Source organism: Salvia hispanica, chromosome 3 (genome assembly GCF_029641045.1).
Source record: "Salvia hispanica isolate PSC_SH4W2 chromosome 3, Shi_PSC_v1, whole genome shotgun sequence".
In the NCBI taxonomy this organism is placed as follows: Eukaryota; Viridiplantae; Streptophyta; class Magnoliopsida; order Lamiales; family Lamiaceae; genus Salvia; species Salvia hispanica.
Window position 1 is genome coordinate 52,400,146 of NC_142694.1, and position 130,306 is coordinate 52,530,451.

The 130,306-nt window shown below is 34.5% G+C and overlaps 16 protein-coding genes, 1 long non-coding RNA gene and 2 pseudogenes across 20 annotated transcripts; 14 read left to right on the top strand and 5 right to left on the bottom strand.

Annotated features, from left to right (window-relative positions):
* The first annotated feature begins 10,239 nt into the window (after positions 1-10,239).
* On the top strand, positions 10,240-16,318 carry LOC125215934 (histidine kinase CRE1-like). Of its 2 annotated transcripts, none has more exons than XM_048117518.2 (11): positions 10,240-11,390; positions 11,691-11,927; positions 12,004-12,191; positions 13,002-13,220; positions 13,324-13,510; positions 13,601-13,652; positions 13,744-13,973; positions 14,091-14,189; positions 14,352-15,052; positions 15,216-15,719; positions 15,794-16,318. In XM_048117518.2, the coding sequence occupies exons 1-11, from the start codon at positions 11,052-11,054 to the stop codon at positions 16,032-16,034; spliced, it is 2,997 nt and encodes a 998-aa protein (XP_047973475.1). In that variant the 5' UTR covers positions 10,240-11,051; the 3' UTR covers positions 16,035-16,318. The 2 variants fall into 2 exon arrangements, with proteins under 2 accessions (XP_047973475.1, XP_047973476.1); XM_048117519.2 differs by having other exon boundaries at positions 10,241-11,390; positions 12,022-12,191.
* A 78-nt stretch (positions 16,319-16,396) lies between these two features.
* Positions 16,397-19,415, bottom strand: LOC125215935 (annexin D5-like). Its single transcript, XM_048117520.2, has 6 exons — positions 19,238-19,415; positions 18,316-18,461; positions 17,967-18,185; positions 17,250-17,465; positions 17,078-17,167; positions 16,397-16,972 (listed from the first exon to the last, which is right to left on the bottom strand). The coding sequence occupies exons 1-6, from the start codon at positions 19,311-19,313 to the stop codon at positions 16,766-16,768; spliced, it is 954 nt and encodes a 317-aa protein (XP_047973477.1). The 5' UTR covers positions 19,314-19,415; the 3' UTR covers positions 16,397-16,765.
* A 3,393-nt stretch (positions 19,416-22,808) lies between these two features.
* LOC125211425 (small ribosomal subunit protein eS28x) lies at positions 22,809-23,871 on the top strand. Of its 2 annotated transcripts, none has more exons than XM_048111203.2 (2): positions 22,809-22,942; positions 23,465-23,871. In XM_048111203.2, the coding sequence occupies exon 2, from the start codon at positions 23,469-23,471 to the stop codon at positions 23,664-23,666; it is 198 nt and encodes a 65-aa protein (XP_047967160.1). In that variant the 5' UTR covers positions 22,809-22,942; positions 23,465-23,468; the 3' UTR covers positions 23,667-23,871. The 2 variants fall into 2 exon arrangements, with proteins under 2 accessions (XP_047967160.1, XP_047967158.1); XM_048111201.2 differs by having other exon boundaries at positions 23,468-23,871.
* A 1,807-nt stretch (positions 23,872-25,678) lies between these two features.
* Positions 25,679-29,344, top strand: LOC125215589 (ribosome biogenesis protein NOP53-like). Its single transcript, XM_048117047.2, has 12 exons — positions 25,679-25,958; positions 26,536-26,720; positions 26,802-26,850; positions 26,977-27,002; positions 27,230-27,310; positions 27,397-27,507; positions 27,607-27,701; positions 27,974-28,093; positions 28,174-28,296; positions 28,467-28,533; positions 28,657-28,736; positions 29,085-29,344. Exons 1-12 carry the CDS (start codon positions 25,790-25,792, stop codon positions 29,089-29,091), a joined length of 1,113 nt encoding a protein of 370 aa, XP_047973004.1. The 5' UTR covers positions 25,679-25,789; the 3' UTR covers positions 29,092-29,344.
* Positions 29,345-34,084: 4,740 nt separating this feature from the next.
* LOC125210686 (serine/threonine-protein kinase BRI1-like 2 pseudogene) lies at positions 34,085-37,656 on the top strand (annotated as a pseudogene).
* Positions 37,657-40,547: 2,891 nt separating this feature from the next.
* LOC125211325 (golgin family A protein (DUF1664)) lies at positions 40,548-46,630 on the top strand. The gene is made up of 11 exons (XM_048111058.2): positions 40,548-40,695; positions 41,462-41,595; positions 43,426-43,507; positions 44,283-44,353; positions 44,683-44,784; positions 44,876-44,965; positions 45,565-45,639; positions 45,737-45,769; positions 45,859-45,939; positions 46,065-46,124; positions 46,202-46,630. Exons 1-11 carry the CDS (start codon positions 40,641-40,643, stop codon positions 46,358-46,360), a joined length of 942 nt encoding a protein of 313 aa, XP_047967015.1. The 5' UTR covers positions 40,548-40,640; the 3' UTR covers positions 46,361-46,630.
* Positions 46,631-46,765: 135 nt separating this feature from the next.
* Positions 46,766-48,532, top strand: LOC125209446 (CASP-like protein 4D1). Its single transcript, XM_048109043.2, has 3 exons — positions 46,766-47,886; positions 47,959-48,088; positions 48,169-48,532. Exons 1-3 carry the CDS (start codon positions 47,699-47,701, stop codon positions 48,373-48,375), a joined length of 525 nt encoding a protein of 174 aa, XP_047965000.1. The 5' UTR covers positions 46,766-47,698; the 3' UTR covers positions 48,376-48,532.
* Positions 48,533-53,195: 4,663 nt separating this feature from the next.
* On the top strand, positions 53,196-54,092 carry LOC125209059 (CASP-like protein 4D1). The gene is made up of 3 exons (XM_048108650.2): positions 53,196-53,434; positions 53,573-53,708; positions 53,786-54,092. Exons 1-3 carry the CDS (start codon positions 53,241-53,243, stop codon positions 53,993-53,995), a joined length of 540 nt encoding a protein of 179 aa, XP_047964607.1. The 5' UTR covers positions 53,196-53,240; the 3' UTR covers positions 53,996-54,092.
* Positions 54,093-60,118: 6,026 nt separating this feature from the next.
* Positions 60,119-60,813, top strand: LOC125210343 (CASP-like protein 4D2). Its single transcript, XM_048109905.1, has 2 exons — positions 60,119-60,478; positions 60,571-60,813. The coding sequence occupies exons 1-2, from the start codon at positions 60,119-60,121 to the stop codon at positions 60,811-60,813; spliced, it is 603 nt and encodes a 200-aa protein (XP_047965862.1).
* A 3,278-nt stretch (positions 60,814-64,091) lies between these two features.
* Positions 64,092-65,609, bottom strand: LOC148931055 (uncharacterized). The gene has a single exon (XM_089066697.1). The coding sequence runs from the start codon at positions 65,607-65,609 to the stop codon at positions 64,092-64,094; it is 1,518 nt and encodes a 505-aa protein (XP_088922823.1).
* Positions 65,610-65,621: 12 nt separating this feature from the next.
* Positions 65,622-67,653, bottom strand: LOC148931056 (uncharacterized). The gene is made up of 4 exons (XM_089066698.1): positions 67,631-67,653; positions 67,257-67,540; positions 65,948-67,165; positions 65,622-65,758 (listed from the first exon to the last, which is right to left on the bottom strand). The coding sequence occupies exons 1-4, from the start codon at positions 67,651-67,653 to the stop codon at positions 65,622-65,624; spliced, it is 1,662 nt and encodes a 553-aa protein (XP_088922824.1).
* Positions 67,654-73,410: 5,757 nt separating this feature from the next.
* Positions 73,411-74,535, bottom strand: LOC148931057 (uncharacterized). Its single transcript, XM_089066699.1, has 6 exons — positions 74,481-74,535; positions 74,293-74,377; positions 74,073-74,194; positions 73,911-73,995; positions 73,661-73,787; positions 73,411-73,572 (listed from the first exon to the last, which is right to left on the bottom strand). Exons 1-6 carry the CDS (start codon positions 74,533-74,535, stop codon positions 73,411-73,413), a joined length of 636 nt encoding a protein of 211 aa, XP_088922825.1.
* An 8,451-nt stretch (positions 74,536-82,986) lies between these two features.
* Positions 82,987-83,902, top strand: LOC125210345 (CASP-like protein PIMP1). Its single transcript, XM_048109907.2, has 3 exons — positions 82,987-83,202; positions 83,337-83,472; positions 83,576-83,902. Exons 1-3 carry the CDS (start codon positions 83,000-83,002, stop codon positions 83,783-83,785), a joined length of 549 nt encoding a protein of 182 aa, XP_047965864.1. The 5' UTR covers positions 82,987-82,999; the 3' UTR covers positions 83,786-83,902.
* Positions 83,903-86,393: 2,491 nt separating this feature from the next.
* Positions 86,394-87,285, top strand: LOC125210347 (CASP-like protein 4D1). The gene is made up of 3 exons (XM_048109909.2): positions 86,394-86,645; positions 86,739-86,871; positions 86,946-87,285. Exons 1-3 carry the CDS (start codon positions 86,398-86,400, stop codon positions 87,198-87,200), a joined length of 636 nt encoding a protein of 211 aa, XP_047965866.1. The 5' UTR covers positions 86,394-86,397; the 3' UTR covers positions 87,201-87,285.
* A 1,725-nt stretch (positions 87,286-89,010) lies between these two features.
* LOC125210348 (CASP-like protein 4D1) lies at positions 89,011-89,737 on the top strand. The gene is made up of 2 exons (XM_048109910.2): positions 89,011-89,385; positions 89,466-89,737. Exons 1-2 carry the CDS (start codon positions 89,011-89,013, stop codon positions 89,718-89,720), a joined length of 630 nt encoding a protein of 209 aa, XP_047965867.1. The 3' UTR covers positions 89,721-89,737.
* A 2,387-nt stretch (positions 89,738-92,124) lies between these two features.
* On the top strand, positions 92,125-94,106 carry LOC125215062 (protein BASIC PENTACYSTEINE2-like). Its single transcript, XM_048116370.2, has 2 exons — positions 92,125-92,241; positions 92,972-94,106. The coding sequence occupies exon 2, from the start codon at positions 92,985-92,987 to the stop codon at positions 93,849-93,851; it is 867 nt and encodes a 288-aa protein (XP_047972327.1). The 5' UTR covers positions 92,125-92,241; positions 92,972-92,984; the 3' UTR covers positions 93,852-94,106.
* A 3,101-nt stretch (positions 94,107-97,207) lies between these two features.
* On the top strand, positions 97,208-98,160 carry LOC148931058 (uncharacterized). Its single transcript, XR_016136538.1, has 2 exons — positions 97,208-97,333; positions 97,453-98,160. It is a non-coding gene; the product is annotated as an uncharacterized LOC148931058 (long non-coding RNA).
* A 1,573-nt stretch (positions 98,161-99,733) lies between these two features.
* Positions 99,734-105,666, bottom strand: IAR1 (ZIP metal ion transporter family). Its single transcript, XM_048110417.2, has 11 exons — positions 105,106-105,666; positions 104,745-104,828; positions 104,592-104,641; positions 103,879-103,930; positions 102,428-102,544; positions 101,265-101,524; positions 100,773-100,916; positions 100,521-100,628; positions 100,260-100,361; positions 100,137-100,181; positions 99,734-100,048 (listed from the first exon to the last, which is right to left on the bottom strand). The coding sequence occupies exons 1-11, from the start codon at positions 105,389-105,391 to the stop codon at positions 99,896-99,898; spliced, it is 1,401 nt and encodes a 466-aa protein (XP_047966374.1). The 5' UTR covers positions 105,392-105,666; the 3' UTR covers positions 99,734-99,895.
* A 3,301-nt stretch (positions 105,667-108,967) lies between these two features.
* Positions 108,968-125,726, top strand: LOC125212968 (sodium/hydrogen exchanger 8-like; annotated as a pseudogene). Its single transcript, XR_016136383.1, has 22 exons — positions 108,968-109,377; positions 109,783-109,833; positions 109,993-110,084; positions 111,324-111,401; positions 111,470-111,627; positions 111,775-111,876; positions 111,955-112,072; positions 112,895-112,947; positions 113,023-113,088; positions 114,377-114,421; positions 115,062-115,117; positions 116,137-116,321; positions 117,378-117,425; positions 118,162-118,269; positions 119,141-119,372; positions 119,993-120,295; positions 121,862-121,960; positions 122,033-122,164; positions 122,253-122,471; positions 122,561-122,767; positions 123,009-123,270; positions 124,924-125,726. The product of XR_016136383.1 is annotated as a sodium/hydrogen exchanger 8-like (transcript).
* The last annotated feature ends 4,580 nt before the right edge of the window (positions 125,727-130,306 follow it).

Consider the following 130,306-nt stretch of genomic DNA (forward strand, 5'->3'; position numbering starts at 1 on the left):
CCTGCTTACACTCTTGAATTTCTTTTTTCAAAGCGTTTGTCTTATTGGACGGAAAGAAATAGTCCAGGAACTCCAATTTGAAATCCCTCCATGTGGTGATCGAGTCAGGTGGAAGCCTCAGCAACCAAGTGTTTGCCTCTCCTTTCAATGCAAATGGAATCGCTCGCAGGCGATAGTCCTCCTCGGTAGTTTCGTTAGGCCTTTTCTGGATGCTACATAGCTTACTAAACTCGTTCAAAAACTCATAAGGACACTCATTCCTCCGTCCAGAGAATGTAGGTAAAACGCCCAGCACATTCGTCTTGATCTCAATAGACCGCTGACGTTGATTTGACACTATGGCATGAGCTGGCTCTCCGTCGAGATGTGCAGTTAGCGAACCAATCTCTGGGTCTAGGTCCACTAAGTTTGCCATTACAGACTCCTCTTCCTCCCTTTCCGAATGCTCAGTTTCTGACGACGACCGTGAATCCTCTTTCCCCGATGAATTCCACTCTTCTTCACTCCCTGATTCAAACGGAAATGGATCTACAGTTGACAACCCCGATCTGGTAGTTATGGCGGATGTTGATTCCTTAACTTGCCACTTCAACTGCACGTTCCTTGACCAAGATGGGTTGCTCCAGATTCCTGACCTTGAGCCCTTGCTCATAAACTGCCAAAAGCGAAATTCAAAAGATTAAAACTATTTACACCAAATCTCTAAACACATAAACAAACTACGCCATCCATCCCCGGCAACGGCGCCATTTGAAGAGTTGATTTCTTGCTTGCTGTATCCTATCAATTTCTAATTACACACTTCCTAGATCCAGTAAATCAACTAGATCACAAGGTCTAGAGACTCACAAGACTGGAAGTCTGGTCGTTGGTACGCAAACAATCCTTCAAAACCCTCAACCACAGATACTAAACTAGCACAGGGAAGTAGGGATCGATCCCACAGAGATGGACTCGTAAAATACATGCGTAGAGAATTGGAAACTATTTTTGGGTTGGCTGCTGCCACGCATATTTTGGGTTGAGGAATTTAACTAAGTGAATTTGGAAATAAAGTATGCTATGCTAACTGCTAGATCTAGGCAAAAAATGAATTATGTATAAGAACTAAATCAAATCAACTACTAGATCTGGGACTTCTACGAACATCTCTAGACCAAGGAGATTAAAACAAGTGGGGACCAAACTCTGAAAAAGGTAAGTACGGACAGAATCGAATCTGCAGCCTAACTAACTAAAGCATCAACTGAAAATGACTTCATCTTCTTCAACGAACACAAATAAATGCAGAGATCGAGAAAAACAAACTCAGATGTAGATTGGAAACATAATTTTAACGGTAAACGAAACAACGACGGAAATCACACTACTAGACGAAGCAAACCAAGCAGAACAAAATCCCCATAATCTCATGCACAAATTTCACCTCCCCTGTTCAGATCCACACTTCGGATGCTAAATCCACTCCGGATCCAAGCATCCGAACAAAAATCCAACCGAACACAACTTCAATACCACGATTCTCGAATCTCCTAAAATATTCAGCAACAAATTCAAGAGAACATCTCAAATAAACAAACCAAAATAGCAAGCATCATAATAATCAACACGAAATCTAACTTCATCAAAGCAAATCAAATGTAAATAGAACGGATAAACTGATTCAGCAACAAAAACAGCAAGCTCGACTTCCAAAAGTGAAGTTCGAGACGGAACAGAGTAGTAAACAGAAATTAAGAGAACAATTGTTTCTTCGCCCTCAAGGGACGGTGGTGCACTGATACGTAATTCACGAAAACGAAAACCTCCCCCAATTCCCCATTTCCCTAGTGTGTGTGAGCTAAGAGCGTGACTGTGTGTGGAGTGTGACGGATCTGCCATTCTTGTTGCGCACTCCTTTATTTATAAGCTTCGAGGTGGGGCCCAGCGAGGTATTGATTGACTTGATTGCCCTCAGCTTTTGGCTTCCTTCCTCTAGCTTTTCCTCGTGATTCCGTTCCTGCTCCTCGCTAGATATCCTCCTCCAGCATCTCCTGGATCTAGCGCTACACACACACCTGGCTTAACAAATCTTGTTAGATCCAGCAGAAATGTGATGTTTTTCACTACATAACCAATGCATGAAATTAGCCTTATCAATTCCCCTATGCAAATGCTATTGGTTCTGTGATGTACTTAATGGTCAGTACCAGACCTGATATTGCTTATGCTGTCTCTGTGCTTAGTAGATACATGTCTAATCCAGGCCCTGTGCATTGGGAAGCCTTGAAATGGTTGTTGAGATACTTGAAACATACTGCTAAGTATGGTATGTGTTACTCAAAGTGTGATGATGGTGTTGAGTTTTGTGGCTATGTGGATTCTAACTATGCTAATGATAGGGACAAGAGAAAGTCCACTACTTCCTATGCTTTTACTGTGTGCAGGTCTTGTATCAGCTGGAAGTCTCAACTCCAACACATAGTGGCTCTATCAACAACTGAGTCTGAATACATTGCTATAACAGAAGCCATGAAAGAAGCCATTTGGCTCAAGGGAGTGCTCTCTGAACTGAAATTTATTAAGTCTTTGCCTGTTGTATATTCTGACAGTCAATCTGCTATTCAGTTGTGCAAAAACCCGGTCTTTCATGATAGAACCAAACATATAGATGTTAGGTTTCATTTTATTAGAGATGTTGTTGAAAAGGGTGAGATTGCATTGCATAAAATTCACACTGATCAAAACCCAGCAGATATGGGCACTAAGTGTCTATCTGTTGATAAATTGCTTTCATGCATCAAAAAATTGCACTTTGATTGTGGTTAGCATTGCATGTCCCTCGGATAATATGACCCAGACTTGAGGATTTGATTCTCTAGTGTCTGTGGGTCAAAAGACCTCTTTGGCTAATGGACCTTGGTCCTCTGGTGCCTAGAGGCAACCTGGTATTTCCTTGACTAATGAACCTTGTTCTTTGGTGTCTTGGATTTACCTTGTAGGCTGTGATGAAGACACACGTGGACCAGGGCTCTCCACTGTTTACCCAATGTGGTCCAAGGTGGAGTATGTGAGATATATGGACCAATTGTGAATTGGGCTGGATGAATTAATTGTGGGCTTAATTAATTCGAAGTCCAGATTCTATTATTTGTGGCCCAATGTGTTGTGGCCCGTAACTTACCTGGGATTAACCGATGGCTGCCACGTGGCATTATCACCCGGATTGTGAATGTTGGCCGTTGGATCTAGGGTGTGTTTTTTGTGAGTGGTTAAACTCACTCTATCCCTATCCGTCGTTTCTCATTCTTAGATATCCCTCTCTCTCTTTGCTCTGCCTTCTCTCTAGCAACTGCTCTCTCTCTCATTCTTCTCCGGTCATCTTCTCCGATCATTCCTTCTCTTGTTGTGTGAGGAAGAGTGAGATCCTTTCAACGTTGTGTTGATGAGGTGGATCTGTTGGTGATCGAATGGTTGAGTTCTGATCTTTTGCATTCGGTGAAGTATTGAGAAGATCTTGGTGTGTGAGAGGCAGTTGGTGATGTTCTGGCTGTGTTCTTGGTGATTGAGACGAGACCTTGTGATTTCTGTGGTGAATCGCTTCTGTGAAGTAGTAATCGGTTAATCCCTAGGGTTTCTGGGTTGTTCAGTCTCACGGTGCTCCTTTGTGACTCGTGGTGTAGATGGTGGAGGTCTCTGGCCCTTGTGAAGTTGCGTGTGCAACCTGAGCCAAAGTCCCTCGGTTTATTACTTGTGTTTTTCTGATTACTCTTGTGTCAGATCCTTTAGGATCTGAGTTCTTTCTATACTAACTGTTCTACTTAGTGTGCAGGTCAAGATTCAAAGAGATAGCTATGGAATCAGAACCGGTCAAGGTTTCTGATTAGTGCTAGGGTTCCTTGTATCTTGTTAGCTTCAAGTAGATTGTATAGTTCGACTGTATACTTTGTATCTTGGCTTGTAACTCTGAGATTAGCCATCTCAGATCAATTGCAATAAAGAGGTCCCGGTAATTAGCGAATCTCGAGTGGTCTGATCCCTACAGTAAATAAAATAGGTATATTATATATTTACCTTTTCAAAAGGTGAAATATACCCTTCCAAAAATTAATACATTCCACAATCTACAAGGAAAAAGGTATATAGAAAGGTATATTATTTAAAAAAAGTAAAATAATACTCCCTCCGTCTCATTTTAGAAGTCCCGGTTGAGTTCGGCACGGGTTTTAAGAAATATAAAGGAATGTAGGTGAAAAAAGATAATGGAATGTGGATCCTACTTTTTTATATTAGTTTTATAATAAAATGTGAGTGGGAAAAGGTTAGTTGAATGTGGGGCCTAATACCATTTATGGAATATTTCAACCGGGACTCCTAAAGTGGGACATCCAAAAATGGTAAACCGGGACTTCTAAAATGGGACGGAGGGAGTAATACAAAATGCATTAAAAAACATAAAGTATAATACATTCTCAAATTCCTTCCCTATTGGAGAATGATTTTTCATTAAAAGAAGACAAATATGGTGGTTATATGATTTTACCTCTCCATCAATAGAGAGGTAAAGATACCTCTTCAAAATAAGAAAAAGTATAATACATTCCCATATACCCTTACCTTTAGAGCATCTCCAAGGGAGAAAGGTAAATTGAGAAGATATATTTCTCATTTACCTTCTCAAAAATGTAATTATACCTTCTTTAAAAGTAATGTACTTCAAGGAAAGAAGGTAATTTAAAAAGGCAAACAAAAATAACTAATATTTTACCCTTTCGATCAAGAAGAAGTAAAGATACGTTCTCAAAACGAAAGAAGGTATAATACCTCCCCATATACCCTTTCCATTGAAGCGTAAATTTTTTTGAAGAAAAGGTAAATATGGTAGTTCTTTCCATTTACCCTTTCCCTTAGAGATGCTCCTCCAAGGGGAGAAGGTATATACAAAAGGTATATTATGCATTTACCTTCTTAAAAAGTGAAATATACCCTTCTAAAAAGTAACACATTCCAAAGGGAAAAGATATATAGAAAGATAAATTATTTTTTAAAAATAAAATAATACTCCCTGTCCTATGTTACTTGAGTCATTTCTTTTTTTTCACTCGTTTTTAAAAAATAATACTCAAAGTGGAGAGAAAGAAAAGTAAGAGAGAGAATAATGTAGACAAGGGTCAGTATTCTCTTTTTTATTTTATTTTTTCTCCACTTTAATTATTTATTATTATTTATTTAAAACGAGTGCAAAAAAGAAGTGACTCAAGTAACGTGGTAGTTATAAGATTTTACCTTTCCATGGATGGGGAGGTAAAGATACCTCTCCAAAATGGGAAAAAGGTATAATACATTCTCAAATACCTCTCCCCTTAGAGAATAATTTTTCATGAAAAAAAATGTAAATATGATAGTTGTATTAGTTTACCCCTCCATTTATCTCGACCTTAGACCACCCCCATCGGTGACTATGGGATGGGGGTGGGGCATATAGGACAAAATAGGGAGTATTAGAAATAAACCAAAAATAAAATTGCCCAACCCAACCCCCATTTTCATGGCTTGTCAGCCGGCCTACCCAAGAATGAAGGCCAAATGACACTTGTCAACTTTTTATTGGTTTCATGTATTACTATTTTTACATTTTTTATTTGCTATTAATTATTGATTATCACTATTTTATTTAATAATGTACATGTCTTAGAATTGTAATCTATAAATATGAAATCTAAATACTTTTGAATGTTTTGAATATTGTGAATTTATGAAATTTTTATTACTTTAAGTGATTAATTTTAATTTATTTAATTACTATTATTTTTGTCTTTATATATCATTTCAAAACTCATGTGAATTATTCTTCCAAACATTCATGTCAGCTCCTTTTCTGAAAAATTCACGTGAACTAGTTCATTTTATTTATGATTAATTGCTATTTTTTTTATTATTTCTTTATTATTTGCTACTTTTTTATTATGCTTTATTTTTTCTATATATATCCCACTAAGCATGCAAAACTCTTCACAAACAAATAACTTTCTTTTCATTCTTGTTTTGATAAATTTGGTTTCATGGATCCAAATTATCCAGACTATCGTCCTTGTTTCTCAAACCATCAAAATTCCCAAAATTATCAACAATTATCAGAATATCCAAACTCCCAATTTTTTTCAAATCCGGAGTATTCACAAAACCTTGAATTTTCTCCAAATTTAAGCCAAATTCCTACATCTACTGAAATTTCCACGTCTGGAAATATCACCCGCAATTTGTTCGGAGATGTCCAACAAGCGAACAAAAATCAGAGGAGCTCAAAAAATCTAAGTTGGGGTGTGAGAGAAGACATAGCACTTATGTCTTCTTGGGTCTACGCAAGCGAAGATAGTGTGCGTGGTAAAAATCAGAAGGGAGATACATTATGGCTAAATGTCCATAAATTGTATCATGTTTGCCAAGCAGAAAATCCAGGTGAAATTAACAAAAGAAATATGGACTCTTTGAAGGGTCGATGGAAATGACTTAACGGAAACGCCAACAAATGGGTGGCTGCTTGCAGAGCTGCCAACGCCCGAAAAAGGAGTGGCATGAGCGACCAGGATATTGAGAATGAAGCTCATAGCATCTACAAAGGCGACGGAGGCAACGGCTTTCAAGATTTGATAGTGTTTAATGAAGTTATGAGTAAACATGAGAAGTGGAGTGTTCATGATGCAACACAGGTATTTCCTGACAATGAAAATTTTGCTAAAGAACAGGATGGCAGCAGCTCAAAGAGGACAAAGACTTCTGAATCCGGCGAGTATACTATCCCTTCAAATCCGGAAACTCCCACATCTGGACATTCAACTAGTTCTCGACCTATAGGCAGAGACAAGGCAAAAAGAAAAGGAAAAGGCAAGGTAACACAATCTGATTCTATTAATGCACAATGTGCTGCAGATCTTCATGCACTTAGGCTAGCTAAAGATAATGAGAACGAAATAGCAAGGGCTCGACTGTAGCTAGAACGTGAAAAGCTGGATAAGCCCTCTATGAAGATGTACCAAAGAATGTTGCTTAAGTTGTTGGAGAAAGAGCACTTGTCCCCAGAAGATCAAGACATGAAACGCAACCTAACGGAGATTGTGTTTGGAAAATAAATGCTTTTAGTTTGAGATGAGTTTGGTGTGACAACAAGTTATGTAATAGTAGTTTGGTGTGATCTTAGTTGTAGTAATATTTGTATGGTGTGCTTTTAATTATGTAATGTTAGTTTTGTGTGATCTTAATTTACTTCATTTGGTGTGTTCTTTGTTTGCACTTTATGTAACATAAATTTATGTACAATAAATTAGTGTCACAAGAATTTTCTACAAAAGTAAGTGGGATGTCACAAACTTCAAATTTTACCACATGGATTTGCAGATATGAGTTTGATATCACATGCATTTACTAGTAAAAATAATTATTAAGATGTCAGGAACATTATTTCTCTATCACATGCAAAAGTAAGTGGGATTTCAGAAACAATATGTCACATGCATTTTCTGGCAAAAGTGATTGAGAAGTCACAAGCGTCATTTCTTTATCACATGCATTTTCTGGAAAAAGTGATTGATATGTCACATGCATTACTGCAAGTATGTCTATCACATGTCTTGTTGGAAATATGAGTCAGATATCACATGCATTATACTACTAAAGTTATTGATATATCACATGCATTACTGCAAATGTGTCTATCACATGTCTAGATGAAAATATGAATTCTGTGCCACTTGTAAATAGTATTTAGTTTATAAATAGCTTGTGAATTCTTTTTGAAGATAACACCAACTACTTACTCCAATTCTAAAAAATGTCTTCCAGTGAAAACTCATCACTTTCATCAGATTCAAGTTCTGATGATTCAAATACCATTGCACTCAATCAATGGGAAGAACGAGTTTCTCAACAAAATCATCAAATTTATACAATTGTTGAGAATATGTTATCTAACATTCCCAATCTAACTGCAGGGGTCCAAGCTTCTAGAGTAAGAAAAAGGTATTGTGAAAGGCAACGCGAGATTGGTGCTGAGCGTTTGATCAATGACTATTTTGGTCCCAACCCGACGTACGAACCAGAGGTGTTCCGACGCCGATTTCGCATGCACAAATCCGTATTCCTTCGGATAGTAGAAGCTGTGACTGCTAACGATGAGTATTTTCAGGAGAGACGCGATGCTACTGGGAGACAAAGTTTGTCCTCTTTACAAAAGTGTACAGGAGCTATGCGGGTGTTGGCGTATGGGACATCATCCGATGTCGTCGATGAATATTTGCGGATGAGTTCAACGGCGACAAGAGATTCTCTAATGCATTTTGTTGATGGTGTTATTTCATGTTTTGGTGCCACATATCTTAGAAGACCTAATGAACAAGATATGGCTAAACTTCTATATGTAGCAGATCAACGTGGTTTCCCAGGCATGATAGGGAGTATAGACTGCATGCATTGGCAGTGAAAAAATTGTCCTAACGCATGGGCTGGACAATATACAGGGAGAAGTGGAAAACCAACGATCATTTTGGAAGCTGTGGCATCATACGACTTATGGATATGGCATGCATTCTTTGGGACTCCAGGTTCGTGCAATGATAGTAATGTACTCCATCGGTCTCCTGTTTTTGATGATGTCTTAGAAGGTCGAGCACCATATGTTAATTATGTAGTGAATGGTCATCAATATAATAGGGCATACTATCTTACTGATGGCATATATCCTGCATGGGCTACATTTGTCAAATCAATCACTTCCCCACAAACTCAAAAGCATAAGTTGTTTGCTCAACACCAAGAGTCCATTAGAAAAGATGTTGAGCGAGCATTTGGAGTCTTACAAGCACGTTTCGCATTTTTGCGACGGCCGTGTCTTGTATGGGATAAGATTTTGATGGGAAAAATTATGATGGCTTGTATCATCATGCATAATATGATAGTAGAAGATGAACGTGATACATATCAAAATTATTATGATGCCACTGAGTTTATTGAAGATACGCATACAAGAGTACATGAAGAAAATGTTGAAGCCTTTTGCTATTCCACTCAACGGATCGGGAGCTTGTCATCATATATGACTAATCGAGCTCAACTCCGCAATAGAGAAGCTCATATTGCTCTTCGAGAAGACTTGATTGAGCACATTTGGAATAAACTTGGCACAAACAATTAAATATGTACTGATGTTTATCTTGTTTAAGCTAGTTTTTTTTTCCACTCTTCTTTGTATTTTGGTTTGTTTATTTCTATGATCATATTATATTTTTTAATGTGTGTAATTTATTATTATATTGTGCTTTAATTATTTGAATATCTAGTATTTTTTGTTTTAAATTTGAATCATATACTTTTTTATTATAATTTGTAGACATTATTTAATATATTTAAATTAATTATAAATCAAAATATTAATATAAAATATATGAAAAAGAAAATATTGGGTTGGGTTGGGTTGGGGTCACTGATGGAAGTAAAAAAGTTGATGGGGGTTGAATTGAGTGAGGGTTGTGTATGTGGAGGATAGAGAAATGAATATTTTATTAAAAAGTTGATTGGGGTTGGGTTGGATGAGTGTCACGGATGGAGATAGTCTTAGGAGATGCTCTTAGAGCATCTCCAAGGGGGAAAGGTATATTGAGAAGGTATATTTCTCATTTACCTCCTCAAAAAGGTTATTATACCTTCTTAAAAAGTAATGGACTCCAAGGAAAGAAGGTAAATTCAAAAAGCAAATAAAATAACTAACTTTATACCTTTTCTATCAAGAAGAGGTAAAGATACCTCCTCAAAATAAAAGAAGGTATAATACCTCCTCAAATACCCTTTCCCTTGGAGCATGAAATTTTATGAAGAAGAGGTAAAAATGGTAGTTATTTCTCTTTACCTCTCCATTTACCCTCTCCCTTGGAGTTGCTCTTAGAGAATGCATTTTCATGGAGAAAAGGTAAATATAGTAGTTATATGACTTTACCTCCTTCCCTTGAAGATGCTCATAAAGTAGGTACGGGTATAATATTGATTATTTATTCGTAGGTTATTTTTTTATTGTGGAATATATTTAAAAGTGATTTCAATTTTTTTTAAAATTCTAACCCTATCTTAATTAAAATTTAACAATCATATTAACCCATAATAATTGCAATTTACGATTAAAAACACAGGTAGAGAGAGAAATAGTAATGAGTTTTAGTCTGATTTGAAATGGTAAAGAAGGGGACAAGAGCGTATCTGGGAAAATCCTGAAATTCGATTCAGTTTACTTTAAAAAGTGAGCTATGAACATATCCACCGCACTTACCACACTCGCTATCGCATTACAATAATATTTTCGGGCCCCCAATTAAACAATGTGAACTCAACCACATCAAACTGGAGTACACTGAATCCAGAATTGGGTAGCTGTTTTCTTGCTAATATTTTACTTGTGTTGAGAAGAAAGCAGATGGGGTGGTCAAAGATGAAATCTTTGGGTAGTTTGAGTTTGCGTGAGGTAATATTTTAAGGGAGGGAGGGCAGAGAACGTGCTTTGTTTTGTCTGGCTCTTCTTGAAAATTATGTTCACGCTTCAAGAGGAAATCTATGCATGATTAGGTCCCTTATTCTTTGTTTGTTTTTAGAGAGAGAAGGGGGTTTCTTTTTTCTTTGGAATTTGGGGAGGGTTTCGTCTTTTGAGGTCTGCAACAAGGCCATGCTTTGCTCCTCCATCATGGCATTGTGATTTGTGAAAAGAAATAATATTAAACTCTTTCTTTGAACAAATTCCTACAACTTTAAGCTCTTCTAGTTCTGGGGTTTGTTCAAATCTCCTCTTGGTGTGAAATGTGGATGATGCTTGTACCACACCACAATATTGCTGTAATGATTCACCTTGAGCCGACGAAAGGCCTCTTCTTTAAATTGTTGCTGCAGGAACAAGCGAGTCTTGAAAAGTTGTAGCAAAAAAGCTCATGAGTGTGTGTACTTACGTGTCTTTTCTTGAACTCTTAGACTCCCTTTGTATTTGAGGGAGGGTGAGGATTCTTAGTTGAAGTGAAAAATAAAAGGGGGGGTTTTGGAAGATGAGTGAGAAAAGGCAAGGGTGCCACACAGTGGCTGTGAGAGTGAATGAAGCAGCTGGGACTAAGACTAAGAGAAAGCATTCTGCTCTTCTGAGTTACTGTTCGAATCGTGGGGTTTTGGGAATCTTGATCTTGCTAATGTTATTTTTGAGTAAGAATATTTATGATCATATGGATGATGAGCAGCAGAAGAGGAGGAAGGAAGTTCTTGTAGGCATGTGTGATCAGAGGGCTAGGATGTTGCAAGATCAATTTAGTGTTAGCGTTAATCATGTTCATGCCCTTGCCATCCTCGTCTCCACTTTTCACTTTTACAAGAATCCCTCTGCAATTGATCAGGTTTGTGGCATTCGACACTTTCTTGACCATAGAATTTACAAGAATCTTGCTACAAGGACTTTGGTTTTGTGTTAGAAGTATGAAAATTTGATTTCATTGTAATATGAAGCATTATGGAGTGGAGTATTTGTTATATCTAGTGAAACTGATCAAGGTCTTCATAATGCTCCTAGTGAGTTAGAGTACTTTATTAGTTGAGAGTTGAAACATAGAAAAACTCAGTTTGATGTCACACTTTTGTTTCTAATTTTAAATTCGTTGCTCGTATATGAGAAAAATTATAACGTGTAGTAAATGCAGGAAACCTTTGCTGAATACACAGCTAGAACAGCTTTTGAGAGGCCTTTATTGAGTGGGGTGGCTTATGCTCAGAGGATTCTGAATTCAGAGAGGGAAGAATTTGAGAGGCGGCATGGATGGACCATTAGAACAATGGAGGAAGAAGAGCCTTCCCCGGTTAGGGATGAGTATGCTCCAGTAATATTCTCTCAAGAAACTGTTTCCTACATTGAATCACTCGATATGATGTCTGGGGAGGTAATTGAGTACATTTTTTTATGATAGTATATTTTTTGGTTGTGGCTTGTGAGGATTTTCATCTTCTGACTACTAGTTCCTTTTGTCAACACAGGAGGACCGTGAAAACATACTGAGGGCTCGAGCTACTGGTAAAGCAGTACTTACTAGCCCATTTAGGTTGCTAAACTCGCATCATCTTGGGGTTGTTTTGACCTTTCCGGTTTACGATTCCAAGCTTCCCCCTAACCCCACTGTGGAAGAGCGGATTGAAGCAACGACAGGGTAAGCAGTTGCTCTGTCTATTTGAATTGACAAATGGAGCACTCTGGAATGCTCTCTTAGTGAATATTTATACTACAATGTACTTTTTCATGTAGATTCTTTTCCTTGATTCTATGTGTGTTGTAACTGAACGGTTTACATTTGCATCCCTTTCAGATTCGAACACCATCTAAAGTAGCGTTGTTTCTGCTATCTTTTATAGTACTGAAGTAAATATTGTGTGTTTAATGATAAACTATGGAGTTATAAATATTGAACTATAAAAGCAACAATTTCTTAAAACTTGTACAGCTGTCTTCTTTATGAATCACACTTGCATCCCATTGTAAGTTTCAGTTTCCGGTACCATCAGAAGTCACATTGTGTTAGCTACAGCTATTCTATAATAAACCTGATGTAATTACTATGTCTTTGATGAAAAATTGAAATCACAATTGTTTAACAGCGGGAATCATACTTTCTTGACTCTTCTAGATTTGTCAAATTAGTGTTTCTTGTGTAACTCTACATTTACCAATCTGTAATAATATGATATGGAATTCAAGTCATGCATATGTCCAAGTATGCAATAGAAAATAGAGACTCTTGATTTGTTTTATTTTTTGTTATTTTTATTTTTTGTAGATTTGTTGATTGAAGTCTGTGTAAGCACTTTCACTGAGTTTGGAGACCAATATCTCAATATCTAGTTCTCCTCTCTGAATAGAAATAGTAGGAAAGCACGATTCTTATTTCTGCTTCATTTGAGCTGCCTCATATCATACGTCGCATTGCCTTAACTGATGTTAATCCAACACTAATGTCATTCAGGTACCTAGGGGGGGCCTTTGATGTCGAGTCCCTTGTTGAGAATTTACTTGGGCAACTTTCTGGGAACCAGGGGATTGCTGTTAATGTATACGATGTTACCAACTCTTCTGATCCTCTGATCATGTATGGCCATCAATCTCTAGAAAGTGATATGTCACTTAAGCACATGAGCAGGCTCGACTTCGGAGACCCATTCCGCAGGCATGAGATGATATGTGGGTATGTGCTCAGAATCCTTAAATCATTTCTTAGTAAGTTGATTGTACAGAAATATATAAACAAAAATGAAACTTGGTTCTTCTTATTTGGATTCTGTCTTTAGGTACCTTCAGGAAGCTCCAACATCGTGGATTGCGCTAACAACATCATTCTTTGTTTTCGTGATTGGCATATTAGTTGCATATATGATATATAGCGCCGCAATCCACATTGTTAAAGTTGAAGATGATTTTGATAAAATGGAGAAACTGAAAGCTCGAGCAGAAGCGGCAGATGTAGCCAAATCTCAGGTTTTTCATTCAGTACTTGCTCTTCTAATTATGTCAATCTGCTGCTTCTCGATCTTAATTGGCTTTATTTAATTTTCTATATTCTTGCAGTTTTTGGCTACTGTGTCTCACGAAATAAGAACACCTATGAATGGAATCCTAGGTATATTGTTGTCTTCTGAATTCTGATTCATAATGTTAATCTCATTTTTGACCGGTAATTGGGATAAGTAACTCAGTTTTTGCCATTGCAGGAATGCTACAGTTGCTATTAGACACGGAGCTGAGTTCAACACAAAAGGACTATGCTCAAACAGCTGAAGCTTGTGGAGAAACACTGATAACCTTGATAAATGAAGTGCTTGATGCATCGAAGATTGAAGCTCACAAGTTGGAGCTTGAGGCTGTTCCATTTGACCTTAGGACAATTTTGGATGATGTTTTGTCCTTGTTCTCTGAGAAATCTAGGCAAAAGGGTGTCGAGGTTAGTCTGGAAATTTGTTAGAGTCGAATTTATTGCCTCTCTTTTCTTGTCTTCTTCAGCATCTTATATGTTTAGAACTTCTCCATGCAAAATTATGTTATTAACTGGAGAGTGCAGTTGGCTGTTTTTGTATCAGATATAGTACCCGAAGTTGTTGTCGGGGACCCCGGAAGATTTAGGCAGGTCATTACCAATCTTGTTGGGAACTCAGTAAAAGTAAGTGTCATGATCAAAGCTTCTAACTTCCACTCACTGTGTATTTGAATCCTCAGTCTTGAAAAGTTTATTTTTTCATGAACAAAAAATAAAATTAAAAGCCATATCTGTTGAGCTGAAATGGCCCTTTTGCTCATGTTCTTTATTTAAATATTTTGACAGTTCACTGAGCAAGGGCATATATTTGTTCAAGTCCTCTTGGCTGCACAAGCAAAGTCGGTTATGGATGCGAAGACTGAAAGCTGCACGAATGGAGAATCTGAGTGCAAAGTGCAATCTTGTGTTCGGCAGTACAATACCCTTAGCGGCAGACAAGCTGCCGATGATCGGAGCAGCTGGGAAACATATAAATATTTAGATAACGAATCCAGTGATGCTTCGAGAATTGTGATGAACTGTGATGCTTCTCATGGTGTTGCCTTGATGATATGTGTCGAAGACACTGGGATTGGTATCCCTGAACAAGCACAAAAGCGGGTGTTCACGCCTTTTATGCAGGCAGACAGTTCTACTTCTAGAAATTACGGAGGAACGGGCATTGGGCTGAGCATTAGTAATTGTCTTGTAGAGCTAATGGGCGGTCAAATGGACTTCAAAAGCCGTCCCCAAATAGGGAGCACCTTCTTTTTCACTGTTGAGTTTCTAAGCTTTAAGAATAGTTTAGTTATAGATCTGAAGAAATCTTTTCTTGATGATCTGCCTAATGAGTTTAAAGGGATAAAAGTACTTATAGTTGATGGCAAACCTGTTAGAGCAGCTGTTACAAAGTACCACTTGAAGCGACTCGGCATTAAGCCTCAAACTGTCTGTAGCATCGCAAAGGCAGTTGCTGTTTTCGGAAAAAATGGCTTCTTGGTTTCTAGGTAAGCACTTGTATTTCTTGTTTTTCTAGTAGGGTATTCGCTAAATTTCACTATAGATCCTTTCTTTTGGCTATGAATCTTCTTGCTGTGTGTACATGTCTCTGTCTTCCGACAAGGGTAACCTAGCAATCTAAGTTGTTGTTTCCTTTGTTTTGTGGGACAGAGATGAAAGGCCGCCAGATGTATTACTAGTTGAGAAGGATTGCTGGATTTCCGCTGAAGAAGATGACACAATGCTGTTATCGAGCTGGAGAAAAAATGGTCGCTCATATAAGCTACCAAAGATGGTCCTTCTTGCAACCAACATTACAGCTGCCGAGTGTGAGAAAGCAAAGGCGGCTGGATTTGAAGATAGCGTCCTCATGAAACCTCTGAGAGCGAGTATGGTGGCTGTGTGCTTGCAGCAGGTATTGGGGATCAGCAGGAAAAGCCAGCACGGAAAAGACACACTGAACAAAACTATCGGTAAATCTGGCTTGCTATCTGGCAAGAAGTTGTTGGTGGTCGACGATAATGTGGTGAACCGCAGAGTTGCTGCCGGTGTCCTAAAAAAATTCGGTGCAGAAGTGCACTGTGTTGCGAGTGGCCAAGAGGCTCTGAAATTGCTCCAAATACCACACGAGTTCAGTGCCTGCTTCATGGATATTCAGATGCCTGAAATGGACGGGTGCGTGTCGCTGTCTCTCCTATGCTACGAGCATGGAACATGTATATCTAACCTCATGCTTCCTCGTGCTGCAGGTTTCAGGCGACTACTCTTATTCGGGAGATGGAGCATAGCGCAAATGCACAAGCAAATGGAGTGAAGGGTGAGTGGCATATCCCGATATTGGCAATGACAGCTGATGTTATACATGCCACACTGGAGAAATGCTTGAAGATTGGCATGGATGGATACGTGTCTAAACCTTTCCAGGAGAAGAGTCTGTACGAGGCTGTGGCAAAGTTCTTCGAACCAAAGGCAGCAGTAACCGCTTCTTGATTCATCTATCCGACAGTGCCAGTGATTTTTTCCCTTACTGTGCTGCCTGTGGATTCGCTGAATGGCAGGTAAGGGCGGTCGCCTTGACTCCGTTGGCAATGCGTGGTTGTATGTATATTGATTAGGGAAGATGTAAATGTTTGAGGGGGCTCCGCGAAATGTGAGTCTAGGTCACGAAGTCACTGTAGAAAATCATCATTAATGTATGTTGTTGTGTTGTTGTAGAATTTAAGTATGTAAGCGATAGTTGCTGCCATCCATAATCATAACCTCTTTCATCTTCATTATTATGACCTCCCGGTCTGTATGTATATATTTTGATAAATGCATTAATTTATACAGTTCAATCAGAAAAAGAAGAGTGATATCAATTCAAATCCATACATGATTAGGTCTTTAATACAGAAAGCTGAAAGGGACATACCTTTGTCCAATATACAGCTTAGGACAGCCAGAAAGCCTACTTAAGTGCTACACAGAGACAGTACTATAAGATATAATTAACCTAGCAAACATTACACACTGCTAAATTTGACGTGGAAACAACCATATAACACACAAGCAGACAATTGAAGGACATACAGAATAATTAGACTTTTCTCTGAATCATGGAACTTTACTTGCAGGGAGACACTTCCACGAAATTCAATTTCTTGGCCAACCCCATAAGCTATACAAACAACGAACCACGAGATCAAGAAAAGGGTCGATTATTGCACACTCGCCTCTGTCTAGCGGTGTGTGGCACCTAAAAGAGCCAGAAGGAACGTTCTGTAATGGCTTGATGTTTCTGAGTGCACTGCATCGTTGAGCGACTTCCCGTATTTCTTTTGGTACTCTGCCTTTATATACTGCAGATCAATCTCAGCTCTCGTCACTATCACTCTGGTAATAGTTGAATCATCACTTCCCATACCCTTCATTGCCTTGTGCAGCATCTGTATTTCAAAGTGAAACTTGCAGTCATTACACATTCATCGTGATATAGTCAAGAGATATTGCAAATCCTGGAGAGAATATAAATAAGAAGGATCGTAGTTTACCTTTGCAAAATACTTCCCAGGGTTTTCAGCACACTGTAATACAGTCAAGAGACCAAGCTCAAAGTTCCCAGACGTTTCACTTTTTATGGCCTGCAGAGTGATTCATAGATGTTTATTCATCCAACGGACAGTTTCTACACACAAGAATTACAGCCTTTAAAGGAGAGAGTACCTTTTTAAGTGAGCTTCCATACATGCTATGATAAGCAGAAGAAACAGCGGCCAACTGCGCCCGGCTTCGTTCAGCAAATATGCGTATGAAAGTGTCCTCATCAGTTCCAATCTTCTTCTCACCAGCTTTAAAGAGAGACTTAGCATCATGCTCTGCTGTTGCCCTGTCTACCTCCGGACCTTCATAACGGGGAGCACTAGCGTATGCAAGTAGCAACTGTAGTGTAGAGCAGGGAAGGACATAAGCAAGGATTTAAGGATAAAACTCTTTGCCATGAATACAGTCATAGATTGTGAATATTTTTTTTAAACCTTTGTATTATTATTTGCTACACTTGTATGCATATGTTGAACATTTTTTTGCTGACTAATGAGAATTTCCCATTTGATAAATTTATTGTTTGTCAGTATAGCTGATGAGTCTACAGTTCGTTTAGAAAAAATAAAACGAAACAAAAACTGTGCCAAACTTTAAGCAAATCTTGTGAAAATGAATTAAAAGAAAAGTAGACAAGAAATTTGATGGAATAAAACAGGGAGGCTTCTTAGATATGACTCAGTCACTCAGTGGTTTATTGACAGAAACAGCCAAGCATACTCAAATAAAAAACAGAGAAAAGTGTCAAGTGAAAGTGAAACACCATTTATCCATCTGGATTTCGTTGACGTGTTAATATGTGCATCTGATGTGTGTGTGTGTGTGTATGTGTGCATGGACCTTTTTTAGATCACCGGTTGCTTGGAATTCAATATCATGCTCAAGGTAAGCATGAAACTTGGCATGATAGATTTGTTTGAAATGTTGTATTTGAGTTGAAGTACGCGAACAAATGACTTCAGTAGCAGCTTTCAGGTCAACGAAGTCACCAGTCAAAGCTTTCCTTACTACCGTTGCATCACGTACAGCTGGATCAGGCATCCAAAGCAAAATCGCTCTCTGATAACATTTCCAAATATAAACATGAAGATTGGTTATAAAATATAAGCCGTTGGAAACACAATTCTATAAGTTCGTGCTAGTGATAGCTTATGAATGGAGAAAAAGTATGGATAATCCCCCTTTGTACCTCAATATCACCCCTGAGTTCTGATTCCAGGCGTTTAGTAAGTTCTTCAGAATATATAGTTTTGTACTCTTGCTCGATGAGAGCACGTTGCATTGCATTTCTATGAGCAAGAATATTAATCACTTCTGCAGTGTCGCACCCAAAACCTGAAATTTGCAATCATCTGTTAGACCTGCTAGTAGATTTTCTTTACATCTCTAACATATAACGTATGAATATCTCAGATGCTCCTATACAACATCAAGATAAAACAGAATCTCCAGCTTATTAGCAAAATGGTAAGAAGCAATTCAAGGGCAACATTGTTTACTGGTGGTGAACTACGTTGTGCTAATGTCATGAGCTTCGCGACAGATGATCTGATCTATAATGTACTTAAATGATAGGTTTCCTAAATGATTGATTAACTACGAAATTTTTAAACGATCGCCTCTTATGACCCCAAAAAAATAGTATTTCTGAATAACTTATCTCAATAGCAGAGTAATTAACTCCGTTTCTGGAAACATTCTCTCTAAAAGCTTTTCGCATTCTATTAATCACCTATGTACAGTCTTTTTTTTTTTAAGTCCTGGCCAGCATTCGGAGATGGAATCAGGTTGCTGATAAACGTTCGTTGTTCAGGTAGCAAATCAGTTGCAGAATATCAAATTTCACGAGAGGATTACGACATATTATAACACTAGGCATGTGCTCTACAATTCTTCTACCTGCTTTCCTCGCACCTCTATACAAAATCACGAAATAATTGAAAATGAGATGACAAATTAGAACCTAATTACAGATCGAGACTGAGACCTAGGAAAGTAGGACGATAGGACGAGCTAAAGTGCTAAACCCCCAAAAATGCTTTACATTTGGAAATTATTAGGTGTTACGAGGCCGTAAAGCAGAAAGGAGATGAAGAAGAAGAAGCAGTTACCCTTGAAAGCGCGGTAGAGTGCCATAGCATCATCGCGAGGCGAGGTCAACACTGGAGGAACGCTCAATGTCGCCATCTTTGATTCTTTCTCTCTCAACTCTCAAGTCAATTCAGTTTGATAATGAAGCGGAAGTTCACTTATTAATACTACTACTCTGTACTTCTGCAAAGGCCAATGAGAAGATGGGAGCGCGTTCCTCGTCACTGCTCAAGCGCGTTAAATATTTCAGCACCGCGTTGACGATGACTTTTAACTTCACTTTATTTATCCAATCCAGATTATTGGCATCTAATTGGTTGTTTATTTCATTTACATTCTTTCATTTAATTTTATCTACCAACCATTACACATCAAATATCTATACATATATAAATGGCGAGTTTTGGCCTAAATTATAAATATTTTTGAATTTTAGGTATAAATTTGAATTTGTATAAATTTTGGGTGATGTTTAATAAATCTGTATATTTGTAGTAACTGCTATAAATATTTATGAGTACATGTCATCAATATTTCAATTTTAATATTAGGCTACAAATTGCAGTTACCTAATTAATTGAACAATATGCCATTACTATTTAATATGGCTATGTTGCATTGCCGTTACTCCTTCTATACATATATTGTAAATTCTATTGAAAAAGTGAAATATTTGAAATTTATATGGCTGATTAAATTCTTTAAACTCAAATAAAAATATTTTAATATTTGACATTGGAATTTATTGTGTATATGATGCCGTTACTCCTTCAACATAGTGTCCATTGGAAATAATTAACAAAACACATGTTATAGTATTCCACTTTGCCTATGAGGTATTGTAACGTCTATGGTCTTAATTTTGTAATTTATGATGTTTTAATTTCATGATCTCTTATGACCTAATTTTATGCCTATAAAAAGTTTGTGGATGAATTACACACCAACAAAAGCATTCTCCATAGTCCATTCTATCTCATGTTCTCAACATTTTATTGCACATTGTAGGAACATTGTATTGCTCGGTTTTTGGAGCCCATCAAGTTCATAGGTGTTTGACAAGTTTGAAATGTTATATACATAGGATGAAGTCGTTTCATCTTTGGGGATATTATGTCAATCCGAGAGCACTGACCGTGATGTAGTTTGTCTTGTGGAAATAGGGTTTTTCTTGACTAATTATCACTGTAATTTCCAATTCATTTAGTGTTGTTTTTTTTTCTTTGATTACAATAGTTAGATTACCGGGTGTATATGGTTCGAGAATTTTATCACAATCTTACATTTCTTAGAGAGGGAAGAATTCTATTTTTACAAAAAGAAAATTTGTAGTATTGAGAATCGTAAAGTAACATAAAAATAGTATAGATGTTTTATGCTCCAACATTCAAAAGGGGTATCACTATTCATTAATGTAATAATGTTACCAATTAATGTAAAAAAATTGTGTAGTTTATCATTTGAATTTTTTTATAATCATAATTTTATCGTTTTTAATATTATGAGTTACGATTCATTATTTTATTAAAAGTGTAATTTACATTATTTTTATTAGTGAACTATGAAGGATTGTTTTAAAACATATTTTCAAAAATGTCACACTTGATATAGTTTCTTCAAATAGTTGTGTTTGTCTTGATTCCATAATAAATATGTTTAATTTATTGTCTTTAGGTGTAAAATGAATTGAGGAGTATATATTTATTGAATTGTTATTATATGTAGTATATTTTTCTATTTTAAATCTTACATAGTTATATTGTTTCTCATTTTAATTAATCAATTAAGAATTTAAAATTATATGAAAGTAATCAATTAAGAATTTAAAATTATATGATGAAAAAAATATTTCGTCGTGCATCGCACGTGGGTTAAAACTAGTTATTTTAACACACCTCTTTTCTTTTTTTTTCTTTTTTTTTTATGGTTAAATAATTGAAATTTAAAGGCCGCACCACGGAGGAAAATTGAAGAATAAATCAACACACCTCTTTTCATTTTAAATTTGAGCAGTCACAGATACACAAAATTGACAATTTGAAACAAAATACAGTAGCATAAGATCGATAGTGGTTACATAACTGCCAAATCGAGGTATACGAGTATCAGATGCACACGCCATCATATCATATGATGTGAATCCTACAAAAGATGTCTCTTTAAATGAGTAATCATATTTTATCCAACATTGTTCTCTAAAAAACAATGTCTTGACTCTTCCGACATTACGTATACATCACTAAGAGACGTGTTTAAGACGTGTACTCATTAATTAAGAAATTTTGAAAATACTCCTATAACATTAGGATAAATATAAATTTAAAATATACTCCATAAACATGTGTTTAAGATAATTTAGAAATAAAGCAATATAAGATATACAGTATATACTGGGAGTCCCATTATATGCAAATATACTCTTTATCGCCAAACTGTAGAATTAGACCAAACTAGGGTTTTTAGGTTTAATTTTTTATGGATGAGATGCGCAAATGTATAAATTATTTTTGCTTTCATTACAAGTCTATTTTACTTCAGCCTAGGGCAAATAAGTCATAAAATATTATGAGTATTTAATTTCATTTCAGAATATATTACTTCATTCTAGTAGGTTTTTACTTCATTCAAATAAAGATTATTACTTCATTCCAGTACATACATGTTGTTTCGCGGACAAAGACGTCAAGACCATCCCGTCGACATCGTGATAGTCCCAAAATTCTAGCTATGACAACAAAATGAAGTGATAGCCTAATTAAATAGTGTAATAAGCACATTGAATGATGTAATAAACTATTTGAATTGAGTATATGTAGAAACATTTGAAATTTCACTATAATGAAGTAAATACCTTGTCCAATAAAGTAATACCGTTTTTTAATGAAGTAATAAACCTACTGGAATGGATTGTGTTTTATAAAGTGAATAAAGTAAAAACACAGTTTAATGAATTCGAATGAAGCATGTGTTGAATCATTTCAAAACCTACTGAAAGTAAATAAAAACATAGTATTGTAGTTTCAAGGTATTACGTACCCGAATGAATTAATAAACCTGCTAGAATGAATTAAATTGACTTTATAATGAAGACCGAAATAATTTACATATTAGTGAATTTCATAAAAAATTAGATCTAATGGCCCTAATTTGATCTCTAGTTCAATCTTTAAAATTGGTTCGACATTGATCACAACTCCAGTATTATTATTATTATTATTTAGAATACATATAATTGTCAAACTCAATTAAAATGATCACACCTTCTCGTCTCAAAACTGTATAGTGTTAGTATATGATAATTAGTTGAACATATTTAATATAATAATAATAATGAGTAATGACAATGTTGGATATTTTTATTGCATGCCATGACCCATGAGTTTACTGTATTCCTTATTATTGTGTTATTTTAATGTCGTTACTTCAATTTTAGTAAGTAATAAAACTAAACAATTTGAATCGTGAATCGTTTTCAATAAGTTTGGGCTCGGCCCAAAATGAAACGTTCGAACACCAGAGTCGAACTAAACGGCCCCTAATACAAAAAATTCGATTAGATTTAACAAATAAAAACAGAAAATTAATAAAAGCCCTAATTCATTGGTTGCGCCGCTATACATTAATTTTTTATATTCTTCATTCTTTCGATATAAAAAAGAAGCAGTGCTAGGGTTTTCGCTCTCCCTCAAGAATTTTTTGCAGCGGCTTTCTGCTTTGCTCTCCAGGTTCGTCGATTTGTTCGTATAGTGCTATTTTTGATTTTTCAATTGCTGCTCGCTTCCGTTGTAGTTTTGAACGGCAGAATTATCTGAATTCGTAATTTTATTTCCGCGCTTCGTGAGCTAGATTGCTCGTGGTGTTATTATATATTAGTGTTCGCCTTTGCAGAATTGTTGAAAGCATTAAGTTTCATCAATTTTTGATTAATTCGTATTCTCTAGTTTTGATTCAATAATCTCAATAAATATCATCAATTTTAAATAATTTGTAGTATACATACTCTAGCATAGCTATCCAATTAGAATTAGATTAACCTGGATTAGGATACTGGACGCATTCTACACCAGGAGAAAGTATGTGTTTTGTGTGTGTCCTAAACTATTTCTGTATCTTTTGTTTTAGGAAAATACTAACAAATTGGCTTAATATCCCCTAAACCAGGAGCAAATAGTATATAGTCCTGCAAGAATCTTATGTTTTAGTCAAGTATACCAAATTAGCTTAATATCTGGATGTTTATCCTTTAGCAGGATGGAATCACAAATCAAGCATGCTGTGGTTATCAAGGTCATTGGCAGGACTGGATCTCGTGGGCAGGTCACTCAGGTCAGGGTGAAATTCATTGATGATCAAAACCGTTTCATCATGAGAAATGTCAAGGGACCCGTTAGGGAGGGTGACATCCTCACCTTGTTGGAGTCTGAGAGAGAGGCGAGAAGGCTCCGTTGATATCTCTGCGCTGTTTCTTGCTATGCCAATACCTTTTTGAAATTTTATTATCATGTAGGTTGTCTCTGGATTTTGGTAAACATTTTAGATGCAAAATATCACCTCAAATGCGAGCACGCTTATTGCTGCTTCTGTTTCTGAATCCGCCTTGTTTTGATGTTTGCCACAATTGTGTGTTTAATATATTTATGCGCTTGCTGTTTAATTTGTTGAATGGAAGTGCAATTCCTTTTCTGAATTTAGCAATTTGAGTTATATAAGTACATGCCTTGATTTCCAGGTTAAAGAATTCAACTTAGAGTGGGTGATGATATGCGAAGTATTTGCTCTTATTAATGATTTTGCTAGATATTTTTCATCCCTCTATCAATGTGTAGATGGAATGAAATCATGATTTGTGGAAAACAGAGGAATGATCTATTATTAATTTTGAAATTGGTATGTTGTAATGAAATAATAAATTTGAATATGCATATATGTCGATATTAATGTATAGTTTTTTTCTTTTAGATCAGAGCTATAAGCCACTGCAATCCAGGATTGCTTGGTTAAACTTTGATCACCGGTTTAATTTGACTGGCAATTTCGTTTCTGAAATAGTAACAATCCGCTGTTTTTGTTGAGCTACTTTTCTGCTCAAACTGACGATTTTTATGTTCTCCACGAACTAGAACCTACTCCAACAACTTAATCATATGTAGGGAGTAATATTTGTGGTAGTTGAATGTTTTTTATGTTTAGACATCAATCTTCTTATCACACTATTGACAAAGCAAATATTCGGCTTAGATTGTAATTATGTACTATCATAGTATTCATAGTACTACTATTTGACAATATATAGAATATGCCTCATTTTTCAATATTATTATGTGTATTTGGGCACATATCATGACACATATTGATTCTATATGGAAAATGTAAGAACTCATGATTGGAATTGTAAATATTGAAGCGTCTAAGCGTTGTTCGATTGTGGTTATTGAGATAACCGCAACATTTTCTTATTTCGTAATACTTTGATCTTATTTAGGGCATGTTCGGTCTTTCATATTTCCACTTGTAAGTAATAAATGGTGGTCATATTTAAATGCTGATGACCCCACTACAATGAAAGTCAATTGCATCGATTGGTGTACAAGAAATGAGTGTCAATTTGATGTGATAGGTTGAGTTGACTACTATTGTAGGCGTGATTGTCAAATATTGCCCCTGTCATTTCACACAAATTTCACCGACTACCCAATCTTATAAACTGCGCCAACACTAAAATGTCAAATTTCACGGGTCAAATTGGTAATTTGACACACAATTATCGATGCACTGTAGCGGAGCAGTTTTTAAATATCAAGTAGGAGACCATAATTATATATGCCGAAAGTCGTGGCCAAAAGTGCGGGTCCTTGGTCATATCGAGGGCCATGCGGAACACCGTACCATCATTATTCACCTGTTTTCACACCAATTATGCCCATTTAGCAAACACTGAACGAGCCCTTAATATATTTATCCTCTTCTATATTTTTCATCTCAAATTGACTTGATAACCATACCCTTACATATGATTTTTATAGGGCTCGCAAATTATAAAACTATGAAGGTGAACACAAGAATTTCCAAGAATTTTTGGTAGTATATTTATAAAAGTCTAATACTAAATGAAAAATTATCCCAAAGCTAAGAACCTATCACGTTGTCTCAATATTCTTCCCCTACTACCAAGCTCAAATATGTGTGTAGCAAAAGATGATAATGGTGCAATTCATAGAATCATAGTGATGGTGCCACGGACTTTCATTATCATGTTAACTCGCATTTTGATGAGAGCTACTAAAAATAATCAAGAATTCCTTATACAGCGTTTGATTTGCTGCAATTTAACTGGAAGTCAACCAACCTGAATCCATGATTTTCATCGATATTTCTTTCAGGGGTATATTTGTCCCGCAGAACTACAAATAGAAAATACTACGGAGTATAAAAATAAAAATAAAAATAAAAATAAGAGAAAAAGAATCCCTAAAAATAAAACCAGAGCCGCCACCGCTCTTCTTCTTCTTGGCCTTTTTTCTGTTCCGCCACTTTCTTCTTCGCGAGAGAGGAGGACAGAGAGGCCTGCAGCGATGGGTAAGAGAGCGAAGAGTTCAAGGAAGGGAAAGAAAGAATGGAGGGCCAACATAAGCACTGAAGACATTGAAGATTATTTTGAGAAAACCACCAAAGACGCTCTTTCCGGTGGTTCTTTGGCTGATGTGCCCAGTGATTCTCTCTTCTTCCTTGATAAATCCAGAGGTATGAAACTTGTTTTGATTCTTACACTGAATACATAAAAACTCTGGGGGACCTCTTTCAAATTCATCGATTGTTTTTTCAATTGAACTTTCATCTTTAGTAGGGTTTTAGAAATTTACTACTACTATGAAACTTTTGTTGGGTTCTAGAAATTTTGTAAGAAAATGAAATACTTCCAAGAGATATCATTATCACGATTAAGAATTTTAGTATGCTTTGAATTCCAATTCCAATTCAGTTACTGAAACTTAACAAGAAAGGCTCTTTGATGAAATAAGCTCTAAAGTTATGTACTTTCTCAAAGAGAAGTCTACTGAAAGTTGTAATCTGCAATGGGAAATGTCATGAATTGCTCTATAAGAGTTCTCTACTGATACTGGATTTATAATTGATAGTTTGAGCTTTTCATATCCAAAACTAGTTATAATACACTTTTGTGAATGATAGCTCTTGATTCACTTGTATTTTAGTTAACTGTTTGGAAGTAGTAGTATAATATAGCTATAGGCCTTGTTCTCATCTTCTTGAGAATCATGATCGTTTTAGAATGTAACCAACTGGAGATTTTTCTTTGCAGATCTTTCTGTTAAGCGGAAGATTGAGAAAAACAGAGAAAAAGTACTGCGATGTGATAGTGTTTTGCAGAGAAACCCTTTTATCAAAGCTATTCCGTCCTCTACACAGAATAAGAAAAAGTCAAATAGAAAGGGTAAAGCTGTACCAACACCAGTAGATGAAGATGTTGCGCAGGGCAGTCTGAAGGTTAGTTTCGTCTGGAGTTGCTTCAAAGTGATTCTTCAAGTGAATTAGGGCAATTTTATATTTCTAATTCAATCATTTCAGGATGAAAATACACATGATTCTGGTGTTCTTGACTTGTGGGAAGAGAAAGGTAACTCCATTTGTGTGGGTGTGCGCGTGTGCGCATATATACATGTATATATGTCTATTTCTATCTACTTTTTTTTGCGACAACCATTTGTTATTCATGATAGAGTTTTGCATTTCACTTTTGCAGGAGGAGTCGAGGCCAAAATAACAAAGGTATTACATTATTTAGCATGCATATTTGGTGTCTGCGTGTGTAGCCAATTATATTGTTTAAGGAGTCATTATGTGATGGGTTTGCATGCTTGAGATTCTGATAGTTTCTCAGTTGTCTGTGTCCAGAACTTCTTGGAAGTGCCCATTTAGTACTGAGCAATATAGTTCACTAGACATAAGTTTTTTTTTGAAATCCATAGGGGTTAATTAGCTGTTAATAATGACAGAAGCCCAAGACTTGCATTATTCCTGCTGTTGAGGTTGAACATCCTGGATGTTCTTTCAATCCTCATCCCGAGAGCCATCAGGTTGGTAGCTATCTTTTATTTATGTACTTTCATCATTTTCCCTTTTCTTTCCCTATTAATTGTTAAACCTTGAACTGTTATTATAGGATGCTTTAGCTCGTGCTGTTGCAGATGAAATGCAGAAAATTTACCAACATGAATTGGGGCCTCAGCCGATCCCTTTAGTTGTCCCTGGTGAAGCTATTGATGAAGAATATGTTCGTACCACATCCCAAACTTGTTACTTGAAATGGGCTTTAACAGTTTCACTTATTTACTTATGAAATTTTCATGCACTTCCATCTTAAATGCATCAGAAATATTTCCTTGAGGCAGATGCGGATGATGGAACTGATGATGATGAGCAAAATGAAAATCAGGATGATGACGGAGATGTTGATGCAGAAAAGAGGTGAGAGTCTATATTGGCCTTTGTTTCTTTTGATCATTAAATATATTTGTTTCCCTTTTCTGCAAGGATAATTGGACTAGTAGCTTTATTTTGTAGAATTATGGTTTCTTGTATATGGTGTGGTGTCCATATTGAGTATCTCTCTATTGGTTTTGGACTGTTGGTGGAATCAGTTTTCAATGTTAAATTGATTGATCCATATGATATTTATATTCTCAAGATAAGTTGTCAAAGAAAGTTGAATATCACTGGTTGTGATGGAAACTATGCAGTTCTCAGAAAACCAAAAGGGTGACACGGGTGGAGTTCAACCGGAGGGCTAGACGGAAAGAACAGTTGAGAATTGAAGCAGAAGCCAGAAAAGTGAAGGGACTTTCAAAAGACATAGACAGGTAAAGAACTAATACATCTCCAATCCAAGATAATCGTGCTTTACTTTAAATGCACTAAGTTGGTTCTTTGGTGTGAGCAGTTTATCAGAAATAATGCAAGAAATAGCGAAAGAGGATGAAGAGAAACACAACAGACATCTTCGGCGGATTGTTGCTAAGCAGGAAAGATTGAAAGCTCGTCCATCTCGCTTGGGAAAGTACAAGTATGGCGATAGATTATAGTGAATTTTTATGAACTTTTATCTTCCATCCATGTGAAGTTCTGTTGAAATAGGGAGCAACCACAGTGACATAGATCAATTGCATATCTTATCTTTCATATCTTCTATTGAATTGTTAATATCTAGGATGTCATATGTATCCCGTGTTTCAGATTCGAGCCTTCTCCACTCCAAGTTCTATTAACTGAAGAGAAAACTGGTTCACTTCGGCAGTTGAAGGTTTTTCATATGACTTTTGTCTTTTACTTCCAGAACTATCACCTCAACTTAATTCTCTAACAACATTTATAAGTGTAATTGACTTTCTTGTGTTGTTTTTTGGGTGCTCGCTTCTGGAAATAGGGCTGCTGTACGCTAGTCAGAGATCGTTACAAGAGCCTAGAGAAAAGAGGCCTGATTATCCCAACAAGGAAGGGTAGCAGGTTAGTTCAACTCTCATATTAGCCACAATTATTATACATTTGCTTAAATGCTTTGCAGGTCTAGTAATTATCTTTTGATATTTGGTGTTCTGATTGTTTTATTTTTATGTTTTGCACTGTCATTCTTTTCTTTTTGTATATATTTTTGAGTTATACAGTAGCATTATAAGAACTCATACATACACGAACACTAAATGCTTCCGTCCCAATTATTGCAGCGAATATATCTTTCATAGATTGTTCTCATCTATAAACTTCTAAAAGGGTTTCCATTAGGATTATATTTAATATTTTCTGCTGCAGATTGTAATGCCTAACAATTGTTATGATTTTGATTCCTCTGAGCAGGAGGTAGAATGGAGGTGGGATATTTAGAATCGAGAGCGATGAGAAAGTGAAGCTGTGCTTCATTGTTTTGCAGTCGAGATCTTTCTATCGTTTGAGTAGCCGGAGAAATCACCAGTTGGTTTAGAAACAAATAGGAATTTTATCTCTCAGTCACATCAAATATTTCTTTTATTTGTTTTAATGTTTGCGAGACTGATATATGTATGCTTTACTTGGTTATTCGTATGATTGAATGATAAAAACGAGATCTTTGGAGTTTACTATGAGCAAAATTGTCAAAGGTGCATGTCACTTTCGTAGTAAGATTAATCACATCATAACATAAAAGAATGCAGAAAATGTGCTTATCCATCTATCAAATAGATTTACCTTTTTCTTTTTGAAGAGCTAATATTATTCGTGAATCAGAATTATTGTTTTATCTCAAAAATAGACTACATAACTTTTATTATTTTTTATTTCATTTATGATAGCCATATTCTCCAATAATAGTTGTACACTAACTTTTCTCTCTCGTGTTTTATCACTTTTGTATTAAAATTTGTACTGATCATTAATTAAAACTAATATTTGTGAGTACTATGTTTCTAAGTATAGTATACATTATGCTTATTTTATGAATTTTACATTTAGTCATACTTTATCAATTTAGCATTAAGATTTGCTCTTTATCAATTATGCATTAATATTTGGACCGATCATTATTGATATTAATTTTAGTGAGTACTAATGGTTTCTGAATAGCCCATTATTCGATAAAATAAATAATTTTATTAACTCGGCCAATATTAAAAAATTTATACATGGTCGAAAATGGGCAATTTTAATTCTTTATTGATTAAAGGGGGATAGCCAATCATTTGTATTATAGTGGGAAGTGATATCAATGTCCCATCTGCAGGCGTGCCCAAAACAAATGTTAAGGTCTTCATTTTCAGCCTACGAATTTGCTTTTGCAACCAAAGCCCCACCAACACAATTATGATATAAAAAAAAAACATTCCCCTAAATTCGTGAAAAAACAAACAAATTATTTACTTATTGAATATTCAAAATGAGCATAGTCTACCACTATGCAGTTTCAATAATTGAACAAGTACAAAGTTTGATATTTGGTAGCGTCGTTTTCTTAAAGCAAAATTTTGACTACTCGAAATAGCCATAGAATTTGGTTGACTCCCACAATTATTATTGGCGTGAAAAAAATGTCCTTTTCACTGTGTAGTTGAAATCATGTTGTTAATGATAACGAATAATTATAAGTGGATTAATCACAGGAATATATTGTGCTTTAGGTATTCCAAAATTGAAGTGTTTTGTGAGTGTGATTCGAACATAATTAAGAAGTCCAGCTAACTAGGTTTGCAATTAGAAGGGAATCGCATGCTAATGCTATATTATGTTTTCCAATAATTACAGTGGCCGTCGTTGACATTGAATAGGGTGTGGTGTTGACACCCTATTGATATTAGTAAAATGTAGTATTAAACAAAATTAGTCATGCATATATGCGATTAATTACATGATCTAATTGTAACATGCTGAAACTGGACATGCATATATGATTACAACTTCTGAAAATAAATAAAACCTTCGTATTAAAATTTTCCACTCTTGTAATATGAATAATAATGAGACATGATAAGACCGGTTACGATGTCGTTAATTTCGCATATATTTTTCATGTGTAGTGTGGTCACATCAACTTGTATGAAAATATTTTGTTTGGATTGATTTATACTACTAGTCTAATAATATGAAAAAAAAATTGACATGTCATCTCTTTGCCGACAAATCAATATATACTCCAATTTCTTTTATAGAGAATCCCCTAAAATGACTCAGTTCTATGAAAATCCCTATTTATTCTAATAAATTGATCATCATGATTCCTTTATAAATGAGTAGGCAATCCTCGTTTTTACCAGCGCTTTTAAGAAGTGAATGATCCATTTTTAACCAGTTTTAATTTTGATTGTAGAATATATAACTGCCGCCCTAGATATTAATCTTATTTTTTCCATTTTATTAATAGTAGTAGAAAATATATAGTGTGCAATCATTCACTAATTCGCAAAGTAATCATCTCTCACAAGAGCGTCTAGTGCATGCCTTGGCACTAGACAACGCTATTTACGAAATAGATGTATTATGTCCTATATTTCATATTTGTGTGTTATCACTCACACACATATATAGATAACACACACACACACACACACACACACTCATATAGTATTATATCATTAATCCTTCTCTCTGTGTCTGAACCAATCTATCAATATGGGCCCTAAAGTTGCATTTACAAATGATTCCAAATCAGAGCAAAATAGAGAAATCTATATACCAAGATATGGAGTACTACAGTAGTAGTTTATAGTAATCAAGGGCGACCAGATAGGAAAGGTTGAGCTTTGCTTTTGAATCTTTTGATCCAGATGGGGTTTGAATTTTAGAATATAAAAAAGGTCAAAATACAGACTTATAGTTCACACACAAACACTAAAATAGGAAAGCAAAACGGTGTGGTGGTGAGCATGATAAAAGGAGCAGAAATAGTTGGTGGAAATGAAGCATCATCATCATCCCCTCTTAAGCCTTTACATACAACACCTCATTTATGGGATTCTTATCTATTTTTTTAATTCTTGGTGGCCATCATTTTGTATTTTCACCTTTTATATATCTTCCTTCTCATTAACTTGGTTACTTGAATCAAATTAACCACCACTACCATGAATACCATCATACTCGTGAGAAAAGCAAATTAAAGTTCTATATATCAACTGAGCTTTTTTTTTCTTTGAAAAATGTGGATAGAAAGAATGAATGAGAAAATGGATCATGTTGTGATGAGTTATTAATGGACTTGATTGCAAGATATCATTTGTAAAAGCATTGTCATGAGTACTTTACTTATTCCATACATCATTTGCACTCTACACATTGTGGAATTTATGTGTATTTCACTTGGTTATTGAGTTGAGTACTTGAGTGAGACTATATATCAGGCCAAATTAGCACTCCAAATAAAGATACTACCGAACTTAGTTGTTAATAGAGTTAAGATTATGTAATTAACTAGTACTATATATTATTCCAATGATTCAATAAGAGTCAAATAAAAAATTTCCAACACCACCCAAATTACGATTTTTATATTCAAACATTTTCAAAGCATGCATCTCAGGGAAAAAAAGGGGTATAGTAATTAGTAAGTAAAAAAAATTAAATAAAAAGACATTGGTCCACAACCAAGTGCAAATAAGAAAAGTAATTATTAGATTTCTTATTCAGCTTGATGCTCAAATAATAATTAGAATGAGTGCGATTTCGAAAGTTAAAAGAAATAAAATATCACAGCTTTCTCAACTTCAAAACACCCCTTTTAAGTTTAACTTGGTTCTGTACTTTATACTATATAGTAGTACTCTAACATAATCATCTTCAGAACAATTAAAAATCATGTAATTAAACTGAAGTTTAAACCATTCAAAATTTTATTATACTCACCTAATTAAGCAAACACAATCTATTTTAATTTCTAAATTACACTTTACTCTTATTCACCAGCCTACAAATTTACTACCATCAGGCAACAGTGCAACAATATTTTTCATAATAATTGTAATTAATTATGTGCATGCTTGTAATCATGGAAATCTATATATAAATAATAAATGATCATGATTAAATTTCAGATTTGTTTAGACCTTTAATATAAGATTATGTTATTACTACTTATAAAATTTATTGCATTAAGTGTAAAGTTATGGTTAATCCAATGTGTTATGTTCAAAGTCGGATTATGTATATATATATAGACAAGTCACTGACATAGCTATCATTTTTGCTCTCTACTTTTCTGCCATTGGAGGGAACATTCTCACGCTTCTTGACAGCAACTCATTCTTGGATCAAACACTTAACATTAATTCTTCAATTACATAAAGTCATAAAACATAGATATATATCCACATAGATATATTCTCTCTTTCTTAAAAGTTGCTGTGTTAGATAAACTCATAAACCTGTCTGTGTGGGCTTTCTTTGACCAAGTTCCACGTTTTTTTGGGGTCCTCTAGATTTGCTTTAAACATCATTAAATTCTTTAATAAGATATTCTTGTCCGAGACTAAATAAAATCAATCTCCATTAGTTCTCGATTTTACCCCCACTATCGAATTTCATACTCATGTAGCACCGCACGTCACTGATTTTATGATTTACTATAAGATAAGAGTGTGTGAGCATCCGTAACCCCATCCCCAATTCAGGTTTCAAGTCCATTTCATATCACCGTTCTCCTAAATTTGAGTCCCAGGTCATAATTCCTTTAACCCTGCAGGCCCTCAACCCACGCCACAACTATTAAATTGCATTATTCATAACTCCAACCTATTTTACTCGTAAAATAGAATACGTTGAACAATTAAAACCGAGAAAATTCATTGTTCAGTCGAAAAAAAAAAATTACAAATTCAATGTTAGCGTTGACGAAATCGTCCATCTGTCGTTCTTCGCTAATAAACCAATCCATAGAAGCCGGAAATATTAGAATACAAGAGGAATGAAATTGAGTTTGTGTGGAAGAGTGGTAGAATGGAGCACAACAAGTGTATAAATAGGTAAACAAAATAAAAAAATTTATTCATTTAAAATTGAGGGGACCTGCGGCCCGCCCCCAAAGACGGCTAATGCCGGGCCGGGACTCGCTGATTGCGGCACTGACGTCGTTAACCCTGAGCCAGGCCGGACCGCGGGTGCGGCCCCGGGACGCAACTGCGTCCTCGGGACGGTCCCAGGCCGCAACTCGTCGACGTTTAATGCAAGGCCCGGGCCGGGACTCACTCATTGTGGCCCGGCCCAGCGTTGGGGATGCTATAAGAGTCATTTTAAATTTAAAAAAACTTTAATCAAATCCACCTCTCTAATTCTTGTTCTACTAGACGACGACTACTATTACTGCTACTTATTATTGATTCCCACTTTCCCTCCCTTTTTCATTATAAAAACATATGCATATATAAGAACAAACTTTTCTGTAAAAGCTCACTACCTCCTTCACACAAAGGAAAACTCTCTTCTCACTAAACGTGGTATCCATTCGAGTTTAATGAATGGACATGAAGATGTTTCTACCTCACCTCGCTCTCCTCCTACTCTTAACCACCACCGCCGCCGCTCCGACCTCATCACAGACCGATAAACTCGCCCTCCTCTCATTCAAAAAGATGATCCAACAAGACCCCGACGGCGCCCTCTCCGACTGGCAGCGCAACAGAGACCCATGCACATTCCACGGCGTCACCTGCAACGATCAACGCCGCGTCACCGCCCTCGATCTCGCCCAGTCCAATCTCGTCGGCCAAATCTCCTTCTCCCCGCTTTCCTCACTCGACATGCTCCTCTCCCTCAACCTCTCCGCCAACTCCTTCGTCGTCAACGCCAACTCTTCTCTCCTCCAAATTCCATATTCCGTCAAGGAGCTCGAGCTCTCCTTCTCCGGCGTCATCGGCCACCTACCGGAGAACATGTTCGCCAATTGTCCTAGTCTTCAATACGTCAATCTTGCCTTCAACAACATCACCGGATTTCTACCGGAGAATCTCTTCCTCCACATTGATAAGCTCAAATATCTCGATCTATCCTACAACAACGTCTCCGGCACCATCTCCGGTTTGAAGATTGAAAAATGCAGCTCCCTTTCTCACCTCGATTGGTCGGGGAATCAGATTTCCGGATCGCTGCCGCCGTCCTTCTCCAATTGCACCAGCCTCGTGGAGCTGATTCTGCCGGAGAATTTCCTCTCCGGCGAAATCCCCTCTGCTTTTGGCGCGCTGAAAAATTTACAAACCCTAGACCTCTCTCACAACCACCTCACTGGCTGGATCCCGCCGGAGCTCGGCAACACGTGCGCCTCCCTCACCGACCTCAAGCTCTCCAAAAACAACATCACCGGATCGATCCCCGACTCCTTCGCGTCGTGCTCGTCTCTCCAAACACTCGACCTCTCCAACAATAATTTGACCGGACCTTTCCCTGATTCGATTCTCGAAAAGTTAACATCTCTGGAGATCCTCCTCCTCAGCGGCAATTGGATTTCCGGCGAATTTCCGGCGTCAATTTCCTTCTGCAAGAGCCTGAAGGTGGCGGATTTCAGCTCCAACAAGTTGTCCGGGATCATCCCGCCGGATATATGCCCAGGCGCCGCCTCGCTGGAAGAGCTCCGGGCGCCGGATAATCTCCTCTACGGCCCGATCCCCGGCCAATTGTCTCAGTGCTCACAGCTGAAGATAATCGACTTCAGCATCAATTACATCAACGGATCAATTCCAAGTGAATTAGGAAATCTGGAGAATCTGGAGCAGCTGATAGCATGGTACAATGGGTTGGAAGGAAGCATACCGCCGGAGCTGGGGAAATGCAAGAAGCTGAAGAATCTGATCTTAAACAACAATCATTTAAGCGGCAAAATCCCTACGGAAATCTTCAATTGCGCTAACATAGAGTGGATTTCCCTCACCAGCAACGCCCTCACCGGCGAAATCCCCAAGGAATTCGGCTCATTATCTCGCCTAGCCGTTCTGCAACTCGCCAGCAACAGCTTAAGCGGGCAGATTCCGAACGAGTTATCGAGCTGCACCAGTTTAGTATGGCTAGACCTCAACAGCAACCAATTAAGCGGCGAGATCCCACCGCGGCTAGGGCGACAGGTCGGGTCGAAGGCGCTCACCGGAATTCTATCAGGAAACACACTAGTCTTCGTCAGGAATGTAGGGAACTCGTGCAGAGGAGTCGGAGGCCTTCTCGAATTCGCCGGAATCCGCCCCGAGCGGCTGCTGCAGGTTCCCTCGCTCAAGACCTGCGACTTCACCAGGCTCTACTCCGGCCCTGTTTTGAGTCTCTTCACGCGTTATCAGACGCTCGAGTATCTCGATCTCTCTTACAATCAGCTCCGCGGCAAAATCCCCGATGCGTTTGGGGAGATGATAGCTCTACAGGTTCTGGTCATATCGCACAACCAGTTATCCGGCGAGATTCCGGCGACGCTAGGGCAGCTCAAGGATCTCGGCGTGTTCGACGCTTCGCACAACAGACTGCAGGGGCATATTCCGGAGTCCTTCTCGATGCTGTCCTTCTTGGTGCAGATTGATCTGTCGTTTAACGAGCTCACCGGCCAGATTCCGCAGAGAGGGCAGCTGAGCACTCTTCCGGCGAGCCAGTACGCGAATAACCCCGGCCTCTGCGGCGTCCCGTTGCAGGAATGCCAGTACACTCAAGCCTCTTCCAATCCAGACGACGACGAACAGGGGCGGAAGAGCGGGAGGAGTGCCCCGTGGGGTAACAGCGTGGTGATGGGGTTACTGATATCCGTAGCCGCCGTGTGCATCATGATCGTGTGGGCCATCGCGGTCCGGGCGCGGCGGAGGGAGGCGGAGGGGGTGAAGATGCTGAGCAGCCTTCAGGCCTCCTACGCCGCCACCACGTGGAAGATCGACAAGGAGAGGGAGCCCCTCAGCATCAACGTCGCCACGTTCCAGCGCCAGCTGAGGAAGCTCAAATTCTCGCAGCTGATCGAGGCCACCAACGGCTTCTCCGCCGCTAGCATGATCGGCTCCGGCGGATTCGGGGAGGTGTTCAAGGCCACGCTCAAGGACGGCTCCAGCGTCGCCATAAAGAAACTCATCCGCCTCAGCTGCCAAGGCGACAGGGAGTTCATGGCGGAGATGGAAACGCTAGGGAAAATCAAGCACAAGAATCTAGTCCCATTGCTAGGCTACTGCAAAATCGGAGAGGAAAGGCTTCTAGTGTACGAGTTTATGGATCACGGCAGCTTGGAGGAGATGCTCCACGGGCGGTCGAGGAGGAAGGAAGGAGGCGGTGGCGGTCGGTTGCTGAGGTGGGAGGAGAGGAAGAAGATCGCGAGGGGGGCGGCCAAGGGGCTCTGTTTCCTCCACCACAACTGCATCCCGCACATCATCCACCGCGACATGAAGTCGAGCAACGTGCTCCTGGACAACGAGATGGAGGCGCGGGTGTCCGACTTTGGGATGGCGCGGCTGATCAGCGCGCTGGACACGCACCTGAGCGTGAGTACCCTGGCGGGGACGCCAGGGTACGTGCCACCTGAGTACTATCAGAGCTTCAGGTGCACGTCGAGGGGAGATGTGTACTCGTTTGGGGTGATCCTGCTGGAGCTGCTGACGGGGAAGAGGCCGACGGATAAGGAGGACTTTGGGGACACGAATCTGGTGGGGTGGGTGAAGGGGAAGGTGAGGGAAGGGAAGGGGATGGAGGTGATCGATGCGGAGCTGATGTCGGTGAACAAGGCCACGGATGAGGCCGAGGCCGAGCAGGTGAAGGAGATGGTGAAGTACTTGGAGATCTCGCTGCAATGTGTGGACGATTTCCCCTCCAAGCGCCCTAATATGCTGCAGGTTGTGGCCATGCTCAGGGACCTTGGATCTGCTCCCAATAGTGCTTGATCATATCATCTTCACCTCTCTTTCTCATAAACTGTAATATCACTTTTTTCTGTCAATTAAAAAATCTTCAATTTTGAACAACACATCTCATTTTCAACTTGGATTAACATCATTTTCCCAGTCGAATTCTGACTCCTAAAGTGTCTTGAAAACTGGTTTGATTTGAAGTTTGTCTAGGAAAATCTTTGCCTTCCTAGTGAATTATAGTAAGACTTTCCTATTGATCTAGTCATTCGGAGAATCGGAGCTAATAGAACATTTTTGTGATGAGGGTGTCTAAAACTCTAGTATTTAATCACTTGTTTAAACCTCTTCCTTTACATAATTATTTTACTAGGACGTCGTTTTTGTATATATGCACCATGGCTGAAAACTATATGCATTTGTAAATTATGGACCGACTTCTCAGTTCTGTCTATGAGATTGAAACGGAGAAAGTATGAGTTAAAAGCCCAAGCCATATATGTGCTACCCTCTCCATATCATCCATATATGTTTTGTACTTGTGGCTAGTTTACTTGAATCCAGTTCTCTAGTAATACTAATTTAAACTGTTTCATGAATGCACTCTACATGCTTCCACTTTGAGCATGAACGAATTTTAAGAATGATTCACATAATAAATTGGACGCGTAATGCTGAACAAATCAAAATGGAAAAATGGAATACATATTGTTGAATTATGAAGGTAGATCCCCGCTCTGCTCATAAGCATAGCACATGTTGAAATCAAAGCAAGAAATCAATCAATGAACACAAGAACTAGTTTGAGAGAGAAGAAGTAATTTTGCAAAGAGAATGTTATGATTTTATTCAATGAACTTGAGTGATTCATCTCTACAACATGAGCTAACAATCTACTTTATACTCTACTAAAACTAAGTGTATAAGAGCTACACTAGTTAGTTACAACCGCATACACACTCAACCGCTACTCAACGGATAGTTGATAGCTTTCCAGCTCACTTCTTGATCTAGTAGATTGCTTCACCACCTTTACTCCATGCACCCTCGGCCTATCGTTGTGACTCACCATACTCCTTAACAGCACAATATGATGTTCAAACACAATAATTTAGGCTCGAACACATGAACAATTTAGGGCCATTTTAAATATTTGCATCATTGTTTATATCTACTGTCTCCTGTCAAAAGGGAATGTTTCTTATGGACACGAGTTTTAAGAGATTAATATTTAAGAGTAACCACAATAGGCTACCGCGACACTCTACTGCAAGGCGGAAGGAGCCGCAGTGGTGGAGAAACAGCCGCGAACTCGACGGGGTTGTGGCGGAGGCGGCGGTGAGCGCATCGGCCTATTGCACGCCGTGAGACCTTCGCGGCTCCAATTTTAATTTTTTTTTAATTTTCTGAATTTATTTCGATTTATAACCCTATTCCCAATTAATTTTATTCTAGTCCAATTAAAATATACCAACAACTGATAAAATAATGTGATTTGTGGCTATGGCGTGGCTGGATAAGTTTTTGTGGCTTGTGCTGACTAGGCGAACAATCTTTTTTTGGCTGTGATGGCTTCGCGAACAAGTTTTTTTTAGCTGTGGCGTGATTGTTCCGCCTTATTGTGGACACTATAAAGAGTTAAGTAGGTAAAGAATAAAATAAAAGAGACTAAATGCATATTTCCTTTGCTAAAAAAATGAAATAACTCAATAATGCGAGGTAATTACACCTTACATACAAAATGTTTCGCCAATATTTCAATTGAGTACAAAATGTTTTAAGTTATCAAATATCATACAAAAAGTTTGATTAGTGTTACGAATTAGTACATTCCGTCTAAAAATCACTAACATCGTTATTTTTTTCTTATTTTTCATCCTTTTGACTCTAAAATTAACTACAAATATTAGCTGAAAGTTAAATGTGAATTCATTACTTGATAAAATGCCCATATGACAATGCATAAGGTATTATTTAGAGAAATAATATCATGTTTTTAGGGCATAATTTTGGAGAAAAATAAGAAAAAGTAATAGTGTTAGTGATTTTAGATGAAATGTACTAGTACTAATTCGTAACATTAATCAAACTTTTTGTATGATATTTATTAACTTAAAACATTTCGTACTCAATTGAAACATTGGTGAAACATTTTGTATGTACATCGTAAATTACCCCGTGTTATGCAAACATCCTAAAAAGAAATCCAAATATAACGAATTAATATTATTTTATATTTTTCACATACTCCCAATCACCAAAATATTATTATCAATCCAAAATAAAATGATTAGCTCAAAAATATACTATCATTAAATTTTTATTTTTAAAGTTAATTATTTTATATATTTAATGATTTTATTAACATTAATTAAGACATATATTTATCATTTTATTTTAAATATGTTGAACTAATCATTTTATTTTAAGAATATAAAACAATAATGCAAATTTACTGGAGTATTAGTACTCCTGTCTTATTCAAAATTATCACTATTCTTTTTCTTTCTTTTTTTTATTAATCCAATCAAGATAATTATGTTCTATTTTTAGATGATTTCATATCTTTTCTCTATTCATTAAAATATTTAATTAAATATTTCTTTTTATAATGTACTTATTTATGTCATTAAGAATGTGGCCATCTGAAGCAGTATATTCTAAATTGCTAATGCGTTTCACAACATACTGTATACTAAGTGCAACACAATTGTATCAATAGCAATTTGCATCCAACAAAATACTTACTCTTATTTATTTTGTTGTGGTTGAACCGTTTTCCTTTTTGAAATTTTTTTTTATTCCATCATAGTGTAGTACTATTATACTTTTATCTTCTAATTTGAGAGATTGGAGTATATATTTATGTTGTTTTGCTCCACAAAATTTAGGCAATCCGGTCTATATGGGCAATTTTAAGAATATTCAGGGGTTGATACATATTTTACAGAAAGTGGTGGTGCTAATTTAATAAACGGATGAAAGTTGGTTTGCCTGAAAAAAAAATCACAGATAAAAAAGGAAAAAGAAAGGAATATGATGAAAAAAGAAAATAAAAATAGTGTAGGAAAGTTGAACAATTGCTGTAAAGTAAAACTCAACCATGGCGATGCAGACGGGCGTAGCTGCTTCTAAGGTCCTCATCCTCGTCGGCGCAGGTTCTCTCTCCCTCTCTCCTATCACTTCGTTAGCGCGCGCAGTTTAATTTAATTTTAGGTTGCTTAGGTTCTATTTATTTCTTCTTTGGATCATCAAATTGAATTGGTTTATTGCGTGAAAGTTCAAAATTGATAATTGAATCCTATTCAGATGGTTACAATTGACTTTGTGCTTGAAATTTGTTTGATGATCAATATCTCGTTGGTACTAGATACTCCTATTAAACAAAATCATCAGTATTAACCTTTTATCCCCTTTTGTCTGCCATTTGGTGGAGTTCGGAAATAAGCAGAGTGATATTTGAGATTGAATAATTGGGAACCATAGACTATTAGTGGTTATAGAGCAAAAAGATACTACCTTCTTTGGTTGTAACTCGGAAAATGGAAGTAATGGAATTATTATTAACAACATCAGTGCAGGCTCTCAAGTTCAGCTTAGAAGTTTATCAAACATGTAATTGGCTACGTGGTATTCTACCTTATTGGAAACTTCATTATTCTTGAGAAATTCTGTGGTTCTCCACACATCACGGCAGCATGGTAATTGGTTCTGAATATAAGGACATTAGATTAATATTGGCTTGACTTAATCATGAAAAAGATTAGCATGTGTTTGAATAATGGCACTTATCAGCCAAAAATGAAAATATAATCTTTCATCTGGTCTGGTGTATGGTTGTTTGGATGTATTTAGAGTTTAAGATCACTGAACATTTCAAAAAAATGGGGTAACAAGTCTTACAAATTACTTGTATATGAACAGGTGTTACTGGATCAGTCATCTTGAGGAGTGGACATTTGTCTGAATTGATTTCCCAACTTCAGGAGTTGATATCTAGGATAAATGAAGCTGAAACGGCACCTGGGAAATATGATGCTGCTCTTCTCGCTGCTCAGGTATAGGATCCATTATGTGCTTCCCCAGTCCAATTCATTGTTGATCAATCTAGATTTTATAAGAATAAAAAAGAATTATATTTGCTGATGCTGCACCCCTCAGTTCTGCCTTGGGTGCATAGTTTTTCAAGAATACTAAAGCATCATTGTTACTGATCTTGAAAATTTACATTCAATCTGATGGATTTCTTATATGCCTAGGGCTTAGCCATGTCTTGCAAGGAACAGTGAAAAGAATATTTGCATGATATTTGATTATTTGTGGTTGCATAGTTCAATTTGGTTTAACATGGGTAGGCAGGAGTTGAGGAAGTTTCTTAAAGTTCAAACTTTGCCACATCGATGTTTAAATTTTTTTCCAAGAGTTGTACGTATAGTCCTTTCAGAAGCTTGTACTCCTACTCAAAAGACAACTAACATACTACATATTAATGATCAATTGGTAAAGCTCTCTAATACCGTACTTCTGTATATTGCTACTTATTAGGAGAAAAATGTCAATATGGAGTCTGTAATCAAAGTTTGCCAAAGAATCCAGATTTCCTATACTAAGAACATATAATGCCTGGATGACTGTGTGGTTTGTTGTATGTTGATGATTTTGGCTGAACAAGTATATGCAGTTCTGGACACTGTCGCTTACAAAGATATGGCTAAAATATGTCCAATACTTAATTTTTCGTTTCTTATGATATTTAGGAGGTATTCACTCCTTTACTTTATAAAGTTGAATGATGAACATACAAAAGATTATAAACAAATCAATGTTCTTTAAGTGCAATGGAAGCTATCAAATCAAAAGATATCATGTTTGTTGAATTCCAAAACCTGATGAATCACATACGATTACCAGATTCTTTTGGGCATCAAAATACGTACACTTCAGAAGAAAAATGTCCACCATGCAGAAAACCATGTCTATGCCTCCAAAATCCTAAAACACAGAAATAAATGGAAAGTTGCAAAATGGCCCCTAGAGCAGTGGTAAATAAACTTCTGATCCCCAACTAGCTTTCTGACAGTGTATTTTGGGCTCAAAACTGGAAATATTTGGCAAGCCCGGACAACGACGCTTAGTCTCTAAAGATCTCTTCTATTTGAAAATATACTTTAAACCAAGTGCAAAGTTATTGGCTTCTAGAAGAGGACCTCGCCATGGTCCATGATCCCTTGAATGTTTCAACATAGAAATGCTTTGTGCAAACCGCAACAGAGTTGTGGCCTCAGCTGCACAAGAGTTGGAATATTTGATGTCGTGTTTGGTTTTATTTCTTTCCTTTCAGGGTCAAGTTGTTCTTGGAGAATCCCCTTATAGTGTGATGTAACAATTAGTAAAGAGTAAATATCTTCATACATTTTTAATAGACAAGTGTATATATGCTTGGGTGATATTTTTTACAAGGGAAGTAGAGATGTCTAGCCTTGTATTATTGTTTTTGTGTGGTTAGTGGAGGTTATCTTAGATCCATAGATATCTTGTAAAGAATGACTTATAGACTTATAGTTACCAGCATATTATAGAATATTGTATTGTAAATATACTCCCTCCGTCCCACTTCTTAGTGACACATTTTTCTTTTTTGGATGTCCCAGTCTAATTGGCACATTTCCCTCAACGGAAGCATCTTTATCTCTACTTTCTTCTTTATCTACTCAACTCACAAAACAAAACTGCATAAAATCCCGTGCTGTATAGGAGTACATGAAAATTTATCTGTTGCAGTTACTACTCTTGCACAGAATGACTTCCTGTTTGATATTTATATGCTTCAAAATATGCTACACTTCATTTAGATTAGTTTTGTTTAATTGTTAATGGTCTGCCTTCAGGTTCGTCAATTGGCTAAAGAGATCAAGGATTTGAGTTTATCCAATCCAGTTACCATCTTTAATGGGAATACATCATCATCTGGTATGTGTGGTTTTCTTCGACTCAGTTCCTACTCTTTCTTTCTTTTTTTTTTCTCTCTTTTCTTTTTTCCCTATACTCTTAAAAAATTAATGTTTTCTTTGTTATGTTTTGGGTAATCATTTTACACGAACTCCAACCAAAGAAGAAAAAGTTATAGTTTTCAAAGTATATATAAGTAACATTTCTCTTTTAGGTAACGAACTATCTAGCCAAATTTTAGGGTTTGGATAGAAAAAAGTGCTTGGAATAATCATTGCTCACTAACATAGGCTACTATTTAGATGACATGCAAGATCATAATATTTGGGACCTCCACCTCCATTGATTGGTCCTTAAGCTACAACAGGTTCTCAAATGCTTAATGAAATTTATTATTCAGATATTTTATCAAGAAGCACAGAACTGAGTGCTGAAATTATGTTGAAAGTCACCTTCATCAAGTGTAGGGTCTAGACCACAGGATTTTTCAGCAGCCTGCAGCTTCATGCTCTTTGTAAGGAGAAATAGTTACTCGTAAACTGATAAAACCTCAGGAAACCTGAGGAATATTTAATTGGAATTTCAGAGCATTTACCGATTCAAATTCAAATAAGAACATTTCAGTCAACGGACTTTGTATTTCCTCTCCATTGAACACAGTATACTGCAGAAACGTTGACTTTTCTCATAGACATTAGTTACAAATTACAATGGCTACCTTGACTAGGTCTTACATTTTCAGCATCATTTGTTTTATTTGATGGCTAAGAATATTACTTTTTCTTTGGTTCCACAGCAAGTTATGCTTCATATATACTTCCTGCAGCAGCTGCGGGTGCCATGGGCTACTGTTACATGTGGTGGAAGGCAAGATTCAATATTGACACTTGAGCCCATTTAGCCTATTGGATTACTTCATTAAGGGTTACTCTTCCATATGCCATGATTATGCTTGTACTTTTATGTTATTGATTTACTTTTCATCATTCAGTTTTATCCCCCTGTAAATAAATAACTATAGGAATGACAGAAAAAATAATAATTTGTAAGTGTTCTTCACAATTTAAGCATAGCTAAAGGAAAAACACCATCTGAATAGCTTCTAAGACAGAAATGTAAACCTGATCATCGGCTTTTTTATAGGTTGATTAAAGATTCGTCTGTTGTTTATATTTTGACCTTCTTTCTTGATGCAGGGATGGTCATTCTCAGATATGATGTATGTTACCAAGCATAATATGGCAAATGCTGTTGCATCTGTGTCAAAGCAGTTAGATAATGTTACTGACGCATTGGCTGTAAGTAAATCACGAGGAGATATATAGAATGTTTTACGATCCCCCCCAAATGTATTGTTTCCTTAACAACCTTTTGTATCTACCTTTGCAGGCAACAAAGAGGCATTTAACCAAGAGACTGGAAAACCTAGATTGGAAAGTAGATGAGCAGAGGGAGATTTCCAAACTTATCGCCAATGATGTATGCTTCTTTTTTTCGCTCTTAGCTGACACTTTTACTCGGATAAAAATGCTATGGGTTTTAGATCACTTAGTGTTCGTCAATATTCATGAATTTCCATTAATGAGCTAAGGATGCTAGTGCTGAATTGATGAGAAGCTTTCAATGTAATCTTTTAACCTTAATGCACAATCAGCTTCAAGAATCAAACTATTAAGTGTGGTATGGAAAAAATGTTGTGGAAACTATTTTCTTTTGTTTTTCTTGTTCATTTTCTCACGTCCTAGGTAGTAGAGAAAAAATGTCCAGAAAGGCTAGGGCATCTAATGAAATAGGAGATTCTTGTATAGCTTTGTTATTACTTGGACTTCACTAGTCCTACTTCCATTTTCAATCTCTCATTACTGCTTGACTCAGTTAATTAATTCCATATGTCACTACTGGGTAACTTCTACATGGATATACTCATACCCTATCAGGAATGCACTTCTTCATTGTCGATATGGTTTATACTTTCTTGATATTGTTTCTTTCACCAGCTGAATTTGTTAATGATAGTTATGGGCAGATAATTCCACCAGATAAGGTCTACAATCTCTAATACTTTGCTTATGCTGTAGGTATCTGATGTGAGATCCAATCTTAACCAGATAGGGTGTGACATTGGCTTGATCCATGAGATGGTAACTGGCTTGGTAAGTAATTATAGTTTCTTGACTACATCATTTTAGCTTTTAAGATGAGATGATCGGACTAATTATGTGTTGGACTACCCCGTTTCCCAACTTGTAGGAAGGAAAACTTGATCTACTTGAAAGCAAGCAGGTAAATTCGTAACTTTTGATTTTATGTCACTTTATAAATAAGAGTTTCCAGCTTGGTTGGGATGGCCTGTTGATATGCACAGTGGACAGGATATGACAAATTCTGGTTTATGGTATCTATGCCAAGTGGCTGATAATATTAAAGATGGGCAGACTTCTAAAGTCATCCAGGTTAGCAGTCTTGACCTTTTCCTATGTTTGTTTGTCATCCGATTTTTTAAGTTCGAGAAAGTCTCTTTGCCTGAAATAATCTTTATGCAACTCTGCTGACTAAGATCTACAATATAATGTGACAGGATGTTGGAGCAAAGCTAATTGAAAATAAAACTATAATTCCAGAGAGCGAGCGCACAAAGGTGAGTGAGACGAATATTTCTCTACTGCAGGGGTTTAGTTTATCTGGCTAACAAATGTGCATGCTAACCCTATGCAGGGGCTTCAGTTCTTCATAGGAACTGAAGAATCAAGTGTGCTACAGAAAACAACTTCAGTTGGAAAAAATGCTACAGATGTTGCTGCCGGAAAGGTGGTCCATTCCACCAAAACGAGGATCCACCGGTCTTATCCTGTTGGTCTATCGTTTGTGAGCTAAGGTTCATGATTCACACCTCTTCTCTCCGGACATCATACCCCCAGGTGTTGGTCATGAATTGATTTTGTGATGAATTGAGCTAGTGGCCGTTTCGTTTCGCTGCCTAAAAGAAATTAGTGATTGGTATTTTTGGCCAATGCTTCAGCTGGCATAACATCACTTATTTGTGTGATTTATTCTTTAAAATTTGCTTGTGAATATGGATTGTGTTATTGACTATGACAATTAAATAATAAAAGACTTTACGCAGTGGTTGCCCTTGCCCTGAAATACTAGCGTTGAATGATGAATCTTCTCAGTAAAACATGAAGACATGACCATAAGGCTTGACGTTGTTGTTGATGCTAATGCTTTGTATTTTTGGTTGAAGGATTTGAAATTCTTTTAACAAATCTGTCTTGCTTGTTTTATTACAAGGATTCGGAGAATTGCAATCATTGTTCCTGGTTATATATACTATGCAGTAAGATTTATGAATAAGATAAAAAATAAAAATTTCATGAAGCAACTAAAAATACAAGATTTTAAAATTACAAAATTTTATAATAGTAGTACATAATTAAAAGACATAATTTATTATAAAAAAACACATAATTTAAAATTAGAAATAAATAAAATATGATTGAAAAATGAATAAATAAATAAACATAAATAAGTTGATTTTAGAATTTTTAAAAAGAAAAAGAAAAGAAGAAACATAAATAAAGTTGATTTTTCAAATTAAAAAGTGAAATGTCATATACTATTATATAGTCATAGATAGTCTTTTCTACGTATATGTATAAATGTATGTCGATGTGTGCTTCAACAGTAGGTTGATATTGTCCACTTCGATCCTCTAGCCCGCACGGATTTGTTTTTGGGTCACTCCTAAAAGGAGTTTCAACTTCCCTCAGACTCCCGACGTGGGATGAGTTTGTATTCATGAACAGTAGTATTGTATATATGTGACAAAATCCGAGAACATGATGACACATAACATAAGTATTGCCGCGTTGAACATTTTGTTCTCCCATTCGCTAGGCTGTAATCCATCTTTTCATATTAGTTGTTGCCTTAGTTACTATCGAATTGAAGATCACTACTCGCTTGTCCTAACTGATTTGAATAAATTATTTCATTGTGTATACTGCAGCTTGTTTGATCGAAAATTCTTAGTTGCCAGCAATATTTACCAAAGGAAAGAACTACTAATAAAGGCCAATGGGTTCCACAATCTGCAAAATTCATACTAGTGCGGTTATTTGTTTATATATAGGCGGTTCAATTATTGTAGTAGCTAGCAAGCAAAGAAGATATATATAGATAAGATCATCATCATCAAACAATATTAATTAAATGTCGAAAAATCAAGACGTTGAGACGGCTGAGATTAAGTGTGGCAAGTTTTCAGCAGCGGTTGTGACAGCTAGAGCTGTGACGACGGCTTCTCTCACAGCCTCCATTGCAGTTCTTCTGACCAACGAGGCCACCTTGGTCCGCGGCTACGTCTTTACTTACAAACATGTTTTCTCTTACAGTTACAAGTAAGTACTAACACTAGTCTGCATTTAATTTATCCTCTTCAATTCATCTTACTTTTCATAATTCATATGCAGGTACATGTTTTATGTAGCTTTGTTTGGGATTGCAGCAAATTTCCTTTGCACAATGCACTACATTCTCACCAAGCAACGTCTCATTAATAGCTATATTACACTGCTTAAGTTCTGCTTCTACGTGGATAAGGTATATACGTAATCAATAGTTTAGTAGTAGTATATACTATCAATTTCATCATAGTGATTTGTGTGAATGTATATGATCAGATGACGACGGTGGTGGTAGCAACGGGAGGTGGAGCAGCATTCTGCGCGACGGTGGATTTGAAGAGGGTGGAATGGAATGAGTATAATTCGAAGAAGCAAGATTTTGTGAGTGTGGGGTATGTGGCTGCAGCATTTGCTGTTGTTGGATGCATTTCCAGCCTCTCTTCTTCCATTCATTCTTCGCTTGCCCTCACTAACACTATTTGAGGATTTAAGACAGCGAAACAACATCGTATTATACTACTCCATATAATGATTAATATTAACATTATTAGAGCTAAAATTTTGATTGGTTTAAAAATTATAATAAAACAACAGTTTGATGATTCATAGGCATCAAAGATGGTATGCAAAATCTGAATTTATTGGGAATACCACTTAATTTATCTACTCATCTCTCAAATGGCCTTCGGTGGCTCTTTAACATCCTAAGTTTATTCTTTGAATCTTGCCGTGTCTGTGTCTCAGTGTCTGCATAGTCTCAGTCAACCAAGTCCAATTAGTAGTACTATTTGAATCTCATCTCTCAAATGGCCTTATTTATAACGAAGTAATTACCCACATCAGATTAATTATAGTTATATATCAATAATATAATTAACATCATATTTAGCATAATATTATCGCGCCTTAATTCATATACTATGCCAAAATATTGTGCCAATTCTTTAAGAAACTGTTGTATTGGGTTTATTATTTCATTGAATCAATATTCGATCATATAATATACCGAATGTCATTTTTGAATGATTTGTAAAATTGCAAACAACTACAGAACCTTTAATTTTTTTATAGTAATTCAAAGTAGTCCGAACATTCAAATTCTTGTAGTTAATTTGAGCCATTGATAAAAATACGATCAAAATTGAGATTCGATGAAGTTTAAATCATAAAATTTATTAATATAGGAGTAATAATTTGTTAGAAATTGTTCTTGTAAATAAACTCACATAAATGCCATGCAGTACATATTCTATTATTCTCTAATTAGATTTGTGCAGACCGAGTCAACTTGATTCAGACCGAGTCAGCTTGAACCGTGTTCAATAATTATTGGACATGTAAAATATATGCATAATTAATGTGATGATATTGCCATTATAATACACATTTAGCTAGATACATGTACTATTTTTTCCATGAAAATTTGTTATGTTTTTTTTTTCTATTTACTTAATGTATTTTATGATCAGATTAATCACTTTTTTCACTAACAAGATTTCAACTGATTATTTCTCTAATTTTATTTATTTTATCAATTTTATATTGAAACTAGTATTATCCACTATTTAAACTAATTGCTTTATGAACAGATATAGTATAATTTTAATGAGCATTTTATGAAAATTTAACTTTATTATTATAATTATTATTATTATTATTATTATTATTATTATTATTATTATTATTATTATTGTTATATACAGTTACTTTTCTTGCTTCAAAATTTTCTTTCAATTATATCAAGGGGTTATTTTGCGCCTTCACCATTACATTAAATTTTATGTAAAGGAAAATGTTGTTGCAACGGAACAGAATGTTCAAAACGATAAAATCGATACACCTTTTCTGGTTGGAAATGTGTTGTAACGTTACAATATATCGAGGTAAGCAATATATATTATTGCGTACGGTATATACGATTGATTGGTTTAAATTGTAGTGGAATAGTAGTATTTTTTGACCTAACCATTTTGTCACATGCAATGAGGTGTACAATTAATTAATTGTATGGCTTCTTGTGAAAATCAGTCTCTTGTTCTATATGATATGTATTCGACCAAAAGTTGTTTAATTCTGCAAAATTATAAAAACCATTGGACTGGTCTATTTAAACAATTTCTTCATCATTTTTTTTTTCATTCGAACTTATAATTGAATGATTCATTTAGTACAGTTTGAGCAATATATTTTTTTAAAAAAATTTACCCACTAAAACAACATACCATTGAGCAACCTAGTCATTCGCATCGTTATAATTTATACACAAATATATTATGTCAATCATTTAAGACACGTAGGCTATATAATCTTTTGTCGTGAGATAATTGCAGAAATATAAGTCATTATGTTAGAAGAAAATTTTGAAACTTGTAGGACCGGCAAAAAATTCATGGTTTTTTGGCGATTTATTTTAATATAGAACTCCTATAAAACAATGTTGTTAAGTGGCTGAACGTTTTATCGAAGTCATTTTTTGGCTACTACACCAAATATGATTTTCTCCAAATTCGAGTTTAAAATTATGAAATTGACTAAAATTTAAGCATATCTAATGATTTTTCTGACAATTTGCTTAATATTCCTCTCTAACTTTAAACATGTGAATAAACAAGTATAAATCAAAACATGTATATCTTAGTATAATATTCGATTAAACCGTCTAAACAAATCAAAATACAGCTCCATGAGGGGCCGTATTGGTTTTCATTTGTCTTTACTGATGCTATTCATAAGAAATGAATCACAATTTATGAATTATGGTAGTTACTTAATTTTATACCGTTTGAGATTTTACTGAAGCAAATGGTATGACTAACTTAATTAACTAATTTATTGTTTTTTGTACAGTTGCGTCCATTAGCGTTTGCCAGATGGTGATGTATTTACGTTGCACTAATCGTCAACGGCAAACCGGCCGTCTCATTAAATTCGATTTCTTTCAAATAATGTTCTCAATTTGATACATACAATTTACAAAAATATTTAAACATATCTCATCCACTACCAATATTTAAACATACCATCTCATTGATCTTATATTTATTTATAATAATCCATTTTTTTAATTACTTTTTTACTACTAAAATTTGCGATGTTACTATAGAGATTATTGGCACGGAGGAGAACATATTAGTAATAACAAAAGAATTGGTGTTTATTCCATTTCCCTCCAATCATATCGATGCTTGTCTGTATAATTAATTTTTGTGAGATGTGTGGGACACCGCCACTTAATATTAACGCGTCTAGTGGTCTAGCTTAGAGTATATTTCAATCATTAATAATAGAAGAAGATGATGATATGAATTAGTCACACATATAAACAGTTTTTTCATAATCCTGTCCAGTGTCTTTAATATTAACGCGCAAGTAATTTAGACTAGAGAATATTTCAAAGTCTAGCTTAGAGAATATTTCAATCATTAATTATAGAAGAAGAATGTGTCTTTAATTTCCATAATCCTTTCCAGTGTTTTAAGTGAACCGGTGCTATGTGTTTCCATAATCCTTATAGAAGAAGATGATGATATGTATTAGTCACATGTGACTCCATAAGTGAATCGGTGCTCATTCCGGTCCGGTTTCAATATATTTTTCAAAATTTGAATCCAATGGGATTTGAACCATAGACCTCATGTATGTATGTCCAACTCCATTACCACTCCACCACTTCAATTTTTGTTATAAACAATAACTTTAATTATTCTTATATCAATGAATAAATTTTTATTCATTCTATGATTAATTATTATTTTTATAAATTAATTAATTAATTATGATTTAACTGTAAATAAAATGTGTTAATTATAGTATTTGTTATTTAATAAACTTTAATAGTAATTTATCATACTAAATTCGGATATTGTCATATATATATTTAATTAATATAATTTATAACATATTAGGTATACATTTATATTTCAATAAAATTTAATTATACTTATCCTCAATAAGTTTAATAATATTTTATAATTCACTAAATTATACTCCCTCCTTCCACAAAAAATAGTCTCATTTGTGGACGACACGAGTTTTAATGAGAAATTGGTAGAGTAAGAGAGAAGAGGAGAAAAAATAGGTAAAGTGAGAGAGATAGAGAGAAAAAGTGAGTAAAGTTTTAGAGAGGGAACAAAAAGTGGGAAAAGTATGAGAGATAAACTTTCTATTTTTAAAAATGAGACTATTTTTTGTGGACATCCCAAAATGACAAAATGAGTTTATTTTTTGTGTACGGAGGTTTATTTTTTGTGTACGGAGGGAGTAATATATATATATATATATATATATATATATAATATATATATATATATATAGGGGTGTGATCAATTGCTAACTTTTTTAAGTTGCTAACTTGCTAACTCATCAATGCAGTGTATTAAAAATGGTAACACGATGACATTAAAATGTCAATACATAATTTTATTGAACTTCAATATAGTGTGCTGATATTATGTGTTGACATTTTTAATACACTATATTGATGAGTTAGTAGAGTTAGCAATTTAAATAGTTAGCAATATAACACCCCCTATATCCCCTATATATATATATATATATATATATATATATATATATATATATATATATAATTTGATTAGAACTACATTTAATTATATAAAAAATTGGATGTATTTAGAGTGTCCACTATAGTTGGCCGGGCCAAGCCACCAAATAATTTATTTTTTTTCACTTTGTTTATATTTTAATTCTACAACAATAAAAGTTATTGGACTATAATAATTAAAAAAAATGCATAATTTAATAAAAAATAAAATTAAAACCAAATCTTCGTTGTATTATAGAAAGGGGTAAAATTATACAACGAGTTCATCGAACTCCCTATCGAGCAATTGTTGAAACTCATCGTCGGAACTCATTTCTCCAAAGTAGAATTGGAGATAAATTGGAAAGAGTAGAGATTGGAATGGTGTACAAAATTGAAAAAAATGGGTATATTTATAGAATGAATAAAAAAAAAATTTAAAAAATTGTAAATAGGTGGAGCCGCGGCCAGGCCACGCAAGTGGCGCTCTCGTAGGCGACCCCCCGCCACAAATGCCCATGAATCCCACTATAGGGAGCCGCGGCTGGGCCATGGGAGAGCCACGAGCCGCGACTCTCCTATAGTGGATGCTCTTATATGAGTACATATTTAATTATATATGCTATGGTAAAACGGCCCGACCAGTGGTTGGACCGGTCCGACCAGTTGAACCATGAACCATTAGCTTCGCCGATCCGATTTTTAAAACATTGATCCTTTCTATATAAGTATAATGCGCACACATAGCTACGTGAGTGAATCAGCAAAGAAAATTGTAGTAGTTGAGATATACTCCCATTAATTAATGTCTTATCCTCAAGCTCAAGACCATAACAATGGTGAGTCTGCAGAAAAGGGTTCAAGGTTTGCAATTACGAAGTTGAGTGCAAGAATTGCTGCCATGATTTCTTTCATAGTAGCAATTGCAGTTTTTCAGACCAATGATGCCAAGATTGACACTGGCTATGTCTACACATACAAGTTTTTTCGCTCTTATAAGTCTCTCTCTCTCTCTCTCTCACACACACACACATCATTTTTATTTTTATTTTTGTTTTGCCTAGAGTAAATCGATCTTGTTTATTTGTTAGAACGGCTTTGATTTAAGTTTAAAAAATGGCTTGAAATATTATTCAGGTACGGTTTCTGGGTAGCGTTGATTGGACTCGGTTACACGGTGCTTCAAGTTCCATTCTCGATACACTACATGATGAGGAAGAAGCATCTCATAAATAGCTACGCCTTCCTTAAGTTCGATTTCTATGTGGACAAGGTACAACATTACTAATAGGGAGTAGTAGTTTTTTTAGAGGAATAACTAAGTTGAATGAGTAATTTTGGTATTGCTAGGTTGTGGCGTTGGTGGTAACAACGGCGGCGGGGGCGGTGTTTGGAACGACGATGGATGTGAAGAGATGTATTTGGAAGGCTCAGGTGGAGAGTTTCTTATCGGTCTCATATATTGCGGCGACATTTCTTCTTGTTGGAAGCATTGCATGCTGGATTTCATCTGTTCATTCATCCATCGCTCTATCCAACAAATTAAGATCACACTTTTAACCATCGCCCTATATTGTGTATCACAAACTTCTACTACTATTATGCAAGCATATCTATATATTCATCATTTCTCGAATGAAACATATTTACAATAAAACGTTAACGACTTTTTTTTTTTGCTAAAACAACCACTGGGACTGGGGTTCACTATCTAAGACCTCTTTTACGATTAAGAGGTGATTCGATAGATCAATTACAAACACCAAGCAATATACAATAATACGAAAGATCGTCAACAAAAAGGTCAAATTTGATGCAACTCACGGATCGTAAATTAATAGAGTAACTTTTGATATCATTAGGGAGTTAGTAATCATATTTAACAGTTTAATTTGGTCAAAATCGGGATTAAAAACGTTGACCGTTAAAAATTGATGGAAAAGTTAACTTTGGACGGATTGTGATCCGAGTTGAAATGTTTGAGATCCAAAAATTCAAAAGATAATGTTTATGACCAAAATCGTTCAATAAACATATGTTCAGGATCAATTTTGGCATTTACTCTTTAAACAAATCTTTTTTCATTAATGTGTGTCAAATTTGAAAAAAAAAATATGCATAAATTAATACTCACCCCGTTCCATAATAGATGTCACACTTTCCTTTTTAGTTTGTCCACAAAAGATGTCATATTTCCTTTTTTTAGAAATAGTTCTCTCTCATGCTCGTTAATATAAATATACACTATTTTCTCTCTTTATTCAACATAAAAAACAACATCTCCTAAAATCTCGTGTCGATATCTAAATGTGTGATCTATTATGGGACAGAGGGAGTATCAAGATACTAGTATAAACCAAAATTTAAATTGCACTTACACACCGTATACTTGACTTTTTGAATATATAGTCTTCGGAGTGTGATCAAATACTAACTAATTTATAGTAATAACTAATAACTAATATCAATTTTGTATGTTAAAAATATCAACACAAGGACATAAATTTATCAATATTCTTGTGTTGATAAACTTATGTTTTTGTGTTGATATTTAAATTTACATGTTGTATTGATATAATTATGTCTTTGTGTTGATAATTTTAATATTGAAAGTCAGGAGTATTATTCATTACCATAAATTAGTTACTTCAAGCTATTTTCTTGAAATTCTTTTTTTTTTAACTTGCATATCAACAGACTGTAAGTCTCTAATTTATTTATCAATTTTGATTTTAACTCTACCTGAATATTTACATCTTAACTATCGATCCAGCACAAAATTTTGAATAGGTCTAAATACTATATATGTACAATTATCATTTGGTTTTATTGTTAAGTAGGTCTGCTTATTCGGCCGGTTGCGGTTCTAACCAGATCGGTTAATTGATTTTAAATTTTCATAAATCCTAGAACCGGAACCGGAACCGGCCGGTTAAGAACCGGTCGATTCTGGTTCCGAATCGGAATCGATTTGTAATTTTAATCAGAATTTATTTATAATTTTAAATAGTTCAATACTAAAAAAATAATAATCCAACATCTAAAAATATAACAAATAATACCTAAAAATTCAAATAAATACACAAAAAATACAAACTAACAATACAATAATATTCATATATGGATAAGAGTGATGCCAAGTGTAGTAGGTCGAACTAGTTTATGTTAGCAATTTTTTAATACAAAAATGGGAGTTCCAAACTTTAGCAATTTTATAAAAGAAATGAGTTTTAAAATTGAATTTCATTTTACCTTTTTTGGCTACACAAATATTCATTGGAATATCCAATATTAATTGATCTTGTTGTGACTTTTTGGTTTATAACAGAACAGTTAATAAATTATTCACAAATAGGTTAAAATCGTATGTTAAATGATTGTTACATAAATTTTTTATAAAGTTAAATTTCTATCATATGAAATGATATTGTATTTGTATAAGTTCTTTTGGAAATTAAAAATAAACTTATGATGTCCTACTCGTTGTGGTTAGTTCATAAAAAATGAATTAGGGAAATAATTGTAGATTCAAAGTATCACGATTTAAACATTTTAAATACTTCAAAAAACACAGCTTGCAAATCTAACTCTATTTAAATCTAAAAATCACTCAATGTTTCAAATTATTTTACTTTAATTCAAAATTAATTCAATTAAATTAGATTATTTGTACATTAAATTATAAAAAATAAAATTGAATTATAATCCGGTTCCCGTTTAGAAACCAGTCGGTTTCGGAACCGGTTTTATTTAAAATGTTGGAATCGGTACCGGAACCGGTTTTATTTAAAAGTTAGAATCGGTACCGGAACCGGATTTTCCTGTTCTGGTTCCTCAATTAACCGGCCGGTTACAGTTTCGATTCCGATTAACCGAGAACCAGAGGACCGTTTAAGCACCCCTATTGTTAAGGGCATCCGCAACACATCTCGTCGATGTCTCGATCTCGTCAATATCTCGTCTCTTATCTCTTCCAGAAGAGGATGTTCGCGAGCTGTCTCGTGGCGACGTGGCGCTCTCCAATTCGTCTGGGACGCCCACTCGCCGGCCGGCGAGTGGGCGTCGTTTATATCCGTTAAAATTGTTTTTTTTTTGTTTAAATTCAAAAATTAAAATAAATATTAAAAAAAATCCCAAAAATTATACTAGCCGTTAATAGCCAATTTTTTTCAAATTTTTTATTTTTTTTCAAATTTTTTATTTTTTTTTCAATTTTTTTTATGCCTCCAATCACTTCTATAAATATCAAATCATTCCTACAAATTATCCACCATAAAAAAAAACTCTCTATTCTCCCTCAAACACTCTACATTCTTCATCTCAAAACATTATTCTTCTCACAAATTAGATGATCCTCACTAGAGAACTCCTTCTTCTGTTTCTTTGCCTCCATTTTTTTTTATTTGAGTTTTGAGATTTTGAATTTAAGTGTGCAATTTTTAATTTCTAGTATTTTAAATTATGTCTTTTTTATTTTTTTAGGATTTTAAATTGTAATTTTCTTTTATTTAATAAAGTGTGTTTTTATTAATTGAATATGTTGGAAATAAAAATAAAAAATGAAATTGAATGAATAGTTAAGGGATGAGATGGTTAATACATGGAGAGGGATGCAAGTATTGTCTCTTAGTTAAGAGATGAAGTGAAAAGTACAGTTGGGTCTATAAATAGTGAAGAAATGAGATGGTTAAGAGATTAATAAGAGATAGGGATGTGGATGGCTTAACTTTTAAAAGTTGGGCCTAACTCATAACTAAAGATAAGATTAACTTCAAATCGATAAAGGTAACTAAAGATAAGATTAACTTCAAATCGATAAAGACGCTTAACGCGTACTTGTCCATTTTGTCGCTTTATCTTGGTAACTACTGATTTGGACACTTTTATTCAGTGTTTTAAAAAACAGTTTGGATCGGCCGCGAACCGGTTCTCATGCCGGTTCGGTTCACCATATAAAACCGTCAGGAGGTTGGGCCATTTTGAATCGGATGAACCGGCTGGTTCGACCGGGAATTGCCAACCGGTTGAACCGTTTTTCATGATTTTTAGCAATTTTTTTCTAAAATTGAGTTCAATGAGATTCGAACCATAGACCTCATGTATGCAAGACCAACTCCATTACCACTCCACCACTTCAATTGTTGTGACATAATAATAACTTTAGTTATTCTTATAATGAATAAATAAATTTTCATTCATTCTATAATTTATTATTATTTTTATAAATTATTAATTGTGATTAATTGTAAATAAAATATATTATTTATACTTGTTATCTAATAAACTTTGATAGTAGTTTATCACACTAAATTTGAATATTGTCATACATATATTTAATTAAATATAAGTTTTAATATAGAGGGAACATCATTTTTGGTCCACGAACTTTGCCAAAGTATCATTTTAGGTCCGTGAACTTTGAAAATATCATTTGAGGTCCATTAACTATGGGATAATATCATTTGAAGTACTCTTTTACATTTTACAAGTTTTTTGGACGAAGATACCCTCAATATTTTTAAGGGTATATATTTTTAATAAACTTATGATATACTCATATTTTTTATAAATATCTTTACTATATATTTTTGATGAATTTTCTAAATATAATTTGACCTTCAATATTATCACTTAATATTGTGACATGCAAGAAATAATCCTTATTCAATTTTTATATTATTAAAGAAGTTCTATATTCAATTTTAAAATTCTTTAATATAAATAATTGAAGAAACAATTTAACTTGCATGTCACAAAATTAAGTGATAATATTGAAGGTCAAATTATATTTTGAAAAATCGTCAAAAATATATTGTAAAGATATTTATAAAAAATATGAGTATATGATAAGTTTATTAAAAATATATATCCTTTAAGGTATTGAGGGTATTTTCGTCCAGAAAAATTTGTAAATAGTAAAAGAGTACTTCAAATGATATTATCCCATAGTTGATGGACCTCAAATGATATTTTCAAAGTTCACGGACCTAAAATGATACTTTGGCAAAGTTCGTGGACCAAAAAAGAAGTTCCCTCTTTAATATATTAGGTATATATTTATACAATTTTATTTTTATTTCACTAAAATTTAATTATACTTATCCTCAATTAAGCTTAATAAGATTTTATTATTCACTAAATTTGATCAAAAACTACATTTTATTATATGAATTTGATCAAAACTACATTTTATTATATATAAATATATTTGAGTATTTATATAATATATTTAATTATATATGTTATAGTAAAACAGTCCGACCAGTGATTGGACCGGTTAGACCAGTTGAACCGTGAACCAGTAAACATTGCTTTCATTCGTAACTAATGATGCGTGAAAAAAGTCAAAAACTGTGGTTTTCAATTAATTAATTCCTATGTAAATAACTTAATTTGGTCATATATAAGTGGGCGCGGCAGAAAATAACACACTTATTAGGCGCTCTTGTTTTTCATACTTATTTAATACTACTAGTACTACTAGGGGATGCACCAATAGTAGTAAAATATGCATTTTTTTTAAAGGTAGTGCATATTTGACTCAGTGATACACTGATATGTTACAAATGTTTTTAGCTACTCGATCGGTATTCGTTACGGTATTCGCGAATATCAAATCGAATATATGATTTGTTTTTAAAAAAATGTAATCTAAAAAATACAATTTGAATATTTGATTGTAATTTGCCTATTTATTTGTTTGTAAGGGTAAATTTGTGGTATTTAAACTTTACAGTGCCCATATATGCAATTATTCTCATATTAAAATCTTCAAATGTTTGACAATTCCTTTTCTTTTCCCTGCGTTCTTTTACCATTAATTTTATGGCTACTAGATCATTATCTGTACTTTGAATGATCACATTTGATTTTTGAATGTCACACTTCCGGCATCATCTCATCCGGAGGTTGGAATATACTACTTTCTCCGTCCCACAAAAAATGTCACACTTGAGGGATGTCACGGGATTTTAGGAAGTTTTGTATTGCGTGTTAAATGAAGAGAGAAAATATAATTTTTATTTTCATGTGAGAGAGAATTTTTTTCAAAAATAAAAATATGACATCTTTTATTGGACAAACTATAAAGAAAAGTGTGACATCTTTTATGAGACGGAGGAAGTATATCACAATTTGTGATCATTACTTATCTCATCAATAGCTTGTAAGGTCGGATTAAATTTTTTAGCATTACTTTACCTGAAGTTTGAAATGCCACTCATCTTGTCTATAGTTTTAATTTTTTAAATGCATTTTAAACAAACAAACAAAAAAATTATAGAAATTAGTTTCACAGTCCATCTAAAATAATATTGTCGGGTCTCTAAAGATTGATACGATATCATCAAATACGGTGTAATTGGCACATAGTACTCCCTCCGTCCCGGATAATTCGTCCCAGTTTTCCATTTCGGTCCATCCCACATAATTTGTCTCATTACACTTTTACTATTTTTTATAGTGGACCTCATATTCCACTAACTCATTCCTACTCACATTTTATTATAAAACTATATAGAGGTAGGACCACATTCCACTAACTTTTTCAACCTACTTTTCATTACAATTCCTAAAATCCGGGTCCGGTCAAAGTGACCTGAATTATCTGTGACGGAGGGAGTACTAATTGGCACAATTACATAGTACATATGATCAGTGATCAGTGTAATTTAATAAGCAAATATGGCTCGTGTAACGGTCCCAACCGCGGACGAGGCCGCTCAACCACCTGAAGCCGCTCCAACGCCACCACCACTCCTATCGAGGGCTAGAATAGCGATGATTGTTCGGATCATCACATTATTTTCCCTCATATTTTCAATCAGCCTCATAAGTTCCAATTCCACCACCATCACACTCAACAACTCCACCTTCCTTTTCAACCTCAACGACGTTCACGCCTACAAGTACGCTTTGAGTAGTGCCGCGACAGCATCATCCTACACCATTTATCGCCTGCGTTATTCATTCAAGCAACTCAAATCAGGCACATTCCATGTCACCAATCCCAAAAATCTCTTCTACGAGTTCCTTGCTGATAAGGTGAATTAATTGTACATAGTTTTAATTAATTACATCACATAAATTTTGTAGTACTACTATTTAATTAATGGTGTATAAATTAAATGTGATAGGTGGTTGTGATATTAGTAGCAACGGGTGTGGGTGCTGCATTTGCTGCGACGCTGAAGTTGAAGACGAAGGTTCATGAATTGGAGGATACACTTGACACAACCTCATTTGCCTCAAACGTCCTCAAATTCGATTCTTTTTTTAACAAGGCTTATTTTCCAAATATATTCCTCCTCATTGCTCTCTTTACCATTGGAATTTCATCACTTCTCTCATCCTTGGCTCTTATGAACAAGACCACTTAGCTTTTAACAATGTACTTAATTCCTAATTCTTAACGACCATTTTCTGTCCAGTTACATGTATTCAAGTCATAAGAGAGTAAATAGAGATTCATTATTGATGACTTTTAGAAAAAAAATAAGACATATAAATATTTCTTTCCACAAAAATAAACTATTAGTACTAATTTATAAATTATAAAAAAAAATCTAGAAATTGATTGTTGTAGTACGTGATCAAATCATTCAAGATTTGGTCATTCGACATTAATATTTAATTGTTATATCAATTAATTGTCATCTTCATCTCCTTTTTCTTTTTCTTTTTCTTTTTTCGATTTCTCATTTTGAGATTATCTTCTTTGTTTTTCAGTAACAACAACATAATTATAAATTTATTAGTTTAGGTTCTATAGTATATATCTTTTTCACTCTATATTTAACAGATGTATTCTCAATAGGGTCCCTTCTCTTAACTTGTACCAGCCCAAAAGCCCCGTAACCTCTGTGAAGAGAGCCCATTTAAAAACATCGATCGACTACAACAGAATAAGGAATTCCCTCTTTTTTGACCAACCCACTAGCTGAAAACGCATGAAATAAAAATAGTTCAAAATTTTCAAATTATTCAATTTTAATTGCGTGGTGAATTTTTTAAATCCGAATTTAACATATATTTATATATGTTTTACATAAGGGTTCTAGTTAAAATTTATGGCCAACAAAAGTTGACATGTTTTATTGGAAGTTCATTTGTTAGCATTGTCTTTTTCTACAACGGCACCGCATTCACATTAAATAAATTAGTAGTATTCGATGACATTCATCGGCTTTAGTTAGCTCAATTTATAATAATGACAAAAATATATTGGAGTACTTATCATCAAGGTCACATTTTAATGTTTATAACACCCTAATCTTAAATGAAGACCAAATCTTCAACCTTAGATTTTAAAATAAGTGAATGAGATTAAATCTTACGGATCTCAATAAATAGTAGACAAAATAGCAACAAAAAGGTAATATCGTCATTATGTTATCATATGATAATTTTCGTGAATGTTTTTTTATATCAACATAGGTGGCGTTCGGTTGCCATGACTAATAATCATAAGACTATCCATCTAGGATTAAATTGTGGAATTATTTTAGTTGGAGGGGGGAGACTATGACTAATTATCGTGAGACTATCCATCTAAAATTAAGTTGTAGGGTTCAATCTTATGAACCAAATATGATACATAATTAATCATGGGATTTAATCTTGGCAACCGAACACCCTCATAGTGTATTACAAATATCAACAATATGACATAAGAATATCAATACTAGTACAAGAAAATATCAACACATATTTATTGAGATTTTTGCATGGTTTTATTGAGAATTTTACATGGTTTTATTGAAATTTTTTAATGTATTTGTTGATAAAAATCTGATTATCAACATTTACGAAAACTAAAATAAAAAATATCAAATCTCATCATGATTCGAACGTCGTCGGAACATATGCAATTGAGATCTCGTTGGAATCCTTATAAAATTATCTTTAATTTGATATATTTTTTGCGAAAATATAATTTAAATCAAGAGAGTTACGTAAATTTAAAGTTTTAAGATGATTTTAATGAGAGGGAATTGACATTAATACCCTCTAATTTTATTTATTAATTTTCATAATTAAAAATATAATCACGTAGTGACGTGACATTATTTCAACCACTAGATCTTCTAATCTAATAATTAAAATTTAATTTTAATTTGAGATTGGTAATTACTTGGCCATTAATCACTTCCCTTTTATCTTCATTATTCATTTATAGCTCGAGTTAAAATTCCGTCCCACTCACACAAAATACTTTTGCCTTTATAATTTTTAATTAACAATATCGATTTGTGATGTATTATTATTTTAACTTACTGTCAATTCTGCTTTTCTATGGGAATATATTATATAGTAGTGTCCGTTGATCGCATTTTAGTTAAAGCTATGAAACGAAGAGCATAGATAAATTTAGATTGTATTTGTAATTAAGTATACATTCAAGATAAATATAGATCGTTTTTTTTATAAGTAAACATTCAAACTAAATAATAACCATGGATCAAAGTTAGACATGACACAAAAAAGATATTATTGAGAAATATTTATCTTCTTTCATCTAAATGAGGTATTTATATTAAAAAAATATTATTAAAATATAAGAAAATTAAAATTTAAAGGAAATCTTAATTTCTAAGAGGAAAAAATATCATAATCAATTATACTCCATATTTTTATCCATTTATTCTTCTAATTAGGAAAACAAGTTATTACCAACACAACTTGAAAGCTTCCAATAAGTCAATTTTTAAATTTTTTGTGATGCCCTAATATCTTTGGGTTTTGATTTTCACCAAACATCATATATGGAGCATCTTCTTTTAACCTGTGATCCACTTGCATATAATTAAATTATTACAACTTTGGGCTACTCAAATAATCATATCCAATCATCCTCTTGAGTAATTTTTGAATACATCTTTAAACATTTTGACTCCATCTCTTGTGATCGATCCAACATGCATTCCATTATGTCTTGAATTGTTGATCTTTGTTATCTTCTTGTATTAGCGTAGGTTATTCACAAAAGCATTTTTAAATCATTTATGGATCTCATTACATTTTTTTACCATATTTTTTATTTAAGAAACAACATTACAATTCGTAATTCATTTTCTTAACTATTAATGGATCTCATATTTTTATAGTATTTAATTAATTTCTTAATCAATTTATTGATGGCATATTCTAATATAAATTATTATTGGCAAAAAATTAGCAAAACAACTTATTGGAGAGTGGTTTCGTTCGACATGGTCGGATACCCACTATTGTGAATGCCCTTATATGAGGCGCTATAGACTAGATATTGTTCGTCGATAGACTTTAAGGGAAAAAACCTAAAAGAGCGGTTTACCTACAAGTAAGTTCTCTCCCTCTCCCCCCTTCTCTCTCCCTCCCTCTCTCTATATCTTTCAAAATATACTAGTCATCCCCCGCGCGTTGCGCTGCTGACAAACTTTTTCTATCAATTGCGTTAGTACATAACTTTGAGTTTATGATAACCATTTGTTTTACAATGTTATAAAATTTTAGAATATTCAATTTAATGAGATGAAAAATATATTTAAACTGAGAGACTTGAAGCTAGATAACAAAACAGAACCTAAAGATTGCTACACAAAACAGAAAGAACACAGGAAGACTTTTCTTTGTAAAATATACATAGGTCATTACAGTGAATAAAATATAAAATACATTATACATTGCGGAAAACTTCTTTGTACACTACATTGTCAGTAACATCACAATGTTCATCTTCATTTCCACATACTAAAATTTTCAAACCCTTACGACTTGTAACCCTTGAAATAGCCACATAAAGTTGACCATGGCTAAAAACTGGTTTCTTCAAAAATAAACCAACATGGGATAAGGATTGCCCCTGACTCTTATTAATGGTCATCGCATAAGATACAATCAATGGGAATTGCCGTCGTTGAAACTTGAAAGGCAACCTGATATCAGAAGGGATTAGGCATAATCGAGGCACCAAAACAAAATCTCCAGCACAACAACCTGTAAGAACTTTTGCTTCCAAAACATAATTTCCAAGTCTAGTAATAACCAACCTAGTACCATTACACAATCCAACATTATGATCAATATTTCTCAACAACATCACTGGAGTGCCTATCTTGAGATGTAATTCATGATTTGGAATACCAGAACATCGTATCCCATTCAACAATTCTGGAGTATGAATCTCATCTAAAATACCAGAACGTGCACTACATTGCACTGCACTATCAGCACTTAGATAAATTCGATCCTCCAAACCACTTTGAGCCATCATATACTGATTTATCATTTCAACAACTTCTAAAGTCGGTGCTAATATAGCTCGATCTTCTAAATAAGACACATCCTCAACATTTTGTTCGTATGTTGGATAAGTTGAAGAAACAATACTCCGCAAAGGATCACCATTACATTCCAACAACAAATCTGTCGGAATAACAACTTGTCCACATCCATCAGTACAATCACCAATAACACCATCACCAACACCTATCAGCCATTCACAAAATTCTCTTAATTTTGAAATGTGAATATCAGAATCAGCATTCAACAATCTCATGTTTTTTGTTAACCTCAACACCTTGCAATGATCCCATATATACGATGAATTAATAGTAGCATTAACAACATCTTGTCTACCACCTCTAGGAATAACTGGTAAGATTTGACGAAAATCACCACCAAAAACAACTGTTATACCTCCAAAAAGTTTTTGTGACCCTTCATCCATTTCTGTTGAGGAACGCTTCAGATCACGAAGAGTTCTATCCAAAGCTTCAAAACAATGCTTATGCATCATTGGAGCTTCATCCCAAATAATAAGTTTAGTCCTGATGATAAGTTCAGCAAGTGGACTTCCTTGGTTAATACTACAAAAGGAATCTTCATTTAAACTTAATGGAATTTTAAACCGAGAATGAGCGGTCCTTCCACCAGGCAACAACAACGATGCTATTCCACTCGACGCAACATTCAAGACAATTTCTCCCTTTGAACGGATAGCAGCTGACAAAGCCGACCACAGAAAAGTTTTCCCAGTCCCACCTGAACCATATACAAAAAATGTCTCTCCAATACCTGAATCAACTGAACTGATTATAGAGTTATACACATGACGTTGTTCAGCATTAAACTTAGACAGATAAACTGCATGCTCTTTAGCTAAAGCTTCTCTATCATAAGATAACTCCTCCATTATCAATCGATTCTAAGCAGGTTGAAGATATTGTTCAGATGGAAATGGCATTGATTCAAAATCATGTAAACTTCTCCCCAACTGCAACAACTTTTTTTCAATCTCAACTAAAGCAAAATTTCGAATTTCCATTTCACTCATCACCAATTCTGAAAAAAAAGGAACTGTTACATGATGAATAAAATAAATCAAGTAAATAATACTCTAGTAACAAATATTATCGATCAATCAAGTAAAATGAACTATTACATGATGAATAAAACAAATCAAGTAAATAATACTCCAGCAATAAATCAAATAAATCAAGTACAAAATAAGTAAATCATAACAAATATTACCTGGATGTTTAAACAACATACGTTGTCTATAAAGAATGTCATCCGACAATAAACTCCAGCAACTATTCCAAACAACTTCAGGACGACTAATAGAATCAGAAGACAACAATGTCACAAATAAAACTCTTAGTGCAGCAGCAGATGCCCAATTACTTGCCTCTATAATTCCATTAATACACTCCTTATCATCATCCAACAATCCCAATGCATAACATGCATCTCTAAAACTATTATGCTGAGCACCATTAACAAATCTCAAATCCTCATAGCAAGTAGCTCCACGGATGATATTCAAAAGCAATCTCATATAATATAAATCACCTGAACCTGGAGGAACAAAGCGCAACCTTCCAATGGCAAATCCTTGCTTCCGTGGTGTCCACTCCCTTTTTTTCTTTTTCCAAACAAATTTAGTTGGGAATTCTGGGTAAGTCAGCAGCCTAGCATCAGGATATTTCTTATTAGCTTCAAACCAAGCTAAAAACATACTTTCAGTAACAGTTTCACGGCTCATAACATCATCTAAATTCATTGACTCATCATATATAATATGCTGCTCATTTGGCAAATGAAATCCTAATCTCTCCACGGCAGGATCCCTGTACTGTATTTCAAATCCAAAAAGCCTCCATGCAGCTTCACATGGAGAAATATATCTACAATCATAATACATCTTAACTTCATCCACTTCTTTAACAGAATCAGCATCTGATGTAGAATTATAAAATGCAGCTGTTACTCGATCATTACCTTTGTTAACATACTTAAACAAATACTTGATGGATTGAGATTGATTACACCATTCAACATTAATGTGAGCTCCATACTTCATCAACAAATACCGATTATGAGACACAATATATCGATTATCTAAAGGTATACCACTCTTTAAGATAATTCGACCATTATTTCTTCTTCTATAGACTGCATATCCATATTCATCAACTATTGTAGCATCTCTATAATTCTTTGGGAAATATTTAGTACAACGACGCTCAGACATGCAAGGAGAATTAGGTCTTACTATGCCACATGGTCCATGCACCATAAATTCACTCACAACTTTATAGTAATCTGGATCAGCTTCAGGATCCGGAATTTCAGAAGAAATAATTTTATCAATGTCTGCAGGTTCTGGATATTTATTAGCCTTTCCCAAAAACAAAAGAATATGCGCATGCGGCAAGCCACGTTTTTGGAACTCCACAGTATATATAACTGCACAAAACAAATTAATAAATTAAAAAAATATAAATATGAAACTGAAAACATTTTTAAAATATAAATACAAAAACGAACATAAAATTACCTGCTACGACATCCCCAAACAATTTATTACGTCGGAAATCTGCAATCATATTGTCTAGTTTCGCCTTAAATATTCTACAAACGATATCAGGACGATCTTCATGCTTTAAACCTCGACTCTGAACATACCTCAAAATTTCAGGCCATTTAGGATTGCAAGTGAACGTAATAAACAAATCTGGATATCCAGCCCATCTACAAATAGCCATTGCATCCTGATAACTTTGAATCATATATCGAGCACCACCAGTATAACTTGATGGCAAAATTACTCGCATCCCTAACCTAGAACCATCAGTTTAACCACTTAATAAAGCATCAGCCAAACCTTTATACAAATCACAACGTAAAGTCTTCTGGTGAGAACGCACATACTTCAATCGGCCAGCTTCTACCATTGTATACGCATCAACTATAAATTGTTGGAACAATCGCCGAGAAGATAATATTAAAGACATGGAATTCAACCTATCATGCAAATAATAGGAAAAATATTCCTTTGGGCTAATTTTTTTGCGAGCAAACCCCAAACTTGCTTTCGACTCAGAAAATGGTATATCGTCCCTATAACCATCTTCACCATACGGATACAGCAATGGGTATTGTAGAGGAAGATAAGCTGGATGCAATTCGTCAATCCGTTTCAGTTGTCCACTGCGATATTCAACTATGATATCCCTGTCACATATATTTTCATCAAGATCACCAACAATTAATGCAGCTACTTCAGACGCAACTGGCAAATTATATCTCCTCCCATCTCTCCCTCTTTTGCCAATCAATCTCAACTTCACAGAGTCATCACTGTCAACCAACTTTTCCTTGGCCATTCGAAATGACTTCACTAAAGCATTATGCTCATCAAGCATTTGTTGAATCTCCAAAACTATTTCCGAATGCAATGAACTTAATTTGTCTTCCTTCCTGTTAAGATAATTATTAACTACAATAAATTATTTTACAACAATTGATTAATCATGTAAAAAAAATAAAATAGATAAAAAAAACATACCTGACAGCCGATATGCGATTATTCACTTCATTCTCCGTGTCATAAATGTACAACTGAGCAAATTTGGGCCGACAATCTTTTAGAGGCATCATACTACCAATAAGATGATAGTTTTGACCATGCAAACGAAAAATTGAAGGGCCTTGTCCAACATTATTGCTACTATCTATTTTCCCACCCATCGAAGTGAATCCAAACATGCTATTATAGGAACGAATATTTTGCTGATAATGTTTACTCTTTGTGTTACCTCCAAAGAATAGCTCCCGAAGAAGTCTAGGCGGATCCACAAACTTTGCAAGTTGTATTTTTCCATTTACACAACAAACAGAATACCTTGGATTTTTAGCTTTAACGGATTTCCTCAATCGCTCATCATACCAAAAAATAGCACTACAATGTGAACAAACATAATTTGGATCACCAATGTCCAAATATCCTGAAAAAACAAAGAAGACTCTTGTTAAAACAACAAATGAAAAACAACCAAGTAAAATCACAAATACAAAGTTAAAAATATTCACAATTTTAAAATACAAAAATAAACATTCAATAATAAATAAATAATAAAACAAATATAAAAAAACCTGCTTCAGATGCAAAAAGAGAATTTTCTGTCCCGACAGAAATAGTAGACTTAATTTCTTTTGAGGTAGAAGCACATGAATTTCTTACCAAAATAGCATCAACACCATTCTGTAAATTCATACTTGCTGATGCTATATCACATTCATTCAATTTTGTAATTTCATCACCTACGAATAAATAAGAAAAAAAAATCTGAAAAATTTAACTACATATACAGTAACACAAAAAAAAAAGACTAAACTTATACAAATATTCAAAAATTACCACTCATAACAACAGAATTTTGGTAATCTCCAACTACAGTTTCTTGTTTGATTTCTTTCAAAGCAGATATACAGACATCTGCAATGAACAGAGTTAAATAATGTTACTATTAGTAATGCCAAAACACAATAAATGTTAAATTTTTGAAACATACTATAAAAGCCTACCATTTATAAGAGCACAATTTACAGAAGCCATTGTAAATTTTAGATTGCCATCAAACAATTTAAACTTTTTATTAGGCCTCCCTTCACAAACATCCCATGTCTGAGGTAATAACGAAGATACACCTACAAAAAATTTGAAATAACATTTATGTAGGACTATAAAAGATATAAGAAATAAAATAGAAATAAGTCCTCCAAATGCAAATAGATTATCATCACAACCTTTGAAAGTTTGAAAAATATCTTTTGACATAGTGGCACCATGCTCTCATTTCTCAACATCAGCAAGTTCATTTACAGCACCTACAGTTAAAATAACAATAATAAAAAATGTTTAATTTATAATAACAATAAATATACTATGAATATGAGGCATAACATAATATAATTGTCATTTTACACCTAAAACAGTAGATACTTGATTGATCTCAACCAATGCAGAAGTCTTAACACCTACAATTAAATAAAAAAAATTAGTATCATCATTAATAATTAATAAATAAAATAAACAAAAACTATAAAACATAATAAAAAAAATACCATTAAAGAATACATCATTCTCAGAGACCATTGTGAAGTTCAAACCACCATCAAACATTTTAAATTTTCGATAACCCATTCCTTCCCCAATATACAAACTCGTAGACACCAACGAAGATCCACCTACAAATAAACCATTCCACAGAATATCAATTACTCAGTCATTTGTTCCACAATTCTATATATGAAACCGCAATTTTCCAACTTACAAAGAGTAATCACCCATAAAACTACTATTCCCCTCCAGAATTTCTTGAAAAAATTGAAAAATCACCGGGAAAAACTCACAAAAATTTACTGCATGATTAAGCATACAATAAGAAACATTCGAAATTAGGATTGATCTACAGTTTCAACTCAACTCTAACTACACAACGCATTTCTCCAAATTGCAAACAAATCTGATACAATCAACTCAAAACTGATACAATCTGATACAAATCTAGTACAATCTGATCCAAAATAATTGCAGCACCACAAAACATAAATATGCCGAGGTTTTACTAAAAACTTGAATATCAATTCTCTATGAGATATATACCTGATACATTGTTGATATCTGCAAAAATCTTGCTACCAAGCTTCATAGATTTCTGAATTTTTTTCATCCCTTTATTTTGTTTCTTCGCGATGATAGTTTCGACAAAGAAAGAGTGTTATTTTCTGTGTGGAATTTTTAATTGTACACGATTATACAAGGAGACACACCACTTTATCTGACATTACTTTTATCCATAAGTTAAGAAGGTTACACCAATTTATCTAATACTACTATCTTGTATTCATATTAATAATATTGGTACATCCTTCGAGAACATCAATGGAAGCCCATTGTAAAATTTAAACCACTATAAAAAACCAGGAGTAATATTTATTGTTAGTACATCCTTCGTGAACATCAAATTTGGACAAATAATCAACAACTTTCAAACCAATACAATAAATATGGACAAATTTTCATTAAATAGACACCAACTACCAACATGACATCATTAATTAAAGCATTATATAAAATAATATTTTAGAGTTTCCAATCAACTACACAGACACAACCTCTCCTTCTCAAGTTCTATGAGCAGCTGCGCAATCTCATTTTCTCATTCACAATTACAAAATCAGCAATTTGCACTTCCAGAAACTTCTATCCCGTGATAAAATTCCTCAAACAACGTCAACAAAATACTCAAAAAAACCACTTCAATAGAGGAACATGCAACCACATTATGAGTTTCGCAGTATTACTCTCAAATCTGCTAGAATCCCAACCAAAAACACAATTGTGCATCCCATACCTAGCTTGAGCCACAGAATCAGAAAGGTGAGTCAAACTCAAATACGCTACTCAAATTCATATTTACAATGTCTATTATTTTGATATGATAATTACTAACAACTTTTCCGTTTGAATATACAAACAATTTGCAGACATCTATTTAGAATGATGCAAAATTTGGAAGACGGTGAAAGAAATTGTAAGATAATAGATCTTATAATTTCCACATTCCAGAAGACAATGAAAACCATAGAAAAGGTATTTTTTTTTTAAATTTTAAATCTAAATTAATAAATTTTTTGTTCTGTAAATAATATTTAAATTTTTTTATGCCCAACATGACCAACACAACACCAAACCACACAAATAAAGCAACAAAGGAAGATACCAATTTGAATATGCTTGCATGCAACATATGGAAGACAGATATGCAAAGGTAATATAGTACTTCCAATTTCAAATATCAAATTATATAATTACCTGATACATTAAAAGTTTCTGATAAGACTCCACTTTGCAAGCTTGAATAATTTTTGAATTACTTTCATTGTATGATTCTCTTTCTTCTTAATGATTAAATATGATATTCTATCTTCAAAAACTTGACTTTCAATTGATTATCTATTGTGAGGAATATATCTTTGACATGAATAATGCAAGTAAATTAGACATTATAAATAGATAACAATATAACTTAACTGCACACTCCTCAGACAATACCCTGAGGATAAAACCTTTTATGTAATCACTTATTCAATGGAGTGACGTTATGAAATGAACAACATAAAAATATTAATTACAATGTAGTTAATAATCCCTTCAAATATGTTATACTATAAATATTAAAGAAAAATTAATCAAGCTATGAATCTTCATCAGGAAAATTGAACTAATACTTATTTATAATAATCATATCTTCTAATAAAATTATATTTACCAACAAATCAGACAAGGGAAATAAAAGCAGAATAAACATCGAAAAAAATATGAAACACAAATAATTAAATTCAACTGCCAATATTTACATAAGTTCAAGCAGGAGTTACATAATAAGTCATGAGCCTAAAAGCGAACTTACTCATCTTGCTTGACTTCTATTTCCCAACAGAAGTCAATAACAAAACATAATCTAAAGATGAGTAATCCATGACACAACCAACATACATAAACCTACAATACTACATACTTCCTTGCAACTCATCTTTCTTGACTTCCATTTCCCAATGGAAGTCAAGATCAAAACAGAACCAAAAGATGAGCAATCTAAGACACAACCAACATACATAAACCTACAATACTACATACTTGGCCTTCACCAACACCAGCATCAATCAGTGGGCTCTAGCTTCACAGCAACCAACTTGTTCTTGGAATCTTTCACACTTCCTTCAAAATCACCAACCAACTTGCGCTTAACCCCAGGAGTGGTCTCAATTTCTTCTCTTTTCAGCTTCCCACTTTTCTTTCTCTCAAACGGATGGACAGACATCATGGAACACATCCAAGTTGATAACCAGATCATCCTTCATGACACAGTTTGTAGAAGGCACATCCAAATCCATAACCACATTTTCCTTCATGCCATCATTCATTGAAACATCATCCAAATTTACCACCAAACAATTCTTCACACCACTGCTAGAAGGAGATAAAAACTTATCGCCAAACACCTAATATTAAAATATGAAAGTAAGATTAATATCTCACAATAATATACTATACAAATTTCAAATATATAAAATACCTTAAGAGAATCAACATCACTTCCCAAGTCAGGAAAGTCAACAATTTGAGAGAGGGTGCTGCACTCATTAAGATACATATCTTCATAAGTTGCTGCAGTTTTACTTGCTTCAAGATTTGCAACCACATTGACAGAATATTTCTCAATCAGAGCAACATCAGTAATAACTTTCTTCACATTATAAGGCTTTAGATGAAGAAAATCATCTTCATTCCTAAGAGCAACCTTAAAGAGAAATATCTTTCCAACAACACAATCCTCAATCTCTTTAGGCACATTATTTGGTGATACAACCTATTATGTTAAAAAAACATGTCAAAATTTTTTTTTAATAAGAAATATGAACAAACAGAGTATAAAAAATCATAACATTTGCAACCACCTGTGCACAATCAAGCTCAGAAGCTTTTTTTTGTAGAATTTGCACACATTCTTTGTCCCACAAAACTAACTCCGCAGTGCTAGTTCCATCAAATACTTCAAATTTCAGCATATACCTATAAAAACAAAATACGATTATCAACCATAAACACATCAACAAACATAAACACAAGTAGTCTTTATTTACTACCTCATAATTCCAGAACCATCAAACTTGGAACATCCAATACAGTGAAACTCATTGCATGTCTTCTCCACTTTTTTACCACACTTTTGGCAACATATGTAAAACCATTCCCCATAGCAACTGACTGACTCTACCCTTGCACAAATCCAATAAGTTCCATCCTGGCCAGCCAATAACTATAAATAATTTAAACTGATAGAACATTGATTACTTAATAAAAAACTAACAAATTAAGAACCACAGTGAAACCTCAAGACAGAATAGTGTATCAATGCATTTGATACATCCAAAACTGAAAGATTCATCCATAACCATGGGCTTATCATATTTCAGTGAATCTGGTAATCCAAGACTGAAAGAATCATCAGACATAATCCTACATAAAAAATAGAAATTAAATTAAAAAATACATTAAAAATTTTTAAAGCACATAAAATTATGACAAAATACTTAACTATTAATTGAATATTGAATGTAGAATATAAACCATATAAATCACCTTTGCCGAAACTGATTTATAACGCTTATATCTTTGTTCAAGCACACCTTGGAAGCATTGTAAACAGTCCCACATCGTATTTGACCTATAATAAGAATAGATGTACATATATTAGTAAAAAAGTAATCAAACATATGATTTATATAATAAAATAAACTTTACCATTAAATCTAGAAGCCTTGCAGAACTGCACCAATACAATTGGAACTATCATCTGCGAATCACGCTGGCTCAAAAATGCATCAACATTTTCACCCCAAAGAGCACAACGCATAGCAACATGACTGACATGAAAATAAATTTATAATCAAAATATCATCTAATAAATATGCATAACATAAATATATTCTCAATTTATAAGTTAAACACAATGTAGTTTTACTTCTCATCCTCCAAGGCCAATTCCAAGAGCCTTGAACGGGGATCATCAACTACCTTAGAACATCCTTTCACAACTCCAACAACATCTACAATGTTAATATTACACAAAATATTAATGATTAACAAATCAAGAAATAATTTTGACTTGAGAAAAAAAAGGAAAAAAAAAGATGAATATAAAAAACATACCAAATAGAGGACAACTCTCAACTTCTGAGAGGTTTGCAATATCATCGATACTCATTATATTAAAGGGATAGCAACAGAACATAGGATCTTCAATTTTAGTAATCATAGTTTTTTCATAAATTTGTATTTTGTAGTCATGGCTTGTGGTTTTATATTTTCGTGGACTATTCTTCACGAAAAAGTTCTGCATCAAATATATATCCCCTTCATTGATCAGACGGCCTTTTACATGAACTACACTTTTTGGGAATGTAACATGAATCTTTACACCCTGTAAAAAATTAATCTGTCAAAAAATTTCTTCAAATAATAAAAAAGTTCATTGTCATAATTATATATAAAAAATATATAGTAATATACTACTATAACTTTACCTCCTCGTCATGCATGATACACTCCAATGAAAGCGCTTCAGCAGTCCTGCCAGCCCAATATGTATTGTAAGAATGCACACATCGAACTTTAATACGTTGAGTCACACTTGCTTTAGTTAAATTTCTCAGCAAAGTAACAACTTGAGCCATAATTTCCTTTCTTCAATGGAAAAACTGAAATCATAAAAGACAATGTTATTAGTTTACATTTTATAACTACAAAAGAGTTGAACAAAACTGAAAAAAATAAATTAAACACCTGTTGATGGTGGAGAGATGATGATCAATAAGCCAACTATCAGCTATTTATAGAAGAAATTCTGTGTGAAATTTACATACACACCAAAAGATCCACAATATTACACGTTGGTTAATACACATCAAACGTGTAAATATATTGATAAACCACTAACACTCTAATCAATATACAAGCAAACTGCCGCCCAAAACCTATCTGCTCTGTCTTTCAGAAATTCATTCAGTCGGCTATGGCGGCTAGGACCTAATAGATATATAAATATTTTAACCTAATAAATCATGTTGGCCCGAATTGATATTTAAACCTAATAGATATAGATATTTTAATGCATTTCGTTCATTTCCTAAATATGCTTTTTCTTTCCAATTTGATAAATTCTCACTCCAATTAAGAAAGTCAAATGCTCCTATAATTTATCAATTTTAAAGTTATTGCCAATCACTTATTAATGTTCTTCATTTTACAAAATAGTTGGAATTGGCCTTGGAGGATGAGAAGTAAAACTTCATTTTGTTTAACTTATAAATTGAGAATAAATTTATGTTATGCATATTTATTAGATGATATTTTAATTATAAATTTATTTTCATGTCAGTCATGTTGCTATGCGTTGTGCTCTCTGGGGTGAAAATGTTGATTCATTTTTGAGCCAGCGTGATTCGCAGATAATAGTTCCAATTGTATTGGTTCAGTTTTGCAAGGCTTCTAGATTTAATGGTAAAGTTTATTTTATTATTTAAATCATATGTTTGATTACTTTTTTACTAATATATGTACATCTATTCTTATTATAGGTCAAATATGATGTGAGACTGTTTACAATGCTTCCAAAGTGTGCTTGAACAACGATAAAAGCGTTATAAATCAGTTTTGGCAAAGGTGATTTATATGGTTTATATTCTACATTCAATATTCAATTAATAGTTAAGTATTTCCATCCACTCAATTGTCAATCACCCAAATTAAACTCAATTAGTTAGTAGGGTTTTTTTAAGTGGAACTTGTATTTATTTGTTGGTGGAAAGAATAAATTGGATTTTGAAATACATTTAATTAAAAAAAATCAACTAATCACACTTTTGGATTAGTCTTGCACCTGATTTAACTTTAGGATGATTGATTGATTAAATTTCCAGCTTTAATATTGGGAGGGATGGAAGTATTTATTGTGTATTATCTGGAAATTGTGTATTAACCGGTAATTGTGGATTATGATTGATTGAGAGAGCTTCTTTTGTGTAAGATGATTTGATCTTGCAAGTTGGCAGATAAATTACCCAACCAAACAACTTTTTCAAGTTTAAGCACAAATTCCCTCCCAAACTTTAATTTGAAAATTGGCACAATTCCTTGAAATTTCCCCCCAAAAAAACCTTGCTTTTAAGGTAGTATAGATTATCTGGGCCTTTTCTCTCTCCGCTATCTATTGGAATATTTAATGTGCTTTTAAACTTTTAATTTGGAAAATCTATATGCGATTCTTGTTAATTCTGATCTGCGTTAATGCATAATTAATATGATGATACTGCCAATATAATGCACATTTAGCTAGATTTCCATCAAAATTTGTTATGTTTTTTTTTTCCATTCACTTAATGTAGTATTTTATGAGATTAATCACTTTTTTCACTAACAAGATTTCAACTGATTATTTCTCTAATTTTATTTTATTTAATCAATTTTATATTGAAACTAGTATTATCCACTATATGGACTAATTGCTTTATGAACAGATATAGTATAATTTAATGAGCATTTTATGAAACTTTAATTTTATTATTATTACTATTATTATTATTATTATTATTATTATTATTATTATAATTATATAGCGTTTCTTAATTTCTTGCTTCAAAATTTTCTCTCAATATCAAGGGGTTATTTTGCGCCTTCCTTTATCTAACTGTAGCTACTAAATTTAATTAATGTATAGTTAATTCCGTTGACCACCATTACATTAAATTTGATGTCAAGGAGAATGTTGTTGCAATGGAAGAGAATGTTCGAAACGATAAAATCGATACACCTTTTTTGGTTGGAAAATATGTGTTGTCACGTTACAATATATCGAGGTATGCAATATATTATTGCGTACGGTATATACTATTGATTGGTATAAATTGTAGTGGAATAGTAGTATTTTTTGACTTAACAATTTTGTTACATGCAATGAAGTGTACAATTAAATATTGTATGGCTTCTTGTGAAATTAAGTCTCTTGTCCTATATGATGTATTCGACCAAAAGTTGCTTAATTCTGCAAAATAAAATCATTGGACTAGTCTATTTAAACAATTTCTTCATCATATTTTTATTTTCATTCGAACTAATTGAATGATTCATTCAGTACGGTGATTGGAGAGGTTGAGACGTTGGAAAATGATAAGCATTCTTTATTTATTTTTAAGTCTTACCCACTAAAACAACATACCATTGAGCTACCTAGTCATTCGCATCGTTAAAATTTAGACAATGTCAATCATTTAAGACACGTAGGCTATATAATCTTTTGTCATGAGATAATTGCAGAAATATAAGTCACTCTGTTAGAAGAAAATTTTAAAACTTGTAGGGTCGGCTAAAAAAACATGGTCTTTTTGGCGATTTATTTTAATACTATTGTTGTTTAAGTGGTCGAACGTCTTGTCAAATTTATTTTTTGGCTACGACACCAGACATGATTTTCTCAAAATTATGAAATTGGCTAAAATTTAAGCATATCTCATTATTTTTCTGACAATTTGCTCAATATTCCCATCTAACTTTAAACATGTGAATAAGCAAGTACAGTAGTATATATAAATCAAAACATTTATATCTTTGTATGGTATACGATTATTAAACCGTCTAAACAAATCAAAATACAGCTCCATGAGGGGCTCGTATTGGATTTCATTTGTCTTTATTGTGCGTAATAATATTCATAAGAATTGAGTCACAATTTACAAAATAACTTTTACATCGTTTGAGATTTTACTGAAGAAAATGGTATGACTAACTTAATTCACTAATTTATTGTTTTTTCATCAAGCGTTGAATGATGAATCTTCTCAGTAAAACATGAAGACACGAGCAGAAGGCGTAACTTTGTTGGTGATGCTAATGTGATAGTAGTAAAAAATAATAATTTCATCAAGCAACTAAAAATACAAGACATAAGTAAATCCGAATTTAGAAAGAAAAAAATAAATAAATAAAATTGATCTTCCAAATTTTTAAGGAAATGGGAAATCATGTGGTACTGATCAATCATTGATCGATCCACAACTTATACATGCATAAACGTGAAATCGGTGAAATGTGATTGCAACGACATGCTCAATAGCTAAGCACCAAAATACGTGCTTTAGGCCATCGCTAAAAAAACCATGCACTCGTAGTATTATACGTATGTGACAGAATCCGAGAACTTGATGACACATAGCATAAGTATTGCCGCGTTGAATATTTTGGTCTCCCGTTTGCTAGGCTGTTTTCCATCTTTTTGTCCAAATTAACTTGATCGTTATATTAGTTGTTGCCATAGTTTCTATCGGAATGAAGATCATTACTCGCTTGTCCTAACTGATATGGAGTATGTATTAATTAGTTCATTGTTTATAGTAATAGTTTTTAGCAATATTTACCAAAGGAAACGATGACAATTAATGCCAAAGGCTTGGGGCCGGTTTCACAATCTGCAAAAATCATACTATATTATTAGTTTGAATAAATAATGTTTTTGTCTATTCTAGCTAGATTTTACTAGTATAAGATACGACGACATGCCACTTTAAATAATGCCAAAAAAAGTTTGGTGCATTTATATAAAGGAGGTTTATTGTAGGTAGCAAGCAAAGAAGAAGAAAGCATCGAGATATTAATATTTAAGAAAAAGAAAATGTCAAAAACTCTAGATTTTGAAGAGGCTGAGAATGGTTCAAAGTGTGGCAAGTTTTCAGCAGCAGTTGTGACAGCTAGAGCGGTGACGATGGCTTCTCTCACGGCCTCCATTGCAGTTCTTCTGACCAACGAGGCCACCTTGGTCCGCGGCTACGTCTATACTTACAATCGTGTTTTCTCTTACAAGTAAGTAACACTCGGCAGTAGTTGGTATTACAACACATTTATTTAATTTCATTCATTTTTAATATAGTAGTAGTAATTAAAATGCAGGTACATGTTTTATGTAGCTTTGTTTGGGATTGCTGCAAATTTCCTTTGCACAATTCACTACATTCTCAGGAAGAAACGTATCATCAATAGCTATACACTGCTTAAGTTGTGCTTCTACGTGGATAAGGTATATATCAAATATGTAAATGTAATGAATAGTTTAATAGTAGTACCAATTTAATCATAGTGATTCGATGAATGTATATGATCAGATGACGACAGTGCTGGTAGCAACAGGAGGTGGAGCAGCATTCTGCGCGACGGTGGATTTGAAGAGGGTAAAATGGAATGAGTATAATTCGAAGAAGCAAGATTTTCTGAGCGTGGGTTATGTGGCTGCAGCATTTGCTGTTGTTGGATGCATTTCCAGCCTCTCTTCTTCCATTCACTCTTCACTTGCCCTCACTAATTAAAACTATTTAGGTTAATTTGTAACTTTGCTATACAAGTGTAATTTACTCGTTATATTATACTTATGTAGGTTCGTTAGCTATTGCGCAATGCGCATGAACATAAGGTGCTCCCCAAGGTAGCAGCTGCGGTTTCATATAAATATTTATTGGACTTAGGATTTTCTGTATTTTCAATTAAAAATTAATTCATGCAGATGCAGCCCGTGTGCATCCCAACGTACATACTGTATACTTCTTCTCTTATTTGTCTATTAATTTCTTAACTTTCGTCCAATTCTAATTTTTCACACTAACTTTGAAGTCTATCTATAAATTACCAACTGCTATTGATTTAATATCTATTTATACGCATATTGGTATACTCCATATTTTTATATAAATTGAAACTACATAATTGTAGATTTTGATTCATAAAATATCAATAAATTAGATAAAGTATGTCACTTAATTTATCTACTCAACACTCAAATGGCTTTTATTTCGGTAGCTCTCAACTTCCTAAGTTAATTCTTTGAATCTTGCCGTGTCTGCAGAGTGAAATTTAACCAAGCCCAATCATCTTATAATAGCAATGGTTTGTTGTTAGTACTACTATATAACTACATTAATATTACATATAATTAATTTATAACGATGTTATTACCCACATCAGATTAATAATAGTTATATTTTATATATACAATGAAAATAAAATTACGTACATAATATGCCTAATTATTTTAAATAATATAATTAACATTAGCATAATTATCGCGCCTTAATTCATATACAATGCCAAAATATTATGCCAATTCTTTAAGAAATTGTTGAACTCCATATTATCATTTAATTAAATCACGATATTTGATCATAAAATATATAATTTTTAAATGATTTGTAAAATTGCAAACAAAAACTACATAACCTGCCAATTTTTAATAATTCAAACTAGCCCTAACATTCAAATTCTTGTAGCTTAATAAAATCAAAATTATGATTCGATGAAGTTTAATTCACCCAAGTCAAAGGACATAAAATTTATTTATATACTCCCTACGTCCTCATTACGTGTTTCAGTTTTCCATCTCATATTAATTGTCCCACTTTACTTTTACTATTTTTAGTAGTGGATACCTCATTCTATTAAGACTAAAGTCCAATTTTGGTATCTTACATTTGCCCAAAAATTCTTTTAGGTCACACACATTAAATTTGTGACCTTTTGGTTCTTACATATTGTTTTGGTACATTTGGTCCCAAACAAGGTCATAAACTAAATATATGGGGCCCGAAAAGAATTTTATGGAAAATGTACGGGAGTCATAGATTATAATTAAGTTATTAAATTGATCAAACATTTTGACTGTAAATTTTAACAGAAAATGGTTATTTTGGACCAAAATAATATGTTTGGGACCAAATTGTATCAAAACAATATGTTAGGGACCAAAAGATTTTTAGGACGAACGTAAAGTAGCAAAAATGAACTTTAGTCTTCTATTAAATTTAATTAATCTATAGTTAATTAACTCCGTTGACCACCATTACATTAAATTTGATGTCAAGGAAAATGTTATTGCAACGGAACAGAATGTTTGAAACCATAAAATCGATAGACCTTTGTGGTTGGAAATGTGTTGTCACGTTACAATATATCGAGGTATGCAATATTGCGTACGGTATATACGATTGATTGGTTAAAATTGTAGTGGAGACTTGGAGTATTTTTTAACCTTACAATTTTGTCACATGCAATGAGGTGTACAATTAGTTGTATGGCTTCTTGACCAAACCGAAGGTGAAAATTAGGCTCTTGTCCTATTTGATGTATTCGACCAAAAGTTGCTTAATTCTGCAAAAGAAATACCATTGGACTGGTCTATTTAATTTAAACAATTTCTTCATTATTTTTTTATTTTCATTCGAACTAATTGGTACAGATTGATAATTCAATACGGTAATTAGAGAGGTTGAGACGTTGGAAAATGATAAGCATTATTTTTAATTTAGCCACTAAAACAACATACCATTGAGCTACTAGTCATTCGCGTCGTTAAAATTTAGACTTGTACTCAGCTTCATGAGGGGCTCGTACTGGTTTTCATTTGTCTTTATTGTGCGAAAATCGAAATGCTATTCATATACTATAAGAAATGAATAACAATGGAGTATAAATTAACTTTACATCGTTTGAAATTTTAATGAAGAAAATGGTATGACTAACTTAATTAATTCACTAATTTATTGCTTTTTCTACAGATGCGTCCATTAGCGTTTGCCAGATGGTAATGCATTTACATCGCACTAATCGTCAACGGCAAACCGGCCGTCTCATCAAATTCGATTTCTTTCAAATATTTTTCTTAATTTCATATATATATGTATACAATTGATAGTAAAATTTATGGCCACATTAATCGTGTCAAAAATATTTAAACATATCTCATTTGGACTCGATCCACTACCAATAATCCTGATTTTTTATTATTATTATTTTGGCCCATTTTATATATATAAAAAAAGACTTCTATTTTTTGATAAATTTATTTATTTATTTAATGAGATCTTACTAGTAGTAATTATTTATAATAGTCAAATCACTTTTTTTTTCTTACATTTTTACTATAAAATTTTGCGATGCTACTATCAAAGATTATTGGCCGTGACGGAGAGTATATATTGAAAACAAAAAGAAATGGTGTTTATTCCTTTTCCCTCCAATCATCTTGCCAAAAATGACAATTTGTCCTTGGATGGATGTGTGAAATGTGTGGGGCACCAGCACTTATTAACGCGTCTAGTAGTCTAGTTGTAGCAAAAGGTGATGCGGTCACCTTGGCCGCCCCCACACCCCGGCCCGACAGTTTGTGAGGGGGTTCAATCAGGGTACACAGCGGCCCGTTAGAGAGGAGGCCTTCAACCCACTGTCCTGACAGGAGCCCATCTCCCAAGGCCTCACACTTGTGCCTGAGAGATGGAAGCTCCCACACGCCAGTAGTGGGATTCGAACCCAGCTCCTTGTAGCAATATCTGCTCCCCCGGAACCAACTGCGCTAAGCCCCTGCGGGCAACGCATCTAGTAGTCTAGCTTAGAGAATTCGTATCCACTGTGGTGTGGAGCATTGTATATTTCAACCATTAATTACTATAGAAGAAGATGATGATACAAAACCCTAAGCTAGTTGCAATTAATATTTTGTCGTGTAGTGAATCAGTCACACATATAAAGAGTACTGTTACCATAATCCTTTCTATATAAGTATAATACGCGCACATAGCTGTGTAAGTGAATCAGCAAAGAAAATTGTAGTAGTTGAATTATATTACTCCCATTAATTAATGTCTTACCCTCAGCCTCAAGACTATAATAATGGACATGGTGAGTCTGAAGAAAAGGGTTCAAGGTTTGCAATTACGACGTTGAGTGCAAGAATTGCTGCCATGATTTCTTTCATAGTAGCAATTGCAGTTTTTCAGACCAATGATGCCAAGATTAATGACACTGGCTATGTCTACACATACAAGGATTTTCGCTCATATAAGTCTCTCTCTCTCTCTCACACACACACACATCATTTTTATTTTTATTTTTATTTTGCCTAGAGTAAATCGATCTTGTTTATTTGTTAGAACGGCTTTGATTTAAGTTTTAAAAATGGATTGAAATATTAATCAGGTACGGTTTCTGGGTAGCGTTGATTGGACTCGGTTACACGGTGCTTCAAGTTCCATTCTCGATACACTACATGATGAGGAAGAAGCATCTCATAAATAGCTACGCCTTCCTTAAGTTCGATTTCTATGCGGACAAGGTACAACATTAATTACTAGTATTATTAATTAATTAGTAGTAGTAGTAGTAGTAGTTTATTAAGTGGAATAACTAAGTTGACTGAGTAATTTTGGTTTTGCTAGGTTGCGGCGTTGGTGGTGACAACGGCGGCGGGGGCGGTGTTTGGAGCGACGATGGATATGAAGAAATATGCGTGGAGGGATGAAGTGCAGAGTTTCTTGTCGGTCTCATATATTGCGGCCGCATTTCTCCTTGTTGGAAGCATTGCATGCTGGATTTCATCTCTTCATTCATCTCTCGCTCTATCAAACAAATTAAGATCACACTTTTAACCATCACTCTACTTGTATGATGTATCACAAACCATAACAAATCAGGCATCTATATATTCATCATTTCTCGAATGAAAAACGTAAGTACTTACAATAAAGCGTAACAGACAAAGACTTTTTTTTTTGTTATCAGAACCACTGGGGTTCAATATCTGACTAAGACCTGTTTTACAAGTAAGAGGTGATCAGTCTCACGATCGATAGATCAATTACAAACAAAGTCAAGGTAGTGATAAAATGCAAATTCTAAATATTGTACAAGCTCCAAACTATGATCTGGACCGTTAGAAAATGTCAACAGATAACAAAATAATATAAAAAAATGTCAACACAACCTCAACTGTTGATACTATGTTAACTTTTTTGTTGCTATTATTTGGTCATCTGTTATCATTTTCTAACGGTCCAAGTCGTAGTTTGGAGTTTGTACAATATTTAGAGTTTGCATTTGATTACATCCCCGCCAAAAAATATAAAAATAATAGCAAAGATCGTCAACAAAAAGGTCAAATTTGATGCAACTCAAGGATTGTAAATTACAATGTCTGTTGGACCGGTCACTAAAAGCCAAGCCAAGAAGTTCAAGGATAAATTGAATGGATTAGATCAAGAAATGTTGACTCAAGAAGAATGCAAGAGGCTCACTGAAGACGAGATTAAGCAATCCAAGAAACATTAATTTAGTTACATGCAAGTGGACCAAAGACTGAAGACTAGTGGACTTATCTATGAGAAAAAAGAGCCTAAGAGAATTAAGGTTATTTGATTTGGAGGCTAAGCAAGTTGTTTTGTATTTTGATAGTTACTACTTATCTTATCTTCTCTATAGTATTCTTTCTCTTTACATTCTTCTTCCTATAACTTGTGATGGGAAGAAGAGAGTATTTGTAACTATTGTACATTTGGGCAAACAAATCACCATGTCAAAAGTTATGATATTTTTAATCTGCTAACTAGGGTTAACTATTTCTTAATCAATACATAATTTGTTCACTTTTAGTTTTATTTTAGTTAACATTTTTTAATTAGGATTGATATTTTACATTAGTAGAAGTTATAATCATTTTTATTTTTATATCAAATTTTCAACTAAAAAGTAACTCTTGTGATAAATGAATAAACTGATATAGTATTAAATTTCCATTTAATGTCACTTTTATTATTTATTGCAACAATAAAAATTTCTGAGATGGTAGAATACAAATAAATTTACAAAAATAATTAATGTAATTAAAATAATTTCTCACCTATCTTGGTCTCCACTTTCCAACTATTACAGTGACACGTATTACAAAGTTGTTGATAAAACAATTGCGCGTTTCTTTCAGTCCAAATTTGTCGATTATCTTGGTAGTTACTGGTTCGGAAACTTGTACTCGTAGTTAATGATGCATACAGAATATGTTGTTTTCATCCATGAATAATTAATTAATATGGAGTTACTATAACTTAATCTGGACGAATACTTCAACGCAGAAAATAGCTGGTTCGATTAATTATACACATTATTAGGATTTAGGAAATACCTTTTCAAATAGGGATAAGAATTATAGTGAATCAGTATTCCCTATAACTATAACATATACCAAAATAAATTTTTGCTCAATCCTAATTTTAAACTTCAACGGTTGATGAATTTCTTATAAACTGAATCATAATGGAAGGGGAATTTATAAATTAATACTCCGTAGTACCTATATTATCATCATGGTAACAGTTCTATGATAATAATGAAATTAATTAAAATTTTCATCTAGCTCTTTTTAACGGTACCTTCAAATTGCTTAAACATTAGATGTATGATGTATCCAAAGGAAATGAAGAATTTCATGCATGCTAGCTAGGAAATTAGCTGTATCAAAAGGTCAATGTACATCATCACAAAACAATCGATGTGTCATCATCATTTTCTGAACATCTCTTTCAATAATGATAACACCATAAAACAAAAATGAACCTTAAGTAGTTGGAATGCTCCGTGCAATATTTGTCACATAGTAGTATTATTGTTATCCCTTATATAAAATTACTAGCAATTGTGCATTAAAATTCATATTTTTAAATTTTAAGGAACAGAGGGGAAATAACCTATCATATCAAATAGTACTACACTAAAATTATCTTGTTTTTCAGTAAATCCAAGGACTAGAAATATTTCCAGCAAAGTGATGAATTCAAAGTAAATTTTCTTGATTTCAAAATTAACAATAGTAGTATATTCCCATCCATTCCGAAAGTAGGCCTCTTTTGCTATATTTGATTAATTCCCAAAAATAAGTCTGTTCTTTTTATTTGTTAAGTTTTTCTTGTATGGAAGTAAGTTCAATTTTCATTAATAAGACAAACACTTTTTTTTTTCTTTTTCTGTTTACCTCTTTTGTATTTAACTAATTTAACTTTTTACCTCTTTTATACTCCATTTAACTACTTTCGCGTTAAAACTCGTGTTTTGTTTCCAAATTTTCAATTTTAATACTCATGTCTTTTCCAAATTCTCTATTTTATGAGATAGGCCAGGGTATGGTTTAAAATCACTTACATGTTACATATAAAAGGTGCGATTGACACCATATACATATTAATATGTTAAGATAAACTAGCAATTAGCAAGTATGGCTCGTACAAGTTTGTCAACGGAAGCCGATGAGGCCCCTCAAACACCACCACCGCAGACGCCCGCTCCTCCTCCACCGCCACCACAGCCGCCACTGCTATCAATGGCGCGAATAGCCATAATTATGAGGATGATCACCTTGGTATTTCTGGTATTGTCAGTGAGCCTCTTAGCTTCGAATTCCACCACAATCAGAGTTGGTGACTCCACCACCACCGTTCACTTCAACGATATTTACGCCTACCGGTCAGTTATTTATTAGTACTACTACATACTTATATGGAGGATTTGTGATTTGTGAAGATAGAATCAAATACTAGTATGGTTGTTAATTTGCAGGTATGCACTTGCTACTGGTGTGATAGGATTGTCCTACACCTTCATGCACCTGATTTCTTCCTTGCAGCAAGTGAGATCAGGAATGCTCCTTAATGATCCCAAATTTCTTCTGTATGAGTTTATTGGAGATAAGGTTATATAAACGTAAATAAATTATGATTAATTAATTTGTTGTGTTTATCAATTAAATATAAAAATAATATGTAGGTGATATTAGCACTAGTGGCAACAGGGGTGGGTGCTGCATTTGGTGCGACAGTAGAGCTGAAGGCAAAGATGGATGATTTAGAGAATGCATATGAATTGTATCTCGGAATCACAGTGTTTGCCCCAATCGTCTCCAAATTCGACGACTTCTTCAATAGGGCTTATATCCCCACAATATTCCTTCTCTTGGCATTTCTTTCCACTGGACTTTCCTCCATTCTCTCATCTTTGGCTCTCACCAACAAGACCACATAGCTCATGTCCACCTATCTAGTTCATCATATCATAATTCATGTATGTTTATTTTCGTTGTATCCTTAAATAATTGAACAAAATTTTATATGTCCTCACAACTGCAAACCCTAATTGTGTTAAAGTTTTTGCTCAATAATAACTCTCTCTGTTCAATTTGACTTTGTGGAAGACTTCTTTATAATGTTATTTCAACTAGGTACCACTCTGTATTTAATCAATACATATAAGCAACATTAAGATTTTTTTAATCAATACATATAAGCAACGTTAATAAGATATTTTTTATCTGGCCATAAAAAATAACGTATCTTTGCAAGTGCAACCAATATATGTGTTCGGATTGTCGACTACAATATACATTTGATATTGTCCGTTTTGGGTCAAGCCCGCATGGATTTGTTTTTGGGTCACTCCCAAAATGAGTCCAATAGATTGGATTGGACAAAAATTATATACAACTCAACAAACCTCAGACGTTTGATACTATCCGGTTTGGGTCATGCCCGTATGGATTTGTTTTTGGGTCACTCTCAAAAAGGGCCTCAAACAGATTGGGATTGAACAAGAATTATAATATATATACACCTTCCAACCTCTCTCAGACTCCCGATATGAGATGAGTTTGTACTCAACAATATGAATATATGTTACGAAATCTGCAGTTTAATACTGTCTGAACAAATCAAAATCTAAACAAAACTTTTTTAAATAATGTGTGTCAAATTTGAAGAAAAAAAGAAACATGCATAAATTAACATCAAGATACTAGTATTAACCAAAATTTAAATTGTACTTTTATACTGTATACTTGACTTTTTGAATATATAGTCTTCAAACTATTTTCTTGTAGTTCTTTTTTCACTTGCATATCAACAGACTGTAAGTCTCTAATTTATTTATCAATTTTGATTTTAACTCCACATGAATATACATCTTAACTATCGATCCAGCGTAAAATTTTGAATAGGTCTAATTTCTAAATACTATGTACAATTAACATTTGATTTTATTGTTAAGTTTTAAAAGTTGGGCCTAACTCGTTAATAATGATAAGATAAACTTCAAATCGATAAAGACGCGTAACGCGTACCTGTCCATTTTGTGCTTATTTCTTGGTAACTACTGATTTGGAAACTTATATTCGTAATTAATGATGCGTGCAAAAACTGTTGTTTTCAATTAATTAATTCCTAGTGTAAATAAATTGACTTAATTTGGACATATATAAGCGGGTGCGGCAGAAAATAACACTTAGGCTCTCTTATTTTTCATACTTATTTAATACTAGTACTACTAGGGATGAACAAATAGTAGTAATATGGAGTATTTTTTTAAAGGTAGTGCATATTTGAATCTGTGATATGTTGCAAATGTTTTTTGCTACTCGATCGTATATGATTCATTACGGTATTTGCAAATATCAAATCGGAATATATGATTTGTTTTTTTTTTAAATGTAATCTAAAAAATACAGTTTGAATATTATTCGATTGGAATTTGCCTATTTATTTGTTTGTAAGGGTAAATTTGTGGTATTTAAACTTTACAGTGCCCATATATGCAATTATTCTCATATTAAAATCTTCAAATGTTTGACAATTCCTTTTCGTTCTTTTACCATCATCTGTGGATACGATATCATCAAATATGGTTGGCCTAAGATTCCTCAAAAGAAAGTATTCTTGTAACTGTTACAAGGAGATGATATTTCCAAACTCCAATATTCTTAGATTCACATGTCCAAATCAACTCTATATATGAGGTGTAATTGGCACAATAGCGATAAGTGTAATTTAATTAGCAAATTAACATGGCTCGTGTAACGGTCACAACAACTGCAGACGAGGCCGCCCGACCACCCGAAGCCTCTCCACCGCCACCACCATCCCGGCCACCACTCCTATCGATGGCTCGACTAGCGATGATTGTTCGGATCATCACATTAATTTCCCTCATATTTTCAATCAGCCTCATAAGTTCCAATTCCACCACCATCACACTCAACAACTCCACCTTCCTTTTCAACCTCAACGACGTCTACGCCTACAAGTATGCACTGAGCACTGCCGTCACAGCATCGTCCTACACCATTTATCGCCTGCGTTATTCATTCAAGCAACTCAAATCAGGCACATTCCATGTCACCAATCCCAAAAATCTCTTCTACGAGTTTCTTTCTGATAAGGTGAATTAATTGTACATATTAATTACATAAACATAAATTCTGTAGTACTACTACTATTGAATGATGTATGAATGTGATAGGCGATTGTGACAATAGTAGCAACGGGTGTGGGTGCTGCATTTGCTGCGACGGTAGAGCTGAAGACGAAGGTTCATGAAATGGAGGATATACTTGAAGTGTATCTAGACAACACCTCATTTGCCTCAAACGTCCCCAAATTCGATTATTTTTTTAACAAGGCTTATTTTCCGAATATATTCCTCCTCATTGCTCTTTTCACCTGTGGAATTTCATCATCTCTTTCATCCTTGGCTCTTATGAACAAGACCACTTAGCTTTTAACAATGTACTTACTTCCTAATTATTAACGACCATTTTCTGTCAATTTACATGTATTCAAGTCATTACAGAGTAAATTAGACATATATATAATTTTCTTCCATAAAATAAACTATTAGTAATAATTTATAAATTATAAAAAAAAAATCTAGAAATTGATTGTTGTAGTACGTGGCCAAATCATTCAAGATTTGGTCATTTGAATATAAGTGAAATTAATTAGTATATCAATTGTCATCTTCATCTCCTTTTTCTTTTTTCGATTTCTCATTTTGAGATTATCTTGTCAGTAACAACAAGATCATATGCATACGTTCGACATAATTACTATAAATTTATTAGTATAGGGTCTATTAGTAGTATATATCTTTTTGTGTCTATATGTAACAGATGTATGTATTCTGAATAGGGTCCCTTCTCTTAACTTGTACCAGCCCAAAGGCCCCATAAACTCTGTGCAGAGAGCCCATTTAAAAACATTGATCGACTACAACGGAATAAGGAATTCCCTCTTTATTGACCAACCCACTAGCTGAAAACGCATGAAATAGAAATAGTTCAAAAATTTCAAATTATTTTATTTTATTTGTGTGGTGAATTTTAAATCCGAATTTACAATTATTACAGATATAACATACCTATATTTATATATGTTTTACATAAGGGTTCAAGTTAAAATTTATGGCCAACAAAAGTTGACATGTTTTATTGAAAGTTCATTTGTTAACATTGTCTTTTTCTACAACAGCACTGCATTCACATTCAATAAATTAGTAGTATTCGGCGTCATTCATCGGCTTTAGTTAGCTGAAAATTTCAAATCAAATTATAAAGTGAACATTGAATATAAGTAGAAGTTATATATATAATAGGAATATTCATTAGAACAACCTTGACTTAACTATACCCATTGGTAAAAAATTTTGTCTGGATTTATAATAATGACAAAAATAAATTGGAGTACTTATCTTCATTATTCATTTTATAGCTCGAGTTAAAATTCCGTCCCACTCACACAAAATACTTTTGCTTTTATAATTTTTAATTAATAATTATATCGATTTGTGATGTACTATCATTATTTTAACTTACTGCATGTGAACTCAGCTTTTCTATGGGAATAAAGTAGTGTCTGTTGATCGCATTTTAGTTAAAGCTATAAAACGAAAAACATAGATAACATAGATAAATATAGATTGTATTTGTAATTTAAGTATACATTCAAGATAAATATAGATCGTATGTTTTAATTATAAGTAAACATTCAAACTAAATAATAACCATGGATCAAAGTTAGTGATAACACAAAAAAATATTATTGAGAAATATTTATCTTCTTTCATCTAAATGAGGTATTTATATAACAAAAAACAATTATTAAAATATAAGAAAATTTGAATTTAAAGGAAATCTTAATTGCTAAGAGGAAAGAATATCATAACAACTATACATTTTTATCTATTTATTCTTCCAATTAGGAAAACAATATATTACCAACACAACTTGAAAGCTTCCAATAATCAATTTTTTTTATGCCCTGATTTTTTTGGGTTTTGATTTTCATCAAACTATCATATATCTTTTTTAAATTGCGATCCACTTGCATATAATTAAATTATTACAACTTTGGGCTACTCAAATAATCATATCCAATGACCCCCTTAAGTAATTTTTGAGCCCAACATCGTGAACAAATGATGTTATACTTCATCTCTTGTAATCGTTCGAACATGCATTTCATTAAGTCTTTCTCATATAATAATTTTTATTTAAGAAACAAACACATCCAATTCGTCATTAATTTCCTCAAATATTCATGGATCTCATATTTATATTTTTGATTAATTTCTTAATCAATTTATTTATTGCATATTCTAATATAAACTATTATTGGCAAAAAATTAAAATAACTAGCCAGACAACTTGTTGGGGAGTGGTTCAATTCGACATGATCGAATACCCACTACTACGGATGGACTAGATATGGTTGGTCGATAAACTTGGTAATTTAGCATTTCATCATAAAAGCATTTAAAACCTTAGTCTACTAATAGTCAAATACGGACTTCAGACATACTATAAAAAATTCTAAGTCTAGGTTAATGCAATGGTCTATCTATTATTTCTGTATATTGGATATAATTACTTCTTTCTCATACAATAATATGTAGACTGAAGAATAACGGGTTTTCATTAAATGTGACAAAATTATTCTCCCATATCTCTAGTCTCTATATAAGATTATAGAACATTATAATAGGCTTACGTGGAATATTGAATTTTGAAAACGGAAATAACATTATTTATAGCACAGCTGTACTAATCGAGATTAATTAGCATATTTTTAATTCATAGTAATGTTTTTTTAATATTAAATGCCCGAAACCTATTTGATGAAAACTCAATTTGGAGGGCCTCTCTCTGTCTCTCTCTGGTTTCTATCTTCTCTCTCATCTCACCGAATTCTCTCTCCTCTCTCCAGAAGGGAAAAAACCTAAAAGAGCTGTTTACCCACAAGTAAGTTCTCTCTCTCTCTCTCCCCCCGTCTCTCTCCCTCCCTCTCTCTATATCTTTCAAAATATATTATCTGGGCCTTTTCTCTCTCCGCCTTCCTCTATATCTATTGGAATATTTAATGTGCTTTTAAACTTTTAATTTGGAAAATCTATATGCGATTCTTGTTCTGATCTGCCTTGATGCATTAATTGTTATTGTAGATCTGTTATTGTGCGACTTTGTGTTCAGATCTGTGCGAAATGTCAAAGATTGAATCTTTTCTATTAGGGTTCCCGATTTTTCACGGGTTGTGTTTTCTTTATGGTTTCTTTTAGGGTAATTGTTGATTTGGCGGATCTATTTGAATTCACATTTTTAGAATTTTAAATTAATGTTGTTCAATTGGACGAAGAATGGTTGTTTTGCCCTTTGCTTGTTTGTGCAAATGCTTTTGCCTTTCTTGTTCGATCGCCCCCAAAATAATGGTATAGTTTTAGGTGGAAAACAGTTGAAAGGTTCACAATTTGAATTGTGGATTGATTAGATTTTGATTGGTTCAATTTTGCATTTGGATGTTGTTTTGCTCTTGTTGTGTGACATGTTCAGGCATTTTAAAGTTTGCTGCTTTTATATTGATCACATTTGCTCAGCCGATTTCTTGATCTTTTTTGTTGCCATATTAGAAAATGCATCTATGGTGATAAAATGGAATATTTGGGACTTAAATTAATGTGTATTGTTACTTGCGTAGATCTGTAGATTATATGGACGACGACAGTCTAAGGAATTGGGGTTATTATGAACCGCCCCTTAAAGGGCTCGGTCTCCAGCTCATGTCGTCTCTGACAGAGCGAGACACGAAGCCTTTCCTAACCGGGCGCGACAATCCTGTAATGGTTTCAGCGAATGGCTCCTTTCATCCTCGGGATTGTGTTGTTGCTGAACCACCGGTCACACACATGGACTATGTTAGGGATAGCTGGATAAACCACAGGGAGAAGTTCTTGCATATGTTCCCGGGGAACCCTTACAGTTCTGTTCTTCCTGAGTCTTCTGTTGGCCACCATCAGATGCAGATGGTGCAGCAGCCACCTCCCCAGCAGCAACCAGAAACAGTCAAAGAGACGAGGACAAGCATTGAAGAGCCAGTCGCGAAGGAGGGCGGCTCAGCCAAAAAGAGGGCGGCTGCTGCAACCACCAAAACCCCAAAAGCAAAGAAGACTAGGAAAAACCCTGCCCCCAAGGAAAATGGTAATGGCAATGGTAATCCTTCTGCTCAACGTGCCAAAACAGCTAAGAAGAACGTTGAAGTTGTTATCAATGGAATGGATATGGATATTACTGGGATACCGATTCCTGTTTGCTCTTGCACCGGTAGTCCACAGCAGTGTTATAGATGGGGATGTGGGGGCTGGCAGTCGGCATGCTGCACCACAACTATATCAATGTATCCATTGCCAATGAGCCAGAAAAGGCGCGGAGCCAGGATTGCTGGACGGAAGATGAGTCAGGGCGCGTTCAAGAAGGTTTTGGAAAAACTTGCTACTGATGGATATAACTTTGCTAACCCCATTGACCTGAGGACTTACTGGGCAAAACATGGCACCAACAAGTTTGTGATAATCAGATAGAGCGAAGCATCGGCATGGCCTCAACCGCATCTGGTCCGCTTTTCATGTATATATTCTGTGGCCTCTTGCTGTTATTTCGTTGGTATTTTGTAGGCCTTGAAATTTCATATTCATGATACATGTTTGAAATCCTTGACTATGCAACATGTTTCCTCACAAACAAGTTAATTAATTCCTCCTTTGTTTACTTGAAAGGCTAGCAACATTTTTCTGGCCTTCCCTGGATAGGATAATGGATTATTTCTTTTGTTCCTACTGAATGATTTTCAGATTAATGTCTCTACTTTCCCTATACTATTATTGGCTTTCTCATCTGTCTTATTTGCTACTATGTTTACTCATTTTTACATTATAGACCATCAAACATTCTTATAGAATGTCTGTTTGATTCTTTATGATTTTTGACAGTGAAACTTGGCCTTCTCTCTTTCTCAAAATGATGGCTTTTCCATTTCCATAGAAAAAGTGATACTCCTATATAAGTCAAAAATATGTATTGAAACTTATTGATAATGGATTTTGTAGATTTTCGAAAATTGAAAGTGAAATAAGAGAAACTGTTGAGAGATGCATTCTCTCTCCTATGCCTATTAGTCTAGTAGTGAGGTTTCATGTCTGATGTACGATTATGACTTATCGCTGTGGCCTAGAATAAGAGGAGCCCACCATTATTATTTCCTGGGTTTATGATAAAGTGTGACTGACCTGAATTTCATTCCAATAAGTTAGATGTCGCTTTCAATATCAATAGTCTCTTTTTGTAAGAAATATATAAATGGTTCGAGATAAGTAGGAAAAATTATTTTCGGAAATTGTTCTCAATCCATTTAAAGCCGACTAGTACGTTTTATTTTTCTTTTTTATTCAAACTACAAATAAGGAGTACATTTCAATTAGAAAATTTTTCATCTTTTTTTAATGGAATATTGGCACCTAACATTATTAAATTTTTAGAAAGTTGGATTTTTTCCACGAACTTTAAAATTGGCAAATAATATCATGAACCTTTACCCTGAGTTTATTATTTCCCACTAAAGAAAAATTTCCAGCAAATTATATCATGATACATATTTTTTTTTCGTAATTTTTCGACAACAACTTAAAGAGCTTCAAGTTTTTTAATCTTTGAGGATAATTTATCTTGAAGCACACCCTCCAAAGTTGTTCTTTGATCTATTAATATAGCCGGAATTTTTTCTTTAGTGGGAAATAGGAGTAACAAACTCTGGACAAAATTCGTGATATTATTTGTCAATTTCAAAGTTTGTGGGAAAAACCCGATTTTTTTAAAGTTTAATGATATTAGGTGTCAATATCTTTTTTTATTATTATTATGGAAGAGTACGTAATTTATAAATTTCAATATTAAAATTTATTGGTGTGTTTAAACTTCTGAAACCAAAGGTGTGACCAATTTTCCACAAAATCAAAATTTGCCCAAATTGAATCCAAGGTGCATATCCGATGTTGTCGTAGTCTGAAGTAGCATGTCTGAATATCTAACTAGATCAAAATGCATCGTAATTACATATAATAATACACCTAATTAGTCATCATAACGACACCAATTTGATGTGTTAACTTCTCATTTCACACTATTTTGTTTAGGGCTGGGTAAATATACCGAAAAAACGGTATATCGATCGTATCGTATTGAAAAATATCGAATTTTCGGTATATCGAAACTTTTGGTACGATACAATACCGTATCGAAAGTTTTCGGTATGATAACGATATGAATTTTCTTATACCGCGGTATACCGTTTTATATCGAATATACGATATATATCGATATTATCGGTATACCGAAATATATCGAAAATCAATATGTATCGAATTATCGATACATATCGTTTATACCGATGATTAAATCAAGAATATAATTTATTTTTTTAAGATTAAAAGTTTAAATCATAAATGTATCCATATAACTTAATCATATATTTTTTGATTATGAAGATGTGGACAATGATTATTTTATTATGTTAAAATTATACATTAATTTTGGTTTTATTTTTCGGTTTTGAATTATATTTTTTGGTATACGGGTATTCAAAATTGTATAAAATTTCGGTATATCATACGAAATATCGATATACCGTTCAGAACGGTATACCGAAGTTCGGTACGATATACCGAAATTTTGAAACGGTAACGGTATAGTTTTTTTCCATACCGAAATTTCGGTATACCGAAACTTTCGAAACAATAACGATATGAAATTCTTTCATATCGATATTTTCGGTATGATAACGAAACAAAATTTTTGATACGGTATATCGTATCGACCCAACCCTAATTTTGTTCATGTCAACTCCACATAATAGACACGGGACATGCCATATAGTACTAGGATTTAATTTTGGAGTAATGATAAACAACCAAATTTTGTACAACCAAAATAAGGTAATATTAATATTTAATGTATTAATTATATATTAAAACCATAAATATAGTAAGTGGATAAGTTAAAAAGACTTATTAGCATTTAACCTCATTTATATTTTTATATTTGAATTTTCTTTCTATTATTTTTAAATTTTGAATTAAAGTATGCACTAAATAAAATTAATGATTCCAAAAAATTAAAAAATATATACATAAATCATAAATATATGACCATAATATTATACACTTTCCATGTACTATATATGCATCCATATATTTTAATAAAATGCATAAATAAACCTATTTTTATACAAATAAACTAGTTTTTGGTTGTACAAAATTTGGTCACATAGATTTGTTGTTAATTTTGTTAGCATACTTGATTGTGTGAATTGACTGCACACTAAAAATTAATAGTAGTATTAGTACGATACTCCTTCGATCCACGAAAAATAGAGTACATTTACCATTTTTAATTGTCCACGGAGAATAGGACACATTTAAAGGAAAATTTTCAACTACTTTTTTCTTACTTTACTAATTCCATATTAAAACATGTATCATTCACAAAGTGTCCTATTATTCGTGGACGGAAGAAATATATTTTACCACATTCAAAGTTCGTGGTAAGGATATGGATAGATGTATTGAACCCTTTTATTTCCAATATCGTGATCTTCATTCCTCTATAAATGAGTGGATAGTCCCCTCCCTATCCCACAACAAAGGTTTTTAAAAGAGTGAGTGACTCATTTATAACATGGTATAGATTGGACCCAAGTCAGTTATGAGTTTCGTTGTTGCAAGGGTAAAAGTTTAATGATGATCCTAGCCTATATATTGTGGGGGCGCATTGAACTCATTTCCTACCCCACATCGACAAATTGGTGGTCTTGACTCCTTTATAAATGATTGGATAATCTTCCCCCTTACAAGACCTTTTAAGGTGGGGAGTGGTCCATTCTAACATTATGCACCTCCTCTCCCTTTACGGTAACAGGCGTAGCCGAACCAGACCTTCGAAATCACACTCGGTCCCATAAGGGCATCTGAGGTTCGCTTCCATAACCTCATTTTCCACTGCAATGACGATGGTGCGGCTTGCCTGATTTTCTATTTTAATCTTATCTCCAAACCGGGAGTTAGTGTTATTTTGCATCTTTGATTGTTTGTGTTTGGTTAATTTGCTTTTTTTATTATACTTATTTTGTAGTTGTAAACGAAGATGGAGAGGTGGACGACTTCTGCAGTTGGGGAGCATGCACATATGCTCAACCAATTGTACCATATAATCTGGCACGTCCATCAAAATTTTTTATTTTTCTATTTTGATCAGTGCATTAAAATTAGTTTCTAAGTACTTTTAAAGTTACTTCTTTTAACGAGGTGAGAGTAATTTTTCATTAAATATACTTAAACTATTTTTTCTTTATCTATGCTACTTTATCAATTCTGCACTAAAATTTTTATCATTCACTGGCAAGATTATTTTTTATAGTAGTAATTTTTTATACAATTCAAAAATTATGGGAGAAAATTACCATTCAATTTCAAAGCAATTAAGCGGTAAGGCCCAAGTATTTATTTGGTCATAAGTCCTTAGAGAATCCACCATAGGGCGGAGGATAGCCCACCCGATGCATCCTCCGCCACTGCAGCAGGGCGGAGGATGCTCCCCGCATCCTCCGCGGACGATGAACAATTTTTTGCATCTTCCGGCCTATCCTCCGCCCCATTGCAGGGGTCCGGACGATGCAACACATTTTCATTTTTTTTTAATTTCTTCTATATATATTGCCATATTTTTATTTCATTTCACACATTTCACTCTAGTCTTCCTCATCTCAATTTCCACTCTTCCTACCTCCTATCTTCCTATCGTTGTAACTTTTTTTTAATTAAATGTAAGGTTTGTCTTTAATTTGTGGTATATTTATATTTATTTTGCTGATAATTGACATATTTGTAAACATAAAAAAATAAAATGTAAATGGTACAAAATAGTCGTTAAAACTATAAAGTGGGCTATAGGGCGCCCCGTTGTGAATGCTCTTAAAGTTTGATCCGCTTTTAAATTATTTATACGTAACAAAAATATATACCCCCAAAGTCCACACATTTGAAAAAAAACATAATGGACAAGACTTTTCGTGAGGTGATGATGTTACTTGTTTGAAAGAAGCTGAGACTTTTTAATGGTATTTGAAACATTATCATGTACACGAGGTGCATGCCATGTTTGTTGAAAAAACTATCGACACAATTACATCAATTGGCAAGTCTACATGGGCTGAAAAGACACATAAATATAGAGACTAAGAGACTAAGAGCACTCCCAATGCTCTCCCTAAAAACTCCCTTATTTCTTCCTAACTCCTGCCACATCAGCGCCACATTAGCACCAAAATTTATCCCCAGTTTTTAGCCAACTTTTAGCCAACTGCTCCAATGGTTTCTCCCTTATTTCTTCCTTATTTCTCCCTAACTCAACATTTCATTTTTACATCATTACTAATTTAATTGTTTTATTTTTGTATATAATAAAGCAGCTAATTTAATTTATAAGACAAAACAAATAATAGTAATAAAGTTCGTTGTATTAAACACGAGTAAACATTACAACGACGAAAATTAATAAAAAAAATATAGTACAGGAATGGAAAAAAAAATTCAAAGTAAAAAAATTCAAGTGCGGTAGGCGCGGTTTCTATTTGCCCACAATTCTTCGATCATATCGTGCTGTAGTGCTCGATGGGCCTCCTTTTGGTGTATGTCCATGAACGCCTTGAACCGTTCATGTTCGTTGTACGGTACACCCCGGCGGGCGGACTCGGACTCGGTTGAGACACCGTGGTCGCGGGGGATGTATCGGCGCCGCCTGCGGATTGGCCGTTTGGGTGGCTGCTGCATTCGAGCAAGCTCGCTTTGTATGAAACGGGAGATATAGTTGTTGACTGGGTTGTTGGCGAAACCCGCGACATCCCATCCGGTGGGAGCGGGAGGTACCTCCTCTTCGGAAGAAGAACGAGATATCTCCTCGTCGGACCGAGAATGAGAAGATGATTCAGAATTCATTAAATATAGATGGAGAGAGAGAAAATAAATGAAGAGAGAAAATGGATGAGGATGAGGAGAGAATGAAGAGAGAAAAGGGATGAGGATGGAGAGAGAATGAAGAGAAGGTGTGTATTTATAGGGGAGTAAAAATAGCCGTTGGATATTAAAAAAAAAAAAAACGCCGAAAAAACGCCGAACGCGCCCTACAGTGGCCGGCGTTCACTCGGCGATAAATCGGCGTTAAAACGGGAACCGGCGTTAATTCGGTAGAATTAACGCCGGAAAAACGCCGACTTCTCCCCATTGCCGGCGAATACTCGGGGATACCCGGCGTTAAAACGCCGGTTTTTATCGCCGAGTGCATTGGGAGTGCTCTAATATAGTATACCTCGTTGCATGCTTTCCTTTGTCCCATCACATTTTGAGTCCACAATAAATAGGACTCAAATCAATATCATTTCGATTAAGGTGAACAACATAAATCGAGCGCAACATTTTGTCCAGATGTGTATTCTTGTATACAAGTTGTGATAATAGAAGGAATAATTCATATTTTTTGACATTGTACATTCCTCAAGAAGAAAAAACTATAATCTCTATCATTCTACAAGTGATATACAAAGGGCTACAGCCATTCCCATTAGCAACGACACTAATTGTATCGCTGTGTTCCTCAAAGCTGTTGTGCCGTTGTTCATTTCAGCCAAAACACCAGCGAGGGCAATATATATAAAACCACCAGCAGTAAAACCCTGAAAATTTCACAGCACAACATTCACAATCACACGAGATTAGAGAATCGAATATGCAGTGTGTAGTTGTTGGCCGAGAAACTATTACCTCAATCAACGATGACTGCCCAGGATCTTTTCCCCACATCAAAGCCTGTAAAACAGCCACCCTCGAATTAGTAAAATACCATCTTAGGTTTTGTTATAAAGAGAGGTATACGAGACTACAAACCAGAGCAGTTCCTGCCAGTGCCACCAGTGCAGACAGAAAGTTAAAGAAGAGGGCTTTGGAGACGGTAAAACCAGATCTCACCAAAATTCCAAAATCACCTATCTGCGAAACCCAGAAATGCTAAGTATACATATATATGAGATCACCACAGCATATTGTACCAAAACCCAAATACAAGACATGTCACATATATAATGGTGCTTTTTTTACTGAACTTAAATGAAGAATGGCACTGTAGCACATCAATTCAGAAAATCAAACCTCTTGAGGAAGCTCATGGGCAAGCAGAAACAGAGTTCTTGACCAGCCACCAACTGATCCATAGAGGAGGAAAGCACTTCCCAAAGCCATCCCATCGGTAAAATTATGCTGAGAAAGGTAAAGTGTCATGACTCATGCGAAAATACATACACATTTTTGTCCTAGTCAGATACGTCTAGAAATAAACTGCCATAAATTCAGTTGCTGCAGAGTAACAGGCAACCAAGAAGACCTAGTTTTGAAATGACTTACCACTCCATCTGAAAAGAGGTTCAGGTAGCCAAACACCAAACTTGATTGTGACTTGATGGGTGCTTTTTTCTCAACGGAGTCAAGATTACCGTTGGGGACTTTTTCAGCAAGTGTGTCTTCGGTAGCATTAGTACCAGTAGTTCTCTAGAAGGGACAGAATAATGGAGAAAATTTCAGCACGAAGAAGCATCTCTCAGTTATTCTTTACTTCACATACTTGACAGACTATCCACAATTCTCTGAAAAGCCCATCTCTATTCACTAATCTATTTTATTGGAGATATTGAGATTTAATGTATTGCTTCAAGTTGCGATAAGGAAATGAGCATATTGCATCAAGTAAAAAGGGAACCAGCAAGTTGTATTTTTTTTTTCCAATATATAAGGAAATGGGCAAATATACTTTCTGCAGATCATTATCTCAAGGTGGCATTAAGGAGGACCCTAACTGATTATACGTGTTAATTATCATGGATAAACTTCTTACCCTACCTTTCGCAGAGAATCTTTTTCACTAGTTTTACCACTGCGAGCTTTTTTAGCAGGCTTATCCAATTCTTTTCCTTCAGATGATTTCTCATCATGTGACTGTGCCTGATGATTTTCATCTACATGATCATCATCTTTCAATTTGTTAGAGTGTTTGTGGTGGTGGTGGTGGTGATGACCAGTATTCCAATCATTTTCTCCGCCAGAATATTCTTCAACGTACCTCACAACTTTCTCAACAATAAGAAACACCACAATTCCAGCTGTACCAAAAGAGTATGATTAAAATGTACTCCACTGAAGTAGTTGAGGGAAATAAGATGCATGAGGGAATTCAAATATCAAGATGAGCATCCTATGTACTCGCAGTTATGAAATTCTATTTAACTTCTTGACACACATAACAAGCATTGAGAAAAAAACAGTTCTCAAGAGAGCAAGGCTGTTAAGTGACAAAACTATCTTCAGTAAATGGATACATAAAATCACCTAATAGAACCATCTATGCAATAGTCTGTCTATTCTCTTTAAAGAAACTTGCATTTTATACTATTAGGAGTAATAATTAGATTAAAGACCGAGGAACATGTTAGTCTGTCTATTCTCTTTAAAGAAACTTGCATTTTATACTATTAGGAGTAATAATTAGATTAAAGACCGAGGAACATGTTAGTTCATCATTGCAACAGAAGTATCAGATTAGTACGTAGTTTCACATTTATAACCATCAAGTTAAATCCACATATAATTAGACAAACTGGGACAATTTATTAATAGCAATGCGAATTTGATGATTCATCTGACAATGACTGATTTAACAGAAACCACAATTTAGTCAAATAAGAATTTCTAAAACCAACATAATTGATTGACGAAAACTAAGAAAAATAATTGAATTGTCAAAAGTCATCATGACATACATATTTATTGAAAAAATATTAGCCCTCCCTAAATTTAAGTATTTAACATTACTATGTTGGATGTAAATGAGTTCACTTTCACAAGGAAATCAATGCAAGATTATATTACAACTACGCTATAAAATATTAAAAAAAGAAATGAAGAGAAAAACTAAACAACCCTATGTTTATCAGAATTTCAAAATTTAAGCATGCTTGCGCAGCAAAGCAAAATACTTGCAGTAAATGTAAAAGCATGTTACCCACCCAAAATTGACAAACCAATAGAAAGATCCTTCAATGAATGAGAATGTGAATGTGACTGTCCAGAATGCTCATGATGATGGTCATCGTGGTGATCATGTGAATGGGCCTGCTCGCCTCCTGAAAACATAAAATTAAATGCACAAAAGTGAGAACAAAAGGTAGTACTCAACAACAGCATCACAAATAACAAGTACTGGTCTCAAGTTGGCTAAGGTTAATTGTTAAACAAGTAACGGCAGCAAAAAAAGGAAAAAGAAAGGACATTCACATAACTAATACCCCCTCCATCCACGAAAAATGGTCACAATTTCCTGTTGGTCAGTTAAAAAAAAATTGACTCTTTCCATCTATAGTGGCAGGCTCCACACAACTCACAACACCCACCGCACATTTACAGTGGGACCTTCACTCCAGTCACACACCAGCAACTATTTGATTAAAATTAGTGCCATCTACAATATGACAATTTTTTTGTGGACGGAGGAAGTAGTTTGCTACTTTACCTAGTACATTTAAAACTTTGCACTAGATAATAAAAACATGAAAACAAAATCCAATCATAACATCACAAATGGACCCAGACAAGTTTATTTGCAAAAATGGTGTCACTTTCTGCAGATCATTATCTCACTTTGGGTGTTCTGAATGAATGTGAGGATACCAACTTTTCTCCAAAGGTTACATCTCTCTTGTAATGCCTACATGGAAGAACAAGTTTGGTTTCTTACTAAGGCATTGACAAGAATCTTTGACCAGTGTTTCCAAGAGCTAAGATTAATGGAAATATGGCAACTGAAGCTGACAGATGCACAAATTTTGGTGAAGGAACGAACACATGTTGGCAATGCCCCAAAACATAATGTCCATTCGGTACAAATAGACAAAGGAAATCTTCCAAGCAATTTCTCTTCTAGATAACTGATCTATGCAAAGGTCTTGCCAGCCAAAGAAATATGATCATCATAAAAAAAAATACTCTCTCCATCCCACAATAAGAGTCTTATTTTGCCATTTCGGTCCGTCCCACAATAAGAGTCCTATTTCACTTTTTCCATAAATGGTAAATAGGTCTCACATTTCACCAACTTATCCCACTCACATTTTGTTATAAGATTAATATATATAAGTGGGACTCATATTCCACTAAACTTATTCAATTCACTTTTCTTCACACTTCTTAAAATCCGTGCCATAACTAAATAGGATTCTTATTCTGGGACGGAGGGAGTATACTTTAACTTACAATTTCAAAACCTAGTCCAGCCTCAATTTCCAGGAAAAAATTTATTCTAAAAGACAACTGAAAATGCTAAAAAGAAAACAAAAGAAACAACAAAGCAAAAGGGAATAGGGGGGAGAGAGAGAAAGATGCATCACATTCACGAGCAACAGACAAAGTCCCAAAATAACCACAAAAGCTATCTTTCATTCCTTTTAAAAGGTATACATACCGAAAGCATGTGGCAACTGATGAAGAAAAGCATCACCTAGCATAGCTCCCGCCTGCATAAGAGATGTTCATATAAATAAGATAGGACAACTACTGATAATTTTGTATTCTAGCTTCTAGCAGCCAAACAAACAAAGCCACTATTTTTCTTAGATAGATCGGTATGCTGCAAAACCAAATAGCATGAAAGCACTCAACAAATGAGCTTATTCTTATTTATGAGTTAGGAATAGAGTTAATCTGCAGAACACTCAAAGTGACAACATATGACCTTAAACTAGCAATTCTCAGGAAAATATATCAATATTAACCCCTCCCCTAATGGTAAACACACTATGCGGTAGTATTTTAGAAATCATAATTAATCTGATTTCCCAGCAACCTAATGAAAAAATTATAGTACTAAAATATACTCCCTCCATCCATTAAAAATAGAGACTCTTTCCTTTTTGGTCCGTTCCATAAAAATAGTTCACTTCTATTATGCTGAAGTCTGCCAAATTTTTAATCTTCTCTTAGACTATCTTTAATAAATTATTCTCTCTTTCAACATAAGATATATTAGTACTGTAAGATAAGCTACTAAAATTAAAGGAGTAGCTTTTCAAGCCACAGACAACAATGTAATCTACTATAATATACAGAGAGAATGAGTAACAAACTTTTGTCCATGAATGTGTTAACAAAGAGTGGACAGAGAAACAAGAAACTGACCCCAAACAATGCTAAAGAATCAACAAAAGCCTTTGATGGCTTCCCCTGAACTGCACGAAATAAAATCCAACCTTTGTTAGCTAGCCATAAGCATAAATTGATATCTTTCAGAAAGCTATAAAAGGAGCATGCAATGGGCTTTAGAGAACTTACTAAATATGAAAGGCAACAAAATGAGGCAAATAAGGGAAGCCAAGCTAACCAACAGAGAGCAACCCATGGCATTGATCCAGAGACCTGCCAAATCGAATAACCCAATTAGTACTGCACTAAAATATTCTTGCGTGTCAATTTTCTGAAATGCTTTCTACAACATTATGACCAAGAGTAATCATTCAATCAACAATCCTACGTTCAAAACAGTAAAAATGTAAATCTATCCGCAAGAGAAACTGTTTGCATACTAGGTTAACAATGCAGCAATGTCTAATTGATTTGAGTTATTCCAACAGAAAATTCAAAGATTTTTGCTATTCAAAAATGAAGGAAATTAAATGAACAATAAATTAATTACCAAGCCCAGCAAGCTCCACATCGCCATCATGCTCATGATGCCCGTGCCCACAATCATGGTGATCATCATCATGTCCCCACATCATCTTCAGATCTTCCTCTTCCGCAATTTCCTCGGGAAGAAGTGACTGCCGCCCCTGATTCTTCTCTATCAACCCCACATGATCGTCATCATGTACATGATGGTGATGGTGGTGGCTGCACTGGTGAGCCGCCGCCGCCGCCACGGCCAAAACGCCCAACATACAGTAGTAGATCTGCCGCCGGGTAACTGAAACGGGCCCCATTTCCCCAATAAAGGCGCGTTTGGATTGGAGTAAGATGAGAAAGAGAGTAAGGGTTTAAGAGTGAGGGCTTCTTCGCTTGCAGGTGCCTTCGATTGTGATGAAACAAACGGCGCATAAAAAGAGGATTATAATTCCCACGATGATCCCGAACGTTATTACATCCATTTTACGGTTTCTTCATTTAATTTTTTTAATATTTTTGGATTTTCTTATTGTGAAATGGAGAAATGATACTGGGTTGGGGAATTGAACAGGAGGAAAAAAGATGAAAGAATAAGATAAGGAATTCCATGATTATTTTATTTTTATCTGCATACTTGAATTTAATAAACTAAATTTATGACTTTCTACCCCTAAAACGACATTAATAATTGAATGTTAATTATGATGTTTTTGCTTACTGTGTTTACTGTATACTATACTTGGTGTGGGGTTTGCTCATCAACACTGAAATTAATATGTTCTCTCAACAAAAAAAATTCGACTCCATTTGAAATTATAAACCGTAATTCTATCTCTAGTTTTTGTGATTTCTTATCCTCAAGTAATATTATTTGTATGAATAAAATCTATAGAGCATAAGTTATCTTATCTATTTCACCTCCAAAAAGAAAAAAGAAAAAGTTATCATCTTCACTTTCTTGTAGCTTGTTTTGTTCTGTTATATGCTTTTCCCACTTTGGATTGGACTTTGCATCTGCTTGTCAACCTCTGTTGACATTTAGTTATCAAAAGTGAAATAATACAGAGTGCATGGCCTAGTGAAGAATGGGTTCCTTATTATAAGTGACCACTGAAATAGCAATGGATTTAGTTTTTTTTTCAGTCGCTTTTTCAGATCGCAGATTTTGTCTTTCGAGTCGAAAAATAATGTTCATTACAAGAATTACATATGTTGCTGTTTTCAATCTCTCTTTTCTTGGTAATGAAAAACAAGCCCAAATAAATCTCCTTGAATAATGAGTGGTAAAATTTGAATCAAGTAAGATTCACTGCCCTAAAAGGAAAAGTACTCAGATAGGAGACTTGCAATGAGCAAATATTAAGCTTCATATATAGCGGTCTCTCGCGTGGTTTAGTCGAGCAAGAAATATTTATTTTACTAGTCTATTGATCAATATACAATTTAGAAGAAAGATTCTTTGTTCCATTACGTATTTTTTATGAATTTAATATACAAATAATGATAAATGACATATAAAATAAATAAAATTCTTCTCATAAATTAGAGAAATAAGAAATTTACAAGCAGCTACAAGCATGTGTTTTTGTATACATCCAATCAACTTGTGCGCCGATGGCAACTGCGAGAAGGGGCAGAAGTTGATTGTTGTGGTCATATCAAAGATGCACCATAAATTTATCTAGTTAGACACCAGTTGATTGTGCATATTGTTGTGGTCATATCATATCTGAGTACGAGTACTTTGCCATACTGGATGAAAGTTAGGATTTGAGAATGTGCTCTCAAATTTAGTGTTAGTATGTGATTTTAGTTTAGTTATTGTTTCATGGAGTATTATTCTTTTGCTAGGTAGTCCAATGTAAGAAGAAAACTTTATGCGGTTGGAATGATCCATCGAACTATACAAAGTGAACACATTTGACGTAATGTTTGGGATATGCAAGAATGCATTGCGCAGCAAGTATGAGGGAAATGTATAGTACATGTCTATTATTCATCCAATTGTGCTACAATATATTGGGAATATGAGATTTGGAGGACGGTTAGATTGGCAAACACCAAAAAACCTTGACCATCCAATTGTGTTACAATAATGCCATGGATTTTTAGCATTTCATTTATCCAAGAGGACACTTTGAATGAGGTCTTATAACTAATATGCACATAAATTTATTCTTAATATCTTTTGAAATGGCAGGTGTCTTGTAATTAATATAATTTTTTGTTTGATATCTCACACACAAAGCACTATATGGATGATGACAGGCTGACTTATCTCCTATAACTGCGGTGGCTGATACAAGTGTGGCCAATAAACTATATTCCAGCCTCCCATTTGTCATCGTGCTTTCCCAACAATGCTCGAATATCCCAACACACATCTAAATCCTGTCTCACTACCTTCCTTGACTTGGACTATATTTATATGGAGATTTTTATACCAAATGTCATTTTTTCCCTTTCATTTCCACCACATTGTACTATCGCACAATCTGCATCAAAGCAATAGCAATCTTTATATGTTTCGCAAACCATGTTCGGGTGGGTGGTTTTCATCTAATTAACACTTGCACTCTTCATTACCATCAAATTAACTTATTTTGTACTAACTATCACCTACACTAGATAGAGAGCAAGAGAATGTTAGCTCTCAGTGTGCACACACTGTGGAAGTAATTATTCTTTGTGACTATCGTAACATATAGTCTCGGTGTATGCAAAACTTTCTATAGCTCTTCAACTGATTCTCTGCTCTAAAATGTTACCGAAATTTTTTTTAGTTGACACTTAAATCAAGAAATATGAGATGAGTGTAAATTTTTCAAATTTGTAATTATAGTTCCGTTCTGTAAAAATAAGATGGCTATTAGAACTTGACCACAGATCATTTATTTGATATTTTAACTAAACAAAATGCAATCAAAATGTATTGTTTTGATAATTATGACTTAATGAGATAATGGCATCGAATCAATTAATTTGCAATTGCACTGTCCTTCAAATTTTGTATTGATAATTGATAATTAAGTATTGACAATGACAAGGCCACCTTAGTACTATGATCAGGACATCACGGGTATTGATAATTAAGAAATGAACAATTTCTCGTATTACTCTCTCCATTTCTTCATAGTACGATGCATTTCTGTTTGAAATGAATATTTTGTGTATTAAAAGGATAGGTTATAAAATAAGAAATAGAGAAAAAAATGTAGAGAGTATAAAAAAATGAATAAAGTAGAGATAATAAGTAGGAGAGATAATGAGATAGAAAAAATAAAATAGAGATTATAAAAGTAAGAGAGATAAAGGAATAGTAAAGAGAAAGTGAGTTAATTATTATTCTTTCAACTTTGCCTCTCTAGAACTAACTGCGCCGCTGCCCCGACAGGCAAATAATGAATTAATTATTACTATTACTATATATGGAAATTACTCAAGTAGGAACTTTTTGAGATGAAAAAACGACTCAAATAGTACTCCATATTACTCATTCCGTCCCATTAAAGGTGTTAATTTTTAGTTTGTCTCATTCAAAATGTCTAATTTTTATATTTCGGAATAAACCTCTCTCTCATCTATTCTCATTAAAATATTTAACTAATTTTATTTTTCTACTTATTTCATCTAACAATTTCTTAAATCTCGTGTTATAAAAAAATATGAATATATTAAGTGGAATGAAATATCCGGTGATACAAAAAATATGGATATATTAAGTGGGGTGGAGTAGTATATATTATCATAAAAATAGAGCAGTTGAGGTCCACCACGCTACCAACCACACGTCCACACCCATGGAATACTTTGTTTTATTCAGCTATTACTTGATTACAAAATGGATGTGAATGTGATTTGATACCTACGTCTTGTGTAACTAAATATGTCATTTAATTAACGTGATATTGGTACCTATGATAACGGAGTAATACGGATTTCATTACTGAGTTGGCAATTGGCAGAGCAATCATAATAAGTTTTTGCTTCTCTGAGTAGGATTGGATGGACAGACTGATGGGGTTGCCCTTGCCCCAGTGCAACTATTATCTATTTAAACATCTCAATCAGGAGTCTGTAGAGAGCAATTTGCCAAGATTTGCTAATTGCGTGATACGATTCCCTCTCGAAGATTCAAGTGTGAGCGGCACAATAATCATGGCCGAGGGTGATCCCTCTGACGCGGTGCTATTCGTCGGGATCAGCTTAGTGTTGGGGATAGCCTGTAGGCACGCTCTCGGAGGGACGCCTGTGCCCTACACTCTCGCTTTACTTCTTCTCGGCATTGCCCTTGGCGCCTTAGGTTTATCTTTTTCTCTTTATTTTTTAACTCTATATGGCGCCTATGTTTGTCACGAGTTGATAATGATTTTTTTATTTGCTTCCTGTGTTTGTGTTATTATGCAAAAGGAGATTGTAAGCATGCCTTTTTATCTACTTTTATAATATGCATGTGAGTTTTTGTTGTTCATAGAGAAGCGTTTAGGCGTGCGTTACTATATCTTTTATGCTAACTTGAAAATGCACTGAAATCAATGTTTTTAGTTTGTTGGAAATTTTGCTCTTCTGTTTTGAATATGGGTTTTAGAGGTGGTTTTATGTGAAAATGTCAATTATGGTTCACTCAAAGCTTTTATTATGATCAACTACCAACACTCAATCAAGGATAGGGAAACTCAGGGTTTTAACCATACACATTTTTCTGCAGAATACGGAACACACCATAGGTTGGGAAAGCTTGGCGATGGGATCCATCTTTGTAAGTCAATCTATCTTCTCTGCACTATCAGTGAAGTCCCTTAAATGACTGCGCCATAAAGAAAAAAATATTTCTTGCAATTTTTGGTAAAACATTTTTTATCAACATTGTAACCTGTCAGCTATTTTTATGAAAAGTTTCTTGTCGCTCCTTGTGCAGGGGCTAATATTGATCCTGAACTTCTCTTGGTTGTGTTCCTTCCCGCACTTCTCTTCGAGAGTTCATTTTCAATGGAAGTGCACCAGATAAAGGTCTGCAGAAATTCTTCCTTATTTTGTACTCCGTATCTTTGTGTTTCTTTAATAACTGAACAGTTTACTAGTCTCCTGATACAACTCTGCCCCACTAGTAGTATTACATCTATACCTGGATGCTTTCACAATGTTGTTATTATTATCTGCCATGAACGGTTAAACCACCATACACCATTGTCATCATTGTGAATGTTACAATTATACCTTCTCTACCGTATTTGGTAATGTGAAAAGAATCAGCCAGATAAATGAAGGTCACTCCATATTAGAAAGCAGGAGAAGAGAAGTTCTTCACAAAACCAGCTCTGAGGGTTTCAAGAAGTTGTCAGATACATGCTAAGCCAGTTCGTAGCGATTCCACTTTGAGTGGATTTGTAAGCTCATCATTCCTTCTGAAGCCTCCCTTCTGCAATTATTCTGCACCATTGGTCTCCATAGTTCACCCTTACCACGACATTGACCGGGCAAGAGGATTTCTTCAGTATCACTCATTGCTGCTTTTTGAATAGAACGCTTCCCTAAAAGCTAGCTTGAATCAAGTCATAGTTCCAAGAGGTCATATGCCACATACGAAGCTTCAGTAATGCAGGACTTAAATAGGATAATAACAGTGGTAGAGGTTAGTGTTGGAATATTGAGCAGAGTGGGGAGAAGGGGGGTGTCAGGGGTTTGGTGACTAGAGTAGTTGCTGACTTGCGGAGATGGGAGCCATGGATTCAGCTGCTTGGTGTTTTGCTTTCTTTTTGGAAAAGAGTGTTTTAGTCTTGTTGTAAGTTGTAAGCTGAGCTAGTAGACACAATACTTTAATCTAAAAGAAGCTTCTTTTGTTTTGTCAATGAGTGTCAGATTCTAGCATATAGTTTGCCTTATATTTATTTCACCATCTTTCAAAGTTTCTTTTGAAGTTTTTTCCAAACAGATAAAGAATTCACATCACCTATTGTTTTCTCAACCTCTCAGGCTTAGACTACAATCCTTTTCCTGATATGTTTTCTACTGAATTCACTCTTCAGATTTAAATTTTTCCATTTGGATGAGTTGCTTAATTTTCTCATTTTCTGTTTTTCCAGTTCTAACCTTCCTTATGCTCCCTCTCTCTTTTCTGCATTCAGCTTTAACTATTCTCAGTTTTTCACTTTCTGATTGTAATTCAATATCATTCAATCAATTGGGTATTATTATGACTAGAATCTTAAAAATAAATGCACTTCTCTTTGCTTTTCCCACTCAATACAGAGGTGTATAATGCAAATGTTTCTACTTGCTGTTCCTGGAGTTCTCATTTCAACCTTTTGTCTTGGAGCTGCTCTGAAGGTTTGAAGATTTTGTTTACTTGATATTAACTTGTCATTTTAAGTATTCTGAATAATAAGATTATGTAGCTTGCTTTCCCTTATAACTGGAGCTGGAAAACATCATTACTGCTTGGTGGTCTCCTCAGTGCTACTGATCCTGTGGCTGTCATAGCCCTCCTGAAAGAGCTGGGAGCTAGCAAAAAATTGAGTACAATAATTGAAGGAGAGTCTTTGATGAATGATGGGTATAGGCATCAATAAATTCCTTGAGCAATAAATAGATGTCAAAAGGAGATTTTTTCTTAGATGTTCTGACACTTCTAGAGTTTAACATATAAATATAGGTGATTCCTCCCCCCCCCCGTCTTATATGCTTTCTTATTTGATTTCAGGATAGCAATTGTTGTCTATCAATTGTTTTACCGGATGATTCTTGGCTGGGATTTCAACTGGGGTGGCTTAGTAAAATTTTTGTCAGAAGTCTCTCTTGGAGCGTACGTCCATAAATTTTAGATTTGTTAAGACTCTAATACTCTATGGATATTTCTTAACTGTTTTATGTCATTTGACAGTGTGGCTATGGGTCTTGCTTTTGGAATAGCATCTGTCTTTTGGCTAGGATTTATATTCACTGACACTGTTATTGAGATTTCTCTCACACTTGCTGTGAGCTACCTAGCATTTTTCACTGTACGATCCTCACTGCCCCTATGTGTTATATTATGAGACACTTTGTAGTTGATCTAGGTATTATGTTGCATGAAGGTTCTTTTCTTTTGCTCTTATAGATGAATTGTTGATAATGTTCTCAAAGTTGTTTTGCTTTTGTATATTGTGAGACTATCAATTGATTCTACATAATTCATATATTCAAGTCATGTGTTCTTGAATCTGGACTAGTGATGTACTGCTAACTGAAACTGACAACATTCTACTGCTGGTCATAGAGATCCTTCAGCTCAAGACTTATGATCTTCAGTCAAAAAATAGTCTATGAACCAAAACCAGTTTTATGAGATTCACATATTCATCTTTTTTCCTTTGTCTTGTTTTTTTAACATGTTGATGCGGTGATACTTTGACCCTTGAACCAGATTCAGCAAGACATTACTATTTTCCAAGCTAGTGATCGTGAGATAACCCTAAGTTTGAGCTAACATTAGATAAATCAAAATATTGTGAGTTGCAATTGCGACTGTAGAACTGATGCATGGCACTTCAATATTGTTATATGAAACCAGAAAAGTCCTAATGGTAAAATGTTACAAAGGACAAGGAATCCCCGACAAAGAACAGAAATCTGAAAAGATTGATTGTATGAGTAATTCAGAAACTTGTTATCATATTGCTTGTTTCTGCAAAAAATCAAACACATTATGTATATCTCTTGACAAGTTCATCTTTTTGTCTCGGTAATATTATCAATTTTTGCAATTTTTGGATAAGCATATATTCATTTCTTCTATCATTATCCATCACGTGCGCATAAATGAGTACAAATGCTGTTGACAGGCCCAAGAAGGATTTGAAATTTCAGGAATTTTGGCTGTCACGACTTTGGGGATGTACGCATTTGAATTTTTATAATTTGATCATACGACTTGCATAAACAGCTGCTTTAGAGTTAGTCATGTTGACAGGTTCTACTCTGCTGTGGCTCGCACCGCCTTTAAGGAAGAAAGTCAGCAAAGTTTACATCATTTTTGGTATTCTGCTAATTAACTATTATAACATGTCTTTTCATATCTGCCTTTTTTTGGTAGATCAAATATAGTAAGATTTGTTTACGTGATATAGCTGTCTGGATGTAGAATTGAATATTTCAGCCATTGTTAAAGTATTTATACGAATAACTGGCGTTGAAATATTTTCTTTCAGTCTTTTTTCTGTCAGAAGTGAGAATTTCTAAAAATTTACAAAGTCAGCAGAAGCATGAGATAAGCATTAAATGGCATTAAAAGTCTTTCCCCTACAATCCAACATATTTACAGAGTAAAAATAAAATCCAGTGATCAACTGTTGAATAATGTTGCCGTCTCAAAGATCATTCAGTTTAATTAGTTTCTCATTTGATATTTGTTTTTATGGTTGTGTTCTTTACTTCCTAATTCTTACATTTATAATTACAATATAATGGCTCCTGCTGGATTTTTCATTTAAAGTCAAATATATTATTGCATATTATTTTTTCTGAATTTATATGAAGTGGAAGATTACAATTTTGACATTCTTAAAGCTATATAACTAGGCTGAATCTGGTTTAGGCTGTCCATTGTTTTCTGACTGCTGCAATTTCTCTGATAATTAACTCAAAAGGTTCAGCATCAGTGACTTACAATAGCTTACCTGAAAAGAGTAATATCTTAGATTTACTTCAATGGTGATTAGCATGTGTGCATCCTCCAACAGTATTCCACTGAAAGATTCTTATTTTGACCACTAAAAATGTGGAGTTACTTTACCTTGGCAAATGATACAGTTAAATCTGATATTGATTTTTGAAGCTTTTATGAGAGCTTCTTGTGGTAGTCCTTCCAAGCAATATTACTGGAGGATGTTTCTAAAGTGTCACTAGCAAATAATCAGCAGGTGAACCATTTAATAGGTTCTTTCCAAAAATCTGTTTGGTTTTTCCAAGCATATCCAAAAGTAATTGAAATTTGGCTCTTCTAGAAAGTGGCCTGAAAGAGTCATTTTCTGTAGCAAAACACAAATCTCATATATATAAACGTGTAAAGGTGGTTATGGTTAGGACTTGCTGATGTAATAAAGTTCCACCTACCTATTCTTTAATGGAACTCCAATTGGTGATTCAATTATCTAATATTTATTCAGTCAAAAGCATTTAAGAAATTCTAGCATTGTCTTTGATTTTAAATATCCATCTCTCTCCATTTTTATTTCTGGGGCTTGGTGCTTGCACATTTTTTGAATGCTTAACTGTCTATAGCAATTCCGGGATTGCTTTTTTTATTTGTGTAAATTTTGTTTCAGGGAAATGGTTGCCTATATTGCTAATACTTTAGTCTTCATCTTAAGGTAAGAATGCACTTTACCATTCTTATATAATTAGTATTCTCGTCCTCTTCTTTTTATTTTTGGCGTCATGTCCCTCATCAGTCACAACTATAAGTCAGTAGAAATTGAAAATTTTAAATGAGAGTGATTATAAATGATGACTGGTGTGAAGCTTTTTATGGGGAAGCCCAAAAGTATAACGAGCTTGCGCTTCAATCAATTTTGACAACATAATACCAATGTGGAGTCCAGTAACTGTTTAAGAGATTGCATGCTCGTGAAAAGTTCAAAAGAATCAAACTTATAAAATTGTGGAAGTGGAAGTATACATTTCTTTGTAGGAATGGGTTATGCACTTTTGTTCACCTTATTTAAGGTTACACTGTGACTGCTGTAGTGCTGAACTCTGGAAAGCAAAAAAACACAAAGGACTACACTACCTTTTTGCAGTCCTTTTACATTTTGAGTGTCATTGTAATATACTCCATTTGATTAGATTTAATTAATTTTACAATTTATATGAGAAAAATTGTAAGTGTACTCTCTCTATGATGTACAATCTTGTTTGCCTGCCATATCAACGGTTTTTCGTGTAGGTAATCTTCATAATACATCTTACTTAGCCTCACTAGCTTTACATAATGGCGTACTCTCTATGCAGTGGTGTAGTTATAGCTGAAAGTGTTCTCAGCAGCGACATCATATTTAAAACCCAAGGTAAATATTTTCTTTCTTCTATGTTGCAGACAAAGCACATGCATGAATCCATGCTTCACAATTCCTTAGAATTTGAAGCTGTTTTTACACTTTCACTTAATTCTTTTGACACATGTAGTTGGAGGGCATACTTAGGCGGGTAATTATCATGCTTGGAGTTTGTGAGTTGTGCACTTCTACATGTTTGTCATGAATAAATAGCATCAATGTGGTTCTTGAGCCTGCTCCTTTTTATTATAGCAATATAGCTCTAAAAGAAAACCTAATGCTATGATGGTATTAGCAGTACTGAAATGATTCTGCTGCTAGTTAAAGAAAAAACGGCGAAAAAGATCTTATATTAATTAAAGGAAAATTTGTGATCTGATCATGCTAATACAAGTGGAACGAAACAGCTCAAAGTAAATTTTCTTTTGTGAAATATATCCAATCCATTGGAGTGTAAATTCTTAATGGTATTCTTGATGGTCCATGTCAGAGGAAAAGGAATAAGATCTTGTGTCACTTGAAGGAAACTGCATGCACGGTGGGTTTCAGATTCACGTGCTGAATGTTGAAAATCATTTTGAATTAAAGTTCTCCTAATTGTAACATTTGAATTACAGAATAAACTAACTGGATCATAAGGATCACCCTCTCTTTGAGTGAGTAGAATCAATATGTGCTTCCAGTTACCGCAATCATGATTTATAGTGAAAGCAGGACTCTTGGGATCTATAGTTATTTCATGTTTGGGTAGTATTTTGACAGAGCATGTAAATAATTTCAAGGTTGGGTGAGATGGATAGAGTCAATGTAACTCAGGCTGCACACTGTTGATGATGATTGAATACATGCAAACAATATCTGGTCCATACTTTTATACTAGTATTACGGAATGTACACAGTTGAAGTTCATTAGTTGAGTTTTCTTGAGTGGCAGTTCCACTGCCCATCTTTGTTAAACTTGTGTAGACTATGATTATCTATTCATCTATTTATATGTTTAACTTATGTTAACTTCTGTTATTTTATCACAGAAAATTCTTGGGGTTATCTGGTCCTTCTGTATGTGCTTGTTCAAGTAGCTAGAGCAATTGTGGTTGGAGTATTGTTTCCATTTATGCAATATTTTGGTTATGGTCTGGACTGGAGAGAAGCCACTATTCTTTTCTGGTCTGGCCTGCGTGGGGCAGTATCACTGGCGCTGTCACTCTCTGTAAAGGCAAGTTTCTATCATCTTTATTGCAGCTTCACTTAACCCCTCCCAATCCAAGTAAAATATGGAGGCTTTCTCTTTTCAACATCTGAGGCTGTATAATTTACTTATGGTTCATAAGATTAAGAGTTAGTAAATGAAAATACTGCTATTTTTTAAGGTAAAGGCAAATATACATTCTTACTCATTAATAAATTAAGTCAGATATCTAGTTGGTCTGGTAGGAAAAAGTTTTAACTAGACTTCTATGTTAATGTGCTTCTTATGATGATGTTTTTATACAGTTTTTGATGTTTTGGTATCGAGCATGTACTAAAATTAAATAAGGTGTGTATTTCAAGTCTAAAATACACATTTATCACATATAGAAGCTGAAATACATGTTTTCGAGCCGAATAATACAACAAAAATAAATCAACACATATCAAGTCTATAATGCACTGTTAAAGTTCAATACAGCAAAAAGTGATTCTACTCTCTGTCCCAAAAAATGACACCTGTTTTAATAAAAGTTAGGCACTGTGTTTTGTGATTGGAGAAAGGGTCACACTATTATTTTTTTGTTAATGTAGATAATCGTGGGCTGTCTTTTTTTTTTTTTTTTTTTGTAAATAGGCAAAGTGATGGTATAATAGTACTACTATAAAGGAAATATGTCCAAAAAAAAGTTAAGAAGTGTGCATGATTTTGTGAGACATCCCAAAGTGGCATTATTTTATTGGATGGAGTGGGCATTATTATTATAAACTAACATGGCAGAAAGTCTATATGATAAATCAACTTTTATAATAAAACATTAACATTATTGGTTTGTTTAGAAAACTTAGATAAAACCCTCTGAATTGAGAAATTTTAAATGTTTTCAGTTTTCCTGATTTGTCTTTTCTTATTTTGAACCAGTACATGTTGCAATATTACCAACTAACTATTTCTTGAATAGTAGTCATGGTTGCCAGTTACCTGATTTTTTTCACAGCCCAATTCTCCAACTTCCATATGTATTATTGCATCCCAATCCAAAATTTGATTGTCTTCTAACTTTGAACATTATTGGTGTTTCAGCGTTCCAGTGATAATTCACCATATATCTCTCCCGATACTGGAGATTTGGTACGTCGTATTAGAATTGTTGGTCGTATTAGAATTGTTGTAATTCAGTTGTAAATGCAGTGAAGGATGCACATAAAGTATCAATTAATTGATCGACTAGAACGAGTAGATATACATATTTAGGGAGATTTTCAAATAAAAATCTTTTTATTGTCAGCCCTTCAATGGTGAAGATCCACGATGGATGCATCTTGTTGGATGAATGCAACATCAGGGTTCAGTTCCCATTAGGGGATGCCAAATTCAATTTTATTGAGTGCAGTTATTTTAACAACGCTCTATATAAATAAATATGGAGATGTGTTCATTAAGAACTTCTTATTGTGAGAACTGTGTGAACTCATGTTTTGAACCTATAAAGTAATTCCATTGAACTATACACCCAACAAATATTGCAAATCACTTATAGATTAAGGGCAACAACTTTTTAGGTTCAGTGCAATAATTCTCATAATCCGCACAGTAAGAAATTTATATTTGAACTAAACCCGTTTATAAAGGAAAAGGATCAAGTAGAAACCTTTATTCCTGTAGCATGTAAAACCTCATATGGATCATTGTTTATATATGTTCTATGTTTGTCATCAAAGGATGCATTGCCATAATAGAGAAAATGCATGATTACAAAGATGAAAACCCTGGATTATACAAAGATCAATGGTCTAGGTTGAGTTTGAATGTGCACTTATATATTTGCATGTCATATAATACATCCTACCTTCTCATGCTTTTGCAGTTTGTCTTTTTGACCGGTGGAATCGTGTTTCTTACTCTGATTGTGAATGGGTCTACTACACAATTTATTTTACATTTTCTTAAGATGGATAATCTTTCGCCAGCAAAGGTACAATTATCTCATTTGTGTTAATTTGCATCTCTATTCAACAACTTTTGTATACTTAATATATATAACCAGCTTTGTGACAAATATGATTAAATTTTTTTGTCATAATTAATATTTATTGATAGATGAAAGACATGATAGCCTCTTGTATGCTTTTTGGTGGGTGGGTGATACGATCCATATCAATTCTACCCGAAACTGTGGAATAACATATAAGTGGGATTCAACCATTAACCTTTCGCCATGGTTTTGGATCAAGTCGTGATCCCTAATTTACATGCTATCAATTTGGTGTGTTGAACGTGATCTGTACGGCCTAAGGAAAGAGGCTATTTGTAGGTGTGACCAAAAAGGGTGCCACCGAAAATGTTGTCCCGAGGGAAAAAGGGCATAAAATGGATGGTGGGCCTGTGGCTTTGGGTTTTCCAACTAGCATGTGCTGTCCGTGGACGTCCTATTTGGAATAGGGATGGATTGATACGATCCCACATCGGTTCTGCACGAAAGTGTGGAATAGAATAAGTGGGAGTCAACCCTGTGCCTTGACCATGGTTTTGGGTTATGCTAGGGCTCCATAACTTATATGCTTATCACTAGGTTTGTCTAACACGAAAAAAACAATAGTGGACCAAGTAAATTCCGAAGTGAAATAGCAAACATTTCTTGTAAACTCAAGAGTGAGAAGAGATCCTTTAGTTAGAAAATAGAGTTTTGTTGTGGTGGTGTTGTTCATGAAAACTAAAGCAAAATAAAACCTAATTAACTTGAAAAGAACAGGTTCGGCAGTCAATATAAAAGTTTTGGCTTCCCACTGTAACTCCTCTTGATATGTTTACAAGGTTAACATTTTTTATATACGTTATTGTTACAGAAACGGATATTGAATTACACAAAGTATGAAATGTTAAAGAAGGCACTGGAAGCCTTTGGTGATCTTAGGGATGATGAAGAACTAGGACCAGCTGACTGGACTACTGTTAGGAGATACATAAAGAGCCTAAACGATGCGGATGGTGAACAAATACACCCTCATTCTGTATCTGAAAATAATAATATTCTGGACTGTATGAATTTGAAAGATATTCGAGTTCGCTTTTTAAATGGTAAGTAATTTGTGTCTTGATCTCCTTAATTCTTAAGTCTACCATGATTTTGCTTTATTTTTCTAATAATCTAATTAAGGCTCATATGTGTTATTTTCAACTCTTGGCCATTGTCAGCACATCACAGATTCCTATAAGCTCGTTCTGATCTTTTTTAAATTCTGAACAGATTATAGTAGCCGTTTTAGGCTTCAAGGTGTTGCTTTAGATTATGCCAACGGTCTTTTCTGTGTGTGAAATAGATCATTCTAATTTAACCAACAACTGAAAAGCTCTCCAGATGCATCTTTGGTACAGAATCTTGAATTGTCATACCGTTACCCTTCAACTAGCTTAACTTGTTTATTGCTTAAGGAAATTTTCTCTTGAGATAATAATGAACTAACATAACTAATTGTTGTTGGGAAACATGTGATCAAATTGATAATCTGAAATGGCAAGCAAGCAAGAAAATTTCAACAACTTTAGATCGATAGAGATGATAGAAGTTATAGACGAATTGACAATTGTTACACTTGAGCTAAAGATGTGATGCTTGTAAATGTATTATTCGTTGTACAAGGAATGCAACTTTTCATGTGCATAACATTCCTACCTGATCTAACTTTAAGAAATTGTAGGTGTTCAGGCAGCCTACTGGATCATGCTTGATGAGGGAAGGATTAACCAAACTACCGCTAATCTTCTAATGCGATCTGTTGATGAAGCGCTTGACCTTGTATCTCATGAATCCCTGTGTGATTGGAAAGGTTTAAAATCTTATGTGAATATCCCAAATCACTTTAAGTTTTTTCAATCAAGCATTATCTCTCAAAAGCTTGTTACATACTTTACTGTTGAGAGATTAGAGTCTGCTTGCTATATTTGCGTGGGCTTTCTTCGCGCCCACAGAATTGCAAGAGCGAAACTACACGACTTTATTGGTAAGAACTTCATTTGTTCATTTTCTTCAACTTGTGGGCATTACATGTTTTATCTTTCGCCGTATTTGTTTATAAGCACAAAATAATTCCCTGGCCCAGGAGATCTCTTTATAAAATTTGTTATATCCTCCTAATAGAGTTTAACAGATATGTCAGAAAATTTTGTTTATGATCATTGACTAAATTCTTGTAAGTTGGAAGACATGATCTGGATAACTCTTATGTCCAATTACTTTATAATCACGATAGTTCATGTGATCATGATTGTAAGTTAAGTACTTTGGTGAATAACTATCATCCTCTTATCAACCAACATATGATTGTTTGACATTATTTGAAAGAGAAGAACATCACTAGATAATACACATTACAAAAGGATATCTTAGGGTGGGTTGTGATATCTTTGCAGTACAAATCTCAATTCTGCCATCTCCCAACTAAAAAAAAGTTATTGTTGTAGTTATCTTTTGTTTATAGTTTTCCTTATTCATCTTTTGTTAATTTAGGAATAGATCTAAGCTAGAGGTAACCCTAGCTCTCTTTGCCACCTATATGTATGAGAGTCTCCCTTAATGTGAATATACAAGCAACACTCTTCTCTTATATGTCTTTATACTTTATTGCTCTACAATATTATGGACTTCATCTGTTCATAAAGAGTGTTGTGCGGAAAGGATTTTAGAAATCAAGTGGTAGATGTAGTTTAAGTGGAGAGAGTCCCATCATGTGCAATGTAATTAAGTTGTCAAGTGTAGGTATATTTGTAAATATTTAGGTTTTAATGGGATTAAAATATATAAGGGATATGGTGGTGGGGTCATGTACTAATATGTTTCTATACTTTTCCACTTGCGTCTATATTTTTTGTTATACTGGTATCAGAGCAGATTCGAATCTGTCTCTAATGCAATCTTTAAGAAAATGAAATTAGGGCTTTGGTTTCTGCCGCAGCCTCTGTTCTCCTGCTCTACTTTGCCCGTTTAATGACTCATTATGCTGATCTACTTAGAGTTTGCTCTCTGTCCTATTTTTTTTTAAATCATGTCTGATCCTAAACCTTCTATCAGGACCACCATTAAGTTGAATGGTTCCAACTATATGGTCTGGTCCCGTGCTTTTCTCATGTATTTGGGGTAACTGAAGAAACAAAGTCATGTTTTGACTGTCCTGCATGCTGCTACGGATGTTAACTACGAGACTTGGTTTTTCTGATTATTGCTCCAACATGACCTGGCTTCTTAATAGTCTGGCACCATTTGCGAGTCAGAACATCATGTTCTTGAATGCCAAAGCAATGTGAGATTCTCTCTAAGAGATGTACTCCAATGAAAAAGGACGAGTATTTGAGTTATATTAGAAACTTCTCTCTCATACCCAAGATACCTAATCAGTCAATGACTATTTTTTCAGTTTTAGATGTTTAAAACTGTTACAACAGAGAATGAAATCTGAATGTGAAATCTTCTCTAATATACTAATACTTTCTAATATAATTCTGAGTGCACTTCCAGTTGACTTTGTTTTTAACTTTTCTTGTAATTGTTCCTACATGCATTGATTATTTAGGAGACAGTGAGATTGCAGCCATGGTTATTAGCGAAAGTGAGACAAGAGGGTGAGGAAGCAAGACACTTTTTAGATGATGTTCGTGTTACGTTTCCTCAGGTATGTAGAAGGTAAATATATTGTACATGCTACAAAATGATGCTATGATGTTTATACTAATGACACCTTCAGGTGCTACGTGTTGTGAAAACAAGACAAGTTACATATTCAGTGCTGATTCATTTGATTGAATATGTTAATAATCTTGAGAAGATAGGGTTACTAGAAAAAAGGGAGATGATTCACCTTCATGATGCTGTCCAGGTAGATTATGATCACCAGTTTCTTATGCTTATTGTTGTATGATGTTTTGTTTGAAATCTTGATAAACAACTTTTAATATTCTGTACAGACTGACTTGAAAAAATTCCTAAGAAATCCACCGTTGGTGAAAACTCCCAAAATAAAGGATCTGATATCAGCAAATCCTCTGCTAGGAGCACTACCAGCCACAGCACGTGAGGCACTAGCAGGATCTACAAAAGAAATAATGAGACTATCTGGAACCACCCTTTATAAGGAGGGATCAAAGCCAACTGGTATCTGGTTATTGTCAAATGGAGTGGTGAAGGTATATTGCAACTATTTTTTCTGTGCAATTGTTACCTGGTTTTCTTATGTTTATCCCTGACATATGAATCGAACACCTGTGCTTGGCAGTGGTCAACTAAAGATACAAGTACTAATCAGTTCCTGCATCCAACGTTTACTCATGGGAGTACTCTGGGACTGTATGAAGTGCTTGCTGAAAAGCCCTACACCTGCGATATTGTTACCAACTCTGTGGTCATGTGCTTCTTTATTGAGACTGAAAAAATACTCTCTGTATTGAGATCTGATCCTGCTGTGGAAGATTTCTTTTGGCGGGTAGGTGTTAGTAGCCTTATTTTTTCTTTTATCCTTCTGTTGCTTTTCACCTCACTTCCTTTACTTGCATGCTTCTACATACTATTTAGCAGCGACAAAAATAGATAGGTCATCATCCTTGTACTAGAAAATACTCTGGCACATTTTTCATTTTCCATCTTAGCAGTAAAAATCTCTTAGCATCAAGTGGTAACCCAATTTGTTCTTACCCGATGTTCTACGTAACCCCTTTTTTATGCAGGAAAGTACTATTGTTCTTGTTAAAATCATGCTTCCTCGCGTGTTTGAGAAAATGTCAATGCAAGACCTGCGAACGCTTATTGCTGAAAGATCAATATTGAATGTCTACATCAGAGGGAAGAGTTTTGAGTTACTCCCTCAATCTGTCGGTTTCCTATTGGAAGGTTTCATAAGACAACAAGGTGGGGAAGAAGAGATGCTTACAGCTCCCGCAGCTATTTTGCCATGTCCAGATCAAAGTTTCTCCCAATCAGAAACATTAGGTACACTACTTGTCACTTGTCAGATATTCGCTTTGCTGATAGATATTTCATTGCTACAATTTCTAGCTTTGAACTATCTGTCACGCTTTCCGTCTTTGATTTTCCTTGAACTTTTTCTCATGATCTGCCAATATGATATTCCGGTATATACAATTTCGATGTTGAAGTCTTGCAGAAAGATAGTACTTAATCCGGTTATGTCGTATGTACTCTTAGACTCAGTCGTGTGCAGTATGATGCATGGAATTTAAATTATCATGGCACTGCAGCCCAATAAGTGTGCAATACTGTTAAACTGGAAAGAGCCAATATGAACCCCTCAAACCGGAAAAAAATGTAGAAATTAAAAACCCCAAAAATGGATTTTGTGATGAAATGCAATGAGAAAAATATGTCTGTGTAGGGTTTCCTTTGATTGATGTTGTGTTCGGTCAGTGCAAATCACAGCATTTGACCAATTTGATATCACTGCCTTCTGACTTGTAGGAAATTCAGCATCCCCAATTTTTCAATGAAGTATGCCACTGAAACGATGGTGCAGTTTATTCTTAGAATGATGTGAATAACATCGAAGCATATGAACAGAACACAAACAAGCATTCTCTGAATACTTACTGCTCTCTCCAGAGAGTTCATTCACTCATAATTTTTTTGATGCCTACACTTTGTTACAAATCAGGTATTTTTCAGCTGAAGCTGGTGGAAATAACCGCTTCTTTAACAACTGATGCATCTAACTAACTTGTTTTACATTATCCACGCTTCTTTCTTCATTCTTTACTTCTTTAGCTGCTTCCTTTCACTTCTTCTTAGCCTGCATTCGAGACTTCAACCTCAAGCTTCCTAGACCAAGCAATTGTGGACTCGTGATCACATAAAACCCAATCTACACAAGCTGTTGCACTATCAAGATCTGATGCCTCGATGTACTACCCTCTGCCAACATGCTGGATTTTGGATGCATATTATGAGATGAGGCTGTGTCGTTACAGAAGGATGAAATGAGGATTTAGCAGCAGCGTCCAGTTCAAGAAGGATGAAAAGACAGCTTGAGCTTCATCTTCGCTTAGGAAACCATATTCAGAGCTGTATCAAGCCATCCAAATTAGAAATTTCTTTGAACAAACAGAGAAAGAACTCGTGCTACTCTTCTAACAATATCCAAAAGTCCCAGGCATCCAAGAACACGATGACATAGTGAATGTGAGAGCAAGCTCCCTTAGTGGGCCATTTTGTCGAGCAGTTGATATTGATTTTTTTTTATTGGGTTAGAAACCTAGACCGGTGGTGGAGACAATACGACTGCTTTGGTTACCAGTCTCTTATAAAACCAATGTTCTCTCTGTGTGTGTGTGTGTGTGTGTGTGTGTGTATTGTATCACTTGAAGTCTGGTCTTAGCTATGTATATCTGCCATTTTACATTCATCTAAAACCTTAGGATTTTGCTTGCAAACAAGACCGTTAAGCTCATGATGCATGAAACTATAGATTCTTATGTATGTAAGACTTTCGAGAAGGTCTAACTCGTAAGAACTCTAGTTTCCTGATTTATATATTTGAAACGATTGATGAATTTGCTTCAATATTTTACTTGAAACTTCAGCTAACATTCTATAATTCTCATAGCACTACTTTATCTACTTTGTGTTTAGCTGGCGCCGAAGCGGGAAGTTCCTATCGTCAAGTGCCGGTGTATCAAGTTGAGACGAGGTCAAGGGTGATCATATTTGACATCGCAGGATTTGAGGCTGGCAGAAGTCTTCAGAAGAGTACATCTTCTCTAATATCGCATTCGGCTGATCGTCACTCTGGATCTTTCGGTAGAGAGCATAGTGGTCTTATTAATTGGCCTCAACATCTTTTGAATTCTAGTCGTCATGATGGGGAAACTTCAGGTGACAATGCTGTTTGATCAGAAGTCGAGTAAAGTCGGCACACAGTCTTTCGAATCCAAGAGTTCCTTCGGTTCCTACACAGCGTCTAATGGTTTCAGCCAAACCAGAAGGGTTGACTACATTGAAACAGAAATTTAGAGTTCACGAGTATGAACAAGTAGGCAATGCACCAGAATCCGATGAAAGCCGTGCAAGAAGGGATGAATGAAGTGATGCTTCTGGGGTGAGGAAGAACATATTGTGAGAATTTTATTCGCCAAACAGACCGCCTTTTCGACAAGCTCCTTGAATCGCCATTGTTGTCGTCCCTGCAGTTGGATGCTACTTTCAATTATACCTCTGTTTATAGGATATCATGTTTCATGATGTTTTATTCTATAAGCTAAGCTGAGCTACATTAACCGAATGGGCTTGGACTTGATACAATCGTACTTAATCATTTTCACAATACTGTTGATGTTAATGATTCACATTTCACATACTCCCATAGCATGGCATAATCTATATATATCCTTTGTATGTTAACGGTGTTATGGCATAATCTATATATATCCTTTGTATGTTAATGGTGTTATGGCATAATCTATATATATCTTTTGTATGTTAATGGAACACCATTATGGCATAATCTATATATATCCTTTGTATGTTAATGGTGTTATGGCATAATCTATATATATGCTATGTATGTTAATGGAACACCATTTTTCTCCAATTGCAATTGACAATGTCAAATGCAAATGCATATAATTATTGTGTATAATTATTTCTTTCATCTATCCATGAAAAATGTGTCAGTGTAACTTGACTTGTCACATGTTTTAAAAAATATACTATTCCCTTCGTCCCAACTAAGTTGATTCAAATTCATGGAACGTCCCAACAAAGTTGAGTCATTTTCCTTTTTTGACCAAAAACAAAACACATTTAATCATTCTTACTTTATTTCATTACCTATTTTACTTTCTCTTATCTCTCCTATTTTTTTCTCTCGTATATTATTTTATTACTATCATTTAATTCATTCAACACAATTTCTTAATCTCCGTGTCCAAAAAAAAATGACATAACTTAGTCGGGACAAAGAAAGTGTAAAATAAAGAGTATGGAAAAAGTTTATAGAATGTTAATATTTAATATAGTAGTAGCAAATTACAAAAAAATCTACAGATAATGGCGTTTGCATATTCGCTGCTAAAATTAAGGTTTATGAAGTACTCCCTCCATCCGCGAATGAGTCTCGTTTTTCCGTTTTAGTCCGTCCGTGAATAGGAGTCCTGGTTCACTTACTATAAATGGTAATAGAGTCTCACTTTCTACTAACTCATTCTACTCACATTTCATTTAAAAGTTATGTATACAAGTGGGACCTCCATTCCACTAACTTTTTTCCACCCACTTTTCTTAACATTTTCTTAAAATTCGTGCCGCCATGAAATGGGATTCCTAATGAGGGAGTAACTTTTAGTTAATTTCTGGATAAATTGAGCAATGTTTTATATTATAAAGGTCGATTTTAGATGATTATATTGTAATTGGTGGAGATATTATGACCAAAAGTAAAAAAGTCACAACAAATTTCATCAAATTTTAATTGCATGAGACAATTGAGAAATGTGCAAAAGTTATGATTTAATTAGCTACTTTATAACTTATGAGATAACCAGAAATCAAAAAAAAGTTTTGATTTAAATGACAATTTTCCTTTAAAACAATTAAAACAGTTTTGATAGTTAATTCGGAGAAGGTCAACGTCGCCTGTTTTGAAAGCATGCTTGTACCTTTAAAAAATACTCCATCTGTTCCGCTTTAATAGAGGCGTTATATTTTCTGCACTCATTTTAGAAAAAAATAGTAATAAATAGTTAGAGTGAAGAAAGAGTAACAGTAAGAGACAATATTATCTCTCTTAATTTACTTTTTCACTACTTTAACTATTTATTTGTATTTTTTAAAAACTAAGTGCAGAAAATGAAACGCCTCTATTAACATGGAACAGAGGGAGTACTTCTTCTGTTTGCCATTACTTGTCACTAGTTTTCTTTTCGATCCGTCCGCCAATATTTTTCACACTTATTATTTACTACTTTTGATAATGGACCTCACGTTCCACTAACTCATTTTTCTCAATTTTATTACTCCATAAGACTGTAAAAGTAGGACTTACATTGCACTAACATTTTCAATCAAGTTTATCATTACTCCCTCGTCCCTAATAATTTGTCATCAAATGACCTATGGCACGAGTTTTAATAAATGTAATGAAAAGTGAGATGAAAAAATTAGTGGCATGTGGGTCCTATTTTTATATTAGTTTTATAATAAAATATTAGTGAGAACGAGTTAGTGGAATGTCCACTACCAAAAATGATAAAAGTGAAAGGTGACAAATTTTTAGGGACGAAGAAAAATAGAAGTAAATAACAAATTTTCAGAGACGGGAGGAGTATATTTCTAAATTCGTGCTAGAGTGCTAGATCAAAGTGTGACGTTTAATGGCAAATGGATGGAGTATATTGATGAAATTTGAATGTGTCTACTCACAATCTTAAATGGTAAAAATGTAATCACAAGTAAATTTAAAATGTAATCTATACATTATATACCTCCTCTGTCCAACTCTAATTGAATCTTTTCCTTTTTTAAATGTCTCACTCTAAATGACACATTTTTAAAAATAGAAACATCACTCTCCTATTTTTTTTCTCTCTCTCTTACTTTATTCTATTCACTTTACTCACAAAACAACAAGATCACTACATAAAATCATGTGCCGAAATAGAAATGCTCCATATAGAGTGGGACGGAGGGAGTACTTCATATGCTATAATCATACAAATGCTCCATCCGTCTCTCAAGAGTATGCATTTTGGTTGGATACGAGTTTTAATGCACAATTGGTAAAGTAAGAGATAGATTGGAAGAAAATGTAATTAAAGTATTGTTAATGAAGAATATGTCTCACTTCAATAGAGTACTCCTCAATAGAGTACTCCCTCCATCCCATTAAATATGCAACATTTAGGGAATCAGTACGAGTTTTTATGTAGTGTTGTTTTGTGAGTAAATGAAGAGAGATGAAAAAGTAGAGATAGAGATGTTTTCATTTTAGGAAACATTTCATTTTTAATGAGACAAACTAAAAAGAAAAACGTTTCATTTCTAATGGGATAGAGGGAGTATAATAGTTTCAAAAATTAAAAATTACGTACTCGCATGAGACGGACTAAAAAAATAAAAGTGCATACATTTGTGTGACAGAGGGAGTACAAAGAAGAAGGTCAGAGCATCCCCATCCGTGCTCTTAGTTAAGAGCACGGAAGTGGGCCGGACCCACTTTTACTCCTTGTCCTTAGCTAAGAGCACAACACCCACATCCGTGCTCTTAGCTAAGGACAAGCTCAAGGGTCCCACCATTCTATTATTCAATTTAAATACTCCAATTATTAAAAACATTTCTACATTATAAAAATACATTAAAAAATAAAAATTACATTAAAATCCTAAAAAATAAAAATTACATAATTAAAATACTAAAAAAATAAAAATACATAATTAAAATCCTAGAAAATAAAAATTACATACGTGGAAGACTAGTCCTCTAACCCCAATTGGCGCTTGAGACCCCGGATCATTTGCTCATGTTTTGCAAGTTGATCCGGAGTCATCTTAGACATATCGTTCAAATAGAGTTGACCCAAGAGGGTCCACAACGTGTTGTTCGGGGGTGGAGGAGGCACAAAGGGAGCGGGGGCAGGGGCGGAGGCGGATGGAGTCGAGGCGCGGCGGCGGGTGGTCGTCGCCTTCTTCTTTCCTTGCGGCCGGCGGGAACTGCTCGGGCCAGCGTCGGGGCTACCCAAGTTAGCTCCGGCAAGCTGGGTAGCCACATCATCGGAGGTGTCGTCGGATAGGGCTACCGACCTCGATCGTTTGCTAGAGGAGCTGGAGGAGGATGCTATTATGCCGCCCCTATACTTTGGATGTTGGCGCCCCTCCTGCCAACAATCCAGGTACTTGAACGGTTTTAACTCCGTGCGTTGGTAGGTCTCCAAGGCGGTAGTGATGATGTCGAGCTCGCTCGTGCCGCTCCCTGCCGACCGCTCTTCCTGGAGGTAAATCCCCTGGAACTTACTGATTGCCTCGTTGCATCTTCGAAGATGCAATTGCGCACCTACTATCATTGCGATAGATGGTTCCCTCCGGCCGGGTTTCATTGTAAAGACGAGTGATGCGCCACCAATATATTTTCCCGGTCTGGTTCGTGCCAACTTCCGGATCTTCAGAGACTGCCAAGTAGGCTTTGAACATCGCCATCATCTCACCCGGAGTGTACGGGGTGGGGTGCCACGAACAGGAGGAGTAGGAGTAGAACAGAAGTAGGAGTAGGAGTAGAGCTACTGCTCCCTCCCGATCCGGGTTCGGGTGCCCACCCGAACCCGGAGGCGTTTAGGTCGTGCACCGGGTAAGGACGGTAGCCACCCGGAGCTTGCGAACCTTGGGTTTGAGGAGGGGCCGTAAATTGCGTTTCCGGACTAAATCCGGCCTCGGAGTCGAACCAATCGTGGTTCCAATCGCGATTGCCGGAGGGGTGATCGCCGGAGCCGGGCATTGTGTAGTGTGGTGGGAATTCAGATGAGAGAGTGTGAGGAAAAAAGATGAGAGAATGTAGATGATGATAGAATAGAAGAGAATGTGATTTTTTTGTGTTGAAGTAGGGGTATTTATAAATGAAAATGTGAATTTTGGGGGAAAAAAATTGAAAAATAAATTAAAAGTGGGAAGAAAACGGATATATTTTTTTTGGGAAATGGAAAATATATATATTTTATTTAAAAACATTTTTTTCAATTAATTTTGCATTTAAAAAAAAATAAATTAAATAAGCCAACGGCTATGCCGTTGGCGAATGAGGCGTCGCCACGTGTGCTGCTCAGCGGCACGGACGTGCTCTTAGCTAAGAGCAGCGCCGTGCCGCTGGCACGGACGGACGAGCGTCATCGGCGGACGGACACACCATGCTCAGCAGCACGGACCAACGAGCACCGCAGCCTTCTCCGCTGCGGATGCTCTCAGTGATTTCGAGATTGACACAGACGGTGCTCGTCCGTCCGTAACGCTGTGCACTGGCAATGTACCCCCT

Excerpts from the sequence above, each read along its gene's own strand:
- LOC125215934 (XM_048117518.2), top strand. The coding sequence starts at position 11,052 with ATGAGTGAGAAAAGGCAAGGGTGCCACACAGTGGCTGTGAGAGTGAAT. Across the intron at positions 14,190-14,351 it reads TTGTTGGGAACTCAGTAAAA|TTCACTGAGCAAGGGCATAT; the intron begins GTAAGTGTCATG and ends ATATTTTGACAG. Across the intron at positions 15,053-15,215 it reads AATGGCTTCTTGGTTTCTAG|AGATGAAAGGCCGCCAGATG; the intron begins GTAAGCACTTGT and ends TTTGTGGGACAG.
- LOC125215935 (XM_048117520.2), bottom strand. The coding sequence starts at position 19,313 with ATGGCGACATTGAGCGTTCCTCCAGTGTTGACCTCGCCTCGCGATGAT. Across the intron at positions 18,462-19,237 it reads ACTCTACCGCGCTTTCAAGG|GTTTTGGGTGCGACACTGCA; the intron begins GTAACTGCTTCT and ends TGCAAATTTCAG. Across the intron at positions 17,168-17,249 it reads ATGGAAGCTCACTTAAAAAG|GCCATAAAAAGTGAAACGTC; the intron begins GTACTCTCTCCT and ends ATCACTCTGCAG.
- LOC125211425 (XM_048111203.2), top strand. The coding sequence starts at position 23,469 with ATGGAATCACAAATCAAGCATGCTGTGGTTATCAAGGTCATTGGCAGG.
- LOC125215589 (XM_048117047.2), top strand. The coding sequence starts at position 25,790 with ATGGGTAAGAGAGCGAAGAGTTCAAGGAAGGGAAAGAAAGAATGGAGG. Across the intron at positions 27,311-27,396 it reads CTCATCCCGAGAGCCATCAG|GATGCTTTAGCTCGTGCTGT; the intron begins GTTGGTAGCTAT and ends CTGTTATTATAG. Across the intron at positions 28,094-28,173 it reads CTTTCAAAAGACATAGACAG|TTTATCAGAAATAATGCAAG; the intron begins GTAAAGAACTAA and ends TGGTGTGAGCAG.
- LOC125211325 (XM_048111058.2), top strand. The coding sequence starts at position 40,641 with ATGGCGATGCAGACGGGCGTAGCTGCTTCTAAGGTCCTCATCCTCGTC. Across the intron at positions 41,596-43,425 it reads CTGCTCTTCTCGCTGCTCAG|GTTCGTCAATTGGCTAAAGA; the intron begins GTATAGGATCCA and ends GTCTGCCTTCAG. Across the intron at positions 43,508-44,282 it reads TGGGAATACATCATCATCTG|CAAGTTATGCTTCATATATA; the intron begins GTATGTGTGGTT and ends TTGGTTCCACAG.
- LOC125209446 (XM_048109043.2), top strand. The coding sequence starts at position 47,699 with ATGTCGAAAAATCAAGACGTTGAGACGGCTGAGATTAAGTGTGGCAAG. Across the intron at positions 47,887-47,958 it reads GTTTTCTCTTACAGTTACAA|GTACATGTTTTATGTAGCTT; the intron begins GTAAGTACTAAC and ends ATTCATATGCAG. Across the intron at positions 48,089-48,168 it reads TCTGCTTCTACGTGGATAAG|ATGACGACGGTGGTGGTAGC; the intron begins GTATATACGTAA and ends GTATATGATCAG.
- LOC125209059 (XM_048108650.2), top strand. The coding sequence starts at position 53,241 with ATGTCTTATCCTCAAGCTCAAGACCATAACAATGGTGAGTCTGCAGAA. Across the intron at positions 53,435-53,572 it reads AAGTTTTTTCGCTCTTATAA|GTACGGTTTCTGGGTAGCGT; the intron begins GTCTCTCTCTCT and ends AATATTATTCAG. Across the intron at positions 53,709-53,785 it reads TCGATTTCTATGTGGACAAG|GTTGTGGCGTTGGTGGTAAC; the intron begins GTACAACATTAC and ends TGGTATTGCTAG.
- LOC125210343 (XM_048109905.1), top strand. The coding sequence starts at position 60,119 with ATGGCTCGTGTAACGGTCCCAACCGCGGACGAGGCCGCTCAACCACCT. Across the intron at positions 60,479-60,570 it reads ACGAGTTCCTTGCTGATAAG|GTGGTTGTGATATTAGTAGC; the intron begins GTGAATTAATTG and ends TAAATGTGATAG.
- LOC148931055 (XM_089066697.1), bottom strand. The coding sequence starts at position 65,609 with ATGGAGGAGTTATCTTATGATAGAGAAGCTTTAGCTAAAGAGCATGCA.
- LOC148931056 (XM_089066698.1), bottom strand. The coding sequence starts at position 67,653 with ATGGTAGAAGCTGGCCGATTGAA. Across the intron at positions 67,166-67,256 it reads GTTTGGGGATGTCGTAGCAG|TTATATATACTGTGGAGTTC; the intron begins GTAATTTTATGT and ends TGTTTTGTGCAG. Across the intron at positions 65,759-65,947 it reads TATGTTGTTTAAACATCCAG|AATTGGTGATGAGTGAAATG; the intron begins GTAATATTTGTT and ends CTTTTTTTTCAG.
- LOC148931057 (XM_089066699.1), bottom strand. The coding sequence starts at position 74,535 with ATGAGTATCGATGATATTGCAAACCTCTCAGAAGTTGAGAGTTGTCCT. Across the intron at positions 73,788-73,910 it reads ATAAATCAGTTTCGGCAAAG|GATTATGTCTGATGATTCTT; the intron begins GTGATTTATATG and ends TTTTTTATGTAG. Across the intron at positions 73,573-73,660 it reads ATACACTATTCTGTCTTGAG|GATGGAACTTATTGGATTTG; the intron begins GTTTCACTGTGG and ends TTGGCTGGCCAG.
- LOC125210345 (XM_048109907.2), top strand. The coding sequence starts at position 83,000 with ATGTCTTACCCTCAGCCTCAAGACTATAATAATGGACATGGTGAGTCT. Across the intron at positions 83,203-83,336 it reads AAGGATTTTCGCTCATATAA|GTACGGTTTCTGGGTAGCGT; the intron begins GTCTCTCTCTCT and ends AATATTAATCAG. Across the intron at positions 83,473-83,575 it reads TCGATTTCTATGCGGACAAG|GTTGCGGCGTTGGTGGTGAC; the intron begins GTACAACATTAA and ends TGGTTTTGCTAG.
- LOC125210347 (XM_048109909.2), top strand. The coding sequence starts at position 86,398 with ATGGCTCGTACAAGTTTGTCAACGGAAGCCGATGAGGCCCCTCAAACA. Across the intron at positions 86,646-86,738 it reads AACGATATTTACGCCTACCG|GTATGCACTTGCTACTGGTG; the intron begins GTCAGTTATTTA and ends GTTAATTTGCAG. Across the intron at positions 86,872-86,945 it reads ATGAGTTTATTGGAGATAAG|GTGATATTAGCACTAGTGGC; the intron begins GTTATATAAACG and ends AATAATATGTAG.
- LOC125210348 (XM_048109910.2), top strand. The coding sequence starts at position 89,011 with ATGGCTCGTGTAACGGTCACAACAACTGCAGACGAGGCCGCCCGACCA. Across the intron at positions 89,386-89,465 it reads ACGAGTTTCTTTCTGATAAG|GCGATTGTGACAATAGTAGC; the intron begins GTGAATTAATTG and ends TGAATGTGATAG.
- LOC125215062 (XM_048116370.2), top strand. The coding sequence starts at position 92,985 with ATGGACGACGACAGTCTAAGGAATTGGGGTTATTATGAACCGCCCCTT.
- IAR1 (XM_048110417.2), bottom strand. The coding sequence starts at position 105,391 with ATGGGGCCCGTTTCAGTTACCCGGCGGCAGATCTACTACTGTATGTTG. Across the intron at positions 102,545-103,878 it reads TCAGTTGCCACATGCTTTCG|GAGGCGAGCAGGCCCATTCA; the intron begins GTATGTATACCT and ends TTATGTTTTCAG. Across the intron at positions 100,629-100,772 it reads ACCTCTTTTCAGATGGAGTG|CATAATTTTACCGATGGGAT; the intron begins GTAAGTCATTTC and ends TACCTTTCTCAG.